Source organism: Equus quagga, chromosome 1 (genome assembly GCF_021613505.1).
Source record: "Equus quagga isolate Etosha38 chromosome 1, UCLA_HA_Equagga_1.0, whole genome shotgun sequence".
NCBI lineage: Eukaryota > Metazoa > Chordata > Mammalia > Perissodactyla > Equidae > Equus > Equus quagga.
Genome location: NC_060267.1, coordinates 53,079,714 through 53,195,204, shown reverse-complemented (window position 1 = coordinate 53,195,204; position 115,491 = coordinate 53,079,714). Strand labels below are relative to the sequence as shown.

At 42.5% G+C, this 115,491-nt stretch overlaps 1 protein-coding gene across 7 annotated transcripts; it reads left to right on the top strand.

Annotated features, from left to right (window-relative positions):
• The first annotated feature begins 41,006 nt into the window (after positions 1-41,006).
• Positions 41,007-103,605, top strand: GALNT8 (polypeptide N-acetylgalactosaminyltransferase 8). Of its 7 annotated transcripts, none has more exons than XM_046681412.1 (11): positions 41,007-41,336; positions 49,498-49,795; positions 65,393-65,559; positions 67,034-67,217; positions 67,971-68,168; positions 68,691-68,805; positions 74,157-74,342; positions 75,458-75,595; positions 76,162-76,257; positions 77,271-77,438; positions 103,161-103,605. In XM_046681412.1, the coding sequence occupies exons 1-11, from the start codon at positions 41,126-41,128 to the stop codon at positions 103,227-103,229; spliced, it is 1,830 nt and encodes a 609-aa protein (XP_046537368.1). In that variant the 5' UTR covers positions 41,007-41,125; the 3' UTR covers positions 103,230-103,605. The 7 variants fall into 7 exon arrangements, with proteins under 7 accessions (XP_046537368.1, XP_046537359.1, XP_046537349.1 ...); XM_046681403.1 differs by lacking the exon at positions 103,161-103,605 and adding an exon at positions 84,703-88,570 and having other exon boundaries at positions 67,037-67,217; XM_046681393.1 differs by lacking the exon at positions 103,161-103,605 and adding an exon at positions 84,703-88,570.
• Positions 103,606-115,491: the final 11,886 nt, after the last annotated feature.

Here is a 115,491-nt window from a genome sequence, read left to right as displayed (position 1 = left end):
CTCAAAAAGACAAACAAAAAAATAATAAGCCCTCTGGGAGATTTGTATGCACGTCAGCGTGAAGGGTGCCGATGTACAGAAATGCTGCATCAGAGTAGAGCGATTTATATTCTTAATTCTGGCGGCTGAGCCCCACCCCACACCTCCTGAGTCAGAATCTCTGGAGAAAGGGCCCAGGAATCTTATTTTCATTAAACATGCCAGTTTGTTCTCATGCACACTAATGTGAGAATCAGTGTTCTAGGGAAAGGAGCCCACCTCCGGCTGCATTTTTCTCTTGAGTTCTCTCTTGTTATTTCAGATAATGCTCCTGCTGGCCATAAGCCAACCAGTAGGCACACAGATGAGTGGATTTGATTTGAAAAGAAAGAATAATTCTATATTGTACAGCATCTTCCCTTCCAGTATCTGCATGTTCTAGCAATGCTGTTTCTTCTCTCTTCGATTTGTATCCTAACTCATGATGCTACGTACTTGCTTTCTCTAAAACCGTAATTCAACCAGGATAGTTTTTCTTTCCTGTCACACCCCATGCCCCCTTTCATATTTTGTAATGTGTCCTTTATTATCCTAGTATGAAAGTCATAGCTACTATAACCTATCTAACGTAATCCAAATGTAATGCCCTATCTTATATAAACAAGAAATTAAAGGAAAGTAATACATAATAAAATCACACATACTCCAACATATTGATGCGTGAGCACAGCCACACTGAAGGCATAATGAGGTCGTCAATTGCTTGCATCCATGTGGGCAGTCACAATGGGCAGAAGTGCAAACCGGCCTGATGTGTCGGGGGAAGGATGGTATTGGCCCCTTCAATACTGTGAGCGCCATCACCGTTCACGTCAGCTCCTGAAGGAGTGAACAACTTGGAAAGTTCAGAACAAAACAAAATATGATCCTCCTTAGATGTATGTATAATTGCATTCTTAGAAAACTTTGCATATATTATACCCATATCAGAAGTTTCTTATATCTATAAAAGTTAGATTCTAAGTTCTGATGACTGTAAATGGGTTTTTGGAAGTCGTGTGAGGTGTGTCTTGACTCTTCATTTGCTCGTTCTAACTTTCTGTGGTATGTCTACACTCCTGGTTCCCACCCACTGAATGCCGGTAGTGCCCCCCGTCATTGTGATAACCACACGTTCCACCCACAGGTTTCCCAGACGCCCTCCATGGGCTACACCCCTGCTGCTGAGGAGTCCTGCTGTGATCCGCGGAAGTCTGTGGAAAGTAGGCTGCAATCTTGTCTTGGGGGTTGGGGGAGGTGGGTTTAGGCAAGGTGACCATGGTTTAATTTAAAAATCTGAAACACCATTTGAGCAGAAGTCTAGTCTTTCCCTCCCTCACCTGCCAATCGTGCAACACAAACACATAGCACTCTCCTTGGCTTTTCTGTCAGGTAGGCCCCGGACACACCGCAGTCCAGCCTGTCCCCTTTGCTTCTGATTCTCCTCCCCCACGGTACTCTCTCAGTAGAGTACGCATTTGAAGTTCAGAATGCAAAAAGCTACCACAGCGTATGCATATCTCTGGGTGCTGACTTTAATTAGCTAAATTAAAAGTATAGACTCGCTATTCATGGTTTGCCACAAATTGGCACACTAACCAAAATTTAGTGGGTAGTTTTGCTTGGTTTCGCTTCCGGGTCAACCGACCCCTCATACTATTCCTTTATTTGGACCCGCCTCCGCCTCTGCTGCTTCTCTCACACTTCTTGCTTTAGACCAGTGCCGAAGCTTTCTCTTGCATTTTCCTTGGTTCCTGAGGAATCTTGTTTTGCGTAATCTGGGTTACCTGGCTCCAAATCAAAATGCCACAACAGCCAACTGACCGTGAAGGAAGGGTCCCCAGGCCTCCACCAAAGAAACCAGGAGCCAGGCAGTGCTTTTCATGGTCCAAACTGCTTTTTTCTGCGTCACTCATCTCCCTCCCTCCGGAATCTTCATGTTTTCTGTCTTTTAAGGAAGACAGCCTTTTCACTTTTTTCAAATCGTTCCCAGGAAGTTCCACTTGGACCCTACGTCTCTGTCCTGGTCACTTGTCCACATGGGATGATTTATATCCATTTCTCTAGCACATGCATATTGTCTCCTCAGCTCAAATGATACTGTCGGAAGTCCCACCGTGAAAGAGTTTCACGCACTCAGCTGCTAACGTAAAGGTTGAGGGAAGATGCAGCGCCTGCAGTCGGAGAGCCTGCGTTCAGCCTGGGCTCCAGCTCCTCCCTGTGTGAACTTAACCAGTTGTTTAAACTTTCTGGGTCGTCGCTGTTCCCTCTCAACCGTGTAAGTAGGTTGTGGTGAGGATTCCTCAAGATTGTGCGGATAAAGCACATATCACAGTCCTGGCATATAGTAAGTAATAAATATCAGCTGCTGGTATTCCTGTGATGAATGACCTACTCTTCTGGCCGTTGCTGTGCTAGGTGATGGGGATGAAAAGAGGGAGAAGATCCTTTCTACTCAATTCATAGTTTAAAGGCAGGAAACAGAAATATGAACAGTAATTATTGTACATCAACATAGATTTTTAGGTTTCCCACAGGGCAGTTTCCCAGTACAGAAGTTTTCAAATTATATAATTTATTGAAGTAATAAATAAAATTAATTTTCAAGCTTTTAAATTCAACCCACAATTCTAATTATTTATAAATCTAGTGAATTTAGCCTTTGGCTTTAGGGGCTTCTTATAATTTAGTTACTTGAATTTCCTTAGATATTTTAAACTCATTTTTAAATTTAATAAATTCTTTTTTCTGTTAAGTTTTGCAGCTGACTAGTATACAAAACCTTCTCACGCACTTGAACAGTTCTAGTAAAGCTAATAAGTTAACTATACAGAGATTCATCTTAAAGTCTGGTAATCATGATACTATTTTAAAACAGCAAAACTCTTGTAACTTTCAACTTAAAAATCAAAGTCTGAATTGAGAGTATACATTTGAAATTGGAATCCTAAGATGAATCTGTTAGACTCTAAAATGCTAAACTCCTAAATATTGCAAATACTTTCAATACCAAATATGCACAGGTTATTTCCAAATTCAACATAAAATATTAATCAAGATTTGAATTACTTCATTCTGTATATTTAATTTTAAGTCTTTCAAAGGATGAAGGCCTTTACCAACTAAGGAAACAATTGTACCATCCCAGGCTTTTTGGAATTCCCTTCTAATGTGTGGAGGTTGCTTGTGAGCAGGGTCTGTGCCCCGGGCGCAAGATTGGGGACGCTCATATCCAGGGTGATTCTCTTCATGATAAAAGGCGATGAGCTGAGTGCCCATTTATAGGGGCTTTTCCTGCAGGGGCTTCAAAACATGCCCTCTCAGGGGGCACTTGTAGCCCATAGTCTCTGGGTTCAAGTTGTGCATTACCTGGTCATCAAGCTGATTTCAGCCTGCAAGACTGTAAATCCACCCCATTTATCGTTTCATTGTCATTTATAATTTACCAGCATTTGTCATTATACCTCTGTAATTCAACAAATCTGGTTACCTTCTGATCCTACTCTAAATTTCTGCTCTAAGTTCTAAATTCCTTCCTCCCTGGGGCCTCCTGTCTGGATACCTCCCTCGGCTTCTCCTGGCTCTAAGGTCACCTCAAACCTAAATGGAAGCTCTCCAAGGAAGCGTGTGTGGAAATAGATGTGACGAGCTGAGAGTATGCAGAAGAGGCTGTCTCTGAGAGTTAGGGAAGACTACAGAAAACGGATTTTTAAAGTTGTCTTGCAGATAACGAGGTGAAATGTGTGAGTGTTTGGGTGAGGAGGAAGCAGTCACTGGGCATGAAGAGGAGAGTAGGAGCCACCGCACCAGGGCAGGGGAGCAGGCGGGAGTCCGTGGGAGGCAGGCAGGAGAGGGAGGAGAGAGTGATTAACTTTGGTTAACCCTGATCTTGGAGGTGGTGCAGAGCAGGGAAGCTCTGCACAGACTTGGGTTCAAATTTGAGCTCCAGCACGTCTTAGCTGTGAGATTTGGACAAATGCCCTAACTTCTCTTTCTCAACCTCAGTTTCCTTGTCGGTAAAATGGAGAGGAAGATAACAGTACCTATGAACACCTACATCATAGGATTGTGGTGAGGAACTAAATGAGATAAGGCATCTACACTGCTGAGCTGGCGCCTAGTGACCCCTAAGCAAATGTTAGCTATTGTCATTTAAGCAGAGGACACCATGGCCCTCTGAGTTCGAACGTTGGTTTCCTGACTTAGTAATAATAAGCAATAGCTGCCTTTCTTGAGGGGGAGGGAGTCATCCGGATTCTCTAAATGGTGGAAACAAGGACTTAGAGAAGGTGAGTTGCCCCAAAGGTAAATAGCTGAGCTGGTTTTCTGACCCGGGTCTATCTGACAGCAAAACTGATGCCCTGTTCCAGGAAAGATTTAAGGACGCTCGGGAGAAAGGCACCACCAGACTTCTGTTCTAGAAGGCTCTGGAGTGAGTGGGAGGGGTAGGGAATGGAAGGCATATTTGATGAAACCTACAGGTGAAGGAAAGGCCTGAGAGAGTGAGAGCAAGGGCAGGACTGAAGGTGGAGGGGTGTCCAATAAAAAATGAATTCAGACTCAGTGAGGAGAGACTTCGATTTGGAAAGGTCATTGCAAGGGAGGGAAAGGGACCATTGCAGTGGAAGAGAGAGACCAGAGCAGTCTGAGCTCCATCGGCTGAAGCACAGGCTGGGAGGGTTCTTAAGGGCTGGCCTGAGCCCCTGGAAAAGGACTGGAGGAGGTCAGCCGTCCGGATTCTGTAAGACCCTGGGATGAAAGGAGGTCATAGGCCATGTGTGTTTGCTAATTGGCTTTATCCAAAAGAAATATAAACTGCTCTTGTCTGTACGGCAGCAGGTGCTTCTACAGGTTGGAGCAAGGTGCCCACCCACGGGGTTAGGCTCCTACCCTCCCACAGAGACTGGGAGTTCAGGGGACTAAGTTCCTTGAGGATTACATTTCAAAGGGATGGCTCTCAGTCCTTGAGAAAGACATTCCTGGGTTGTAAAATTGGCAAGAAGCTTTTTAAAAGATTTACACACATCTCCAAGGGCCAGACAAAGGCTTTACAAGTTTTCTAAAGAAAATGCTCTGAGGGAGGTCAGGAGCCTAGAGTCCAAAGTTTAGTCTGGCCGAGGGAACAATGGTAAGGCCCTCTAAGTCAGGGGGATGCAAAGATTAGGCACCTTGATGTGCGCTGGGGTGAGGCTGGCAATAATTTGTGTGCCTGGTCCTGGAGGAAGTGGAAGGGACAGTGCAGAGCACAGACGAGGAGTGAGCCTCCAACGCCAGGAGGTGTGGGCTGATAGGGATATGAGAGCATAGATTAAGCAAAACTTATTCCCGAGGTATTCAAAGTGCAATTTCCATTTTGTCCCTCAACTTTCCTTTACGATTTCTACACTGGATGTAAACCATGGGAGAGCAGGACTGTTTATTTGTCGTCTTTGCTGCTATGTCTCTACCACCTAAAACAGTGCCGGGCTCCTACTTGGCCCTCGATAATTATTTGTTGAATGAATGAATGAAGTGGGGAGATTCTTTCCTTATTCTTAGGTAAAAACTTCATCTGACCTCAAATTGTTCTGGTCTTCATGTAATAATTTCAATTTTGTAACCAATTCTCAAGTTACAATAGGCTCAAGTTGGTAATTACGATGCCCAGTAACGTGTGGTAATTAAAATTAAATCTTAGCCCGGTATCCTCAATCTCTTCTCTGCCCCTTAGCTGGAGTCCAGGAAGACGTGCAGTTGTCTCCTTTTCTCAGCCTTCAGTTATCTTCATTCCCAGTTTACCAACAGAGGTTGTCCTCTCTCTGGGATGGGGTCAAGGGTGAGGGGGCATTGGGGAAAAGGGCACAATCTTATGGGGCGAGGGTCTTCGCTGACAGGTAGATGTCTGGGCCTTCCTGGCAGCAGATGTTCAAAGCTGCATCTCATGGGGTGCTTTCATGAAACTGATGATGGTTTGGGATGGTAATTGAAGCTGTAGGAGTAGATGTTGCTGAGGATAAAGTATCATATGAATAAAACATCACCCATTGACACCTCACCGCAAATTAAAGCAGTTACATCTCGCTGATAAGGACCTGATGGCTGAATAAAGAGGAATAATTCATGGAGGTGATGTGTGTTGAGGGGTGTTGGATGGAAGCAGTACAAGAAATTTGAATTAAGGAGTCGTAAGGGAATTTGGAGATTATCTAGTCCAATTTCTACACCTTGCAATAGAAGAAACTGAATAAAAACAAGAGGAATGACAGCTCTATAGGATCTGAGTGGACAAACACTTCTGGAGCCAGATAGTCCCTAAATAGGACAACAGGAAATAGAAGTGTAGGGGAAAATTGGTACTTGATTGGAAAGCTTTGCATTGTCTGGAGTCTAAACTCTCGATGGGAACACAGCTTCCAGGTTATGTGAATCTGAGTCAATGGGAGCTATTTGACAACTCTGCAAACTGTGGATAACCCATAGCAATGCCAAATAATTCCTGCCTGTAGACATGTAAATTCCGTCCAGCAGACGCTCAGCTGACCTGCCTCCCCCGGTTTTGCCTCCAATGACACATTTATTTCAGCATTCCTGATCTTTGGATTCTCCTTTGAACTGGTTGTAACAGCTCACCATTTTCCTCACGAATGAATTAAATACAATCTTTAACAAGTGTTCATTTCTATATCTATATGAGAGTCGTGGTTTGACCTTTGTTTCACAATTATCTTTTAGCAAAATAGACTGCGGTGAACTGGGGCAGCCCCTGCTTGCTCCCTCCAGATGATTATTTCCAGATGGGGATGTTGCTCAATGTGGCCAGATCTCCAGTTTTTCAAGGGAAGCTGAAAATCTCATTTTTGTAAATGTATGAAACCTCTTTATTTTTAAATATTGACAACTAAATTTTTTTAAAAAGCAAAAAGATCTGTGTCTGCCCAAGAAAACTCTCTGGTGGCCCAATCCAGATCACTGGGCACCTTGTCGGGTCAGAAAACAGGGGGAACCTGGATCCTAGGAGCACCACACGCTGACCTGAGATGGACCCAAGGCACCCTCATGCATCTGCTCATCCTCACTGCGGAGCTGTGAAGTGAACCGCACTCCAGGTTACAGGACAGCAGCAAAGAGACCAGGTCTCAGAAATTAATGGCAGTGGCAGGAGCAGACCCAGGCTTTCTGTCCAGCCCTGTTTTCCCTACCATGGGGAACAGTGGGAGTTGGAGGAGGAAAGGAAAGGTGATCACTCTTTCCTATTTTGCCTGAGGCTAGAGCAAGCCTGAGCTGTGTGAGATCATCAGATTCATGAGAAGTGGCAGTCGGGAGACCCTATCACAGAGTGGCTGGGTGGATTTTCAAAGAAGCTTTCATAACCCACTACCTTCTCCAAATGATTGTTTTTCAGTGTCAGCTGAAGAAATATTCCTAGGCCCTTTAAGCCTAAGACTTAGATTCTTTCTCAAGGACATTCTTAATCTAATGATTGTAAATCAAAAGGGAAACAAAACCATGGATGAATTATTAGGAAAACTGGCAGGATCACAGGGTGGATAAAAAAAAGCCTCTGCCCTTCCAAGCCTCCTTAGTAAGTGTCATGACTCGAGTACATAAGCTCTCATTCATTCAGTCACTTAAGAAAGGACTGTCTCCTACCAAATATGCCTACCACGGTACTGGTACCCACTTGGCGTATCAAATACGTGTAAGACGACCTCTGCCCTTGCACAGTCACTCATTCTTACGGATGTGATGGGCAAGACGTGAGTCAGGCTCACAACAGCCCTGGGAGGAGAACAGTGTCTCCACTTTACTGATAAGGAGAAGCAGGGCAGTTCACCCAAAGGTGCTCAGCGCATCAGTGGCAACCATCCTCTGATTCTAAGTCCAGAGCTCCAGACCTGGGTTACTTTGGGTTTGTGGGGGTCATAATAGGATTCTTTGAAATAAAAGCAAAAAAGCAAAATATGTTAACTGCTAACTATTGATAAAAATAAAACAAACTTTCTAAGACCCTAGTTTGCTTGCTTTCATTGAGTGTTACAAAATTTTCTATTCATTTCAATTTGGCTGAACTCTCATGACATTTTAGACATTGTCCCAGATGCTGGGGATTCACAGATAAGAAGTTGACACTACTCTAAAGAAGGCCTCTTAACTGATCTTTTTACCTTTTCTTCTTCTTTTCTTTTACCTCTCTACTCATTCCAAGTCTCAGAGTTGTCCAAGTTTTCCCCTTACCACAAAAGCTTGAATTTTTGTTCCCTTGCTTAAAAATGCTAAATGGTTCCCCCAATAATAAAGTCAAAACCTAGCAGGGCCCGGACCAGGGTGGGGAGTCAGGAAGGGAATCTAGTTTGAGAGGCATCATGATATTCCTCGTGGACTCTGGATATTCTTCAGGCGGTGGACTCTGATGTGACGATGGAGAACCAGACAGGAGGGGTTTCACAGTTCATTGCTGACATTTGGCTAAAGTCACATACAGATGTAGAAGTCATCAGTGCTGAGGGAAAGCCAGGAGGGAGAGAAGAGTCCTCAACACAGGATAGAATTAGGAGACATGATGAGGCCCCGGGAGACTAATCTAGAGAGAAATTTTCAGAGCACCAGGGCCTCAGCATGGCCACCTTGAGTCTTTTATGCAAGAAGCCACTGGATTCCTTTGCTCTTGGTGGAAACGGCAAAGTTAATATTGCAACCAGGTCCCCAGGATTAAAACTCCAGAGCACAAGTTGAAGTGTCAGTTGTCTCCTAGGAAAATTCATTCAGGAATGCAGGGAAGTTACCATGATATAAATCTTCAAATTCATGTGCCCAGTTTGGAGATGAGAGTCCAGCATGGTGTGACCAAAGGTGTTATCTCATAAATGGCCTCAACACTTTAAGTAATTCTGCAAAGAACATTTTTGTACACTTTGTGCACATTTCTGATGATTTCCTCAGGAAATGGAATTATTGGGCTAAAGGGAGGGAACATCTTCAAGGTTCTTGATAACCTTTGAGAAACTGGCCTCGAGAAAGGTTGGACAATTTATATGCCCGCAGTGGTAGCCTATCCTTACCAGTGCTGAATATATCCCTTGTTTTTGAAACCTCTGTATATGTGATAGTGTGTAAAGGATATCTTACTATTTATTCATGTGCATTGCTTTGATCATGAGAGGAACCAGTTTTTATATGTTTGTTGGTCATTTTACTTCTTTCGTGAATGCAATTTGCATATTTTCTTATCATGATAAACATCTCTTTTTTTTGCCAGCATGTAACAAGCTTTTGTTTAGTGAAGCTATCAACCATATATTATATGTTGCAAATATTTTTTCCAGCTGATTACTTGATTTTTAATATATAGAAGTTAAATTTTTATTTAGTCAAATCTGCTAAATGTTTTCATTTGTGGATTCTTCCATTATTCTTCCCTTGCCCAATATTAAACCAATACTTGACTATATTTTCTTGTATTTTTAGATGTTTAATTCTAAAAACATCTGCACTTTATTTTAGGACACTATATATGGTGACGTTATAACTTCGTTTCCCTTTTCTATTATTTACTAAATAATCTTTTTCTTAGCCAATAAGTGTGATACCATCTTTGTCATAGGATAGAAGTTAAATGCATGGATTCTGGAACCAGCTGCCAAGTTTCAAATCCCAACTCCAATAACTGCCAGCTTGGTGATCTTAGGCAGGTTACTTAAGCAGTCTGTGCCTCAGTTTGCTCATCTGTAAAATAGTTATAATAATGTCTGCTCATAGGATCATTGTGAGAATTAAATGAATTAATGTATGTAAAGCAATTGGAAGAGTGCCTGACGTGATTAAATGCTATGTGGATATTGGCTTTTATTACGTACCAAATTTTGTCACTATCAGGGTCTGTTTCAGAGCTCTACTGTTTCATCACTATATCATATTTTGTGCCAAGTTGGATTCTGCTTTAATTTTTGTAGTTTATGGTGCCTTTATTATTCAGTGAGTACACCTGAAATCCGCCTTGGTACCTGATGGATCAAGACCTTGAATGAAATAAGAAGCAACAGAATTGAGTTTAGAAAGGAAGAAAACAGCTCTTTGTAAACCCTAGCCAACAAGCAGGTCTAGATGCCCGACTGACCAGTGTTCTAGCTGCGCAAATCCCCCTGGGGCTGCCGGGAGGAGACCTAAACCTCAGTCCCCTGTCGCCAGGGCCTGGGAACTGCTCCCTTTGGGCAGGCATGAAGGGCACCCAGCAGAGCTGACTGAGGGCCAACTCGAGGATCTTTATGAGGGACCAGTAAGGACTTGGGTACTTGATGCCATTCTCCACTGTGGGGAGACTGGAGAAAGGCCCTTGACACCTGATTCACCAGGGCCAGCCTCGTCACTGCTTCCCAAATTAAGACTGCATTAAGGTCCTTAAAATACTTAAGTGCTGACACTTTTCTGTGGTGGTTGTTGTTACACTGGAGGCAAATAAAAAACTAGTTGGAGAGTAGCTTGAGTATGTGTCCTGGCCAGAGAAATTTCCTGGGCTGGGTTAATATTAACTTAGGGACTCAGACTGTGGACACTGATACCCTTGGGCAAAGAATGGGTGCTGGCCAAAGGCCCTTCCCTCTGAGCAGCTGCGGAGGAGCAGAGCTGCTGTCAGGCGGGTTCCTCTACACCCCACCTGCTGCCGTGACTCCGTTTCTACTCTGGAGTCTTTGGAAGCCTTTTGAAAGCCCAGAGGGTTGTTGGGAAGTGTTTCGTCTATGAAAGTCTTGACAATTTTAAGGATAAATCCATTTGCTGCTCTTACAAACTAGCTAATCCTATTGACAGATCCACATTTCCTGGCAGTATAAGCTAGAGCTGTGATACTGGCCTTTGAAAAAGTATTTGAGTCATCACACGAAGTCTTGGAGATTCACAACAGTAAAAAAAAAAACCTATAGTACATCCTTAGCTGTGTTGAGTTATGACATTGTGTAGTCACTGTTATGGTAGGTGACGTAAAAAACTGAAAGAACATCTGCTCAGTCCCCAGAGTGCAATTATTCAGTAAGTATTTGTGCCTTTTGGCCATGTTGGGAGGGCAGAGCAGTGTGATCGTTAGCTTAAACCCAACACGCATATGGGACCTGCCTGCAGCTCCTGATAAGGTTAGACCATATGGCCAAACTTTGGGTATTTTAGAGAATTGTGTTTTATGTAAAAGTGCTCCTAAGGAAAAAAGAATACTGTGGTTTGTAAGATCTAAAGGTGCTCCTATAAAAACTACATCAATTAATGTACCTATTTTATACCTTTAAAATTTCCTTTGGATTATGTTTGATAAAGGACATTGAAAGTGACAAGCTCAATATAAAAGTGCTAATTTTAATGACTTTCATTACTGAATACACAGTGAGCCCTAGCAGAGAACAGAGTATTCACCCTGGGGACTGAAATGTAAGTTAGAAAAGGCATTAAAACTCAGAGATAAAATGTAATACAGTGAGGAGACCACAACAATCTCTTTCCATCTAAGATTACTTTTCCTGATTTGAGTTTGTCGTTTAGGTCCACTGAGCGCTCTTCTTAGTGTCTTTGAACGTGTTTCATGTACTGTAGGTATTCAACAAATACTTGTTGGAAGGCTTCTAGGTGGATAACTTGCCAGATAAGTTGCTCTTTCTCAAGGAGGTAGCCTGGGTCCTACAAATATGATAAGGTCAATATTTGATGGAAAAGGCTTAGAAAATTATTTCATTGTAAAACAATTTTTTAGAAGTTTTAACCAAGTATCTTAGTTTGCGAGCATGCACTTGTTTTCCCCATTGGTCTGTCTTCAGTGATAACCAGTAGATCTGCAGCAAGTATCTCAGGACTAAGTGTCTGGAGGGCTTGCTCCTAACTGACAAAATAAGTGATTACTACATAGAAAAGCCAGTTGTTGCCTATTTTTACATTTTAATTTTGGCATTGTTAAGGGCAAGGTTGAAGGTTTTGAAAGACCAGGAAAAATAAAGCAATCAATAGAAGGAGACATTTTGCTGGTAGGTAATAAAGAACATTTGGAGAGATGGAGATATGATAAATTATCAGTAAAACACCATTCTTCTTCTTCTAAGAGAGGTCCCCAATGTGTGAGAAGCCAACCATGAAACTCAGACATAAATGAGAAAAGACTATTCTCCAAGCTACCTAGGTTTAAAAGAAATGCAGTGTACCCCTTTATTCCTTATATTGTTTCTCATCTTCTTAGACTATACATAAACTCCTGGGAAGCAAAGTGTTCATATGATTTATACAACATATTGGACATTGATGCTCAATAAAAATAAAACTGGTTGTCATCTTATAAACACAAAGCTATTGATACGTATGTGGTAGATATTCCTGTTTATAATTGTGTAAAATTAACGTCATGGGAATGAGTCACTTTCTGAAATTCACAGGTAGGCAAATGTCCCAGACCATCTTATATTATTCCTAATTCAACCTTCACTTTCTTCTCTTTCCGTTTCCCTTCTCCATCCTCAAAAATTGATAGTTGAAAAGAAAATTAGTTAATGAGAATACTTTCTGTTGTTTTCACTGTAATAACCATGTTGTTCTATGTGGTGGTACAACTGACAGCAGAATGTTATTTAAATGACCACAGTTGTCCAAATCTGGGGGTCTGTGAATTGGGTTCTCTTTTTCAGGAACTGACAGTGAAAGTTCTGTTGTATCTGTCAAAAACAGAGACACACATTTTCCCCACTTAGCTTGTTTTGAAGGTAAGATAATGTCTACAAGTAAGCCCCTTGGAGGCAAGGATTTTGTCCTATTTTCTGTGGAATCCCCGGCACCTATACCTAGTACATTGGAGCTCGATAAATCTTTGTTAAATGAAAGAAATGAAAGAACACATTTTCTTTAAGAAAGCGTTTTGGAGACTCATCAGTTCACTGTGTTGTTTCATTTACTTATTAATTCTTTTATTCCACATTTATTGAGACCCTACGATGGTCCCACTCTCTGGTAGGCTATGTGAGTCAGGATGAAGGAGGTATTTTCTCTGTCTTTAAGGAACTAAATTCTCATTTGAAAGACAGGTATGTAAATAGATACACTGAAGATAGCCAGGTAATGCTCTTTCAGAGAAACAAGCAAAGCCCCGTGGGCACACAGGGAGCACTTCAGCGGCTGAATGGAGAGTTGGGGAAACATCACATGAAAGATGGTGTTCAAACTGGACTTCAAAAGATGAGTGAGAGTTTGCCACACCATGAAGTAAGAGAATAGAGAAAGGACATTCTAGGCAGGAGAAACAGACAAAAAACACAGTACTGTGAAGAAAGTTGGCTGGACAACGAGCAGAGGTCAGGCATGAGGGCCTTGTACAACATGTTAAGACATTTGGACCTCATCTAGCTGGAAATAGGAGCCACTGAAGGGCTTGAAGCAGAACAGCAGTATCAGATTTGTGTTTTGGAAAGCGCGCTCTGACTACATTGCCTAGAGGGGATCAGAGGGGGCAGAACCAGAGGCAGGAGATCAGCTGGCTCTGGGGAAGTCACCTAAGCAAGACATGATGATAGCTGGGAAGAGTAGAGAGAGAGAAGTGGACCAGTTTGAAAGATATTTAGGAAATTCAATCAACACAACTCGGTGTGTTGAAGATGAAGGTGAGGAATCAAGGATGCTTCCAAGGTTCCTGGCTTGGGAACCTGGCTGGTTGGTGGTACCACTGACCAAGGCACGGAAGATTGGAAGAGAAGCAGATTTACTAGGGGAATAAGATGAATTAACTTTTGGTTATATCAAATTGGAGATGCCTGTGGAACATCCAAGTGGAAATATCCAAAGAGAAGAAAGATAGTTGATTAAGAAATCTATGAGGGGCCGGCTCCATGGCCGAGTGGTTAAGTTCGCGCGCTCCCCTGCGGCGGCCCAGGGTTCGGATCCTGGGCACGGACATGGCACCACTCGTCCGTCAGGCCACGTTGAGGCGGCGTCCCACATGCCACAACTAGAAGGACCTGCAACTAAGATATACAACTATGTATCGGGGCGGGGGTTGGGAAATAAAGCAGAAAAAAAAAAAAGAGAGATTGGCAACAATTGTTAGCCCAGGTGCTAATCCTTAAAAAAAAAAAAGGAAGATTGGCAACAGTTGTTAGCCTAGGTGCCAATCTTTAAAAAAAAAAAAAAGAAATCTATAAAAAATGTTGATATAATTAGTAACTAAAGAAATGCAAGTCTAAGTGACAACAATATATTTCCCACCTATCATATTAATAAATAATAATAATAATGATAATAATAATAGTGGAAAAGAATTTGCAAAGATTGGTGATTTGAGTAATCTGCACTGCTGGGAGCGTGAGGTGGTGGTATACAAAATGGAATGACGAACAGGTCAGGAATATGCATGAAAATAACACTTCAAGAGTTAACCTTTCAGAAATGATCTTGAACTTAGGAAAAGAAATCTTACTTCAAAGATGTTTATCGTTGCATTGTTCATAGTAGTAAACATTGGAAATAACTGCCAGCAGTCAAGGCTTGAATGAATGATTGTGATAAAATTCCATTCTACCACTCAAGATAATGTTTTTGAAGAGTCCTCAATGATATAGAAAGATATTCAAATATATCATTAAATTTTGAAAATCAAGTTAAAATTTCACATGATCTCATTTTTATTGTAAAAAACGTTTTAAAAAGTGACAATGCTTTTTGTGACAATGTTTAAAAAAGTGACTAGAAGGACAGAATCAAAAGGTCATCTCTGGTTCTCCCTAGATGTTGGGGTTATAAGTGTTTTAAATATAAGCTTTTTGTAAGGAGCATGTTTTACTTTTATAATAATAAAACTAATAATAGCAAATACATTAAATTTTAAAATGCAGCAATAGTTATTTTTAAAGACTATTGCCAGAGTATGATGGTGTTAAACATCATTGCCAGCATGGGCGTGGTAAATTGACAAAGGAAAGACAAGCCTGAAGTGTAAGGACAGGGGCCCATCAATCTGCTGAAATGGTAAACAATTTTTTGCATGTATGAATACACATCTGTGTATTTTCTGTGACAAAGCTCTAATCAAAGGTAGTTCCTCAGATAAGAATTGAGTATTTGTATCCAAGAGTAAGTAAAGATTCTTTACAGACGGAGAAAAACCATATGGTTGGAGAGATAAGCTGTAGGGCAGATGCTTCTGGAAACACGGTTCTCTTCACAAGGCTTCTAGGAAGACCATCTCCAAACATTAGAAGATTATTGGTTTTAATTTTTTCTTGATCAGTCTAACACTTTTAATTGAAATCTTCCTTCTCTAGTAGCTTATACATGAAACAGATAAAAGCAAGATACTCTGTGGAAGCAGGAAGAGATGAGAAGGACAGAAGGTCTGGGGCTCTGCCAGCCGATGTCTGCCTTCCAGCCTTTACATCAGCCCCAAATGCATCTGTATGGAGTCCCTAGACCTCTCAGAAGACAGTTGGGAAAACCTCTGGCTTAGAGCAATGGAGACAGAAAGCCAAACTTCCTGGACAGGTAGAACTAGCCTTAGCAACTGGCAGGAGAGAGTTCTGATGGCACACCTCCCAGGATGGGGAAGAAGGGCCAGGAAGGCTTCATCTCCAGCTGCGTGCAGAGGGAGAAGGAAGCCAGGGAAGGAGAGCTGAGTTCTTTCCCAGGATCCACCTCAGCCCTGAAGCACAGAGCCTTCAAGGAAGCTACTCTACCAGTTTGAACATCATGCCATTACTTGCCTGAATGAATCAGCTAGATTTAGAATCATAAACACATACACACACACAACTAAAACACGTACATAATAGCTGTCTCCTATTTTGGTTCATACTGACTTCCTGAAGAGGTGTGAGAAGATTTCCATGTTGTAGACCTGGAGGGATGGAGCAGGAGTCTATTCCCAGAGAGCTGGAAATATGGCAAAATTCCTAATTATGTTTTTGCAAATATTTCTCTTCCTCTCCCCGCCCCACTGCCAAAAATAATCCCATTGTGGTAACATTAAAAATGGCTAAGAGAAGTCACAGCAATAGTAATAGCTGTCCCCCCAGAAGCATCCCACAGCACAGGCTGCCTCCAACTCTTCATGGAAATAGCAATCTCCACTCCCCCCATCAGGCAGAAACACACGCACACCACCACTGCCGCCACATGCATGTGGAGTCCCGCCATCACCTGTGGATTCTCTTGTCACCATCTTTGTCCTGCCTTTAAAATGGTTTAGATGAAACAAGAGACCTGTCAAGCCACTGCTAGACCAAGTCTGTAGCTAAGAGCTCCCAAGGAAGGAGGAAAAGAAGGAGAGTGCTAGGACATCATTTCAAACATTTATTCAGCAGCCTCTCTGGCTCTCTCACATTTCTTCAGTGACTTCAAAAAAAGCAAAATTTCCTGGAGTTTCTAATTGCCTTTGTTTTTATTATATGGAGTATATGCTTTAACTGCATCATTAAAATCTTCTATTTTGTTAATTACACAATATCATGAATATTCATATAAAAGTCTTTTTGTGGACATCGTTCTCATTTTTCTTGGGTCAGCACCTAGGAGTGGGATAGCTGGGTCATTGGCTAGGCCGATGATTAACTTTATAAGTAAGCGTTCTGTACAAGCCCATTAGGCCATGTGGATTGTGTTGTTCAGATCTATATTACTACTGTGGCAGGAGGAATTCTAAGACGGCCCTATGATCTTCACTCCCTGATGTTACTCCTATGATTAAATTATGTTGTACGGCAAAAGAAGATTTTACAAATGCAATTGTAAGAGACCAGAATATGCCACCTCCAAATATGCTTCTTTGGCATAAGGGTTATTTTGAGCTTATTATTTTGAGAAATAGCGGATACAGGGGAAGCTCTGAAAATAGAGTAAGTTACCCTTTTGTAAGGGAAATTTACATTTACAAAGGAAATCTCCATTTGTAAGGGTATCGCCTCTCTGTGCCTGGAAGACGATGACTAAATCAAAGGAGACTTATCGATGGAGAAGGCACCAATTTAAGTCTGTATAACAGATCTTACTTTCATTTGCCATACTTTTCTGGATCACTCCCATGACTGGCCTTGCCCACATCCTTCTTTCTTTGTTTTTAGCTGAAGATGATATTTAATCTTGAATTCTAAGCCACCTCTTTGAGAGTTACTCATTTCCCTGGGTATCATCCCAAGAGCTACACGTGGTAACAAACTTGTCTGTTTTTCTCTTGTTAATCTGTATTTTGTTATAGGGACCTCAGAATTTAGAAGAGTAGAGGGAAGATATTTTGTCCTCCTCTACACAATTAAAATTACTAATCAGTTGACCTTAAGATGGGGAGATTATCCTGGTGGACCTGTTCTATTTATGTGAACTCTTTAAAAGCAGACAGTTTTCTCTGGCTGGTAGCAGAAGAGGAAGTCAGAGAGATTTCAGGCATGAGGAAGACCTAATGCACCATTGCGGGCTTTGAAGATGGAGGGAGCCAGGTGGCAAGGAATGCAAGTAGAATCCAGAATCTGAGAGTGGCCCCAGCCAAGAGCCAGCAAGGAAATGGGAGCGCAAGGCCTACAGCTGCAAGGAACTGAATTCTGTTACTGCACAAAGGGCATGATCTGCTTGCTGCGAGACAAAAGCTAATCATCAAGAGGCAAGATGGTGACAGAGAAAGGGCATTTTATTACAGCTTTCTAGCAAGAGGGAAGATGGCTGACTAATGTCCAAAAGAACCATCTTCAGGGGGCGCAGAATCTTGAAGCAGTTATATAGGCCAGTGGGTTATAGGGCAGGGGGTTAGGAATGTTGACCCTCTGGTGTTACAGACTGGGAGTGGCCACACCAGATCTTTCAGTTTTCATTGGTCATGGCTATCAGCATAGATTCTGTTTGGGGGGGTCACCATGTTGCTAAGGAACTCAAAAGAACGAAGTTATCATCTTATTGCAGCTGGGAGGTATATGCACCAGCAGGGGTCATAAAATCTACAAAACAAGTAGATCTCCTGGAGAGTGCAAATCCAGCTGGGTTAGTCAGTCAGAGGTCATTCAAAGTTACAACATGGTCTCTTTTCTACAATATGGCTTCCCTTATATCAACCGTGTGTTGAGCCAGTTTCAATTCCCCCTTTTTGTTTTTTTTCCCTCAATCTTGAGGGACATCCTGTTGATGAGGGGCATAGGTTGTTTCATCTCATTGAACCAGTCTCTCAGAGAAATGGTGATGCAGGTGGGCTCCCAAAGTTAGGCCTATATTGGGTAAGCAAGTAACCAGGTATTTAATAAGAAGTATTTCTAGAGAGACAAAAGGAAAACAAGGTTAATGGTGGAAGCAAGTTATAAACCAGTTTCTGAGCCCAGGGGGCAGCCACTCAAGAAGATTTCTAGAAGTCAGGGTCAAAGCATCTTTTGCAGTTTGCAATGTCCCTGATGATGTCATCGGGGCATTCAGGTATCTTTCTGAGGGGCTTACACAGCGACAGTCATGAATCTCTCTCTTAAGTTTATATCAAGTCTTCCAGATTCCGTCTGCAAGACTTCAGGAAAAGGGCGGGTTCAGTTCTCAATGATTCCAACTGAAAATGATGGGAAAAAGATTGAAATCGTTAGTTTGGAGATTTGTAGCCAGATATTTCAAGTGACTAGAAGAATTTAGGATCCAGTCCAGTAAACAGATAGAAACAAAAACCTCAAAGGCAATTAACAGAACTAGAATCTAATATCCATGAATGTGTACCATAGTTTTCTTCTGAAATGTAATTTTTATCTCTAAAATCACCCTCATTTTAACCAAAGATAGCCAATTAAGACTCATTGCTTTGCAAAATAAGCCTAGTTTCAATGAAACACAATTTAATTATTTACATAAGTACTGCAAGAATAGCCGTTGATCATATACGCTTTTTAAAATCTGCTTTGCTGGAAATTTTTATAAGGAATCTCAGATTGAACTTTAAAGGCCTCTTGAGGCCAGGAAAGCCAAGCCAAGGACTTGCCATCAGATTTTGCCTGCAATACCTACAGATTTGGATGGATTCCTCTCTTTTTGAGGTCCTCCAAAATATTTCAAGGTTCCAGTCACCTGCCAGATAAGTGAGCTTCCTTAATTCCCAGGCAAGTTTCCCAGGAACTCTGTAAACAAGGTACCAGCTCAATATTTCCTAGTGGCTTTATTCCAGAAAGTCAACCTTATTCCTCAAAGGCAGTGTTGTCATATCTGAGTATGTATGTTTCTCTCAAATATGACATTCCAATCAAAGCCTTGGTAAGATAACCAATGTTTCCAAATGTATCCTGTTATAAGGAGAACATATTCTTATTGAACTTATGCAAATAACTATATTGCCACAAAATAACCATACTCACTCACTCACTAAGTTTCCAAATTTTGGGGGGATCACGTAGGGAGAAAAAGATAAAGTTTCAGTTCTGCTCATAAAGGTATAATTTCACCAAATTGCTATAAGTCATAGTTAGGATAAGAGGAAAAGAAAAAAAAAAGAGATTTCCTTAAATCTGAGAAAACAAAACAAAACATTGAAAAACATTTCAAACAAAAATCATAAAAATTATAATCATCCTCATCAGTTCCACAATCCTGTTAACCGATTCTTGATCTCAATCTTCTGTCAGCAGTTTCATGAGATCATCAGTTTCTCTAGTAGAATTCTGTAATTTATTACCCTCTTCAGTTTTACAATCTGAAGTTTGTCAGAAACCTGTATTCTAGAGTGTCAGAGTCCTTTCCATGAATTTCTCTGAAGACGAAACATATTTGCAAAAGCATCAGAGTAAAACAATAACTGTCTGTAAACAACAAAATCCCAAAATGGCAAGTGACAAAGAAATTGGGCTAATTTTGTGACATGCAATACTTTAAAATAATTACCAGAATTACGGCTGATAACCAGGACCAATCAGAATGTTAGGAATGGTGTATAACTTTTAAAACGTATATATCAATAACATTTACTCACATAATACCACCCTAGAAAGTTTATCATCACTTATTTGCCAATGCTTCCCATGTAATTTAACATACCAAGTAAGCCTAATTAGCTTGGTGTCTTCCTCCTTATAGGAAGAGAGAGCAAATCTCTTTGAGAAGTCTCAGGGGCCCTCTGAAAATCCTCAGAGAAATTCTCTTCCTTCTTCCAGGTCAAAAGAAAGCCTTTATTCAGGATTTGAATATTTTGGGTGTGGGGGAAGCTTGTCAAAAATATCAAAACATTTTGAAACAATAGTTCATATAGGAAACAACGTTCAGTTATCTATTCAAAGTGACAACAGAAGCAGTAAAACAGTAAAACAGAAGCAGTAAAAGAGCAGTTAAAACAGTCAAAAAAATCTTAATAGAGAGACCTCTTTCCGAACATAGGAAATTTTTTCAACAAACATAGATTTTCTGTCTTTTAAGTAGACATAAAGTTAAAGAAAAACTTTTTATAACCTCTTTATCAAGAGCAGACCAAAAGTTCAAAAAAAGTATCCTTTGGAAAGAGAAAACCAAAAACTTTAATTTTTGCAACTGCTCATTTGTTTTACATTAAAACTATTTAATTAATTGGATTTACTTTAATCTTAGCCAACTTGACCAGGCGTAAAACTCCTTTCAGAACTTCTCTTTCGCAAACCTTTTATAACTTTCTTCTTCCATTCAGAATTTGTCCCATGCTTCCTTTTTTCCTTCTAGCACTTTATGACAAATTTATCTTTCTTAACTCAACAAACAAAATATTTCCATTCTTTATAACTTCTTTACTGAAAACACGCATTTTACTTTCCTTAGATACAAAGATGTTTGCCTTATTCATTTTTAGTAGCTTTAATTACATATATTAATTAGAATTTTTGACCCTCACAGACCCTAATGAAAACTAAAAGCTAAGAAATTATGAACTGTCTTTTACATTAGCATACTGTGGGTTGGCAAATTTCTAAATACTTTTTATAATTTCTGGAAACATGCTACTTCATGGTAGAATCTTAATAAAATACAAGACATGTTTACTAATAGACCCAAACAGCTTTTAGTTTCTTTGTAATAAGAAGCCAAAAGTAGATAAACCAGATTTAACAATTAACATCTAATATTCTGTCTTACTTGGAAATGATCTAGATACTCAATGAATTTTTACTATTCAGTTTAACTTAGCAAAACTCCAGTGTTTCAAGTTACTAAAGAGATTTTTGGAAGCTATTTTAAGTACTCATGTCATAAACTGGAATTACTGCTAACAGTTCATCTGTAAACTCTTATCTCATTTTTATCTAGACCATTTGTTTGTAACAATCATATTTAGATTACTCACAAAAACTTCATGTGACACTAAAGCAATTAGCCATCATGTTAAGCTGTTTTAAGTGAATACATCGTAACACATACTCATTTAAAAAGTTTCCCCCAAAACTTTTACCCTTTGTACATTTATTCAGTTTGCTTGTTTCTAATAATTACTTAGATTGCCTACAAAACTTCATGAAACGTTAAATGAAATTAGCCATCATTTTAAGTTATTATTTTTGCCAGCCAGTTTTGTGGTAGAGATAACATCAGCTTATTTGACCAATAAACCCAGACATGTCTGCACCATATCCAAATACTGACAACTCTGAAGGCATGCTTATTTCAATCAAACCAGCAATCTTAGATAAGCTTTCAGTTACCAAAGATTAATTTTATAGCATGTTAACTCAAAAGACATTTGTGTTAATTTCTTCTCCATTTAGAAATAATTTAGGTAAGTGCTTATTTTAAGCCAATTAAACAGAGCTCTTAATTTTTGGCCATACCGTCTGGAGGAAAAAAATATCACATGCATGTAACATACAAACAGACACACATACACAGAGACTGCACAGCTATTGTTTTAAAATTACTGCCATGAATCAAGTGCAAGGCTCTCTAATTATGAATCTAAATTTTGTTTTAAGCCTTTTTACTAATATTTGTGGAGAAGACACTCAAGATGCTAGATTTTTGGCGAGGGTGCTCTTCTGGCTATGTTTTGGCCTTTTTCCTTTTTTTTTCTTGAGTCTTAGGAATTAGTGATGGGTTAGATAGTCCTCAGAGGATTTGCAAGCTCTTTGAGATGAGGGAAATGGGTGGGACCTGAACCAGCTCTAGAGCTGCTTTTCCAGCCTTACAAGGATTTTCCAAGGACAGTTGCTCTCGATTTCTCAGAAATTGGGTTGTAACTCAGATGACATTATGGGTTGATCTACCTGTCCAACTACATCATAAAGGCACAGAGAAACCACTCAAATTTTCTCCAAGATGGAGTTTCTGGGTCATGTTTACCTTATCAGTTTTTTAACGTTCCAATGTCTATAAACATTCATGGCTTAACTATGGACACAAGGGGCGTCCTCACAAAAAAAGTGCAAAAGAAGCAGCCCTCACAAGATCTAAAAACTTCACTGCCAAAAACGGTCCAAGAAAGCAAAAGTTTCTGCTGCGCTGACAAGCAGCAAAGGTTGAGACAACAAAGACCCCCAATGAACTGGGACCTCTTGTGACCAGAGAGGTCACAAAGCCAAGCTCTCAGGACATAGCACTAGACAAAAGGAAAAAAACCCCTCATGTTATATGCACATTAACAGCTTTAGGTGTACCTAGGAGGAGGGTGCCAGGGGCTTGGGGATTGTGTATGCTTTACAGAGTACCTCGTCGTTGCATGGACATTTTCTTGAAGTTGGCAGGGGGACCTGTGTCATCTACCCTGTTCCGTGACCAACTCCTCTTTTCACGGGAGACTTCTTGAGGTGGCGGGCGCCCTAATGGCTCTTAACTGCTTGACCCGCACCCACCAATACTGTGGCACTTTTGGCTTCCAAGATGCCCTTAGCAGCAGCTTTCGGCTTGTGTGCATGCTACTGCAGCCACTCAGACAACAGCCTCATGGAGTGCCTGCATCTTGCTCTATGGTTTTTCCTTTTTATGACAAATGACACGCACACACGAAACAGAGACAAGGAAAAATAGCAGCTGTCTCTGGAAGGAGAAGGATAAATACAATGACGACTCAGTAGCTTGTACTACTAGTGGCTAAAAGTCACCCATTTCAGGAGAATGCAGCCTAAGGGGCTACAGGTGGGGATTGCATTAGTGTTTCCCACTGTTTCAGAATTTAGACATCGCTGGTCAAAAGTATATTTATGCTGCAGCTAGAATCAGATTCCAAAAATTTCAAGCATCCCTGAAATCAACACCCTTACAATGAAGGTCCAGCCAAGACTTTCTTCTAATGGCCAATGTAATTCCCCTGAGGCTGACGGCAGTTCAGTAGCACTCTTAGCCACAAACAGGAGTGCAACCTGAATTTCTTCCAGCTATCTTTTACTGCAAAATGGGGTGCAACCATATTTTGTCCGGCTGTATTTTGGAACCTTCCCCCCGCAACCTGACAGTTATTAAGCCAAGCCCTCAGGACACAAACAATTTTGGTGAGATTCTGCTGTTCTCTGTGAACATTTACAGCTTCTGGAAACTTTTGGTGGAAAGGTGGAGCCCTTGACTCTTTAAAGAGTAAAGATTTTTCCTTGTTCCGTGATTTGGAGGCTCAAAAAGAGCCCAAAATGGCCACTGTAATTTTCATTTTAAATTATCCCAGGTTACTTTGCCAGCTATTTACGGTTATCCCCATTTTAAGGGGCTTTTCCCAAGTCGGTCGCAGCAAACAAGATAATTTCTACGAGAGTTTGTTATGGTCACCGAGAAACTCAGTCCCCAAACAGCCAATTTTAACAAATAGAACAGTCAGATATAGACAAACATGAAGAGACACCCAAATCCAATACTTCTGGGACTCTAACCCAGAGCTCAGGACTCTAACCTGATCCTTTGAGTGCCCCAGTGGCTGTAACCCCTTTATATTGTCTCCCACAATCCTGGCCTGGGGACTTTAACCCAGCAGCCAAATCTCACCAGCAGGGCTTCTAACCCACTATCTTGATGAGATATTAGACAATTTCAGGCACAGGTGCATTTCGACAAGGTCGCTCACCCAAAAGACGTCTGATCCTGGAGCTCTTTACAGACACAGACACAAACACCAACACAGAAAAACTAGATACTGGTGAACCAGTTCCTAGATTTCAAGTGAAGTCCTATTCCTCTTCCCACTCTGGCAGGGAACCAGATGATCTCCCTTCTCAAAGAGGGGACCCCAGCTGGGGGGGAAGGAAAGTTCTCAGTGGTGTTCTCAACTTACCCTACTCCAGATGTGAGCCCGTCGACCCACCAGGAGTAGCCGTTTCTCTTCCCACCATAGGGACAATTAGGAGGCAGCTGGCATCGGCTCGGGAGAGCAGGAAGGGCAGATCCCTGAGACAAAGGGAGACTCAGCGGCTGCGAGGGAGTCACCCAACAGGTCGCCCACCTGAGGTCGACTGGCCACGAGCAGGACTTATTATTGTCCCTTCATGGTCGCCAGATTTTGTTACCTCACAAAGGGCACGATCTGCTCACCATGAGACAAAAGCGAATTGACAAGAGGCAAGATGGTGGCAGAGAAAGGGCATTTTATTACAGCTTGCTAGCAAGAGGGAAGATGGCCAATTAACGTCCAAAAGAACCATCTTCAGGGGGCACCAAATCTTGAGGCAGTTATATGGGCCAGTGGGTTGTAGGGCAGGGGGTTAGGAATGTTGACCCTCTGGTGTTACAGACTGGGAGTTGCCACAGCAGATCTTTCAGTTGTCATTGATGATGGCTATCAGCATAGATTCTCTGTTTGGGGGGTCATCGCATTCCTAAGGAACTCAAAAGAATGAAGTCTTATTGCAGCTGGGAGGTATATGCACAAGCAGGGGTCTTAAAATCTACAGAACAGGTGGATCTCCTGGAGGGTACAAATCCAACTGGGTTAGTTAGTCAGAGGTCATTCAGAGTTACGATGTGGTCTCTTTTCTACAATATGGCTTCCCTTATGTCAACCTTGTGTTGAGCCAGTTTCAATTCTGCCAACAACCTGAGTGACCTTAGAAGTGAATGCCTCCCCAGAGGCTGCCAAGCCCAGACTGGCTGACACCTTGATTTTGGCCTTGTGAGACCCTTAGCAGAGAACCCATTTAAAACACCTTGGCTTCTGACCTACAAAACTGTGTTGTTTGAAACCACCAATTTTGTGGTGATTTGTTACACAGCAACAGACAACTAACTAACTTTTTACATGCTACTTTACTACACACTAACTTTTGTTCTAATTGTTTTATCACTTATTCTCTCCAGGATTGTAGATTTGTCTATTTATTTTTAGTTCTGTCAGATTTTTTTTTCGATGAGAAAGATTAGCCCTGAGCCAACATCTGTGCTAATCTTCTTCTATTTTGTATGTGGGATGACACCACAGCATGGCTTGATGAGCAGTGCATAGGTTTGTGCCCAGGATCTGAACCCATGAACCCTGGGCTGCCAAAGTGGAGCATGCAAACTTAACCACCACACCACCGGGCTGGCCCCAATTCTGTCAGTTTTTGCTTCATGTATTTTGATTCTCTGTTATAAGGTTCATATACATTTAAGGTGGTTATGTCTTCTTGATTGATTGACCCTTTTCCTGTTACAGAAATTTCTTCTTTATCTCTACTAATACTTCTTGTCTGGCTTACTCTTGCATGGTATTTATTTTTCCAATCTTTAATTTTCAACATATTTGTGTCTTTCTATTTAAAATGCGTCTCCTGGAGACATAATATAGTTGAATCTTGTCTTTTTATCTAGTCTAGTCCAGGGATGAGCAAACTTCTGCAAAGGACCAGATAGTAAATATTTTAGGCTTTGCAAGCCATGTGGTCTCTGTGACAACTACTTAATGCGCTGTTGTGGCACAAAGGCAGCCATTGATAGTCCATTTATGCATTCCACCAAAATTGTATTTACAAAAATAGGTGGGATTTCTGGTTTACAATCAAACATGTAAGGAACTTGGAAGTTGTCACTTTGCCCCAACAATAAGTAAAAAGGTGAATAAAATAAAAATCAACAACTCTTCTTAGATCTTTCAGAGAACTAAGGTCGCAGGGCAAACCACTGCCCCCAACTTGAAGAGATAGACAGGCAGGTACAGAGAAGCACAACTTACTGGAGCAGAAACACAGGAGTAGAAACTGGCTCAGGAACCAGTACTGGGGTGGGAAAACCTACACTGTAATTGATGAAGTGCTGGAGGCTCAGTGTGGACAAACCTGAGGTTAAAATCCCTGGGAGGTTCAGTCTTAGGAGGGTACCCACATTTTCATGAGTTTTACCTCCAGGAGCTTGACCAGATTTTCACAGTGAATATTGGAGAAAAATCTTCTTGAGCTTCTGGCAGAGGGAGGAGAAAAGTAATCATTTTGAAATATACCAGAGCATCCTGTTCTTCTTAACAAGACCTGCCCTCAGGTCTCGAAACTGTTTCATCAGAGCCTAACCTACCCGAGGGGGAGGGAAATACCCAACTGCAGCCCTCTCTGGTCATCTTGTCCCACCCAAGGGGAGAAAAAAACTGAAAAGCACTTGTGAAGTTCACAGCCCAGGGGCACAGTCTCATTAAAAGACTGAGACCTAATTATAGGACTAGATAACACTTCCTTCCCCCCCACCCCCACCTTACTACCACATCATTAAAGGCCTGTTTACCCAGGACATCACATGCGGCTTTCAACAAAAAATTACAAGCCATGCTAAATGGCAAAAAACACAATTTGAAGAGACAGAGAAAGCACCATTGCTAGATTCAGATATGTCAGGGATGTCGGAATTATCAGATCCAAATAACTATGATTAATATGGTAAGTTCACTAATGGACAAAGTAGACAACAAACAAGAACAAAGGGCTGAGCAGAGAGATGGAAATTCTAAGAAATAAAGATTAAAAAAGAAATGCTGGAGGTCAAAACCACTGTAACAGAAATGAAAAATGCCTTTGATGGGCCCATTTGTAGGCTGGGCTCAGCTGAGGAGAGGATCTCTGAGCTTGAGGATATGTAAATGGCAGTTTTTAAAAGTAAGGCAAAGAGAAAAAAGACCAAAAAAATGGGGAACATTCAAGAACTGTGGGACAGCTACAAAAGATGTAATATATGCATAATGGGCATACTAGAAGGAAAAGAAAGAGAAGAAGTAGCAGAAGCAATATTTGAAGCAATAAAAACTCAGAATTACCCCCAAATTAATGTCAGACATCAAACCACAGGTTCAGGAAACTAAGAAAACACCAAGAAGGATGAATGCCAAAAAACCACCCTTCAAAATCCCCCCAAACTACACCTTGGCACCTTATATTCAAACTTCAGTAAATCAAAGGTAAAGAAAAATTACTGAAAGAAACAAGAGGAAAAAGAACCTTACCTATAGAGGCAGATAAGAATTACATCTGACTTCTCCTCAGAAACCATGCAAGCAAGAGGAGAGTAGAGAGAAGTATTTCAAGTGATGAGAGAAAAACCCTACCAACCCAGGATTCTGTTTCTTGCAAAACTATTCTTCAAAAGTGAAGGAGAAATAAAGACATTCTCAGACAGGTAAAAACTGAGGAATTTGTTTCCAATAGACCTGCCCTGTAAGAAATGTTAGAAGTTCTTCAGAGAGAAGGAAAATGATATAGGTCAGAAATCAGGATCTACTTAAAGAAAGGTATTAGAGAAGGCATAAGTGACGGTAAAACAAATACTTACTTTTCTGGTTCTTAATTGCTCTAACAGATAGTTTGTTAAAAAATAATAGCAACAATGTATTTGATGATTATATCTTATACAAGTAAAATGAATGACAACAATGATGCAAAGGAGAGGAGGGAGAAATTAGAAATATTTTGTTATTATAAGGTACTTGCAGTACTGTGATGCATTATAGTGTTATTTGAAAGTGGATTTGGATTAATTGTAAATGTATATTGCAAACTCCAAGACAACAAAAATGTTTTTTAAAAAATAGTAAAATTGATATGCCAAGAAAGAAAAATTAGAATCATATGAAATGTTCAATTAAAACACAAGAGGCATAAAAAGAGTGGAAGACAAAAATAGGAATAAAAAAACAAGGGTAGAAAATAGAAAACATTAGCAAATATGGGAGATATTAATCCAACTACATCAACAATCACCTTAAACATCAGTGGTGAATATACCAGTGAAAAAGAGAGATTGTCAGAGTGTATCAAAAACTAGACCATACGTCTACAAGAAATCTACTCTAAATATAAAAACACATATAGATTAAAAGTACAGGAACGTAGAAAAATATATCATACTAACACTAATCAAAAGAAAGCAGAAGGAGTTTTATTAATTTCAGAGAGAGCAGATTTCAGAGTAAGAAAAATTATCAGGGATAATGAGTGACATTACATAAAGACAAAAGGCCAGTTCTCCAAGAAGATATAACAATGCTTAATATGTATACCCTAACAACAGAGTGTCAAACTACATGAAGCAGAAAACTGAGCAAGGAGAAATAGATGAATCCACTATTATACTTGGAGACTTCAGCACCCCTCTCTACATACTAAACAGATCTAGCAGGCAGACAATCTGTCAGGACATAGTTGAACTCAACAATAACATCAATTAACTGGATATAATTGACATCTATAGAATACTTCATCTAACAACAGCAGAATACACACTCTTTTCAAGCTCACATGGAACATTCACAAAGGTAGATTACCTTCTGGGCAATAAAGCTCATCTCCACAAATGTAAAAGAATAGAAAGCATACAATGTATGCTTTTAGATAACAATAGAATCAAAGTAGAAAGATAGCTGGAAAATCCCAAAATACATGCATTTTAAGCAACACAGTTCTAAATAACACATGGGTCAAAGAAGAAATCTCAAGAGAAATTAAAAATACTTTGAACTAAATTAAAATGGAAATACAATTTATCAAAATTTGTCGGATGTAGTGAAAACAGTGCGTAGAGGAAAATGTATAGCATTGAAGGCACACATTAGAAAGAAGAAAGATCTATGAAATGAGTAATCTAAGCTTCCATCTCAGGAAACTAAAACGAGAAGAGCAAATTAAATTCATGAAGCAGAAGAAAGGAAAAATTAGAGCAGAAATCAGTGAAATTGAAAATAGGAAATCAACAGAGAAAATCAATGAAACCAAAAGCTGATGCTTTTAAAAGCTCAATAAAATTGATAAGACTCTATCCATGCTAACTAAGAAAAAAAGAGAGGACATAAATTACTATGATCAGAAATGAAAGACGGGACATCTTTATGGGTTTCACGAACATTAAAAAGATAATAAAGGAATGATATGACCACTCCATGCCTACAAATTTGATAATCTAGCTGAAATGGACCAATTCCTTGAAAGACGCAATTAGCCAAACTCACACAAGAAGAAATCCACAATTCACATGGGCCTATATCTATTAAAGAAATTGAATCAATAATTAATAACCTTCCAAAACAGAACCAAGCCCAGATGGATTCACTGGTGAATTCTAACAAATATTTGAGGAAGAAGTTTATACCAATTCTCTACAATCTCTTCCAGAAGATAGAGGCAAAGGAAATAGTTCCTAACTTATCCTGAGGTCAGTATTACACTAATATCAAAACCAGATAAAGACATTACAAGAAAAGAAAACTGTTGTCCAGTGAACATAGGTATAAAAATCCTCAACAAAATATTAGCAAATTGAATCCAACAATGTATGAAAAGAATTAGACACCACAACCAGGTGGGATTTATCCCAGGTATATAAGGCTAGATCAACATTCAAAAATCATTTAGCGTATACATCACATCAATAGGCTAAAGAAGAAAAAAATCACATGGTCATATCAATAGATGCAGATGAAGCATATGACCAATCCAACACCCACAAGTGATAAAAACTCTCAGTAAACTGAGAATAGAGAGGATCTTCCTCAATTTGACAAAGAATATCTACAAAAAACCTACAGCTAATATCATGCTTAATGGTGAGAAACTAGAAGCTTTCCTGCTAAGATCAGGAACAAGACAAGGAAGTCCCCTCTCACCATTTCTTTTTAACATTATACTGGAAGTCCACCTAAGACATAAGACAAGAAAAGGAAATAAAAGGAATACAGAGGGAAGATGACATAATTGACATAATTGTCTATGTGCAAAATCCCTTAAAATCAACAAAAAATTGTTGTAGTGTGTAGGATGTATTGTAGGATGTATTGTAGCTGGAGCTAAGTAGTTGTTATAGTATTTCAGGACACAAGATTAATATAGAAAGTCAATGGATTCGCTGTACACCAGTGATGAATGATTGGAATTTGAAATAAAAACACAGTATCATTTACAATAGAATCTATTAAAATTAAATCCTTAAGTATAAATCTAAAAAAATATGTACATGATCTATATGAGGAAAACTACAGAACTCTGATGAACAAAATCAGAGAACTAAATAAATGGAGAGAGATTCCATGTTTATGGATAGGAAGAATTGATATTGTCAAGACATCAATTCTTCTCAACCTGAGGTATAGATTCAATGCAATCTCAATCAAAATGCCAGCAAGTTGTTTTGTGAATACTGACAAGCTGATTCTAAAGTGTTTATGGAGAGGCAAAACATCCAGATTAGGCAATACGGTATTGACGGAGAAGAACAAAGTTGGAAGACTGATACTACCTGACTTCCGGACTTAACTACAAAGCCATGGTAATCAAGACAGTGTGATATTAGCAAAAGAAGAGACAAAGAGATCAATGGACCAGAACAGAGCACCTTAAGATAGACCCACATAAATATAGTAATTGATTTTTGACAAAGGAACAAAGGCAATACAATGGAGAAAAAGATAGTCTTTTCAACAAATGTTGCTCCACACATACATGCAAAAAAAACACAACAATCTATTTAGAGACCTTATATTTATCACAAAAATTAACTCAAAATGGATCATTGGCCTAAATGTAGAATACAAAACTATAAAACTCCTAGAAGATAAGAGTAAATCTAAATGACCTTGAATTCAGTGATGATTTTTAAATACAATACCAAAGGCATGATCGTGAAAGAAATAATTGATAAGCTGGACTTCATTAAAATAAGAAGCTTCTGCTTTGCAAAGAATAATGTCAAGAGAATGAGAAGATAAGCTACAGACTGGGATAAAATATTTGCAAAAGACATCTGACAAAGAACTGTTATCCAAAATGTACAAAGTACACTGAAAACCCAACAGTAAGAAAATGAACAACCCTATTTAAAAAATGGGCAAAATATTTGAACAGATAATTCAACAAAGAAGTTATACAGACAGCAGATAAACATCTGAAAAGATGCTCCACATTATATGTATTAGAGAATTTCAAATTAAAATGACAAAAAGATACCACCACACACCTATTAGGATAGTCAAAATCTGAATCACTGGCAACTCCAAATGCTGGTGAGGATGTGGAACAACACACATTCTCATTCATTGCTGGTGAGACTGTAAAATGGTACAGCCACTTTGGAAGGCAATTTCTTGGAAAACTAAACATGCTCTTTACACACTATCCAGCAACTAAACTCTTTGATATTTACCTAAACGAGTTAAAACTTATGTCCAAACAAAAACCTGCACGTAGATATATATAGCAACTTTATTCATAACTGCCAAAACTTGGAAGCAACCAAAGCATCGTTCAGTAGGTGAATGGACAGACTGTGGTGCATCCAAGATGGAATTATTCAGCACTAAGAATAAATGAGCTGTCAAGCTATGAAAAGACATGGAGAAACTTAAATGCATTAGGGTTGCATATTACTAAGTGAAAGAAGCCACTATGAAAAGGTTGCATAGTATATGATTCCAACTATATGATTTTATGGAAAAGGCAAAACTATGGAGACAGTAAATAGATCAGAGGTCACCAGAGGTTTGGGAGGGAGGGAGGAATGAATAGGCAGAGCTAGAGGATTTTTAGGGCTGTGACACTATTCTGAATGATCCTATAATTGTGGATACATGTCATTGTACGTTTGTCAAAATTCATAGAATGTACAACATCAAGAGTGAGCTGTAGTATGAACTATGGACTTTAAGCATAATGATGTGTCAACGTAGGCTTATGGATTTAAGCAAATGGTAAACTCTGGTTCAGGATTTTGATAGTGGGGGAAGTCACACGTGTGTAGGGGCAGGGAGTATATGAGAATTCTCTGTACATTCTGCTCAATTTTGCTGTGAACCTAAAATTGCTCTAAAAAATAAAATCTACTTAAAAAAATAGGTAGCAGGCTGGATTTAGTTCGTAGGGTCATAGTTTGGTGATGCCTGATTTAGTCTGACAATCTCTGCCTTTTAATTGGTGTGTTTAGTCCCTTTATTTTAATCTAATTATTGATATGCTTTGGTATAAGTCTACTATCTTGCTATTTGTTTTCTATTTATCTCATCTGTCTCAGTTGTCCCTTTTCCTCTCTTTCCTTGGTTTGATCAATTTTTTAAAAATTATATTGTTTTAGTTTCTCTATTGTCTTCTTAGGTAAAGACTTTTACTATGTTCTATTGGTTGCTTTAGGGAATACAGTATGTATGTTTAACCTATAGTCTACCTAGAATTAATATTGTATAATTTTACACTTAATATTTTTAAAATGTAGGAACATTTTACATCATTGTAATTATATTACCTCCTCGTGTTCCGTGCCACTGTCACAAATTTAACTTCTACATACATTATAACTCCACCTTACAGCGTCACTACTTTTGCTCTAAACAGTCGTTTATCTTTTAAGGACATTAAGAGAAGAAAAAATATATAATCTTTTCTATTTAGCCACATATTTATCATCTCTAGTGCTCCTCATTCCTTCCTATAAATTAGAGTTTCCTTGCAGTGATACTTCCCTTCAATCTGAAGAACTTCCCTTAGTGCTTATTGTAGGGCAAATGTGCTGATTTAGCTTTCATTTATCTGAAAATGCGTTTATTTTTGAAAAATATTTTTGCCTGATGTAGGATACTAGGTTAACTCCTGACCCACTTCTTTAAAGATGTCGTTCCATTGTCTTCTAGCCTCCAATTCCACTCCCATTCTGGCTCCTATAGTGGCGTTTAAGATTGTTTTTTCAGCAGTTTGTTTCTGAGGTGCCTGTATGTATTTAGAAAAAAATGTGCTCTGCCAAAGAGCCACTTTTATTTGTAGATTGATGGTTTTCACTAAATTTAACAAATTTTCTCCATTATTTCTTCTATATTTTTTCTGCAAAATTCTTTCCCTGCTCTCCTTCTGTGACTCCAATTACAATTAGTCAAACCACTTCATACTGTCCTGTAAATCACTGAGTCTATTTTTAAAAATCATTCTTTTCCCTTTTTTCTTCACATTGAATAATTTCTATTGACATGTCTTGAAATTCATGAGCTTTTTTCCGAAGTTGCCAATATGTTAAATCTTTCCCGTAAATCTTTAATTTCAGTAAATCTTTAACTTTTAGTTCTAGAACTCTCATTTGGTTCTTTTCTAGAGTTTCTAGTTTTTCCTTGAGATTTCTCCACCTCTTCATTCATTATGTCCATATTCTTCTTTAAATCCTTAGACATTTTTATAATAGCCATTTTAAAGTCCATGTTTTTAATTAACACCTCTGGCTTATCTTCTGGTCAATCTCTACCGACTACTTTTCTTTTTTAACTGGTCACATTTTCCTGCTTCTTCACATGTCCAGTAATTTGTAACTGTATCCTGGACATTATGAATGAGTCTTTGTAAAACATCTGGTTTATGCCGTCTTTCTTTAAAGAGCGCCGAGTTTTGCTCTGGCTGTCAACATACTGGCAACTTATTTTGATGCAGTTGAGACTTGCTTTTAGGCTTTGTTAGAGCAGCTTTAGAGCGGTCCTTGTCCTAAGGCATGGTCCTTACTCCTAAGCTGTGTCTTCTTGGTGTCTTAGCAAAGTATCCAGGGTGTTCAGTAGGATCTCTACATCGTGACGTGGCCAGAATTTCTCTGTCCCCCAAGATTGTGGGACCTCTAGTGTCTCTGCTATGCTTTCAACCCTATAGCAGTTGCTCTAGGCTAGAGCTTGTGGGGTTTTTCCCTCTGGGAATCTGGAGGAAATCCTCAGAAAGCTGCCTATTTCTGTGTAGCTGCTTTAACTTCGGTACCATGCACTGAATTTTCAGATGCTTTAGCAGCTTTCAAACTCTGCTCTCTGACTCCTCAGCTCAGGGGATAATCATGCCCTTCCTGGGGCTCAGCGTCCTGTATTATGGTTATGAAATTGTCCCCAGGTAAAGAGACGGGATAAATGTAAGGCTCACCTCATGTTTTCTTTCTCTCAGGGATCACAGTCTTTTGCTGCCTATTGCCTGAAAACAGTTGTCTCATATATTTTGTTCAGTTTTAAAGTTGTTTTTGAAAAAGGAGGAGAGCAAATCTGATCCAAGTTACTCCATCACAACTCGAAGCAGAACTTGATTCCAGAAAATTAAAAAAAATGTTACGATGCTTTTTCATCTGTTACCACCTGCTTCTTCAGCAAATTTAGTATAAGGTAGAGATATCCATCTCTCAAACCTATTAGACTAACATTTACTTGTCTGCAATTCCAGAGTATCTTTTCCTAAGTGCTTCTTCCAGTTTTCTTTCAAACTGATAGTTTCACCCTGAATTATTTAAAGTCTCACTGGAATGCCTGAACGAAACAGAAACTGAGCTGTTGGCTGGCAAGTGGCAGCTGGTAAGTAACGTAGTGCTTCAAAGTATCACCCATCACATGACATTTGAAGAACTGAGTTTAAAGGCTTATGAAAGTGAATTACAGGCACAAATGTGGGCTATATAAAAATTGCACTTATTCTAGCCCTGATGGTAATGACCAAGACTTCCTTGCTAGATCACTGATGAAACTCACAGCTGGACGTGGTAAAAAACAAAACCTATGATTTGGTTGTGGTCCCAGTTCTTCTCTTCTTTTGTTGCCTTGTTCTGCAATCTATATTGGTCTATTTTCAGGCAGTATGTTTCCTTGTGCAATTATATTATTTTGTAGGTACTCAGGGCTGATGAATTAATTGCAAAAAATTACGTTACTCTGCCATTTCTCAAAATTAAATGTTTATCAATTGACTATACCACTGGCTCTTCCTAATTTGTACTCTTAATTATATATTAGGTCTTATGATACTCTCTAATTCTGCAGTATGATTCTTTTTCTTTTGTTGCTATGGCAGAAGAGATTTGTCTAAGCCTCTGCTTATTGGTGGGAAAGACCATCTTTAAAGTGAATTTTACCTGAAGATTTTCTTACTCAGCAATTTAACTTACCTTATGAATTTTTTCTGGGTCATACTATCTCATATTTACACTCCTGGCTGAGCAGCTGGAGGGAGAAACTATTGTCTTGGAACACTTGTTTCTGTATCATACGTAGACTTCAGCACAATGATAAATATATAGGCAATCAATCCAGGAGGTCAGGAAGGACACTAGGAAATGGATAGATATGCAAAAGGAAAACTATCTATAGGTTATCTGTACTAACCCCTAAAACGACAGCATAAAGAACTGTGATTAAAACACTGAAACGAAAAGAATACGACCTGATCCAGAATGAATATTACTTAACCTTCTGATCCTCAGTTTTCTTATCTGTGAAATGGGGCAATAATCCCCACATCACAGTTAGTTATGAAGACCAAATGAGATCACAGGGAAGAAATGCCTACCACTGGCTGGACCACAGAAAGTACTTACACATCATTTATTTTCCTTTTTTCCTCCAACACACACTCAAAATCCACAAAGAAGCTTTTCTCAGCCTCTATTATCAAGACTTTCCTTTGTCAAGTGAATGAATCTTCCAAAATTACACAAATATTTGTAACTAAGTAAGTAAAGATACAGTTTAATCTCTCAAGAACATACATCCCCAAATGAGCATGGAATAAACAGAAATTTTTGTGATGAAATATGAAAGGAGGAGTTTTCCCCCCAAAAAGTCAGCATTATGATCAACAGAAGCGATCCATTCTGAAATATTTACTGTCTGGCCAGAGGCTTTATGCTAAGGAAGGGAAGAGATAGCCATTACTAATGATTGAATCACCATTTTTTCCCCAATGGGATCTGAGACACTAAAATCGCAAAATTGTCCCTACGTGAATGTTCCATTATTATGTTTAATTCCAATACACTCTGCTTTCCAAAACTTCCTTTATTTCTTCTGAGCAAATTTTCTGCCCTTGATCTCTCCCTAAAGCTTCAGAGCCAAATTTCTGTTTTCTCGCTGGACATACTGATCTTTCGGAGGCCTTTCAAATGAAACATACCCTTAGTTGACCCAATTATTTCCCCCAATGCTTCCTCTCTTCCTTTTTAGACCCTCCATTATGGGCACCATGAAGCACTCAATTGCTGAAGCTAGAAACTTCAGGGTTACTTTTTACTGCTTCTCTCCCCTCAGCCTCTATTTTCAGATGACTACCACATCTGGTGATCCTACTATAAAATGTCATTAATTTATAAATGTTTTCCCTCATGAGAATATCGGAGAATAGTTAAAAAATAGAAAAAGAAAATTAACAAAAAAACCAGCAATGCTAATATACAATGTTTACTGATTATGCTAAACCCTTTACAAAGTTTATCTCATTTAAACTTCACAGCAACTCTGCAAAGGAGAGTGTTATGTAGCCCCATTTTGCAGATAAGCCAAATAAGGTAGAGAGAGGTAAAACAGCTAGCCTGAGTTTTCCTGGCTAGCGAGTAACAGAACCACTCTCTTAGCCTAACATCCGTATTTTCTGCAACAGTCTCTTCTTGCCGCCCGTAATACTCTAATATAGAGTGGAGGTACCATAATATACTTAGCCATTAATGTATCATAAATTATTTAACCATTCCCCTGTGGTTGGACATTTCAGTCAGCTTATTATTATTATTTTTTGCTATTATAAACAAAAATGAGATGAACAGCTCTTCTTATTTTTTTCCCAGTCCCCACCTCTACGTTCTGAACACAACGAACTATTATTTGGCCTGATTAAGATGATTTGTACTTTCTTGTCTCCATAACCTTCCTGATACTTGCTCCTTCTGCTGGAGGTACTGAAACTTACCTACCATTCAAGATGCCACATACCCAGGCAGAATGGTCACTTGCCCTTTGGTGGCCCTTGGCCCATGTTGGTGCCTCCTACGTACAGGGTTCTAATCACATTGATTCTACTGTAAATCAGTCCACCTCCTCCATGGGTTTATGAACTTCTTGGGGCAGAGATGTAAGCTTATTCAGATGAGGCACTTATTAAAATGCAGATTCCCAGGTCCCATAATGGATTTACAAAATTAGAATCTGTAGGCTTGGGACCTAGACATCTGCATTGTTACCCAGATACTCATGTGATTTTTATGACCTTGAACATGTGAGGACCACTGCCCCAGTTCTGAGCAGTGATGGGATGCATGAGAGGGCACTCAGGATTCCTACAAAGACGTTCACATGGTCCCTTTGGTGCAAATGAAGACCACAGGAAAAGAAATGCTTGTTGGTTTCTATAGTTGAGTGAACTTCTGTGCTACTCTAGAAAGCAATAAAGTGTCAAAGGTTATGATGCAATTTTATTAAATTATCCTATTTATTTTCAATAGATAGGTCATGTAACATGAAACAAAATTTAAGATATATAAAAAAACTGTGCAGTGAAGAGTCAGACTCCTTCCCACTTCCATCCCTCAGTTGCCCAGCCCTTGCCACCCCCAGTGGTAACCACAATTCTTCTGTGTGTTTTTAATGAAGCGTTTGTTATTTCAGAAAGTGGCCTAAGTTTTAGGGTGGAGATCATGTTTTATTTAAAAAAAAAAAACCTTTGCAATAACTATAGATTCACAAAAATTTGCAAAAATAATACAGTGTATGTCTTTGTACCCTTCATCCAATTTCCCCCAATGGATATTTTTTATATAACTATACTGCAATGGCAAAGCCAGAAATTTGACATTGATGCTGTGTGCATACACTCCTGTGCCATTTGATCACATGTGTAGATTCATGAGATCACCGCTACAATCAGGATACTTTAGAACTATCCCATCACCACTATACACACATAACTTATCACAGCCTGCTAGTGTCATCATTCTACCAGTTCAAGTGAAATATAGAAAGCTTACCTTCTTTCAAGTCCCTTTACCCTCTCCCATTTATAATACAATTGTCTTAAATATCTCTTCTACACACTTTGACAACCTCATCAATGTTACGATTTCTGTGTCAACTGTCAAACATAATTTAGAAAACTCAAGACGAGAAAGAAAGTCTTGTATTTACTCATATATTCTTTCCTTCTTCTGAATGTTCCAAGATTTCTTCTTTTGTTATTTCTTCATTTTGAAAATCTTCTGTAAACTTTCTTTTAGAGTAAGTCTACTAGCAAGAAATTCTCTTAATTTTCTGTCTGAGAAGTCTTGACTTCCCCTTTATTCCAAAGGGGTATTTTTGTTGGATATAGGAGTCTGGGTTGACCATTCTTTTCTTTCAGCACTTGAAAATGTGGTGATACTTCTTCTGGTCTCTGTGATTTCTGATGAGAAATCTGCTGTCATTTGAATGGTTTTTCCCTATAAGTGAGCTCTCATTTCTTTCTCTCTGCATTCAAGGATTTTTCTTTGTTTTTAGTTTTCAGAAGTTTGATTATGATGTGTCCTGGTGTAGATTTCTTTGAGTTTATCCTATTCATGGTTCACTCAGCTTTTTGAGTCTGTAGATTTATGCCTTTTGTCAGTTTTGGGAAATTTTCAGCCCTTATTTCTTTGAATTCTTGTTTAACTTCACACTTTCACCTCTTCTTCTGGGACTTTGATGAAATACTAGATCTTTTGTTGTAGTCTCAGATTCTTGAGGTTCTGTTATTATTATTTTTGGCTGTTCTCACTTTGTTGTTCCAACTGGGTAATTTCTATTGTCCTATCTTCTAATCAAGTTCCCTGATTCTTTTCTCTCTCTTCTTCATTCTGCTATTGAGGCACCATTAGTGATTTTAAAATTTTATTTATTGTATTTTTCAGTTCTAAAATTTCCATTTGGTTCTACTTTATGTCTTTTATTTCTTTCCTGAGACTTTCTATTTCTTTGCTGAGACTTAATATTTTTCCATTTGTTTGAAGCATGTTTGTAACTGCTTGCCAATTATGATGGCTGCTTTAAAATCTTTAAATTCTAACATCTGTGTCATATTGCATTTGATGTCTATTGATTATCTTTTCTCACTGAAGTTGAGATTTTCCTGGTTCTTGGTATGACAAGTGGTTTTCAATTGGACATTCTGGCTATTATGGTGTTAGACTCTGGATCTTATTTAAATCTTCTGTTTTAGCAGGACTGTCTGATGCTGCTCTGGTGGGGAAAGGGAGATGCCATCTTGTTACTGCCAGGTGGGAGTGGAAGTCCAGGTTTCCCACTCGGCCTCCATTGACACCTAGGGGGAGGGATGTCTCATTACTATTGGCTGAGGTAGGAAGTTCAGGTTCCCCACTAGGCCTCTGCTGACACCACACTGGCTAAGAGAGTGAGAGCCACTTCATTACTCTTCCCTTACTGACATCATTGGGGGACAAGGGTAAAAGTTATGACTCCCTACTAGGCTTTCTCTGACACCATCCTGGAGGGGGATGGAAGAAGAGGCACCTCGTCACAGCTGGGGATGAGAGTGGAAGTCAAGGCTTCCCATGTGGCCTTTGTTAATGGGATGGACATGGCACAGCAAGGTTTTAGTGGTGTTCAGCAGAAGTAGGGCAGTTATTGTCTGAATGTTTCTCGTCTTGCTAGCCTGCCCCTTTCCTGTTCCTTTGGCTGGAGAGAGCAGGCTTTTATTTGGGCTTTTATTGTCTGCCCATTGGCACTTACAGGTTGGCAACTTCTCCAGCATCTGGTCTAGGACATATTAGGCAAAAAGAAAATCCAGGGAACTCACTGTTATGTTGTTCCTCAGGTCCTGAGATCTCTAGCTGGTCTGCCCTCTTTTCTCCACCTTTCAGAGTCTTCATATATTTATTTTATATATAGTGTACAGAGTTTTTAGTTGCACTTAGTGAGGAAGAATAGAGATAATTGGATCTACTCTATCTTGGAACAGAAATGGAAGCAAGCATGCATTTCTGGATTTATTTTGACTCCAATTTGCAGGCGAGAGCTTGGGAAAGACTTTGATGAAAAACAAAAGAAACTGGTTATTTTTCATTTTGTTCTTTTTCATTCTACATGCTTTTCCTAAAGCCACATTTCTTTACTTTAATCCACATATCTGCCTCAGCTTTTGTCTGCATATGCTGTGTGTGGGGACCTAGTAAGGGAGTCCAAGGGGTTGGGCCAGGGTGAAAGTTATGATTACGGAGGGACCCAACACTAGATTGAGAACTGTAAACTTTGGGCTCTGGGGAACAATTTTAAGTGTTTAATCTATAATGATGATAATGAGGTGATTTGTCCAAAACATGTCATGAGTGTGAGGTGTGGAGGCAGAAGAGTTACTGGAAGCTGGGGCAGGGGAGAACGTCAGTGTGCTGAGCTGCACAGATGACGAGCAGAGACGAGAGAAGCAGGGCCATCCCCTGGGGCTCACCTCTAGGGGCCACCTCCAGCTCATCTACCTGCTTCTAGGTGGAACCAGGAGGAAAGTCTCTCCTCAAGTTTACTGAACTGACAATTGTTGCATATGGACTATGTTCAAGACTGTGTAGAGTGAGCTAAAAGACATCTGAGACGTGATCCTTGCCCTCAAGAAAGCATGTGGTACAGAAGCTTCCTCCTTGTGGATTCCTTTTTCATAGTATTTATCTCCTCTCGGGACCACACCTTACAAGACCTTTCAGAGAGTCTTCCAAGTGGTTTTACCTGGGAGAGGGAACATTGAAAACCAAGACAAAACTAGAAAGAACAGAGAGAACATGCGTCACGTACATAGTTACACCCTGCAATCTGAGCTAGCTTTGGGAGCAGGTGTTAACCTGACTTCTGAGACATTGCAACATGTGCCTGCGTGGCCTGCCAGTCATTGGATGGCTGCTTGGCACACTCCACCTGACTTGGCTCAGGGAGAAGTCAGACAGCTGTGACAGCTTTCCCACCTGAAGATCATCTGGCTCAGCAGACAGGGTGTCATCCATGCAGCCGGCGGAGACCAGGCTCAGTTGATTCTGATCCTTAGCCTGCCTGGGTAGTGACACACTCAGCCCCTCGGGAGTGGCAGAGTCAGAGGCAGGGATGACACGCAGGAGAAATGTCTCCAAAGTCCTCTGCATTGGGCTGACTCTGGCCATTGCTGTCAATCTTCTCCTGGTATTTTATACCAAGGGGACTTTACAAAAGGTAATTCCAAGTAGTCTCCGAAGGGAGCTTTATTTGCCTAAGTTTGAATGGAACAAGGCAGTGATCAAGAGACTCTCTTCCCTGGAAGTGGACTTGCAGCACCTGAGTAAGTTCATAACACTAACTTGGAGGGGATCGTGTGTGTGTGTGTGTGTGTGTGTGTTTAGGAAAACAAACAAAAAAAAGGGTATGGAGGAAAAAATGAGTGAAAGGTCAGGTTCTTATCTCTCAGTTGCTCCATTTAAGCATCTGGCACTGAATTCTATTCCTCTGAATGAGAGGTGAGCATTGAGAATTAGTGCGAAGCAGAGCAAACTGTTGAGGGGAGGGGAGCAGAGTGTGTCTGTGTGAGTGGGGGGGAGGGGTGTGTCTACACTTGTACACATGCCTGATCATAAACACATACATGCAGGGAGACTGAGGCTCAGAATGACAATCCCTGAGAGGCTCAGGAGCATCTAGGCACAGCCTGTCCTTAGGCCTTTGTGTGACAGGGGCTGTGAAATAGAGGTGACAAGCTCTGGGACAAAGGTCTCCTTCCATTTTGCTATGAGCTCCTACCAGGAACTAATGGCAGCTGGTTAGAGGACCTAAGATCGAATCCTGAGATGACTGCGATGGTTGCCTGACTTGGAGCAGGTGCTTCTCTCTCTCAGCCTCAGGCTCTTGACGTGTAAATGCAGATGAAGAGAAGACCCCTACCTGACCTCACAGGGTCGGGAAATATACGCAGGAAGCACTCTATAAACTGATGTGTGCCACATTTTAACCTCTTTTTTTTATTGAGAGATACTTTACATATAACATTATATTAGTTTCAGGTGTACAATGGAATGATTCAATATTGGTATATATTGCAAAATGATCACCACAATAAGTCTAGTTAACATCCGTCACCTCACATAGTTACAATTTTTTTCCCTTGTGATGAGAACTTTGAAGATCTACTCCCTTAGCAACTTTCAGATATGCAATAGGTATTATTCACCATGGTCTCCATGCTGTACAGCACATATCCAGGACCTGTTTACAACTGGAAGTTTGTTCCTTTGACCCCCTACCCCCATTTCACTGACCCTCCACACCTTCCCCCGGTAACTACGAGTCTGTTCTCCCTATCACTGCTGCAGGCTCTGCGAGCCAAGGAGTTGGAAGAAAGATTTCTTGGACTCTCAAGGTCTGGTAGTATTGCCCCTTTATTCAGAGAATAGCGTGGGGTCAGGGCCCATGGGCAGCGAGGAGCTGCAAACATGGGTTGAGGGTAGGGCTAAATTTATAAGGCATAGGTATGTGAGTTATCTCTTTACAAGACAAAGGAAAGATTATGTAAAAAATTATTAAAACGGTATCTGTGTAGGTGGGGTCTGGTTATCGGGTGGTCCTATAACTTTGGATATGAATCAGATTGGATCAGGTCAGGACGTCCTATGCTTCCAAGAGGATGATATAGATCGGCATGTAGGCCAGGACACCTTGGGCTTCTCTCCCGGGGGCAGCCTTGATCCTCATCGTCTATGAGCTCAGTTTTTCTTTCTTCGTTTTAGATTCCACATGCAGGTGAGATCAAAGGGTATTTGTCTTTCTCCATCTAGTTTATTTCACTTAGCATAATGTCCTCAAGGTTCACCAAATTTTAACCTGTTCACACAAATTCTGGGGTTTGTTTTTGATTCTGGCTCACCGTGAAACTCTAAGTCCTATGAATTCTATGTGTCTTGGCATCTGAGTCCAGTGAGAGGAAGCAGCCGTGCTTCCCCTGTTCCCATGGGACAGGGATCAAACGCCCCTGGGGGGCATGTTGAAAGTGTGAGCAGGGCGGTGGCTGCACAGATGTGTGAGTGTGTGCACGTGGGGGCTGGAGGTGGGCAAAGTGTCTTTTAAAATGAGAATTGAGAATTGGCAAGGTTCAGGGTGAGGCAGAGAGATAGAAGAAAGGACAGACAGGAGGCAAAAAAGGAAGGGAGGACAGCAGGAAAAGGAGGCTTGGGGAGATGAGAGAGGACCAAAGAGATGAGGACAGAAAAGGAGCAAAGAAATGCAAGTCCGGGGAGAGAGGATGAGCGTTTACGTGGAGACATGAGGAAGAAAGGGAAAATGAGATGGGGGAGGGGGAGGGAGGCATAAGCACCATAGCACCATCTACATCCTCCCTCATAAGACTCATTATATTTTATTGTGGTACAACTTCCTGAAAGGTGAGTTTCATAAGGGCTGGCTTAAAGAGAGTCTTAGCAAGTGTCTTCTCACTCTATTCCCTGTGCCTGGGACGTAGAAATTAAGTGGATGAATAAATGAATGAATGATTGTAGGAAGGAGAGGACAGAGGATAAGCAGACAGGGATGAAGGGAAGAATGACACAGGGGAAGAGGGTAGATGAAACAGAGAGAAGATTGTCAGCTCCAGAAGCCCTAGCTTTGAGTACATCCGGCTGGGTGGGACATTGACTATGCAAACATGCTCAGTTAGTACAGCGTCACTGAGAGGATGCCTGCGCACCTGGGCGGTCGCTGTCACACCTTGGCAGAACACCCAGACCGCACCAGCTCTCTGGCTCACCCTACTGGCTCAGCCTACTCAGGAAATACCCTTGAACTAGCAGGAGTTCTGCCTAAAGCCTGGCTTTTCTTTCCTTCAGCTGGGGCACAGCATGTCTCTAAAAGCCACCCGGAGCCATCGAGTTTACTTCCCTTTCCTTCTTTGCAATGACCAGTTCCTCCTTTTCTTGTTATTCTTGGTGCTTCACTCTAAAATGATGTGGTGTTAGGGACTCTGTAAACCTGAGATGAATTTCAAAATGTCTTCTGGACCCTGTTCCCAGATCATAAATGCTCTCCTTTCCTGAAGGGCTTCCCGAAATTGGAAGCCTGTTCAGTCACCAGAGATCCTGTTTGTCCATTGCCTTCAACAAGATTGAAGAAAATCCTCAGTCAGTACGGATACTGAGGCAAGCTAGGTAAACTACCAAGTGCAAAAGCAAATACACAAGGATAATTGTGAGAGGGCTTGGTGGTTGTAAAGCAATTTTCTGGAACCTCCCTAGGGGTACTCAAAGGAGGCGCCAGAGCAACGCCATTGGCTGTGTCCTCTTTGGGTCTTGGAAAGCTTCAGTGTAAGTCATGGGATGGTCTAACGACACTGTTTTCATCCTGCTGGACTCTGAACTCACATCCTCAAACTGACTCCAGGGTGCCCAGGTCCAAATGACTTCCCAGTAACAACAGTGAATGAAAGAGAAAAACCAGAGGTTGACCAAGAGCAATGTAGGGGTGTTTAAGGGCACAGAGAACCCGGGACCACCATGTGACCCCTACAGTTAGTACAGAAGAGTTTGAATAAAAATACTACTCTATTGGGAGTATTGTAAAAATTCTGCTTGTTTACTTTCCACCAGAGCAAATATGCCTGGTGTCCACATGAGTCTTTTTTGAAAGACTCATTTGTGTTTCCTCCCGAGTTTGCTTTGACCTTCTCTTTTGGCCTTAAGCACTTCCATAGCTGATTCTCCTTCTCCTTGGGCCAATTTTATGCCACCTTCCAAACACGTCCTCCCCCCAGTTACAGGACTTTCCTGCTTCCCTTTTAGGGGCTGTACGTGTAGCTGAAATTCAGCCCATGATCCGCTCATCAGCTGTGTGGTGTGACGTTGCTGCTTCTGCCTGGAGGAAACACCATGGGACTGTCCCCTCACCAAGCTGGTGCCCCTGGGCTGTAATCATCCAAAAAAGGATTTTTAGAAATTTCTTCTAACTTGCAGGGAGCTGCTAGATGAGCTAGAGGTGATCCTATTGATCTGTCAGCATTTAGTGTGGGTCAAGGCAGGATTAGTGAGAACTAAGTGGGTCCCTATGGAGGATTGCCTCGGTTACCATTTAGGGGTTTAAGGCTGAGGAGTGTCATAATCAATGTTGGGCTTGGGAAATACTAATCGGCTCTAGGTTTGGTCCACTTGAAGAAAGGGGAGAGTTGGAAGGCTCTGGTAATAGCCCTTTACTTTATTAGGAAAGCCTGGCTGCTCTCTTTCCTCTGCTAGAGTTTCTTCTACCCATCCCTGACAAGTTTTCGCACTCATTACAGACTTTGTAATGGCTTCAGGTTCACGGTCCTCATGTCTGCCTCAATCCTGCTATCACCCTGGGACACTGCAGTGTCTTGTGGGTGACCCATTCAATTCCCTGGCCTTCCCACCTGTCAAGATCTTTGCCTCCATCCCACCTCACACTTCTACGGTGCACACTGGACTTTGCCATCACCCAAAACTGCTCACCTCTGAAGTGACAAATTCCATTCCTGATCACCCCCTTGTGACTCTGCAGCATGCTCATTCAACATTCCTCCGTGACAGCACCATTGCCCCAACTCTTCTCTTGCCTTTATCCACAACTCCATTGTGTTACCGAGCAGCAGGCTCGTTCTGCTTGCTGTAAGACTAGCCAAAAAGTCAGGAGGCGAGTCAGTGGAATAGAAAGCGTTCATTTGCTTTTGCCAGCAAAGATGGAAGATGGTGGACTAATGTCCTTAAAACTCATCTTACAGAACAGAGATGACAGGCCAGTTATATGGGGGCTGGTCTCCAGGTGGGGCAGACATCTCGTCTCTGGGTGGGGCAGACAGCTAGTCTTGTTCCTGATAATCTTGTATTTCCTCCCTTTTGACTGATATTTCTGTTTTTGAGAGATGGGATGTGCATCAGAGACTGGAGCTGAATACTCTGATTTAGTGTAAAGATAAAAAAGAACAAAAACATTTAAAGATCACTGTCCATGTGAGTGGCACCAACAGTTGCACACTTGTTCTGTTGCAACCTCCTAAGATCCCCCAACATAGTGTGAAATCGGTTGCCCATCTTCTCTGTGCCTTCACCTCAGTACTAAGCACTGCTGAAATAATTCCCATAACTGAGCCACTACAAATTCAGGGTCATTTTCCTCAGCTGGCCCTCTCCTGGCCCCACAGTGTTTCCATGTTTCACAAATCAGTTCTCACCCCCATTTCTTAGCATAACAGTTTAAAAAGTTTTCCGCTTTTCTCAATACCCTTCTTCATCTCTCACCCGGCTCCTCTAGCAGAGGAAACAGAGAAACCAGAATAAGAGCCAAGCTTTACTGTGTGCCAGGCCCTGTCCTAAGTGCACCATGTGTATTAATCCACTTAGTTATCACAGAAGCCCCCTGAGGTACTTGGTAAATCTAAAGCACTGAGAAGCGAAATCCCCTGGCCGTGGTCATGCAGTTCGGAAGGGGACGGGAGCCTGGTTAGGGAGCCTCTTAACATCTCTGTGGGAATGCAAGTTATCAGCCTATCTTGTTGGCCACCGTGGTTAGGAAGTAGCTGGAGTAGATGCTCACTAACTCTTTGGTGAGTGAACAGTCCAGGTGACAGTCAATAAGGAATTGAGCTGGAATAGAATGGAAAGAAAAGGATGAGTTCTGCCCAGGAGAGGTAGACCCTACACGAATAGACAACTGAATAGGGGTGGGGAGAGAGTCAAAGGAGACCTGAGGTTTGGGGGCTGGCTGGGTGGGAGGAGAGCAGTTGGTACCATTTGTAGAAATAGGGACGGAGCCTCAGGAGACTTGGGGGGAAGGTCTTGAATTCAGTTGATAAGGAATTTGGAGAACTTGGAAAACAGCAAGTGAGAGATGTCTCCAATAGCCAGTTTGGATAATAATGATAACAGTGATGACAATGGTAGCTAACATTGACCGAGTATTAAGTGACAGGTGATACGGGCTCTGTGAGCCAAGGAGTCAAAAGAAAGATTTCTTGGACTCTCAAGTTCTAGTGGTAGTGCTCTTTTATTCAGAGAATAGCATGGCGACAGGACCCATGGGCAGTGAAGAGCTGCAGTGTGTTGAGGGCGGGGCTAAATTATAAGGCATGGGCATGTGAGTTATTTTTTATAAGACAAAGGAAAGATCATGTAAAAAAGTTGTGAAAATGGTATCAGTGCAGGTGGGGTCTGGTTATCATGTGGTCTCATAACTTTAGATACAAATCGGGTCAGGATGTCCCATGCTTCCCGGAGGGTGATATAGATCAGCAAGTAGGCCAGGACGCCTTGGGCTTCTCTCCCTGGGGCAGCCTTGATCCACATCAACAGGCACAGTTGTAAATGCTTTATGTGAACAAACCCATTTAATTCTCCCAAAAATCTATGTGGCAAGTGCTGCTATCACCCCCATTTTACAGATGGGGAAGTGGACAAGTTAAGATACTTTGCTGAACTCCTGCAACTTGTAAGCGGCAGAGGTGAGATTCAGATTCAGCAGCCTGAGTCTAAAGCTGCAGATTGTGTGTCGGGTGGGGGGGCGACAGTTGCCTTGAGGGGAAAGGCAAGGCCTTGGGGATAGACGAGATCATCAGGAGAGGACAGAGGACAGGACGGGGGTGCCTATGTTTGGAGAACAGGTAGAGGAGCTTGTTGGAGTCTGTCTGTAATTCTGTGATGCAGCAAGCGCTCACTGAGAGAGAAATGATGGCAGCAAGGCAGCGCAAGCTGAGGGGAACCTGGCCGGGGACAAGTGGCAGTGGCAGCCAGAGGCAGAGTCAGGCAAAACTGTTTTCTCTTTCTTCTATTCATGATATTCCCAGGCAAATGGTCACATGCCCAGGCTCCAAGATGGAGCTATATCATGGGCCTTGTGTTTGGGGACAAGGACACTGGTTTTGACGGCAATGAGGGGACGATATATTTATTACCAGAATCAGACTTGGCTAAGCTGAGTCATCCCCTGAGAGACTAACAGATTCTCCTGCTTCCTTTGTATAGGGTGCTGGTCAGTCCTGGTTGTCCTGGAATAGTCCTGGTTTACACCTGTTGTCCTGGTTACACCTGCTGCATAATTCTTAACTGTGCTCCATCCACTCTGAAAAGTGCCCCAATCTGATGAGTGAATTATATGTTCAGCCCTAACTTAGAAGCATTGGGTCTTTGAGTGGATTGGCAGACAGAAGCACCTGCACTAAATAATTACTTTTTTCTCTTTCTCTGTGGAGTTCACAGAATTGAGCTTGAGGGTGTTCAAGGTGCACATGCTAGACTCTCCAGACAGAAGTGGCAGAGGGCTCTTGTCAAGGTGAAGTAAGCAATGGATGGCAGAGTGCTCTGAAATTTGTAGGCTATTTTCCAAAATCATTACTGTTGATGTCATGGGTCCTGGAAGGCCTCCTCTGCCTGGGTCTGTGACTGTTCATTTGTTCTAGTTAACGCAGTGTTTCTCAGATTAACATGACCGTTAGATTATCTGCAGCAATTGTTAAAAATGCAGATTCCTAGGCTTCACCATGGACCTACTGAATCAGAATCTCTGGAGGAGACCTGGGATTCTGTATGTCTTTATTTTTTGATAAGGAAGATTCACCCTGAGCTAACATCTGTTGCCAATCTTCCTCTTTTTTTGCTTGAGGAAGATTCGCCCTGAGCCAACATCTGTGCCAGTCTCCCTCTATTTTGCATGTGGGTCACTGCCATGGCATGGCAGACAGTGATGTAGGTCTGAGCCTGGGATCCAAACCCACTAGTCTGGGCTGTTGAAGCAGAGCATGACGAACTTAACCACTACCCAGGGCCGGCCCTGGATTCTGTATTTTTAACAAGCTTTTGAAGACATTCTTATGACCAAGCAAGCTGCAAACTGAGATTAGGACATTTCCAATTTAAAAGTTCCTGGTGAATCAAACGCAGGAGAAGTGAAGGGGCAGGTGGGTAATGGTGGTGATGGGTGGAATAGATTCACCCTTGTTAGCCACTCATGGTGTAGGATGATGTTTCTTACATTTTATGGCACAAAAGAATTACTCCTTGATTTTGTCAAAAATGCAGATTCTGGTATCTTCTGCTACCCCCATCCCCACCTGACCCTGGGATTCTGATTTAGTTGATTTGAGGATAAGCCTGGATATCTACATCTTTAAATAATCATGACAGATGATTCTAATGTAACTGCTTCTTGGGTCTTATTCTGAAAAATATTAGCTTGTTATTAATCTATGTCTCAGATCACAGTTCCTAGAGGCATCTTGAAGGTGTGGGACTCTGGATAGACAAGTTCTGATGGGGCTGAAAGGAGAGGTATGTTCTAGTACATGCCTTCTCAGGACAGCCTAGCATGGCTCTGACAAGTTCCCTTGACATATCACATCCTCTGGGACAAGCTTGTAGATTTAGAATGTGGAGAGAAAACATTTCAAGGAAATTTGGATGGAAAGCAATGCCCAGGTAACTAAGGTTGGCTGAAATGTTTTCCCCTCTGCCCTTCATTTGCAGAAGAAATTATGAAATTGACTATGAGGCAGCAAGAAGATGTGGACAACACAATGGAGTGGATGGAAGACGGAGAGCATCCTGTTGAAAAGGTAGTGGAAACCAAGACGAATGACACAAAGAAGGACAAACCCAGAAAAGCACTCTTCCCACACTCACAGCTTTTCCAGCAGTGGGGCGAGGGTCTTTCTGAGGCCCAGCAGAAAAGGGCCCAGGACCTCTTCCAGAAGTTCGGTTACAACGTTTACCTCAGTGACCAGTTGCCCCTCGATCGTGCCATCCCAGACACACGAGACTCCAGGTAGGATGGACCAAGGTTGGGCTTCCTAGAGGCCTCAGTTTAACTTCAGGATGAGCTTTGGGAGCAGCAAAAAATCAAGGGTTAGAAAGAGAGTTGGGGGAGTGGGAAATTGGTAGAGAAGGGGTTCAGGGCATAGAAAGTTCTGGCAGGCTGACTGAGCAGAGTTCTTGCTTTTAATTCATTTTATAATGGCAGCCCCCAGAAGATAACTGATTCAACCAGTATTTACAGCTCCTTGGAGATGGGCAGAGATGTCAGAAAAACATAGATCCTGAGATGTCTGACGGGATGGGTCTAACTTGTAATTCTGCAGATGAGTAAACTGAGGCTGAGAAAGAGAAAGGGCTTGTGCAAGTCACACCGAAGTTAACAGCTCTCCATCTCCGCAGTGTTTGCCTCAAAGTCTCTGCTTGGATTCCTATTTGTTATTAGTTCTAATTTAACGAGGCTTTCTTCTCTTTCTCCTTCTGTTTCCCCTTTCCATTGCTTTTTTTCTTTCTGCCTCTCCCACTCTTCTTCATAAGTTTTTTGAATAACAGCTTTGCAAAGATATAATTCACGTACTGCACAATTCATCCATTTAAGGTGTACAATGTAATGTTTTTTAGTATATTCACAGGGCTGTGCACCATCACCATAATCAATTTTAAAATATTCTCATCACATCAAAAAGAAACTCCATGCCCATTAAGCTGCTCCCCTTTTGCCCTCAGCTTCCTCATCCTTAGGCAGCCAGTCATCTACTGTTTGTCCCTAAGGATTTGCCTACTCTGGATTTTTTGTTTAAATGGAATCACATAATATGGGGTCTGTTGCAACCGGCTTTTTTCACTGAACATAAGGTTTTCAAGTGCCATTCATGTTCTAGCATGTATCAGTTCTCCATTCCTTTTATTGTCAAATAATATTCTGTTGTGTGACTATACCACACTTTGTTTATGTAGTCATTGATGGCTATTGGGATTGTTTCCACTTTTTTGACTATTACGGATAACGCTATTATGAACATTCATGTACAAGTTTCTGTGTACATATATGTCTTCATTTTTCTCGGTTATTCTCTAGGAGTATGATAACTCTACATGTAACCTTTTGAGGAATTGCTAAACCGTTTTCCAAAGTGACTGCATCATTTTCCATCCCCTCCAGCAGTGTATGAGAGCGCTGATTTTCCCACATCCCCACCAACATTTTTATTGTTTGTCTTTTGATAACAGCCAACCTGGTGAGTGTGAAGTGGTATATCACTGTGGTGTTGATTGAAATTTCCCTTATGTCTAATATCTCTGAACATCTTTTCACGTGCTTATTGCCTATTTGTATATCTTCTTTTGGAGAAATGTCTATTCAGAGACTTGTTTTTTAAAAAAATCGGGTTTTTTTTTTTTACTGTTGAATTGCAAGAGTGCTTTGTATATTTTAAATACAAGTTCCTATTAGACATATGATTTGCAAATGTCTTCTCTCATTGTTTGGGTTGTCTTTTCACTTTCTCGATCTTCTTTGAAGAACAAAAGTTTTAATTTTGATGATGTCCAATTTATCTACTTTTTTTTTGGTTGCTTGTGCTTTTGGTGTCATATGTAAGAAATAATTGCTTAATGCAAGGTCTTGAAGACTTATGTTTTATTCTAAGAGATTTATTTTAGTCTTACATTTAGGTCTTTGGTACATTTTAAATTAATGTTTGTACATGGTGTGACATAGCGGTCTGACTTTATTCTTTTGCATGTGCCCAACTAATTGTTCTAGAACCCTTTGTTGAAGAGACTACTCTTTCCACATTGAATTGTCTTGGTACGCTTATTGAAATCAATTGGCCATAAATGTAAGGGTTTATTTCTAGATATCAATCCTATTCCATTGATCTGTAGGTCTATCCTTATGGCAGTAACTCACTGTCTTGATAACTATAATTTTGTAGTAAATTTTGAAATCAAGACATGCGAGTCTTCAAACTTTCTTCTTTTTAAGATTGTTTTGGGTATTCTGGGACCTTGACTTTTCATAGGAATTTGAAGATTAGCTTGTCAACTTCTGCAAAGAAACCAGTGGGATTTTGATAAGGATTGCATTGAATCTGTAGATCAATTTAGGGAGCATTGCCAATTTAACAATTAAATCTTCCAATCCATGTACGTGGGAAAACTTTCCTTTGGTTTAGGTCTTCTTTAATTTTTTTCAGTAATGTTTTGGCTTTTCAGAGTATAAGTTTTGCACTACTTTTGTTAAATTTATTCCTAAGTATTTATCTTTTTGATACTATTGGAAGTGAAATGATTTTCTTAATTTTGTTTCAAATTTTTCATTGCAACTCTATAGAAACACAATTGATTTTTATATATTGATCTTATATTCTGTAACCTTGCTGTATTCATTTATTATTTCTAATAGTTTTTAGAGGATATTTTAGGATTTTCTCTATATAAGATTACATCATTGGCAAATAGAGAGAGCTGTCCTTCTTTTTCAGTATGACACCTTTTATTTCACTTTCTTGCCTAGTTGGTTGGTTAGAACCTGAATAGAAGTGGTGAGAGAAGACATCTTCGTTTTGTTCCTCATTATAGAGGGAAAGCATTTAATATTTTACCATTAAGTATGATGTTAGCTGTAGGTTTTTGTAGTGCCCTTTACCAGAAATTCTATTTTATTCCTAGTTTCTTTAGTGCTTTCCTTCTTTATTTTTATTATTTTGAAAGGGTGTTAAATTTTGTCAAATGCTTTTTCTGTGTCTATTGAGATGATCACGTGGTTTCTCTCCATTATCTACTAATATAGTATATTACATTAAGTGATTTTAGGGTGTCAAATGAACCTCAAATTCATGCCATAAATCTCACTTGATCACAGTGTATAATTTTTTCTCTATCTTGCTGGATTTGGTTTGCTAATATTTTTTTGAGGATTTTTGTGCCTGTATTCATAAGAGGTATTGTTTGTAGTTTTCTTTCCTTGTGATATTTTTGTCTGGTTTCGTGTCTGGGTAATACTGGCCTCACAGAATGAGTCGGGAAGTGTTTAATCCTCTTCTATATTTTGGAAGAATTTGCAAAGTCTTGGTATTAATTCTTCTTTAAATACTCAATATAATTCACCACTGAGGCCATCTTTTCCTGGACCTTTTTTGGTAGGTAATTTTTGATTATTAATTCAGTCTCTTTGCTTGATGTAGGTCTATGCAGATTTCTATTTATTCTTGAGTCAGTTTTGATCCTTTGTGTCTTTCTAGGAATTTGTCCATTTCATCTACGCTTTCTAATTTGTTGCCAGGCAGTTGTTTATAGTATTCCTTTATAATCTTCTCTTATTTCTGTACGGTCAATGGTGACATCCCACTTTTATGCCTGATTTTAGCAATTTGAGTATTCTTTATTTTTTTTCTTGGCCAGTCTAGCTAAAAGTTTGTAAATTTTGTTGACGCTTTCAAAGAACCAACTTTTCATTGACATTCTCTATTGTTATATCTATTCTCTATTTTATATATTTCCAGTTTCATTTTTATTTTTTCTTGCGTCTGCTTGCTTTGAATTTTATTTGTTCTTTTCTAGTTTCTTAAGGTAGAAGGCTAGATGATTGATTTGAGATCTTTATTCTTTTTAATATAGGTTTTTACAGCTATAAATTTCCCTCCAAGCTCTGCTTTTTGCTGTATTCCACAAGTTTTGGTGTATTGTGTTTTGGTTTTCAGTCATCTTAAGGTATTTTCTAGTTTCCTTTGGGATTTCTTCTTTGATCTAGTGGTTATTTAGGAATGTATTGCCTAATTTCCACATACTTGTGAATTTTCCAAATATTTTTGTGTTTTCATCTCTAATGTCACACCATTTTGATCAGAGAATAGCATTTTGTAAGAATTTAATCTTTCTAGATTTACTGAGCCTTACTTTATGCCCCAGCGTATGGTCTCTCCTGGAGAACATTGTTGTACAGCGAAGAGGGATGTGTATTCCGCTGTTGTTGGATAGTGTTCTATGGATGTCCATTAGGTGTAGTTGGTTTGCAGTGTCATTCAAGTCTTCCATTTGCTTGTTTATTTTCTGCCTGCTTGTTGTATCTATTATTGAAAGAGGGGTATTGAAGTTTCTAGCTGTTACTGTTGAGTCATCTACTTCTCCCATCAATTCTTTCAGTTTTTGTTTCCTATATTTTAGGACTCTGTTGCTAGGTGTATATGTTTATAATTGTTATATCTTCTTGATGGATTGATCCTTTTATTGTTATAAAATCTCCCCTTTCATCACTCATAATGATTTTGTTTTAACATCTATTTTGCCTCATATTGATGTGGCCACTCCAGCTTTCTTATAGTTGTTGTTTGCATGATAAATTCTTTACTTTCAACCTGTTTGTAGTTTTTGATCTAAAGTGTGTTTCCTGTAGATGGTATGTAGTTGGATTTTTTAAATACAATTTGACAATCTCTACCTTTTGATTAAGTTTTAGAATTTATTTGCATTTAATGTTTTCATTGATATATTTGGATTTGTGTCTGCCATTCTCTTTGTTTTTAAATGTCTCATGTCTTTTTCCTCTAGTTCTTCTTTACTGCATGCATTTTATATTAAGGGAATATTTTCTAATAGTGTAATTCTTTGAGTGATTTTTTAATATATTTTTGAGTTATTTTCTTAGTCGTTGCCCTGTGGCTTATTGCATGCATCTTAACTTATAAGAATCTACTTAGACTTGTACTAACTTAATTTAAATGAGATAAAGGAAGGTTCCTCATATCCAGCTCTATTTCCTCTTTCTCCTTTTTTGCTATTATTGTCACACATATTAAATGTGTATGATACAGACCCAAAAATATACTGTTATAATTAATTTAATTTATAATTACTATAATTTTCATCTATTAATGAAGACGAGAAAAAAAGAGAGGAAGTACAAGGTATAGAGTTTGTTATATTTATCTTCTTCTTTACCGTGTCTGGTTCTCTACACTTTTTCCTGTGGATTCGATTACCATCTGGTGTCATTTCCTTACTTCAATACAGCTTTGTTTCCATCCACCTCTTTTGTGTGGTTATTGTCAAGTATATGAAATTACTATATGTTATGAGCCCAGCAATACAATTATATACACTTAAAAAAATACAATTGCTTTTCAAATATTTAAGAAAAGAAAGGAGATGAAATAGGAATTTATACTCTCTTTTAAAATTGCACAATTACCTTTATTGATCTTCTTTTGTGTGTGTGTGTGTTGATCATGTGTGTGTGTATGAATTACTCTCTGGGATCACTTGCTTTCAGCCTAAAGAACTTAGTATTTCTTGTAAGGTGGATCTGCGACCAACGAATTCTCTCAGTGTTCGTTTATCTGCCAATGTCTTTGTTTTGTCTTTACATTTGAAAGATATAAGCTAAAAGGCGCTTGGTTGATAGTTTATTTTTTCTTTCAGCATTTTCAGTATGTCATCCCACTGCCTTCTTGCTCTATTGTTTCTGATGAGATGCCAACTGTTAATGTTATTGGGGTTCCCTTGTATGTGGTGAGTCATTTTGCTCTTGCTTCTTTACAGATTTTCTCTTTACCTTTGGCTTTCAGCATTTGAACTATGATGTGTCTATGTGTGTATCTGTGCATTTATCCTACTTGGAGTTTCTTGTGCTTTTGGACGTGCCTAAAAGTTTTTGAGTATGGATATTTCTTTTGGGGGTTAAATATATCATAAGTTGCACCCTCTGAGTGCTAAGATCTTTGGGTTTTGTTTTTGTTTTTGTTTTTTTTGTGCTGGGAAGGATTCACCCTGAGCTAACAGTTGTTGCCAATCTTCCTCTTTATTTTTTTTTTTTGGTGAAGAAGATTGTCCCTGATCTAACATCTGTTGCCAATCTTCCCCTTTTTCTTTTTTTTTGATGGGGAGGATAGTCCCTGATCTAACATCTGTTGCCAGTCTTCCTCTATTTTTTATGTGGGCCACTGCCACAGCATGGCTTGATGAGTGGTGTATAGGTCCACGCCCAGGATCTGAACCAGAAAACCTCAGGCTGCTGAAGCAGAGCATGTGAACTTAACCACTACACCACTGGGATGGACCCATCTCTTTTGTCTTTTTTTTCCTCCCAAAGCCCCAGTACACAGTTGTATATACTAGTTGAAAGTCCTTCTAGTTCTTGTATGTGAGCTGCTGCCACAGCATGGCTACTGACAGATGAGTGGTGTGATTCTGCAACCAGGAACCAAACCCAGGCTGTCTAAGTGGAGAGTGCTGAACTTTAACCACTAGGCCATCAGGGCTGGCTCTTGTAACTGTATTGATTAGACATCAAATGAACAACGAATTGTGACCAGAAACTTTTTCTGTAAATTTCCTTCCATCTATACTTTTAACTATCAGAGCAGAAGAGTTATCATTCAATACATAACCCATAACCCATGTAGTGCATAGCAGTGGCCCAATGCATGGTTTGACTGATGAATTAATACTCTCCATCACATTACCCTAAAAAGATAATTTCTCAGCATCCCCTGATTCTCTGAGTCATAAGATAGCAGGTGTCGCCATAGACGCAGAGGTGAGAAGCTACTTCTTCATTAAGACCCACTCATTTCAACATGTAAATTGCCTTAACCTGGGATATTCTGCCCCCAGGGTATTTAGAGAAAACTTTTACCTAATTAGCATATGCAAGGATGTAAAAAACTTTCATCTTTCATGCCTACTCCAGCTGATTGGTAGTGACGACCTGTAGTATTGTGGTGAAGGACTTCTGACTCCATGTGGTCAGAGGCCATGATCATGAGTGCCATGATCTGTTAGTGATGCCTGTTATCATGCAAAGGGAAAATGGTGGCATGTGTGTCAATATTTTTCACTTGTAAATCAGAAGGCAAATAGAACTTAAATTTTCTCGGGGTCAATTGCATGATTTAGGTTTTTAAGTACGAGGATAGTATGCTCAGATCAGATGGTAATTGAAGTTGCCTTATACTTATTTAATTTTGGAGCATTCAGGTTTAATTCCATATGGTTAATTCACAAAACTTCTTGTCAGAAAGTATTACTGAGGATAAAAAATATGTATGAATCAAGTGTCCATATATGCTTGAATAGCATCTGAGTCACATCTGATACTAATAAACCAAAGGAGAACTCTTCCTCTCTGCTGTTCATAAGAAAATCCAAGTGGCTCGTCACATTTCTCAGTTTTCAGAGCTAAAGCATTCTGGAAAGCTTTGAGAATGCCATGGTTTGAGAACTGGAGGAAGACCATTCTGCTGACTTCCTTTGAAAGAGAAATAATTTAGTGGATGAGAGTATCACATGGAATCTTGAATTTAGAATATACCTTCTATGCCATTGAGTCCAGCTTCCTACTAAGCGAGATGCCAAAGTGGTTGTAGTCACTAGGTTTCCCCAGCTTTCTGGATAACTGTCTGATACCAGAGAGATGCCAGCCTTGGCAGTTCTTACAATGTCTGTCTTCTCATTACCTTTCAGAGACCAGGGAATGGCTACTCAGGAGAGTCTTGTGGCAATTGGGGAATCAGTCAGTCATTTTATTGAGTATAGGTAGATATTAAATACCAGCGAACAATTAACCACAGGGAGAGGCATAGCTTCAATAGTTAATCTCTAACAGAGGGTCCCAAAATGCTGTGGCCAGGATCAGCTACAAAATTAGCAGGGCCCAGTGCAAAATGAAAATGTGAGGCCCCTTGTTAGAAAATTATGAAGAATTTCAAGACAGTGATAGCAAAGTCTTAAGCTAACTCAACCCACGAAGTGTAGAGTCCTGTGTGACTGCACAGATTGCATATCGAGGAAGCTGGCCGTGCTACTGGCATAACTTACCTTAGGAAATCTCAGGGTAAAAATATATTTTGCAATTGCTTAAAGCCTGTTTGCATGTGTACATATCAGTTTTTTAGTCCTACACGATAGTTTCAGGCAAAGTTGTGATATGCATAAAGTTTACGTTTCTGGCTCTAACGCCTAGAACTTGCTCACCTGATCTGTTTCCCCATTGGCTCCGCCTGCTGCTGGAGGTAACAGGGACTGTGGCTCTACGTTGGGAGGAGTTGCTAAAGATCAGTTCTTCCAGCTGTCATCCAATGAATAACTATTTTTCAGTATCTTCTGCTGCACTGTCCAATACGGTAGCCGCTAGTCATGTGCGGCTATTTAAATTTAAATTCGTTAAAATTGAATTAAATTAAAAATTTAGTTTTTGTTTACACAGCCATATTGTAAGAGCTCAATGGCCACATGTGGCTAGAGAGTGTCACCATAGACAGCGCAGATATAGAACATTTCTGTCATTGCAGAAAGTTCTCTTGGACAGTGCTGGTCTACACTTTCCAGATCAGGTGCTGGGGGGGCAAGGAGGAAGGAGAGATCATTCTTTTTGGAACTGCAGGAGCCATATTTCCTGTCGCTCTTGCTATAAGGCGAAGAAGCAATGTGGGGTGTGGAGAAGACAAGCATTGTGAAAGCGTTTAGATTCTAGCCAAGAAAATATTCAAAAGAACGCACGGGAGCCTGTCAGGGGGAAATAAAATCTGAAGGTAGCTAATTGGATTATGTGGTACATATTTATTATATAACCAGCCTATACTAAACATTAAGAACTGACGCTGCATTTGAAAGAATTAAAGTTCATCTCTGCCAGTGTCCTCTGCCTCTACTTTAAATACCAACGATCCTTGAGCTTTGGCTCAAGGCTCCTTTCTGCATGTAGCTGAGGTGATTGTATCCAACTCTTATGAATTCATTACCACTTCCATGGTGATGGCTCCCAAATTCACACATCTCCAATCTGGATTGTTTCACTGAGGCCCTGGGGCCAGATATGCAGCAATCTGCTGGGGAATTCCACCGGATGCTTCAGAGGCACTCCAGACTCAACACGGCCAAACCTAAGTGTCTCCATTTCTTTTTCTCCTCTCATTGCTCCTAGCTCAGTGAACGGTGCCATTGTCCAAGTAATAAATAAAACAAAAAGAAGAGCAATAATCCCCAAAGTAGTCATAATAGCAGCTAATATTTAGTGAATACTTCTTTTATTCTGAGCACTTTATGCACATTATTGCTTTTGACACTCGTAATAAGACTAAAATGTGGGTGTTATTATTATTACTACGACTATCATTTTACAGATAAGGAGAAAAAGGCACAAAAAGGGTAGATAACCTTCCCAAGATCATACAGATGGAAAGTGACAGAGCTGTGACTTGAATACAGGTCTGTCTGGAGACTTGATCTTGCTTGTAGTACCACACTCTTACAGCATTGGCATCATCGGGGAGCCCGTGAGAGATGCAGAGTCTCAGAGCCCACCTAGACCTGCTGAACCAGAACCTTTCTGTAAGCAAGATTCCCAGGTGGTTCGCGTGCACCGGAGAGCCAGAGCAGCACCATGATATCGCATCCTCCTCGCGGCCCCTTGCTTGCCCGCCACATTCAAGTGACTAGGAAATCAGACTGGGACCGTTGCTCTTCCTTTCACTCCTCTCTTTCTTCAGGGCATGCCTTGGCTGAGGTCTTCAGACCTTCCCATCTCTATTATGGTGACCACATGTGGCTGATCACCTTTCATCTGTTCTCCTCTTGGCAGCTAGAACGATCTTTTAAAAATGTTAATTTGATCATACCTATCCTTTGCTTAAAATTGTTCAGTACCTCTAGGAGAAAATCCAGTCTCGTTAGCCTTCATTGCCTGGGCCATCTGGTCTGTCCAGCTTCAGCTTGTGCACTACTGAGCAGTGCATTTCTTCACACAGTGTGCTCTTTTGTGTCCCTGTGCGTTCACCTGTGCTGTGGCCTCCGCCTAAAGTTTTCCTGAACTCACAGGGCCTGCAACTCAAACGCCTGCAAATGCCTACATGTGAGGATAGCTTTGGGTGAGAGCTGTGGGGAAAAGGGCACGTATGCTGTGAGAAACGGCAGCAACTCTGGCTCAGGTCGGAGTGGGTGCTAGCAGTGGGAAAGTGTTTGCAATGAGACAAAGTTTGGTTTGTCAGAGAGACCAGAAATAAATGGACTTTTTTTATGTTGGCAACTACTTCAAATTGGAAAAAAAATTGTGGATTGAGTCTTCCTTCCAGAATGGCAGAATGTTGAGTGCAGCATTTCCCCTCCCTAAAAATCACCTATTTGACAGGAGAAAATTATAAAAAAGACTCATTTAATGTTTTCAGAGTGAATATACGTGAAATGAAAATAGAAAAAACAGTAAAGTCAACAAAAAGTTGTTTTTTTGAAAGATCAACAAAATTAATAAAACTTTAGCAAGACTGACCAAGAAAAAATAGAAACGACTAAAATCAGGATTGAAAGAGGACATCACTATTGATTTTATAGAAGTAAGAGATTATTAGAGAATACTATAAACAGCTATATCCCAACAAGCTAGATAACTTAGATGAAATGCACAAATTCTTAGAAACACAAAAACTACCAAAACTGGCTCAAGAAGAAATAAAAAATCTGAATAGGCCTTAACAAGCAAAGAGATTGAATTAATAACTAAAAAACTACGCATGAAGAAAAGCTCAGACCCTGATGGCCTCAATGGAGAATCCCAGCAAATGTTTAAATAACAATTAGCCCCAACCCTTTTTTTTTCTTGAGGAAGATTAGCCCTGAGCTAACCACTGCCAATCCTCCTCTTTTTGCTGAGTAAGACTGGCCCTCAGCTAGCCTCCATGCCCACCTTCCTCTACTTTATACCTGGGACGCCTACCACAGCACAGTGTGCCAAGCGGTGCCATGTCCGCACCCGGGATCCGAACCGGCGAGCCCCAGGCTGCTGAGAAGCGGAACATGGGCACTTAACCACTGAGCCACTGGGCCAAGCCCCACCCCAATCCTTCTTATTTTTTTATTTTTATTTTTTTTGAGGAAGCCCTGAGTTAACTACTGCCAGTCCTCCTCTTTTTGCTGAGGAAGACTGGCCCTGAGCTAACACCCGTGTCCATCTTCCTCCACTTTATATGTGGGACGCCAACCACAGCATGGCATGCCAAGCAGTGCCATGTCCACACCCGGGATCCGAACCGGCGAACCCCAGGCTGCTGAGAAGCCGAACGTGCAAACTTAACCGCTGCGTCATGGGGCTGGCCCCCCCCAATCCTTCTTAAATTCTTCCTAACAATATAAGAGGGGGAACACTCCCAACTCAGTGTATGAGGCCGGTATTACCCTGATACCAAAGCCAGATAAACACATCACAAGAAAACTACAGAGCAGTATCTTGTATGAATATAGATGTAAAAATCCTTGACAAAATACTAGCAAACTGAATCTAACAGCACAGAAATAGGATTATACACTAGGACCAAGGAGGATTTCAGCCAGGAATATAAAGTTGGTTCAACCTCTGAAAATCAATTATTATAATACATCATTTTAATAAAATAAAGGGCAAAAAACACACTATCATCTCAATAGACACAGAAAAAAAAAGATTTGAAAAAAATCCAACACCCCTTCCTTATAAAAACACTCAATAAGCAAGGAATAGGTAGGAACTCCCTCAACCTGATAGAGGGCATCTACAAAGAGGCCACAGCTAACAGCATTCCTGATGGTGAAAGAAGGAAAGCTTTCCCACATGATCGGAAACAAAACAAGTTGTCTGATCTCACAATTTGTATTTAATATTTTACTTAAAATCCTAGCCATGATAATCAGACGAGCAGAAAAAACGTCATCCAGTTTGGGATGGAAGAAGTAAAATGATCTCTGTTCACAGGTGACATAATCTCAAATAGAGAAAACCCTAAAATCCACTAGAAAATGATGAGAGCTAATAAATGTGATAAATAAATGACAAGCAATGGGATATATTGGTGGATATGAGGAAGCCATTTGGTGTAAAACTAATTCAGCCTGAACTTGTTTTTCCAAAAGGGCCTGACGTGGCCATTGAGCATGCGTTGTCTATCTGCTTTAAGTACTTACTACGTCCCAAAGACAAGAACAATGCCCTTAAAGATAAGGCTGTAACTTCCCCCAAATTGGCATTTCCTTAAGAATAAGCATCTCTCCCTAAACTAAGGACTGATTGCTGACCTGCTGTGTTCACCTTGTGACCATCCACCTTGGGACTGCTGACCCACTGTGTTCACCGAATTGCTATGCTGGCAAGGCAATCTCATGACTATTGTAAAAAGGACATTCCGGTGATATGTGATGCATGCTCTTTCACTGTATATAACCGCTCTGCACACCCCTACTTCTTTGGAGTGCTCTATGCCTTTGTGAAAGGACTCTGCCAGGCTATACGGTCCTCAGGGTTGGCGCATAATAAACTCACCCCAATTCTAATTTATAGATTGGTTATGTATTATTTACATCAACAAATGAAAACAGGAAGGTTACAGGATACAAGATCAATACACAAAATTCAATTATGTTTCTATAGATTTGTGACAAATGATTCAAAAATGAAATTAAGAAAACAAGTCCACTTATAATAGCATCCAAAAAATATTTGGAAATAAATTTAACAAAAAAGTGCAAGCTTGTAAATGGAAAACTACAAAGCATTGGTTTTTATTTAAATTAAAGATTTAAATAAAAGGAAAATGCCCCATATTCATGGTCGGAAGTTTGATTTTGTTAAAGTGGCAATAGTTTCCAGGTTGATCTGCAATCCCTATCAAAATACCAGCTGTATTTTGGGTAAAAATTGACAAGCTGATCCCAAAATTCATATGAAAATGCAAGAGATCCAAGATAGCAAAAACGTCTTGGAAAAGAAGAATACAGTTGCAGGACTCACGTTTTCCCTGATTTCAAGACTTACTACAAAGCTATGGTAATCAAGACAATGTGTTACTGGTTAAGGATAGACACACAGATCAGTGAAATAGGATTGATATCCAGAAATAAACTTTTACATTTATGGTCGATTGATTCCTCACAAGGGTGCTGTGATATTGTGATTTATATAAGAAGTATACATTTGGTCTTAGCCCCTGTTCCTGGCACAGAATCCTAAAATCCTCGAAGTTTCCTCAATGAGAAGAGAGGTAAAGGGGTCTTTTTTTGTTACTCATAACAAACTGTTTTCAACCATACCTGAGTTTATGTTAATGAGGTCACTTTTAGAAAGCCGCTAGGGATAGAGGCTGGTTGCCAGAGAGCCAACCCAGTGATTAGAGGGCTAGAACATGCTAGAACCTACCCCAGTCCCCAACTCCACCTCCTGGAAAGGTAGGGGGATTGAAGATACACTTGATCACTAATGGCCAATGATTTAATCACTCGTGCCTACATCATGAATCCTCCATCAAAATTCCTGAACTATGGGATCAGGAGAGATTCTGGGTTTGTGACAAGACTGCAACCATATGCCAGGAGTATGATGGTAGTTTCTACTGGGACAGACACTACTGTGCTCAGGACCCTTCAGGACCTTGCCCTGTGTATTTCTTCATCTGGCTGTTCATTTGTATCCTTTAAGATCCTTTGTAATAAACTGGTTATCTAGTAAGTAAACTGACTTACTGAGTTCTTTGAGCTGCTCTAGCAAATTAATCTAACCTAAGGAGGGGGTTGTGGGAACTTCCAGTGTATATAGTCAGTGGGTCAGAAGCACAGTAACAACCTGGACTTGGGTTGGCCTCCAGAGTGGAGGGGACAGTCTTGTGGGCCTGAACCCTTAACCTGTGGAATCTGATATCAACTCCAGGAACTGGTGTCAGAACCGAGTTAAAGTGTAGGACACCCAGCTGGTGTCACAGAATTGTTTGATGTGGGAAAAACCCCACATAGCTGGTCCCTGAAGTTTTCACTGTGAGCAGTGCTATGAGTAGACAGAAACACACAGGAGAGTTTTTCTTCTTTACAGGAGCCAAGACAATTCAATGAGGGGGAAGAATAGTCTCTTCAAACAGCGCTGGGGCAACAGGGTGTCTACATCCAGAAAGATGAAGTTAGAACCCCACATCACACCATACATAGATATTAACACAAAATGATCCCAGATGTAAATGTAAGATATAAACTTTAAAACTCTTAAGAAAACATAAGAGTAAATCTTAGAGATCATCGGTTACGTCGTGGGGCTTCTTAGATACGACACCAAAAGCACAAGTGATAAGAGAAGACTGAAAAATTGCACTTCATCAAAACTGAAATTTTCTTTAGCTACAAATAATATCAAGAAAGAATTCACAGAGTGGGAGAAAATAGTTGCAAACTATATATTCGATAAGGTACTTGAATCTAGAATATATAAATAACTCTTACAACTCCATAGTAAAAAAGACAACCAACCAAATTAAAAATGAACAAGGGACTTAGACATTGCCACAAAGAAGATATATAAGTAGCCAAAAAGCACATGAAAATATGCTCAACATCGTTAGTTATTGAGGAAATGGAAATCGAAACCACAATTAGATAATATTTCACACTCACTGGGATAGCTATCATCAAAATGACAGACAATAAGTCCAGGATATGGAGAAACAGGAGCACTTATTTATGACTGGAGGTAATGTAAAATGGTGCAGCCACTTTGGAAAACAGTATGGCAATTCATCAAATTATTAAACATAGAGTTACCGTGTGACTTAGCAATTACACTCTTAGGTGGATATATCAGTGAGATGAAAACATGTGCCATCACAAAAATTTGTTTGAGAATGTTCATAATGGTATTAATAATAGCCAAAAAGTGGAGATACCCTAAATGTCCAGCAAGTGATGAATGGATAAACATGTGACATATCCATGCAATGGAATATTATTTGACAATGAAAAGGAATGGAGTACTGATATGTGCTATAACATTAATGAATCTTGAAAACATTATGCTAAGTGAAAGAAGTCAGTCATATAAGACCACGTATTGTATATTTCCATTTGTATGAAAAGTCCAGAAAAAAGAATTCAATAGAGAAAGAAAATAGATTAGTGGTTGCCTATGGCTGAGGGACATGTGGGTGGAATAGATTGCGGAGAAATGGAAAATAAGTGGTAACAGGTACAAGGTTTCACTTCAGTATGATGAAAATGTTCTAAAATTAAATAGTGGTGATGGTTGTTCAATTCTGAATATTAAACAATAACATTGAATTGTATACTTTTAAATGGGTAAATTTTATTGTTTATGAATTACATCTCAATAAAGATGTTAAAAAAAGAAGAGTAAGTCAGTCCTAGCATACGGTAAGTATTTAATAAATGTAAACTATGACATTAAAAAAAATGTGTCAAGCACAATTCTTTGGACAGTTTCCTACCTCTCTATAGTGGTGAAGTAGAGGGTTGTGTCAAAGATAACTGGAGGTCTGAGAACATGGGGAAAGGGTGGTGGTAATGACAGAAAGGAGGCTTCTGGCAAGGAAGCTAATTTGGGGATGGCGTTTGGGCATGTTGACTGTTCAAATGGAAATGTCTACTGAAGATTAATCAAAAGAAATAAGTTTTATTCCCATATTAGAAGAATTTTGGATAAACAGATATAAAATCTTCTTGCTATTGTGATAAGCAACTGAGAGTTTCCCTTCCTAATGAGTTTGGGAGAGTTGATAAGTTGATATGACATCATATGTAGTGAAGGGGTAAATTGGAGAGTAATGTTAAAGCAACTTAAAAAAGGAATAGGGTTATAAAATATGGTCTCTTACAGATGTCTTCAGAAGAGATATTCTTCACAACTGCCCTCCCTCAGTGTCATTCTCATATTCATGAATGAAGCTCTGTCCGTTATACAGCGGGCCATCACTAGCATTATCAACCGGACCCCCTCTCGATTGTTGAAGGAGATCATCTTGGTGGATGATTTTAGCTCAAATGGTGAGCAACTTGATCAAGGAATAATAGTAAAAATGACTCTTTATTGACTGTGCTAGGCTGGAAAGGGGTTTTACCTTAGAGTTTAGGACACTTTGGGCTTCTCATGTAGGAAAAAGGAAGGGATCATTTATTAAAGGCCTGTTTGTATTGGGTACATTAATCTTCTCAAAGTCAAGACAGAGGATCATCATCTCGATTACACAGATGAAGAAATTAAGACACAGGGAAATCACATAGTGTGTCCAGATTGCATGATGAGTCAGTGGGGGAGCTGAGGCAGGCCCAGGACTACATGACTCCGAAGCCACCTTTGCCCTTTCCATGAACCATGAGAGAGACCTGAGGGACTGAGGTGGGGTCCACAGTAGGATCTCAGACACCAAGAAGGGATCTGGAGCCCTTTGATTCCAGGTTCTGACCACTCCAGGACTCGCAAATCTACTCTTCCTCTGAGAAAGAAACCAGCAAGAATCTCATCTCTTGGCCATGGAGGGGGCAGAAAGTAGAGGGAGGTCTTGATAAACCCAACCAAGTACACACATAGTTCTTGGGGCAGCTTGGCATGGTGGGTAAACAAGACATGGGTTCACATCCAGAGTATGTGGCTTACTAGATGTGTGACTTGGAAAGAATACCCTCTTTCTGGGCCTCAGTTTTTCACTTGTGAAGTGGGAATACCGAAGTGCCTACCTCATAGGATTCTTTGAGAATTAAATGAATTAATATTATCAATGAATAACTCAGAGTTATTTGGTTACATATTTTAAACACTGCTTAGTGATTTGCATGCAAGTTGTTTTCATACATATGAGGAAGTCAACTGGTAGGCTGAGTCCAAGAACAAATGCATAGACAGGCTGGTAAAAGAGAGAGGAGAGAGGGAAGGAAAAACTGCAAACAATCTGGGAAAAGTGAATCTTGTTTGCATAATTTTGGAGATAAACTCATTAGCTAGAAACTGGCAAAGAGATTAGTCTGGGAGTTCTGTCTCAATTGGTCCTTGAGTTGGCCAAGTAGGAATATCTAAAACAAGACACAATAACTTCAGTTGTTTATGGATTCTCCAGAAAATCTTGACGTTTTCGCTGTAGAGAAGACATTCCAGGCCGTCTCTGCAATGTCTGTCCGTCAGCACTTCTACCTCAGTTAGGTTAGGTCTATCCCACTCATTCTACCCTAAATTTTTCAACATACATGAAGCACGTGTAACAGTGCCTGGCACATAGTAAGCAGTATTATTAGTTCAAGATAGTTTAACTTCAAGGGGAAGGAGAGTAAGAATGGTAACATTAAGCCTAAGGATGGAAGGGAGAGGAAAAGCAGGTGCAGGGGAAACACTATCTGTTTTCTCAGTCAAGGCTGGAGAACTGCTCATCCTAAACTGTAAGTAGTCCAACCACATAATAGTATGAAATTATTGTACCACGTTGATTATTGCACTCAGAATTTCCATAGATGTGCGTTTGGTTGGCAGAAGAACTAAAGGCACACTTGGATGAGGAGATTAAGCTTTACAACCAGAAGTATCCAGGACTACTGAAAATAATACGGCATACCGAGAGAAAAGGTCTGGCTCAAGCACGCAACACTGGCAGGGAAGTGGCCACAGCTGATGTGGTCGCCATCTTGGATGCTCATGTTGAAGTGAACGTTGGATGGTAAGGCTCCAAGAGGTTTTCTCTTCCGGGAAAGGGGAGAAAAGAGACATTGTACAGTACACGTACTGAATACAAGATAGGATATTGTGGAAACAAGGAAGACCAACACCAGACCTTAAACAAATGGGAGCTCCAAAGACAGGATGCTTTTACTCAGGGATTTTGGTTGGCTAAGGGAAGTAGTCTAGTGCTAGAGAAAAAGCAATGGAATTGGAGTATTGACAGTTGGATCCCAATCATAACTTTGTGAAATACTTTGTGACTTTGAATAAGTCACTTCACCTAACTAGACATTTATGTCCTTATCTGTAAAATGAAGAGATTATCTTTTTGGTAACTCTGAAGGTTTTCCTCAACTCTGAATTGCGGGATACAAAGAGAGCTGTCTTCTTTAGAGAATGTGGGGAATCAGATAGTAAAGAGACATCATTTTGGAGACAGGGAGACCCAAGAGATAATGTAAATTCAGGCTGAATACTGATAGTCCTGGTTCACAATAGCTCAGGGGCGGGTACTAATTTTGGGGTACTAATTTCAAATCTGCTCTTGACGTGGGTCATCTGCTAGCAGCCCTAGCTATCTTGAAAGCTTCAGAGATTCTCTGCACTCTGGGGAGTCCTACTCACCACCCAGCACTGCCCAAAAGAAGAAGGTGCTCAGCGTCAGGGCAAGGTGCTGGGAGCAGCTTTGTCCGCTTGCTTCTGCTGCTTGCCCGCGTAACCAGCCTGGGTTTGTCACACATTCTTCTTCCAGGGCAGAGCCTATCTTGGCTCGGATTCAGGAAGACCGCACTGTGATTGTGTCTCCCGTGTTTGACAACATTCGTTTTGACACTTTTGAACTGGATAAGTATGCACTGGCAGTTGATGGGTTTAACTGGGAATTATGGTGCCGCTATGATCCACTGCCAAACGCCTGGATCGATCTGCATGACGTCACCGCTCCAGTGAAGTAAGTCTGAGTGGGCACAGGAAACTTGGCTAGCACACGAGAAGTCAGGAATGGGTGGTGTGGGCTTTGTTCATCTTTCGTGGTAGTGGTGGGAGGGGTGTGGGAGAAATGGAGAAGGTGGGGTGAAGGATAGAGGCTAGAGTAAAAAAAAGCTGATCCCAGATAAGAAATCACAGACACTTTGGGCTATTTAAGGGCTTTCAAGTAAAATAAAGCAAAGTATATAATGTTCTAGAAAACATTTGGGCCACTTTAAACATTTATCAGGCTATGTAGTAGAAGGACCAAGGTGAAAAAGATGTAATTTCAATCTAATTTGAGAAGGGTTATGACAGCACGGGGGTGAGGGAAGAGTATATGCTCTTAGTCCACACTGAGGGTTTAGGGAAAGTCTTCCGGAGAAGAAGCAGCTTGGGTAGAGTTTCGAAGGCCAAGCCATCATATGGGCTTCCCACTCCTCACCTCTGTCCTGACCCATTCCTCACTGAGGGGTTAGTAACGCTCTTGCTGTGTGCTCCACAGGAGTCCTTCCATCATGGGCATCCTGGCTGCCAACAGGCTCTTCTTGGGAGAGATTGGATCTCTGGATGGTGGGATGCTGGTCTATGGAGGAGAGAATGTGGAACTTAGCCTGCGGGTGGGTACACTTCCATTCTTGTTATGGGACAAAGCAGAAGGGGAAATAATAGGAGGGGAGTAGGATCTCTGGAATCCTGGAACAAGGCTAAATGTCATTGGCTCAAGTGGTGGACAAATTCTTATGTTTCCATGTCCCTAGGGGTAGGCAGTAGGACTTCTGGAGTGGAGCTTCCTGGTACAGGTCACTCTAACCTGGGAGATATGGGTGGGAAGGGGTAGAGTTGAAGCTCAGCAGACAGTGCCCCTATTTCCCTTGGGGACTCCAGGCATTTTCCAAGCATCTCCTGGGATAAACCAACTTTGGGACAGACAACTCTCAACAAGACCAGTCAAAGAGGAACCGGAATGGGCAGAGGGACCAGGGGATACAGATGTGTGGGCAGCCAGCCTGCTCCTGTATGGACAGCTAGAGCAGCCGACACAACGACAGAAATTTGTGCTGAGATATAGTCTAGTATGAGACAAACAGCCAGTGATGGGTCATACAGCAATGAAATCCTGAAGCCAGTTCTAGTTCTGACCAACTTCTTGGCCGTCCGGAGCAACACTGGCTTCACACTTCAGCAGTGATCCTTCATGTCTGCCCCTGACGGCTTCTCGTGCTTTCTCAGGCCAAATGAACAACCTGAATTTTTGTGCTCTATAAGGGAATTCAGGGTGTAAACTAAGACACCTGGAGAAATCCCAAGTGCAGAGTATCAGTTAATATCGCCACAAAAATACTGTGTAACGAACCACCCCAAACTCAGTGACTTCAAACAACATTGTCGTTATTTTCACAGATCTGCTGGTCCAGCTGGGCTTGCGCAGAGTGGCTCTGTTCCACCTGTGTTCCTTCCGGCCCATGCTGATGAGGCAGCAGCTCCCTTAGTAAAGCTCTTCTTATGGTGCAATAGAGGGCATGTGGAACCACGTGAGGCTTTTTAAGGCCTAGGTTTGGAACTAACACATTATTGCTTCTGCCTTATCTCATTTGTCGAAGTCAGTCACATGGCCAAGCCCAAAACCAAGGGGTGGTGGGGTATCTTCTGTCTACAATGAAGCCCTGAAGACATGTATGAAGAATTGGGGCCAATAAATCCAACCCATCACAATCAGTTGGGAACAGGTTTCATGCATAAAACATGCCTTCCATAGTATCCCTTTTGCCTCTCCTGTATGGTATACAGGCCTTCGGCAGAAGGCCCTGATCCTGGGGTTTGTGATTGTTCTTGTTAATTTGTCCTTCTTTCATCTTCCATCCTAAAGCTGAATTCTTAAAAGAGCCAGCATAAGGTAGTGAGAATTATACAGAGGCAGACAGACTTGAGTCCAAATCCTACTCTGCCGCTCGAAAGTTTGTATTATCTTGGGCGACATGCCAGCTCTCTAAGCCATACCTGCTACATCAAACACTAGCATGGTGATTGAAACACGGCTCACACTCAGTAAACGGTTAAGGATAAGAATAGCAATAATAAGGATGTGAGGGTGGCACTGTGAAAAATGCTGGACCTGGGTTCTAATGCTGGCTCTGCTAACCCCTCGTGGACTGAGCTTTTATAAAATGGCCTTTTCCCCCCTCCCATCTCAGAAATTCTGTTCCAGAGACCAGGTGATCTCTGGTCCATTGTAGTGTCTGGAAGAACAAGATAATTTTCTGTTTAAAGCTTATTCAGGTCTACTCCCTTCAATTTCTTTCCAATTAAGACTGATGACCCTAAAGCAACATATTATACCCACTTAGGACCCACCCAGAACCCTACATTTATATATTAACAGGACTGTTAGTCCTCATGTGGGTTATACCTTAAGCCACAGTCATTCTTTTGCAGAGAAAACTATTTTTTGCATGGTGTTCTTAGTCAGTTTTCCCATTTGTGAAATGAAGAGAAGCACCCCTCTTTCATCTTCCTCATAAGGATGATGATGTAGTTAAAATGTAATAAGTAATTTGAAATGATTTATAAAAATATTAATTAGAATCCTTGTTTGGCTTCTGTGACAGAGGCCAAAATAACAGGTTTAAACAAGACAGAAATTAATTTCTCTTTTCCATATCAGTTTGAACATAAGCCGTTCAAGATTGAGATGACAGCTCCAGGGTGACGGGGCCTAAGAGTCTTCCGTCTTGTAAGTCTACTACACTCAGTGCCACATCTGTATTCTAGTCAGTAGGAAGAGAAAGGGGAAAGAGAGAGCATGCTCTTTCTTTTTAAGGGCATTACCTGAAAATTGTGTATATCATTTCCCCTCGCATTCCATTGGCCACTGCTGGTCATATGGCCAAACCTACATGCAAAAGAATCTGGAAAATGTAGATTTCAGGTAGTTGGTTATGTGTGCAATTATTCTTTTCATAACTATCGATGTAGAGGGGAACAGATATTGGGGGTACAATTGGTCTCTAACACCAAAATATAAATACAGAAATAATGATTTTTTGCATGGATTTAGCAAAGTCCTAAGGTGACCCTAGTTACATTGTGGCTGGAGTTCTCCCACCTACCAGAACTTCCCATTAATTTGGCTGGAACCCCAATTCCACAACTTCTGGCCCAAAGCCCTTCCTGCCATTTCTGGGGTCTCCGCACTTTTCTCTGCTCTCCCCTTCTGCGTCTAGGCTGCTTCTCTCTGTCTCCATTCCCCCAGTGCACACGTGAACTTTGCCATTTTAGTTCCCGCAAGAAATCCTCTTTCTTTTAGCATTTTGTGATTTTTTTAAATAGATTTTGCTAGAAATGCAGGGAGTGTTGAGGAAGGGTCATTCTTTTCCTATTCTTGGATAAAACAGTTCTACCCGCGGCCAGGCTCCTTGGTTTGTGTGTGTATTTGCCTTTTGAAATCTCTCAGCACTTGTTAGGATCTGTCTTTCTCTGACAATAGATCTTGGAAGCATCAGAGCTGCGTGGAGAGTTTTAGTCTGACATCTAGAGGCCACGGCAGTGATGGCGTGCTTGGATGTGTATAAATGGAGATGGAGTGTTGGGGCTGATAGACAAGAAGGGGAAGCCAGCATTTGTGGAGCACCCTGTGTATTTCTGGCACTGTGTGTTCACTGCGTGAACTGCCTGGGTTCAGAATCCAGCTCTATCATTTGCTAGCTGGTAAACGTGGGCAAGTTACTTAAATGGGGATAATAATACCTACATGGTGAGGGTGAAATTCATGAAAAATATTAGGATAGTATGTGGCACAAAGCAAGTCAGCAGAAACTTCATGTCTCTGTGTGTGTGTCAGAGAGAAAGAGAGAATGGGAAAGCATTTGGCAAGTGGGAGTAAACTGAGAGAGTAAAATGTGAAAACTTGGGGTCAAGGATAATAGTTAACATTATTTCATAAAGGACAATGCTGGCTTCTATGTTTTCACTTGAATTTAATGTTTCTTGTGCCAACGATTAATTTTTGTTCCCTAAATTCCTGTGGAGTGGAAATCTCCATCAACTAGCAAAATTGAAATAATGTTGCATTTGGATTTTTAAATGTTTGACTGCAGAAAATAAAATCTGAAAAAAAATTAGATGTAACCTCCACGTGATTCTGGGAATGAATGAGGAGACATGGAGGAGGGTAACGGAAGAAAAGATTTACTTCAAGTTCATAATTGTAGAAGCTGCGGGTTACCATACTTGTTATGCCGTTCGTCCTGACAATCCACATGGTGGGTGCGCCCTTTTGCGGATGAGCAAGCTGAGGTTCAGCGAGTGGAGTGTTTTGCCCCTCGTCGCCAGGTGTGCAGTGATAGAGTCAGGATTTGAACACAGGCCACTCCGACTTGAGAACCTGGCTGTTTTTCACTCTACTGTCTGGGTTGTGGAGGTGCTGAGGGAGGGGAATCTGTGGGTTCAAAAGAGGAGGAAGGAATGAAAAACATTTGAAAGTCTGCTAAGGGGACTGACCCCTCGGGTGGCTGACTGAACCAGCAGGGCGTAAGTTGCTCACCCTCATCCCAATGAGTGCAGTAGGTTGCTAGTCACCACTGATGGGCTAATGATCTCCCGGAAACTGCAGCTCACTTGGGCAACTATGGAGAGAAGACACTGGAGCCATTATATCCCTCTAATGTTGTTAGATGGTTCTATCTTCTTTTGAGATAAAGACCATATTTTTAAGCCAAATATTAGAATGTGTGGTCTGACAATTATGTTTGTACTCATCAGGATGACAAGGAGGAATGTTTACAATTAGATCATAAGTCATGGTATCTCTTGGTCAAAAATTACCTGTATTAGTTATCCACTGCTGTGTAAGAAAATTATGACTTAGTGGCTTAAAGCAGGACACATTTATTATCTGACAGTTTCTGTGGGTCAGGAGTCCATGCCTCGCTTAGCTGGGTCCTCTGTAAGGCTGCAGTCAAGGTTTTGGCCAGGGTTTTGTTCTCATCTAGGATTGACTGGGAAAGGATCTGCTTCCAAGCTCATGTGGTTGTTGACAGCATTCCGTCCCTTGAAATCGTCCAAACTGAAGAAGCATTCAAGTATTTTCTGGCTATCAGTTGGAAGCTGCCCTTACTTTCTTGGCACGTGGCCCTCTCCACGTGGTGGCTCACAACATGGTGGTTTCCTTCTTCAAAGCCAGTGGGAGAGAAGGTCTCCTAGCAAGATGGACCTGCCTTCTTGTGTGATGTAATCACACTCGTGTAATCGTGTACATATTCCTACCTCTGTCATACTCTGTTGGTTAGGAGATTACAAGCCCCCACTCAAGGGGAGGGGATTCAGGAAGGGTGTGAACACTAGGGGCGGGGGCCACCTGAGAATCTGTTGACCACATTGCCTTACATCCAGCATGCAGGACAGAGAGAGTCATGGGAAGCCAGGTCCAGCGAGAGTGGCTCAGGGCATGGTGCGTCTCAGGACTTGGCACTTTCTTTGGTGATAAAGGAGCAGGGGCAACCCCTCCTTTATCTGTTCAGGAGGACTTCTTGAAGGAGGTACGATTTCTGGAACTGTCTGAATGACAGGAAAGAAGCAGTCTGGTAAACTTCCATGGAAAGTTATTTTAAATAAGTAGATTGGGAGGCAGCATAGAGATGGGAGTGGGAGGACTGAATTTACACTCTTTAAAAAATGGTTCCAGGGGCCAGCCCAGTGATGTAGTGGTTAAGTTCACACACTCCACTTTGGCAGCCTGGCGTTCACTGGTTTGGATCCCAGCTGCGGACCTACACACCACTCACCAAGCCATGTTGTGGTGACATCCCATATACAAAATAGAGGAAGGTTGGCACAGATGTTAGCTCAAGGCCAATCTTCCTCACGAAAAAAAAAAGGGTTCCAAAATGTGGTCCCTGTGAGTCAACAAGTTATGCAACTTATTGGCCATGGGGTCCAGCCTGCCCAGATGATTTTTTTTCTTCTCTTGCAGGTGTGGCAGTGTGGAGGGAGAATCGAGGTCTTGCCCTGCTCCCGGATTGCTCACCTAGAGAGACACCACAAGCCGTATGCCTTGGATCTGAGTCTTGTCTTGAAGCGCAATGCTCTGCGAGTGGCCGAAATCTGGATGGATGAGTACAAAGACATGGTCTACCTCGCCTGGAACATACCTCTCCAGGTTTGTCATGGCAATGAACAGAAGCGGAGAAGAACAAAGGAGGAAGAGGCGGTGGGAATGGTGGTAAATGGGAGGGGGTAGGGCAAAGTGCCCTCCCAGCCCTGAAGAGTTAGGGCAAAGTCCTGATGGTGTAATGGTAATGACACTTAGCATTCATGTAGCAGTACTGTGTTCCAGGCACTCACTAATCATTACAACGTACCTACAGGGTAAGTTTTATTTTTATTATTCTAAGTTTACCAAAGAAGAAACAGAAGCACAGAAAGGAACTTGTTTTAAGGTAATAAGGTAGTAAGCACCAAAGATAAGATTCAAAGCAAAGAATCTTCTAGATTCCATGTTTTTCATTCATCTTCTATACTGGGAGATTCCTTGCAGGGCACGGTTGGACATCAGGAATTTGCTATCTTACGAGGATATATATAAAGTAGAGGAAGATGGGCACAGATGTTAGCTCAGGGCCAGTCTTCCTCAGAAAAAAGAAGAGGATTGGCAGCAGTTAGCTCAGGGCTAATCTTCCTCAAAAAAAAAAAAAGAAAAAGAGGATGTAAACATGGCAGGCAGGATGTGGGATGGTGGGAGCAGGGAGCATAATCCTATTGGATGCACATGAATGAGGATGACCTTCTTGGCTAAGCCCACATCTTTTGTCCCAGCTGCCCGAGGTGGCGTGATACACTGTCTTCTGTTCCTGAGCTGTGGCTTTCGGCTCAAGCATTCTTTCACTTTGATTCCACACAAATATCACTTCTAGAAAATCTCCTTTGACCTTCATATGTTGCTGCCAGAATATTCTTTTTGAAAGCCTTTTCTAGCCATCATGAGGAGTATTTTGGGCCTTGTTGGTGGAAATATTATCTCAAACAGGAGCAGTCTGCACCAGTTTGCTAAAGACAAGAAATAAACCTGAGTGACACCACGAGGCAGGCCCTGCAAGTGCCTTTGAAACCAGCAGAGATTTCTAGGGTCAAGCTTTTTCCACTTTCCCTGGAAAACTGGAAATTATCAAAGTTACCTCACAGGCTCTCAGGAAAATCCTCAGTCCACTCATGCATCACCCATAGCCTTTGGTGGAGTCAAGGACGGCCCAGAAATGCTCCATGTTTTGTTTACAGAAGTCTGGAATCGATTATGGAGACATTTCTTCCAGAATGGCCCTCCGGGAGAAACTGAAATGTCAAACTTTTGACTGGTATCTGAAAAATGTTTACCCAGTCCTGAAGCCCATCCACAGCATTGTGGGCTACGGAAGAGTACGTATTATGAAATTGTGATTTTAAATGTTTGACTGTAAAAGTCAGTGAGACCTGAATCACATGACTGCCCAGGCAAGGGTTTCCAAACCCGTCCTGCCCAGGATTCCCTTGCTACCCCCAACTTCTTCCTCAGCTTATTGCCCTTGGACTCTCTTGGTTTCCTCTTGTCTCCTGCTCCCCAGGCCCCCTCTCTTTTCCTTCTCTCTGCCTCTAGCTCCATATTGCGCACTGCAGCCCTTGGTCTGACCCTCTCAGTTTCTCAACCAACCAAGGCGTTGGGCCTTGCCCACCTGAACGCGGGCATAGGTGCCCCTGCTCTGTCGGTGCTGCAATGGTCTGAGGGGGTGAGTGTTCCCAGGAAGTGGGCATCACAGCGGTGCCTCACTTCAGCGTTTGTCTAGTGTTTGGAACAAGGCAGCCAGGATCCCAACCTCCTGCTCCCTTGTGGCTGGTAATTTCTGCAGTCCTTGGAATACTGGGGAAAATACAGGGCCTGGGGAGGCTTGAGGGCCCTCTTTCTCTGCCTCTTTCCAACAGTGTTGTCATCTGTTTTGCCCCTTCAGATGAAAAACCCATTGGATGAAAATGTGTGCTTGGATCAGGGACCTACTTCAGGCAACACGCCCACCATGTTTTACTGTCATGAATACAGTACACAGGTATCTTCCACAATCTTCTCCACTCCAACAGATGGAGCCTGTCGTGGCTCAGCCCCTGGCAACTGCTGCCAGATTTAGACTCAGCGTTAGATGATGTGGAGGCAGGAGCTGGGCATCCTGGGTCATGGGTAAGGATGAAACCCAAACCTGTACTTGTAACTAAGCACTTCGATGTTCATTCAAAAAATCATGGCATGATAGTTCCATTTCAGGTACTGGGTGGCTGGGTAGAAAGGCTATGCTCTGTTGTATTCATTCACCATGATAATATTTTCATTGACAATAACCTCCAATCCTTTCCTTTCCCCCTCCTCCCACTGCCCCCTCCATCCTTCCTTTGCCCCTTGTACGCCTGGAATGTGGGGAGGTGACATTACCTGTGGCTTCTTCTGTAGAGAAGGAAACAGGGCTAGAGAAGAGAGAGGCTAAATGGAAGTCTCTCTATGGGATAAAAGAGATCTGGCACCGCTGGAGGGTGCAACCAAGGGACTCTTTTTCCCTGAGAATATTCACATCCATCATGTTACTCTGCATGCTGCCCCCGCAGGAACCTTTTGAGGTATGCAGGATAGATAGCATTTCCACTTGACAAATGGAGAAACAGATACAAAACCAACCTACTTGCCCAAGATCACTGAGCAAGGCAGTGTCAGGGGGAGATTTGAGAGGTTTCCTGACGACAAACCCATAGCTGGGGTCTACAGTGACAGCTTCTGAAGTTCAGCTGTGTTTTCTTCTTTTTTTCAAAGATAAACTCCCTCATTGTGCACGTTGGAGCCCTTGTATGGAAGGAAGCAGGATAGCGCCCCCTCCTCACGCCTAGTCTTCTTCCTAGAATCAACTGGGGGTTGGGGAGAAGGAAGCAGAGGTGACTCCTCATTACCCAGGAAAGTTCAATGCTCCCCAGGGCAGCTGAGTATCCAGAGGCCCCGACGGCAGTCTCCAAGCCCTCTATAAGGTCAAGGGCCTCCCCACTGACTGTGTCTATGGCAGGTCCCTTTGCTCTCTTTTAGAATGTCTACTACCACCTAACTGGGGAATTCTATGTGGGACCACTGATGGCAGAAGTAGGTGTTGATGACCACTGCCTGACAGACCCCGGCTATGGGGAGGAGCCTGTGTTAAACCCGTGTTCCAAGGCAGCTGAAAATAGACTGCACATATACTGGGATTTTAAGCCGGTAAGTCACATGTGGTTTTAAAGGACAGATATATTCAAATATAGTCTGAGAGGTTCGGATTTGATTTGACAGGGTTTTGGAAAGATTAATTTTGTGGCAGTATGCAGGAAAAAGACTGGAAACAGGGAACTGAGCATGAACCACCGAATCTGTTGACTAAGGTGGGGTGGTTAAGAGGAAGAAATATTGGAATCTGTTATAGTTGAACAGTTAAGGGTTTGAGTTCATATCCTAGCTCAGTTATCTTTAGCAATTTTCTTACCGTCTCAGACTCAGTGTCCTCGTCTGTAAAGTGGAGATGACGTCATCTACTTTAGGAGTCTGTGGGAAGGATTAAATGAGATACCGTGTGTAAAGCATTTAGCATGGTGCCTGGCACATGGAAAATGTTCAATAAACATTAGCCTTTGCAATTAGCTTTATTATTAATGATAATCAGAGAGTCTGGAGGGCTGGGCTAAAATTTGACAGGGACTAATGTAAAAGCCCTGACTTTAACTTCAACATCAATTGACTAAGTGTAGGGTGGAGGGAACATGGCAGAATTCTTGCGACAATGACATGAGGGATTTGGCTGACCACAGTCTATGTGTGAATTTACGGTAGAGGGGGCTGCCTTCTTCAGCCACGTTGGCAGGAATGAGATGTCCTCACAGAGGGAGGTGATGCTGTGCCTCATGTGAACGCATCTCTGAGCATGTTGGTACTGCGTGGGTTCAGGAGCCACATTTTGAGAGACGTGGCCCATCTGGCTCAGTAAGTCCTAACTTAAAGCTACTAATCCCTTTGAGAATCTGCTCCTAGCTATGGACCCTTTCCAGAAAAACATATATATGCACCATTTTGCTTACAATTTCAGAGAGTTTTTGGATCCTAGATTAAGTCTCTTTGAGCTAGACGATATCAGGGAGAAGACGACGGCTAAGTCCTGTCTTCCTGCTCTGAGCTCCAGCTCTAGGGAGCCACGTGTGATTCCAGGAAAGGTCACATTCCCTCTTGTCTGGGTTGTCCCCTCTCCTCCCACCTCTTTGCCAGGCCAACCGCAAAGTGTTGCTCTGGCCTCAGACATTGTCTTCTTTGAGAAGCCATCTCTGACTCCATAGGACTAGGATGGGTGATTCTTCCGTGTGTTCTCGGGTCCCTCTTACAGGCCTTGTCTCACTCTCTCTTCTAACTGCCTCCTCTCTTGCTGCTTTTCCTCACCAGACTGTGCGCTGAAGGGCAGGCTCTGGGTTTAGTTGGTTGTTTTCTCTCTGGCATCTAGCACGGTACCCGGAAGATTGCAGACCTGGAGGTCTACCTGGAGCTCTAGCTTGGAGAGGTGAACCTAGAGAAAAGATGATGCTGTCTTCATGAGGAGGAGAAAGTAGACTTCTTCAGTGTCTACAGGAGGGCGGAACTGAGACTGTGGTTAGAGATCAAGAAGGCAGAGTTTGACTTAACGTAAGGGGCAGGGGGGGATTCTCCAGTAATTTAACAGCTTACGTCCTACAGAATAGGCTGCCCAGCAAGGCGGTGAGCTCACTGTCAATCGTAGTCACCAAGCACAGTGTATTTGAGCATCTGACAGGCCTAGTGTGCTAAATGTGAGTTTTTGACATCCTTAGGGGTGTCTTTTGTGTATAGAAAATACAATTACAGGTTTACTTTGGTTTAGAAAAATTAATATCCAATTTATTAAAGTTAAATTAAAGAACTCTAGTTTTTTTAAGCTTTTATGTTCAGCTTACAAATCTCTCTTTTTTTTTTTTTTTAAGGATTGGCACCTGGGCTAACAACTGTTGCCAATCTTTTTTTTTTTCCTGCTTTTTCTCCCCAAACCCCCCTGTACACAGTTGCATATCTTAGTCGCTGGTCCTTCTAGTTGTGGGATGTGGGATGCCACCTCGATGTGGCCTGACAAGCGGTGCCATGTCCGCGCCCAGGATCTGAACCCTGGGCAGCTGCAGCCGAGCGCATGAACTTAACCACTCGGCCACGGAGCCAGCCCCCCAAATCTTATTTTATTTATAAACCTAGCAAGTTTTAACAGTCATTCTTTTTGTTTTCAATCTGTATGATTTTGTCTGTTTTGCTTTTTTAAATTTGCTTGTTGCTTTGTTACATTGGCTAGAATTTCTAGTATTACACTGAATAAGTGTGGTGAGAGTGGGCATCCTTGCTTTGTTCCCAAATGTAGGAGGAAAGCATTGAATCTTCCACAATTCAGGCTAACATTAGCTGTAGATTTTTTTGTAGGTGCTTTTTATCAAACTGGAGTAATTTCCCTGTATTTCTACCTTGCTAAGTTTTTTTTTTTTATCATGAATATTAGTTGGATTTTGTCAAATACTTTTTCTGTGTCAATTGATATGTTCATGTTTTTTCTTCTTTGGCTTGTTGGTATGATGGATGACACTGATTAATTTTCAAATGTTGAACCAGTCTTGTATCCTGGGAATAAATCGCACTTAGTTGTGGTGTGTACTTCTTTTCATACTTTGTTGGATTTGGTTTCCTAGCATTTTGTTGAAGATTTTTGTGTCTAAGTTCATTAGAGATAATGGCCTGTGGGATTTTTTTTTGTTTTTGGTACTGTCTTTGGTTTTAGTATCAGGGTAATATTGGCCCATAAAGTGAGTTGGGAAGTGTTCCCTCTTCCTCTTGATAAATTTGTCCTGTTGACAAAAATTGCAGAATAGACCAATTTCTGGACAAAGCACTTTCTGGAAGAGATTTTCTAGAAGAGATTGTCTTAAATTGATGTTAACCTTTCTTTAAATACTTCGCATAATTCTCCAGTAAAACCACATGGGTGTGGAGATTTCTTTTTCAGGAGCTTTTAAATCATGAATTGAAATATTTTTTAATGGTACAGGACTATTTAGAGTATTCATTTAGTTGATTATGCCGATTGTATTTTGGTGATTTATGGTTTTTAAGGAATTAGTCCATTTCATCAAACTTATGAGTACAAAGTTATTTGTAGTCTTTTATGTATGTATGTATGTATTTATATTGAGATATAATTGATGTATTATGTTAGTAGTGATGTATACATAATATACATAATTTATGTATATATTGCAAAATGATCACCACAATAAGTCTAGCTAACATCCGTCACCACACATAGTTACAAAAAAATTTTTTTTCTTGTGCTGAGAACTTTTAAGATCTACTTTCTTAGCAACTTTAAAGAGGGTTTTACAAGTTAAGAAATTTCCTCAAACATTACAGACTGTATTTATAAATTTCCTTTCTTAAGCACTCAATTTTCTGACTTTAAATTGAATGATTCTTAGGTTCTCTTAAATGTTTCAAAAGTGTTTAGAATCTAGTAAAATTTTGACATAAAATCACAAATTTAATTATTCAATTACACATTTTTAAATTGGTGTCACAAAGCTAGTCCGTAAGACAATTTTTCTGCAACATAGCAATACTTAAAAATAGTCAATAAACACAGAATCTTTAACAAATACTACGTGTTTGATTCTCTGAACATCTATACTTTACCCTAAATCTCCTGGGAATGAAAGCTACTACTTACGCTAAAGAAACAATTATGACATCTCAAACATTTTGAAGGTTGGCTTTCCAGGAGAATTCTGGAAGGTCACTTTCTCGGGCGCCTCAAGCTGCTGGCAGAGGATGGATTTTGGCAGGTGTGAGAGCTCGAGCTGCAGGACACCAGCGGAATCGTGCCCACCACTCTGATGTCCAGGCTGGGTCTTTTTGTGTCACTATGTCAAGAACTCCAAAAGTTAGTGAAGGAGGTGGTCATGTAGCTTATGGTGTCCTGCCTGATTTTAAGTCAGTTTTAAGTGAACTGAGTCTATCCAAGCCTTTCATATCCATCTTATCTCTTAGGACCACAGTTCTTTCAGATATGAAAATGATGTTCGATTGAATGTTGGGTCCCTTTGATGCTCTATTTACTTTGCAGACACAACTCACACATTCACTCTACTAAAAAGTTACCAAAGGTATTTTCCAGAATTGAGAGACAAGTAAGACTAGGTAATCCCTTTCTTTTCTTCCAATTTCATGATCAATTTTTTGAGTCAACCAGAGGAGCTTATGACCCCTGAAGACCATAAGAGAGACAATACCAGTGACTGAGAAGGGACCCAATTGAAGAGATAAGACCTGTTGGAGACATCTGGATTTTGAGATGAGGAGCATAAAGCTGAAGGCAGAAACTGCAGCCTTGCGAGACGTTTGGTCCTGTCCAAAACATCCACGAATGTATTTGGTCCATGCCAAATGGTTTTGAACAGGATCAAATATCAAGGACCTTTTGGCGTGGACCCAACGTCTCCGTGGATGTTTTGGAGAGGACCAAATATGAGCAGATATTGAGGGCTTTTTCATGTGAATCAAATGTCTTATGGACGTTTGGGACAGGACCAAATGTCTGCTAATTGATATGCAGCTGAAATAAAGGAGAGTTTGGGTGGAGGTCATCTTTTGGAAGTCTTCCAGATGGAGTGACGGCTCAGGACACAAAGAGCATCTCTGGGAGAGAGAGTGAGAAGGGGAGGAGCGCTCACAGTGAGGGCTCCAGAAGGGAAGAGGAAGACGCCGCTGAGGAAGCACTCTCACACGCTGCTGGCGGGCAGAGTTCCAGAAAGTAATTCAGCTCTCTGTAGGAAAATCCCGGATCCTCATCAAAACCCCAAAACTGACGATGCCCCCTTCTAAGGCACTAATTCCCTTTTAAGACAATATCTTAATTTAAGAAATAATATAGAATGTAGGTCAAGATTAATATAGAAAATATCTTAATATTTATCACAACAAAATATTAGGAAAAATTAAATGTCCAACGGTAGGAGAGATTTTTGTCCATCCCTTGACCTGAACACTATATAGCCCTTCAAATTATATTCTCAAAAAGTATATTTTCAAAAAACTAATGAAATTGGAAAATGCACAAGATATAATGTTAAATTTAAAAAGCAAGATATAAAAACTGTATGGACAATGTTATCACATTGTAAGTACTTCTAATTTTTAAAGTGTTTTCCAAGTTAAAAAAAATGAGCACGTATTCCTTTTATAAAAGAGAAAAAGAAACAGAAACAAAAATTCCTTAGAAACTGCTAGATAACATCTCCCAAATAAAAACCAAACCAAAAACATATAAGATCCAGATGAGCACAATGTAAAAGAAACGGGAGAAGGGCCTGAAGAGGTCTTAAGGAATACTGCCAGCGCATACGTCACACAGAAGCAGAGAGAGAATCGACTACCCAAAAGGCCACAATAAATTATGAGAGCCAAGATTTATTGAGTACATATATGTACCAGGCACTTGGTTAAATATTATCTAATTTAGTCCTTATGTAAATCTTATAAGAGGGGTATTATCATTAGCTACTTCACCTTTGAAGTAACTAAAGCACAGAGAAGTCAAATAATACTCCCAAGGTCACACAGCATAGTAAATGTCCAGAATTCGAACACAGAATCGTATCCACTGTTTGTTATTACCTCGCTGCTTGAGAAGTTTGATTCTGAAAGGGAGAAAAACACTGAATGTTGGTTGAAAAGAAGAGTTAAGGGTTTTGCCCCCTCTAATATTGGGACATTTGGATACATTTAAAGTTAAAAGAAAAGGAATCTGCCAAGAGGGAGAGCTAAAAGAAGGATATTAGACAGGCATAGTGTTTCTTGGCATCGCGGTGGCTGCGCTCAGAGCACAGGGGTTGCTGGCAGTAGAGACAAGCTCAGGGCAGCCCCTTTGAGACCATGCATACGCATCGCCCTGAGGATTGCTCGTGGCATTCGGGTGGGGGGCTAGATTGACCGGAAGCATGGTCCTCTTGACCAAGTGAGAAACGAAAGCATTGAGCGACAGCGAGCGTCCAGGGTGGGGTCGGCGGTGAAGCTGCTGAGGCGGCCTGCGGAGGGGCCTGAGGCCGGCCGGCTGGGCGGACCCTCTCCAGGAGAGCTCTGGTCTGCAGGCGGGGCGAGAGGCGCCGCGGGGGTGACAGGAGGAGTTCAAGAAGCGGGAGACCCGCCCTGAGTGGCCGACGACGCTGCGCGGCCACACCCGGGGAGGGGGGGACGGTGTGGCCAGGGCCGGGCGAATTTGGGGGAGCATGGCGCTGGGGGCAGTTTGCGAGTGGACGAGATGGGAGGCGGGCGGGATGGTTAGAGGGGAGCAGGGATTTGCATGTAGCACTGCAGCCCGCGTGATGTGCAAACGCTCGGAGGAACTGAGAGGTCAGGGCTTCTCTTTAGAGCCCCCAGGGGAGGCCGTGAACTCTGAGGATAATAGCAGAGGCCCGGCTGGATGAAGGGAAAAATCTTCGTGCAGGCACTCAAATCCATCAGGTGAGTGATCCTGCAAAGGGGTAGAGAGGGGTGAGGGGCGTGGGAGGGCGGGCAGAGGACAGGGCGGGGACAGATGGCGTGATCTTCAGTTGTTGAGCCGAGGAGACAAGGAGGAAAAACTCTTCTTTTCAACCAACATTCAGTGTTTTTCTCCCTTTCGGAATCAAACTTCTCACCTCCAGCCCCCCTGAGCTCTTTGCTCCTTCTTCCCCCGTTAGAATGGGGAGCGGCAGAGACGAACGCATGTGTACTGCACATCCTTCACGTCAGCACAAGATGCTCAATAAACATCAACCCACATTTTAACCCTAATATTGACTCCAAACCTATTTTATGGATGAGAAAATTGAGGCTTAAGTTAGGTGGTTTGCCCAAGGCCTCTCTGTGGTGGAGCAGGGATTCAACCCAGACTCTTTAGCTCTAAAGCCCGTAATAGTCCCAATGTAAGCCTTGGTGGAGCCCCCATTGCAGGAGAGGCAGGAGCTGCCCTGCGCGGGGGAGAAACAGGCTGGACCTTCCCAGGCAGTCCCGCAACAGAGACGCACTGAGGAGCGAGGGGGAGTCCTGATGGGTTTCATGGGCTCGGGGGTGAAGACGCAGAAAGGAAAGTCAAGTGGAGAAGGGCCATGGTTCTTCAAGATGCATCATGTCTTGCCACTCAGTACTGACCAGGTGCTTCAGGAGAGGCGGCTGATAGCGTGGGAACCCAGCACAGCATCGCTTCCTCCCAGATCTGCTGTTAGTTTGCTGTGGGGCTGGGCAGGGCAGGCACTGCGTGATCTAATTTACCCTTTGCCTCGTTTTCTCCTCTGGTTGACTTGCAGAGGATGGAGGGCCCCGGCAAGCGTGTCTCAGCACAGCAGAGCGAGTAGGAGCAGGGAAGGTGAGATGCACTACGAGGGCATTTCAGTACCTTGACTCTGTCTCTCCTCCCACCCAGGGAAGAGCTGTCATAAACAGAGCCACTAAACGATGTCTGGAGATGAAGCAGGACACCTCAGGCGTCTATGGGCTTGTGCTGCGGACCTGCACCACACAAGTGTGGACAATACAGTACACTGTCCGACACTGGGGGTCAGACTAACATCTGCGATCCTCAGAGAGCCTGGATTTGGGACACCAGTTCTTGCCACAGGAATGGGCTCTGTTCTCAATGCTGCTTAAAGTGGGAGAAGGTGAGAGAAAGAAAAGATGCCTGTGTGTGTTTGCTGTGACTTCAGCCTGCAACACACAGGATGTGGGGAGGTGAGGTCTGTGCCTGGTCAGGTCGTCCCCGCTGGGGAGGGGTCAGATGCCTCACCCCCAGCTTCCCTTGGAGGGTCATGGTATACGTCAAATGCCGTTCTTGGAAATTCCTTGAAATAAACGCCATCATCTTGCTGTTACGTGGGGAGAGAACTAGAAGGATGGAAGTTTATCTTTAACTTCTACCAACGCTGTTTAGTCTCATTCCTGACGACTACCGTTGCCATCTGCCCCACACCTCCTCCCTCAGCTCATCTGCTCGGAGAATCTTCAGACTGCCTGGGGCTGCTCCACGGAAAAGGCTGGGTCATCAGCAGCCCGGCAGCATGACAACCATTAGGAGGCACCAATTCTCTGGCAGCGTGTTGCTGCTTCTACTTCCTCTTTTCTGGACTGTCTTGAAAGATGCAGCAATAGACAAGTAATTTTAAAAAATCCCTCCCTTCCTCCCCCCACAGCAATTTTATTTGGATTACCCAGTCTCTCCCGAAGAGATTCCAGAGGCCGAGGGTGGGAGAGAACGCACCTCTGCTGATCGCAGCTCTGCACAGAGCTTAGAGAGTGGGAGAAAAGTCCAGATGCGGCGGAATCTTTCTCTAAGTAGCTTATAACATTTAATAGACTTGATTACCTATTTCCTTCTGCTATCCCTGCAAATTATGGAGAAAATGAGGCTTGAAACAGAAGGGCATCACTTACTGGGACACAAAGAAGGGATTCTAGGCAAAAACTTAAAACCACAGCCCTAACTGCTGTCCACTAGACAAATCCTTTCCCCTAGCTGGTGAGTTGGGAAGATATGTCTAGGGCTGCCAGTTTTGACAAGGTCATGGAGGTTGGTGGGCGTGGGCACTACGGCGGGAGAGGAGGAGGGATGGCCCTGTGTGTGTGTGTGTGTGTGTGTGTGTGTGGTGGGCTCACCCTTCAAGTATGTGCTCACAGGGCCCCTTCTCCAGATGGCTACTTTTTCCTCTTAATCTCACATCAGGGCTACTTGGGTTTAATTCTGGGAATCGTTAGGGTTCCTTCAGGCACCAGGCAGGCAAGACACTGATAACTTATCACAGAATTAAGTTGCCTAAGAATTTTTGAAATAAGCATTTAGGAGTGTGCAAGTCATAAGTATACAGCTTGATAAAATCTTCACAGTGACCACATCCATATCAAGAACTAAAACGTTACCACAGATAAGAGTTTATGATGAGAAAATTAAGGAACAGGATAAATGTTAAGCAGATGTATAACTAACTTTTAGCTTCTGCCTGGCAAATTGAAGGGAAAATGCGATTCATAGCAAAGTTTTTTAAAAAGCGTATACTCAATGGAAAAATGGGCAAAAGACACAATATCCTTCAACATATGAAAAGATATTTAACCTCACTCATAGAGAAATGCAAATTAAAATTGTACAAAGATCATTTTTCCCATAAACTGCTGAGAATTAAAAAGTATGCCAGTACATTCTGCTGGCAAAGTTGTGGGAAACAGGCACTCTTGCACTTTGATGGTGGGGATGCAAACAGGTCTAAATTACTTCTGGAGGGATTTTTGGCAATATCTAAAAATACTATATGTACACTTTCTATTCGTGCCAGTAATTTCACCTCTAGGAATTTATACTTCCCCAAAATAAGAAAATACTATGTACAAAGTAATTATTTGCAATATTGATTGTAATTGTAAGATATTGGAAACAAAGTGTACCCTCAGACATCAGAGAGTGCCTGAATGCATCCACACAGTGGAGTACTACGCAGCTATAAAAAAGAATGAGGAGCATTTCTTTGAACTGATATGGAGTGGTTTCCAGTGTGGAAAAAGGAAAACAGCATCTATGGTATGTAACTTTTAGGTAAGAAATGAGGGGAAAATATATATGTATCTATTCATTTCTGCAAAATGGCACATAAGGATAAACCAGAAACTAATGAGATTGGTTACCAATAGATGTTAGTGGTGGGGACTAGGGTACAAAGGATTGGGGATAGTAACAGGATAGAAGTGATGCAGCGGGACGTCTCTGAAAATATACATTTTTTTCTATAATTTAAGCTTTTGGAACCATGTCATATTTCACATGCTCAACACGTAAATACAGAAAACCAAGAAGGATAGAGGGAAACTCAAAATAGAGTCCAAACAAAAGCAAGTGACCTAACTATATTTCTCTGTTTTAGATGAATGCACACTCACTCTGAGCACAGTCAGCATCCAGCATTCAGACCTTGGTTTGTAAATATTTTCCATTAAAAAGAATTAGGGATCCTCGGAGAAAGAGCTGATTTTAAGGCTGAGGGGCTGGCACATTTTTCTATGCTGGAAAATAAAGAACTGCTCAAAGAATTATAGCATGTCATAAACTACAGCAGCCAGGTTCAAAGGGCTCCCACTGGCCAATTCTAGGACAATTTGAACATTAAAATAAATAATGATTTCATTATATGCATTATAAGTCATAAAATAAAATAAGAATCTGTGAGTCCATACCAATAAATGAATTGATGGATAGATGAATGAATAGACAGGTAGAGAGAAGGGAAAGCTCTTTTTCATAGTAGAATGCCAACTGAAAAATGCAGGAAGAATTATGGAATTAGAAAGTTATTCAGCATATTCAACATAGTTAAAATTGTTTCAGGCAGGAATCATCAATGGATGTTAAAACTAATGGCTGATGCGAAACAGGGTGTACTCATAGCATCACAATAACTCCCAGAAGATATTTATTAACTACAAAGGGAAAATGTAGTTTCATGGTGGAGAAAACTGGCAGATAACATCCTAACCAGTGATGAACATTAACATCACCAGTTACTGGACAATTGGACATCACGTGCCTCCTGATATGACACACTGAGAAGAATACATCGTTGCTACAGTGTTCCTGCCCCAAATACAGAACCTGAGTCTATAATCTTGAGCAAACATCAATTAAACCCAAATTGAGGGGCACTCTTCGAAATAGAATGGTCTGTATGCTTCAAGAATGTCAAAGTCATAAAAGACAAAGAAGTGACTGAGGAACTGCCCCAGACTAAAGGAGACTAGAGACACGACAGCTAAGTGCAGTGGGTGAGCCCGGTTTGGAATCTAGCCCTGAGGGGAAGTTTTTTTCCTTTGGTTATTAAGGACAGCAGGGGACAACTGTAGAAATTTAAATAAGGTTTGTTGATTAGACAATAGGACTGTATCAATGTTATTTTTCTGATTTTGATCATTGTAGTCTGGATATATAAGAATATGAGAATGTCCTTGATTTTACAAAATACACACTGGGTGGAGTGGGGGATGGGACATTATCTCTGAGATTAGATAGATAGGTAAGTAGATAGAAAGATAGGTAGATAGATGGACAGACATGGACAGACAGAGCAGTGGATGGATGGATGGACAGATGGGCGAACAGAGACAGACGGATGGAGCAGACAGGTGGATGGAGCAGGAAATGGTAAAACAAATGTGGTGAAGTGACTCTGGCTGAAGGGTGAAGGGTATACAAGGATTCTCTGTACTGTGTTTGCAACTTTTCTGGAAGTCTGAGACTGTATCAAAATAAAAAGATTTAAAACAAGATCAAACAAAAAATGCCTGTCTAGATGTACATTAATATCTCTTCCTGCTAAACAGCAGCCATCAGCACTAGCTACTTAATCTAAGCTGGTGTTCCTTACTCTTTAAGAAACCTGTGGTTCCCTCCCAGTCATGGTTAGGATGGCAGAAAGCGCCTCGGGCTCGCCCTTTTCCCCAGAGGTACTAAGCTTCCTCCAGCTGCTCTGATCTGCAGGGCGGCCTGTTAGTTGTGACAAGGAAGGTGTCGATGTGCTTCCTTGGCCCTGAAACCACCCATCCCTTACCTGCCTGTTACTTGTCCAAAGTGCAAAGTGGCATTCTGCTTCTCTGGTCGCTGTCCTCTTGCACCCTGCCCTGGGCAGGACAGGAGAAGGTCCTCTCGGCGACTGACTTTAGTCCAGTCAGGAAACGGTTCCCTTGGTAACCAAGTTAACTGCTCACTGACTCCTCTCTCTCTCATTTTTTGGAACATTGCAGATCTACTGTAAGTTGAAGTTACCTTGTAAACAACAGCGAATATGACAAGCATTAACTAGTCAATGATCTTGGAGAACAAGGGGTTGTAAAACGCCAACAGAGAAGTAATTCTGTGTTTGCCCCCATGAGTTGAATATCTGGGACCATGGTCCTGCCAGTTCCTTCCCTCTGCTCACATGGTGAGAATCCCTGGGGTGTCTCCCAGTGTCCATTTCTCTCCCTATCCCACATTACCTCTGGGTTTCCTGATGGCCATCCCTGATTTGCTCCTTCTGGGGCCAGGAGGAGAAGCCATGCCTACAAGCAGCCTGAGACCCCCCACTTCTCTCCTCTCATTGGCCCTGAAGGGGCAGGCTAGTTTCCTCTTTTCATGGCACCCGTCCAGAGCTAAAGTTACCGTTGGCTCTGCTTGGTTCCCCCAAGTTCCCACAGAAACCCCAGGATCCAGCTTGTATCCTCTCCTTATTGCAGCTGCTTCTCTAGGATTCTGGCACTTTTCCAGAGGGAGATGGGCCTAGAGACCGGGGTGATGCCATCATGTCCCTGGTTGTCCCTTTTCTCCAGCCCCAAGCATCATCCACACCAGGCTAGAGCAGCCCGATGCTACCTTTAGGGTGAGGAACTTCCTCATTTGTGCAAAATTTAAGAGAGGAAGGGCTGAGGGCTGTGTCATAACAAATTGAGATTCTAGCTGTTTAAAAGTTAATCTCTTATAGAGTCCCTTTATTGTACTTGTAATCCATTTTTACAGTAAGAATTGTGCTTTTAGCTAATTTTCTAATTCTGAGGAAATTTGTAGATCATTTTATAGAGATTAAGTGAAATAGAGTTAGGCCAGTACTGTCAGGTGAGTAGTTATCGCTGGAATTGGTGGATAAAATCAACCTCTCATGACTTTAAGTTGTTAACTTACAATTTTAACAAACACACTTTTCTCCTGCAAACATTTTAACAAGTGTAGTTTCAGGGAGTAAACTTGTCTCCAGGTCACAAGTCTACTATCCTTGGAACTAAAAAACACAAATCTCTCAATGTTACTGGAAAGCTGTTTGGCCTCCTTAGCAAAAAGACCTAGGCAGAAACTCAACTTTATGACAACAAGAGGAGAAATACGTATAGCTTCAACCTTCATTGATGAAAAACAGATGTGTCGATATTCCCTAATATTTTCCTTCTCTCTCTCTCTTGTCTTCTCCAAGCGCCTTGTCAATCTTCCTCCACTCTCTAAAGGTTCTTCGTTAACTACTGAGTGAGGCTGTTGGCTTCTGCTTCCAATACATTCTCTAGCCAAGGCTGGAGTGAAGGAGATGAGTTGATGCTCTCCTGATCGCACAGGTGCTTTGGGCTGGCTGTAGCCCCAGGTCCCCGATATTCCTCCTGCATCAAGCTCCCTGCTGCTCCTTCCAGAGCGCCGGCGGGGGGCCTTCCCCACGGGCCTGCAGCACATCTTGACGGGTGTTTCATAGGAGAACTCCTTCCCAGCATTGCTGGGGAAATTTCTGTGTTTTTACAAATTCAAATTCCAAGAAAAATTACTTGAAAAATGAGGAAAACGGGAAAAGTTCTATAATTCTGTGAGAATTAAAGCTTTGCAAGTAACACAGAGATGTTACTGGTTTGAAGGAATCCACTGATGTCCAATGAAATGCAAGAACAGGAAACGGACACACACAGAGAGTACGAGGTTGAGGGTGATATTTTCTAAAACTAGGAGAGGAACCTGCAGAAAAATGGCAGTCACACTCTACTCAGTCGGTCATGCATATAGCAACAGCTGTGTTGTAAGTGTGTATTTGTGACTTTTCCTCTCCTGGTGAGCAATTGTTGCAAATAAAAAATACATATTAAGTTTTTATGTCTAGTGTACTTTATACAAATCTTATGAATGGTGTTCCAAAAAGTAACAAGTTTTGGGAGCAAAGTAAGTCCTTAAATTGACAATTTCAACATATGATTCTGACTAGTGCTGTTAATCTAATTAACCTCTTAACAGGAGAGCCAAATATTACGTTATTTGAATACTAGACAGTAACGTTTGCTGGCATTTTCTAGTGTTTGAATATTTGCTATAGACTAGAGTTTTTCTAAGTATTGTTGTTGTCATTACATGCCGTCAAGTTAGCTCTGACTTCTGGCGAGCTTATGAACGAGTGATGTCCACAGTGCCCTGTCGTCAGCAGCCCTGCTCAGCTCCTGGGGACTCATGCCCGTGGCTTCCTCTGTGGAGTCAGTCCATCTCACATTTGCTCTTCCTCTTTTCCTGCTGCCTCTACTTTGCCCAGCATTATTGTCTTTTCCAGAGAATCCTGCCGTCTCATGTTGTGTCCAAAGTAGACAGCTTCAGTGTTATCATTTTTGCCTCCAGTGGCAGTTGAGGCGTAATTTGCTCTGGGACCCAGTCGTTCGTCTTCCTGGCAGTCCAGGGCATCTGCAGAGCTCTCCTCCAGCACCACATTTCAAATGGATACACTGTTTTCCTCTCAGCCTTCTTCACTGTCCAGCTTTCACACCCGTACACAGTGATTGGGAATACGAGGTGTGGACAACCTTGGCTTTGGTCTCTAATGACCCTTCCTTACACTCGATGATCTTTCCTAATTCTTTATTGCGGCCCTTTCGAGTGTCAATCTTCTCTTGATTTTTTGGCTGCAGTCTCCATTTAAATTCATGACTGAACCAAGGCGAACAAAGTCTTTAACAGTTTCCGTGTCTTCCTTGTCTACGTTAAGCTGCGTAGTTCTGTGGTCGTGATCTTCATCTTCTTGATGTTCAAATGCAGGCCTGCTTTGGCTCTCTCTTCTTTCACTTTCATCAGAAGTCATTTCAAGTCATTGCTACTTGCTGCCAGTAAGATGATGTCATTGCATATTTTAGATTGTTGATTATGTCTTTTGCCAATTTCCAATTTCCGCTCCTTCATCTGAGTCTAGCCCCGTTTTTCGTATGCTATGTTCTGCGTAGAGATTAAACAGATGGGGGAATAAAATGCACCCTTCTCTGACACCTTTGCCTCTAGGAATCCATCTGTCTCTCCATAGCCTGTCCTGACAGTGGCTTCTTGTCCATAGTACAGGTTAGGCATCAGGACAGTCAAGTGCTGAGGCACGCCCCTTCCTTTCAGAGCAGCCCAGAGCTTTTCATTATCCACACAGTCAAGGGCTTTCCTGTCGTCTGTGAAGCATGGACTAACCTTCTGAAACCCTTGGGAGCGCTCCAGCAGCCAAGGAGTAACCACAGTTAGGCGTCGTGTGCCTCTCCCTTGTTGAAATCCAGCTTGGACAAAAGGCACTTCTTGCTCCATCTGAGGTCAAAGCCTTTGCAGCACCTCGAGCATCACTTTTCTTGCACAGGAAGTCAGAGCGATGGCCCCATGGCTGCTGCACTCCTTCGCATCTCCTTTCCTGGGGATCAGGATGTATACTGAGCGTTTCCAGTCTGTTGGCCATTGTTTTGTTTTCTGTATTTCTTGGCATATTCTTGTTAGCACTGTGACAGATTCAGTCTCTGTGACTTGACATAATTCTATCAACATCCCATCTACCCTGGTGACTTATTTCTTCCCAGTGCTTTCAGGGCAGCTTTCCCTTCACTTTCTAGAATTACGGGTTCTTCCTCAGAGGAGTCTTATTCAAAGGCATCTGTCATCCATCGTGCCTTCTGTATAGACCTTCAGGACAGGGTTTCCACCTTCCCCTGTTTTCTCCTGATCAGGTAGTCTGCTTCCCTCTTGGCCGTTCAGCATTCGCCTTTGACTTCTTGAATCTTCTGAAAGAGACCTCTCGTTCTTCCTCTTGTTTTCTTCCATCCCTTTGCGTCGGCCATTATAGTGGTTTTCTTTATCTCCATGTAACAGGTGCTGAAAAACTGTGTTCAGGATTCTAACCCTGCCTTTGTCACCTTTTACTTTTGCTTCTTGCCTCTCCTAAGAATTTTTAGTGTTCCTTCTGTCATCGATCTCAATTTTTCTTTTCTTTTTACTCCGGGGGTTGCCTTTTCATGTTCTTCCTTAATGACATTTCTGGTTTCAGTCCGTAGTTCTTTTGGTTCTCGGTTAATGAAGTCTCACAGTGCCAATCTGTTTTCATGTGAACTTTAAATTCATCAGGAGTGTTGTTTACGTGAGATTTTGGCACTACAGTTCTTGTGCTCTCCTTCAGCTTTACACTGATGTTTGAAATGAACAGTTCGTAGTCAGTACCGTAATCTGCTCCCGGTCTTGTTTTGGCAGAGAGAATATAGCTTCTCCAGCTCCTGCTTCCAGTTATGGTCTATATTGGTATCTGGTGAAATCTATGTAGACAGTCTTCTGTTTGAAGCATGAATTTGCAATGGACAGATTGTTGGCCTTGCAGAAATCCATGAGCTGGTCTCCTGCTTCATTTCTGACCCCTCGTCCAAATTTTCCAATGACGTTTGATTCTGCTTTATTTCCTACTTTTGTGTTCCAGTCACTTACAATTATCAACATGTCTTGTTTGGATGTATGATCAATTTCTTCCTGGATACTTGCATAAAAACTTTCAGTTTCATCTTCTCCAGCATCTGTAGTTGGAGCATAGACTTGGATGATGGTTATGTTAATAGGTTTTCCCAGAAGCCTGATTGATACTGTTTGGTCAGACCTTGCATCATAGCCCCTGACTGAATTATTATATATTGTATAATATCATATAGTGTAGCCTGAGCTACATCATGCCTCAGCAATAGAGCCACTCTGTTTCTTCTGAGTTTGTCATTTCCAAAGTTTGTCATTGTCTGACAGTGTCCCATTTCCGTCCATTTTAGTTCACTAACGCCAAGCACTGCAATGTTGAAACGTCCCCTGTCTTGCCTTACAATTTCCAGTTTACCTTGGCTCGTGCTTCTCACAGTCCCCGTTCCCGTGGTGTGTGTGGTACAGCACCCGACTTTCCTTTCATCCTTGTGCACTCCAGCCGCCAGGCGTCCTTCCGGCTTGAGTCTGGTCGCATCGTTAGCAGCAGTGCCAGTCATACCTGTTCTTTGCTCTTCCCCAGGAACAGTTTGAGTGCCCTCAGGCCTGGGGGGCTGATCTTCCAGCTCCATCTTGTACGTCAGTTTGGACTGTCTCATCTTAGGGTTTCAAGGTAAAAAAAAAAAAAAGTTTAAAAGAAAGAGAAAAAGAAAAAAAAGGAACACACTGCAGTGGCTTTTGGTTTTTGTTCCTGAATCCCAAAGACAATATCTGTGGGGAAACCATTGGGAATATGTCCTAACATTGTTGAAACCTCCTGGTGGTCTCCCTCGGTGTATTGCTCCGGGTTTCCATTAAACGATCAATCAGACAGATTTCTTCCAGGTTTTCTTTTTTAAAATTTTGTTCTTTTTCTATTTTTTTGGAAGTTTTTTTTTAAAATCACTTTATTGAGGTATAATTGACATGTGAAAAGCTGCACATTATTAACATGCACAACTTGATGAGTCTGGGGATAAGCTTATTTTTGTGAAACCATTACAACCATCAAAGTTGTAGGGACAGGCATTACCCTCTAAGTTCTCTCTTGCTCCCTTTATTATTATTAATTTTTGTAGTAAGCAAACTTCTTGTAGGTTTACCTCTGAGCCAGCTTTTAACTATACAATATAGCATTGTTACCTAAAGGCACTATGCTGTATTGTTCAAGAACTTACTCATCTTCATAACTAAAACTTGTACCCTTTGACCATCACCTCCCCATTTCTCCCTCCCCTGACTCCTGGCAAACACTGTTCTACTCTCTGCTTCTGTGAGTTTCACTATTTTTAGATTCCACATATAAGTGAGATCACACAGTATTTGCTTTTCTGTCTGGCTTATTTCACTTAGCATAATGTTCTCTAGTGGGAAGAAGGACCTGGCCACCCACTTCTGAAAACGTTGGCCATGAAAACCCTATGAACAGCAGTGGAGCATTTTCTGATACAGCACCAGAAGGTGAGAGGATGATGCGAAAAGACCAGGCAGGGTTCTGCTGTGCTGTGCACAGGATCGCTGGGAGTGGGAATCGACTGGACGTACCAACCACAAGATGTTCCCCAGCTCCATCCATGTCATCACAAATTTTCCAAGTATCATTTAAAAACGAAAAATAGCCTTTAACAAAATGAGTTCCCAGGCAGTCTTTTCTTCTTGTGTCTGTGTGTGCACGTGCCACGTTGGCTGTGAGAGCTGTGGCTGGGTGGACAGCAGCCCAGACAGTGTCTGGTGGGACCCTACGGGGTGGGACACAGGGGTTCTCACGATTGTGACAATCTTCAACAATTAGTTCCCAGGGACTTTTTAATCTTCAGGAGCTTCTCTCCAGGGCCAGAGAGTTCTGCTGCTGATGGGTTTACTGAAGTAGGGGTGGAGAACAGGTACTTCCCCACTTTCCTCTGATCCATGGAGGAAAAGCTAGGACTGTGGGTGCAATAACAATGGGAATGAAAGGAATCAAGAGTAGCTCAAACCTCTAGCACCATAATCCGTTGAACCTCTTTCTTTCCAAAGTCCCTACTCCAGCCCTGTGGTGCGGTCCCCTCCCTGCCTGCTGGAATCTTCCCTCCCAGATCACCACAGGGTGCAGGGAGTTGCAGCTTCTGCGGTACAGAAGCTTTGCGCAGAGGTGCTCTGCATTCTCAGCCTTGGGTCCTACCACTCTCACGTGGGTTTCTCCTCCCCAGTTGGAGCCCAACGCTGGGTGCTGGGCATGGCTGCTGCTCTGGGGGCTGGTGACCTGCCAGTCTTTGCTTTGCCCCCCTGGGCTGGAATACTTTGCTCCCAAGTTGCCCAGCATGGATTAGGGTACAGGGGAGGTGGACCGAGGGGCAGAAAAGCACTGGCTTGGCGGCAACAGGGCTGGTGGCTGCAAGGCCAGTTTGGGTGATGGAGGACACTGCAGGATGGGTGTGGCTGCGGTGCCCAGCAGTGTCAGCAGTGGGACCCACGTGCCCTAGGACTGAGTCCATAGGACAGCAGCTCCTGCCGGGTGACAGAAGGGGCAGCGTGCACAGGGGATGATTCTGGCCTCTAACAGCTGCTGCAGGAGGGCCCCATGGTGCCGGGTAGCCCTCTGGAAACTCTGTCAATTGTGGTAGATGCTCAGTGTGAAAATGTTGATGGGTAAGGCAGGGATGGCTGTGAAAAAGCCCGGAGAAGAGGCCTCTGTCTGTGGCTGCCACTGCTTTCATTCCCCTCCCTGAGGAAGAGCTCTGGCTTTCTCACTGTGCCTGAGGCTTCCTTTTCTCTATCCTCAGATGTTAGGACCTGTGCCTCCGGGATTAACTCAGCTCCAGTGGAGCCGGCACTGGCTGCTATTGATCAATGAGATAAGCTCCTCTTGCACTTCTTTCTGTTCAGTCAGCAGTGAGCAATAGGAGGTCTTTACTGATGAACACTGCCTAATGGACTTGTCATCATGGACAGGCTGTTTTCTAAGGAGGGTTCTTCTTTGGGGTCCTACCGTAGGCCTAAGGATCCTGAGAAGAGCTCTATAAAGGGAGTAAGGTCCCCACCTATGAGACTCCATTTTCTTCCTTGAACTCTTTGGGAGCAGGGAAGATTTCTTAAGACTCTGATAAGAAACATCCTTAAAAAGTGAAGGCATCTTTTCTACTTCACTCCCACTGGTGTAAACTGTTTGTAGCCAGGTTGAGATAGAGAGAGAGAGAGAGAGAGAGAGAGAGGATTCAGCTGTCAGCTGTTCTGGGCTGGGTCCAGAGCCTGGGCAGAAGCAGTTCCACTGATGGTACCCAACTCTGCTCTCCTAGTGAGAATCAATGGTCAACGTGGCAGACCCCTGGCCATCTTGAGCTTTTCCAAATATTCTGTTTATACACAGAGGGGTTTGGAAAAATAAAAGCAGTCTAGGACCAGTTCCATCCAAAAGGCAAGGAAGGGAGGTTCTTAGGAGAGCAGCCAAGATGCCTGCGGGAGGGTAGCTGTGGTTGGGTTGGGCCTCTTTAGGCAAATAGACCAGTTGGCTGGTCACTCCCTGAACTCAATATGGTAGAATAAACAGGCAACTGTTCTGAAAGCCAGCTTGCCCTGGCCCTGGGCTGGAGCGGCTGGCAAATCCAGTAGTGGAGAGACTGCATCTCAGACGTGATTTGAATAAGTGCACCCAGCTGAGCTCTTTGTCAGCTCTCTTGTCTGTCTCTATTCCATCCCTAGATGCTTTTGGGTCCAGAAAAGATCAAAGTTTCTGGCTCTTCTTGGCCAGAGGCCTCCGAGAGAGAGATTTGTAGGAGTCTTTTCATTATGGGCTCCCTGTTACTGGAATTTGAAAATCTAGCTGTGAACACTTATTCCAGGCCAACTGTTGGCACCAATGTTATAACAAGGATCAATTTCTAACCGCGACCCCCTCCCCCCCTGTCCCGCTTCAGGTCAAATATGGAAAAACTCCACTTGGCAGAGCTTTTCCTTGAAATAGCAACAAGAAGAGAGACAAATACCCCAAGTTTTGAAAAAGAAAAGTTTATAGTGAGTCAGGGATTCTCATAATGTTATTTTCATAAGTAATACCTTCAACTCTGTCACCATACTCCTGATGTTTGTGATTATAAATGGGCCTCTGGACTGGGGATGCAAGTCAATTCTAAAACCACAGCTGGAATTTAAAAAAACAGTACATTAAAATACACATAGCCAGAGAGAGAGAGTTTAATTAAATCCATGAGTCAGAGAATGGAGAGGCCAAGGTCAATGAGCTCCTGCAGGTGGCGCTGGGGACACGGCTCTGCTCACCTTGAGACCGGCTGTTTTCTCTCTCTGGTCCGGAGGGGACCTCGTGATGCAGGGTTTTTCTTTGGAGAGTATATGTCCTCGCAGAAAGGAAACCTGTTTCGTCTCTTTCTGATACACATTCTCTTGCTTTCTATGACAGGGGTTAGAGAAAAGAGGGAAAGGACCATTTGAAGCTCTCTTCACTGTTGCCTTATGAGACTTTGTAGCTGCCAGATGTGTGATCTACACACACCGAGGTGATGCAGACTTAGTCCTGCTCCTCTGGTTTTCAACCATTTTCCCGCCCTCCCCACCTTCGGTCCTAACTTTCACTTCTACTTGTCTGATGCTTGGTCGAATCAAGTTGAATGATGCAGAAAGCGCAGCTGGGCCCCTGGCAAGCAGGACGGGGCTAACAGGGCTGGGCAGGGGTGTGGAGAAGTTTCTGGGTTCATGCTTCAGGCTTGAAGGCTTCCTGACAAAGGTGGGATTGGAGGCGGTGAGTGAGGAGAAGTGGACTCTTCCTGCTCAAGAGGCCTGAGGCTGTCCCAAGGATGTGGCTACAAGTGAACAGAGACGTGGAACTGGGAGCAGACAGCCAAAAACCAGCTTGCCTGGATGGAATGAAAGGGTGAGGAAGAGATGAGGGTGAGCCCTGGGGGAGAGGCAGTGCTGGGCCCAAAGGAACATGGCGGCCAACAGAGACGGCTTCCATACCGTCTTCTCCCTAAGAAATGCATAGAGAAACGAATAAATGCTACTTACGTTTTATTTTTCATTGTAAAAACTTCCCAATCATATAAAGGCAAAAATAAGCAAATAAATAAATTAATTAAAAGCATGCATAATTTTACCACTTTGAGGTTATAAAGATTTCTCTTTATTTCCTTCTTGTCATTTTTCTTTAAATCTGTGTGTCTGAATATATTTATCCATCTTATAAAATTAGGACCATACTTTGTACAGTTGTACCTTGATTTTTTAATTTAATATTTTATATAGAAATCCAGCTTTTTTCCCCTAGTCCATTATTTATGGATTTAGAGATGTCATCTTCCGAAAGATGGAAGAGAGTGAGCACAGCCTTTGTCACAGCTGTGTAGAACAATGGGGTTGGTGAGGCTCTTCCAGGCCCAGGGTTTGGGTGGAGCGGAGTACTCCTTCAGCTTACCAGCACAGCTCAGGTGCTCCTCTGAGAAGGAAGAAGGCGGGCGGAGGCATGTGAGAACAGAGTTCTGTTCTCCCAGGGTGTGTGGGGAGGGAGCCCAAAGGGCTGGCGCTGTTTTGTAATGATGTGGGTCAGTGTTTCAGAGCTGAGATCAAAGGGAGGCACCGTGACCAGGGGGTGCTCACTGCCATTGTTGTCTTTTGAGAATCTCCTGTGCTCTGGGCAATGGGGCCTGCGCAAACAAGCTAACAAAGGAAGTTATATTATCCATGCTTTCCAGATGAGGAAACTAAGGCCCTCAGAGATCAATTTCCTGGTCACATAACTGGAAAATGACTGAATGTGGACTGCAACCTGGGTTTCTAAGAGTATAGCAGAACGGGAAAATATAGGCTTTGAAATAAGCAAAAAACATGGAATTGAATTACTTTTGTTGTTAAAACACAACTTTCTTTTAGACTATAAAAGTAATAAATATTATTGAAGAAAAATTGCCACTAATTTCTCTCTTTTCCCTGGTACCTTGATTTGGGAAGTCTCTGCTAGTCTGATATTCCCTGTCAGGATCTTACATTAATCCATTTGACAAAAATTTACTTTTCAATCACGCTGTATTAGTCACTGTTAAGGGGAATGAAAAAAATATATGAGAGTTAGCTCCTGCCTTCACGAAATAGTGCTATGAAATTAGGCAGCCACATGCGCGCTGTGACGCCTGTGATGAGGACTGCCACAGAGGCCTGAACCAGGCTGCGGGAGGAGGGTTCGACCTGCTGGGCGAGAGGTCAAGAAGGCTCTCCAGTGGGGTGGTTTCTTGCTCTCTGAACCCGGGTCATTTCATCTGTCAAATGAGGGAACTGGATAAGAGTGACGTCCGGCTTTAGCGTTCTGTAAGTCTCATTTTCTTTTCTTACATCGAGTTGTCACCAAGGACAGCTCTTTTCCATACCTACGGAGCTCTGGGTTCCCAGGGCAGCCTGGTCCAGAGGCCACACGGCACAGCTGCTGCAAAGGCCCCTTCTGCTGCCGTGTGGCGAGGGGCCTCCTTAGGTAGGTTTCCTGTGTCCCCGTTTGCAAGGACAGACCCGCTCAGTGACCAGTTCCGGTTCTATTTCCTCCCTCCTTTTAGCTCCCCCCTCTTTCAAAGCTTTCTGATGTCTTCTAGTGGCAGGTCATCACCTGCTCCAACCCACCCTACCCCCAAATTCCCTGGAAGAATAGAGCCCAAGGCCAAGATGTGCCAGTGCAGCTCTGGCTCCCTCCGTATCTTAGCAGAGCGCTTTGTGCACAGATGTTCCGTCAACGTGGAAGAACGCAAAGCAGTTTTCTCCTCAGGAACTTCTTCGCATGCAGTTTAAAAGTGCCTGTATTTGGTTTCTCTAGTATATGTAACAAATTACCACAAAAAGTGGCCTAAAACAAATAGATATGTTAGCTTACAGCTCTGGAGGCCGGAAGCCTGAAATGGGTCTCATCGGGCTAAAATCAAGGTGTTGGCAGGGCTGTGTTCCTTTCTGGAAATTCTGGGGGGAACATTTGTTCTTTTATGTTTGTTTGTTTCTGTTTCTGTTGCTTTATCTGGCTTCTAGAAGCTGCCTCATTCTTTGGCTTGTGGCCCTCTTCCGTCTTCGAAGTTAGCAGCGGCTGGTCGAGTCTTTCTCACGCGGCGTCACTCTGCCACTGACTGCTCTGCCTCCTCCTTGCATCTTTTAAAGATCCTTGTAACTGCATTGGGCCCATGGGATGCTCCAGGATCATCTCTCTCTCAAGGTGGGTTCATCAGCAGCCTTAATTCCATTTTGCCTGTAACATTTCACAGTTGCAGGCCACACGGATTAGGATGTGGACACACTGGGGGGCTTGTGGACACACGAGTGGTTCTGGCGTAGCCGGCCGGTGATTTTGGCGTGTCCGGCGGGTGGTTCCGGCGAGTAATTCTGCCTACTACGTTGCCTAGTGACTTTTCTTCAGGATTCTGCTCTTCAATCATCTACCCGTGCACTCACCTTGCATTTGCTGAGGTCTTGCTGTGTTCCGTGTGCTCTGCTAGGTGCTGGGAGATCAGAGGCTCACAATACCTAGTGCGTTAGGAAGCAAGAATGAACAATTGCAATGCAATCTGACGAGCACTGTAACGTAGGCGTGCAAAGGAGACTGTGGGGCTCCAGAGGAGGGGCGTCGATCCCAGGCTGGAGAAAGAGATGGCACCTGGCGTGAGTTTTAAAGGGGCTAGGACTGGGGATGGGGGCTATGCAGAAGGAACCGCGTTTGTAAGTTCCTGGGCAGCATAGTGCGCTCTGGGAGTCAGGGTGGTCTAAACTGTTGAAGCATAAGGTGCTTTCCCCACACTCTTCCTGTGCCATCCTTAAGGAAGAGAATTGAGGCTGGATAGGTAAGAATGGGCAGACCGTGGTGGACCTTGTGTGCAGTTAAGGAGCTGGACTTTATACCGTCATCACTGGGAAGCGACTGAAGAATTTCCAGCAGAGGAAGGATAGTGGGCTGATGTGCTGGCTGTTTCTAATGAGTTTCCAAGGATTCTTCCTTGCATGTTTAGTGCTTCCTTCCTTCCAGGAGCCGCACGCTGTCCCCCTTTTCTTAATGTGAGCACAGTGCAGCCATCCTACCTTTGTTGCTGACCTCTCAAGGCTAACTCTGTTGCTCATGTTGGCTAAGGCTCCTTTGAGGTCCTCAAAGGTGACCTGAAAGCATCTCCTCCCGTATTGTGCCCAGGACCTGCCCCTGTCTACCTCCCTGCTCTCAGTCTCTTTTCCCCCAGCGCCATCTTCACTGAGGTCCGAATTAGGGCAGCATCAATGAGCTGTACACGCATTTGTGTAAAATGATTGCTTGTCTTAGCAGATTTGCTGCTTCTTTGAAGGTAGTGGCAGAAGCCATTATGAAGCAGCTTCGGATAGTGACAAAAGCACTGGTTTTAGTCAGAAAACCTGGCTGTGAATCCCAGCTCTGCCATTTAACAGCCAACTGACCTTGTGAAGTCACATAAATTCTTTGAGTCTCAATTCCCTAATCTACAGAATGGGGAATGTACTAGTCAGAGTAGGCTAACTGCTGTAACCAAAATTTTGGTAGTTTAACATGATAAGAGTGTGTCTGTTACTCATACAATAGTCCGGTGGGGGTGTTCCTGGTCAGGTGGCTTTTCTGCACAGCTCTCCTCCAACCTGTGACTCAGGGACTCAGGATCCCTCCGTCTTGTGGCTTTCTCAACCCTCTCCACTCCAGGGTCCTTGGAGTCCTCCCCATTTGGCTAAAAGATGGGGAAAGAAGAGAGTGTTTGTGTTTGCATAGTTTTATGGGCCAGGCCAGGAAATGACCCACATGCCTTTTGCCCACATTCCATTAGGCAGAACCCAGTCACATGGTTGCACCCGGTTAATCGCAAGGGAAGCTGGGAAATGTAGTCCAGCTGTGTGCCCAGGAGAGAAGGAAATGGCTTACCCAACAACTAGTCAGTCTTGCCAACTCTCCCGCTATAAGGATGAATTGCTTCTAGAATTGAATTAGGTAAGTAGGTGCTAGTGCTTAGAGCAGTACTAGTAGATGTTAAGTGTTGACTGCGCGTCTCTGTGCCTTACAAAGAGTGCCTTAGAGAACCACAAATGCTTCAGGATGGAAACGTAAATTGTGACGTGTGAGATCAGTCCTTCTTAATGTGTTCTTTTAGAGTATATCAGGAAACCATGTTCAGTAAGAAATAGTCCATTAGTATTAGTACAACATACTTCCAAAGAAAATAGTCCGTTAGCCTTGGCACCCTCAGGAATAGCTCTTGTCTGACAGGGAGCGCTGTTTCCTGGCTCTGCCAGCAGCATCCCCAACCTTCCTCTTCTTCCTTTGCTGCTTCTTTTCTAACTAATTGTCAGCCTCCCCACCCATCCCCAATTTCCACATGCTAATTCCCTCCCTGAGGATTATGATGGGAGCGGACCAGGAACCATAAGGAGGGAGGGATGGTTAAGCTAGACAAGATAATAAGGGGAATAAATAAGGCAACATCATTCATCTCAAGGAGAATTACATGGAATTTTGCCTGAGAGAAAGGTCCAGATGAATTCAAAGGCTTGTGCAACTGAGTATGCAAGTCACTTGAACAGAGAGTAGAGGGAGCGCTAATGTAAATGTTTTCTAATCAAGTAAGACTTTCTTTACCCCAGACGCTAGGGTGTTATGCCTTTTCAATCCACTTCGACTTCCCTGTCCCCTTCTCCAGCCGCCAACGGTGGGATCTGAATTAGGAGTGGGAGAAATTCCACCTCCTTCCTGCATATTTCAGGACTGACGACTTTACTGGAAGAAGCATTTGTTCTTTTGAGACAGAAGCAGAAGATTACGTGTTCTCCCCTTCACCAGTTCAAGTCCTACCTTGGAAAAAGAAGTAAGAAGAAACTGTTAACTGATGTGTGCTGCCTTTAGAGCCGTCCCGGGGGCAGATATGTCTCCATCAAGCAACCGGTGGTTGAGAGCTGCGGTAGGCTCGGCACTGAACTCTGCGACCTGAGGGCTGGGGGAGCCCGGGTCGGGCTGTAATGGTGGCTTGAAAAACAAGTCCCTCTCTGAAGAAGTCCAAGAATGGGTCATTAGAAGACAGCTGCTGAGCCTTATGCATCAGGCTGAGGGGCAGGCTCAGAGAGTGATGAATAAGGGTCATTTGAAAGAAAAGACAGGACAAGTTAAAGTGAAATAATGTTGCAGCTCAGGACTCTGAGCTCTTACCCCGCCTCGGGGTGGAAGGGTTGCAGCCTGCTTTTGCTTCAGGGTGAGAACATGAAAATGACAAGGGTCCTGGCCTTAGGGGGAGTGGGAGGACAGGAGGAGGTTAGGGCTTGGCCAGGAGCTGGAGGAAGAGGAGGAGGAGTGGGTCAAAGGGCTCAGCCGTGAACACAGAGAACCCAGCGCTCAGGAGTCCAGGGTCAGAGCCCCTCAGAGTCTGGGCTTCAGAAAGGGGAGGGATAAGGACCAAGCTGTCTTCACCACTGGGAGCGGATTGCAACGTGTGGTTGTTGAAAACCTGGGTTTGACTTCCAACTCTGCCATTTGTTAGCTGGGTGAACTTGGGGAAGTTCATTAATCTCTCTGAGTCTCAGAGAGCAGCGAGGAGTAAAAGAACAATGTACGTAAAACAGTCCAGTGTCTGACGCATAGCAATCATTTGTCAAAAGTTAACTGATATTGTAAAAAAATGTTTAGTTTGATGAGGGAGATGATAGAAATTTGGGAAGGCATCCCAGACAGCGTGATAGAGTTGTCCGCATGCAAATAAAAATCTGCAGGCCTTTTTCATGTGGGTTGCCCCCATCTGAGTGAGAAGAACTGGGTCCTAGTCACAGTGTCACCGCTAACAAGCTGTGGGGCCTGCAGGCAGCTCCAGCAAGCTTTTCAGAACTCAGATCCTCATGTTTAAAGTAGGGATAACACTGAGGGCTTGGTCTGCCACTTGGGGGTTTCGTGGGGATCCGGAGGGCTGACTCAGGAGCACCTCATGAAAGGCAAGAATCCAGGCAAACGTTAGGGGTCACTGAAGGGGGCAACTGGTGCACTGAGTACACGGTGATCCCCCAAGGTGGGAGGCTAAGGTGACTAGGCAGTGGAAAGTTCTAGAAAGAGCAGAGGAAGGGGAAGGGGGTGCTGAGAGCGGGTGAGGAAGCGCTACAAAGCTGACAGCCCTTGGAGGGGCTGAGATCACCCTTAGGCTGGTCGGAGGATCAGGGTTATGACCAGGAACCACCAAACTCCAGAACAAGAGCGAAGGTAGGATTCTGTGGGAGACTGTTTTGTGCTAGGGGGTTTCCAGCTCCATGGACTAAAGCCATAGGGGCTAAAAGTGTAAAATAATGATAATAAATCACATTTATTGAGTTGGTTATTATTCATTTATCCCACGATTCCTGAGTGTCCACTATGTGCCAGTCAGTGCCTTAGGTTCTGGGGATAGATACGTCAGAGGACAAGACAGGAAAGAATCCTGTCCTCACGGAGCTGATGGCCTAAGCAGGAGAAGAGGTACCTTCTTAAAAATAAACGTACCTGCTGGGGCAACCGGATACCCACAGGTGGACCCCAACCTCACATCAAATACAAAAATTAACTCAAAATGGATCCCAGACCTAAGTGTGTAAGAGCCAGAACTACAAAACTCTTCGAAGAAAACTTGGGCATAATCTTTAGGACCTCAGCCTTGGTAATAGATTTTTAGTTATAATACCAAAAGCACAAGCAACGAAAGAAAACAGAAATTTGGCTTCATCAAATTAAAAACTTTTGTGCTTCAAGTTACATTATCAAGAAAGTGAAAAAGACAACCCACAATATTTCTGTAAACCTAATGTTGCTCTAAAAAAAATAAAATCTATTCATTTTTTTAAAAAACTCACAAAGTGGGGGTCAGGCCCAGTGCTGCAGTGGTTAAGTTCACACATTCTGCTTCGGTGGCCCAGGTTTCACCAGTTTGGAACCTCGGTGCAGACCTACACATCGCTTGGCAAGCCGTGCTGTGGCAGGCGTCCCACATATAAAGTAGAGGAAGATGGGCATGGATGTTAGCTCAGGGCTTATCTTCCTTAAGAAAAAAACACAAAACACAGAATGGGAGAAAATATTGCAAGTCATTTATCTGATTAGGGGCTTGTGTCTAGAATATACAAAGAATTTTTTGAAAATAGTCAAAAGATCTGAATAGACTTTTCTCAAAAGATGATATACAAATGGCCAATGAGCCTATAAAAGATGCTTAACATCACTAACTGTCAGGGAAACGCCAATCAAACCACAATGAGATATCGCTTCACACTCACTAGGATGGTTATAATTGAAAAAAAGAAAGAAAATGCCACTTGTTGGTGATGATAAACAGAAAGTGGAGCCCTCAAACCCTGCTGGTGAAAATGGAAAGTGGTGCAGCCACTTTGGAAAACAGTCTGGCAGGTCCTCGAAAAGTTAAACGTAGGGTTACCGTGTGACCCAGCAATTCCACTCCTAGGTGTACCCCCGAGACATGAGAACCTGTCCACAAAGCCTTATCCATGAAGGCTCATGGCAGCATAATTCGTAATAGTCGTAAGGGAGAAACAACCCAATTTTCCATCAGCCAATGAATGAATAGATCCGTGTGATGAAATGTTATTCGGCCCCAAAAAGGAACGAAGTCCTGATACATGTTACAGCGTAGACAAACCTTGAAAATATTACACTAAGTGAAACAAACTAGTCACGAAGGCCACATATTGTGTGATTCCATTTATATGAAGTGTCCAGTATAGGCAAATATAAAGAGACAGAAAGTAGGTTAGTGGTTGCTTAGGGCTGCTGGGAAATGGGGTGGGACGCAGGCTTTGAAGGTGATAGCTAAAGGGGTTTCTTTTGGAGGGGATGAAAATGTTCTGAAATTGATTGTGGTGATGGTTGTACAACTCTGTGCATATAATAAAAACCATTCAATTGTACACTTTAAATGGGTGCATTGTGTGGTAGGTGAATTATATCTCAATAAAGCTGTTACAAAAAACCAAATATATATGCTGTGAGGCGGTGACAAGTGCTATGAAGAAGCATATAGCAGCAGCGAGGATGGGGGAATGCTGCTGAGATAGAGTGATGAGGAGGGCAGCTCCAAAGTGGGCATTCCAGTGGAGACAAGAGAGAAGTGGGAGTGTAAGCTCTGTGGATAGATCAGGGGAGAAACGGTCCAGGCTGAAGGGACACGTGCACAGCCCGAGGCCGCAGAGAGCTGTCAGTGTCCAGGGACTGAGAGAGGGCCCATGTGGCTGAAACTGGGGAGCGGAGGAGGAACATTAGGAAGAGAAGGCTCAGAGGCAGCCTCCGGCACTAGCTGGATTACACAGGATGATATGGGCCAAGGCTGGAGTTCAGATTTTATATTTAGCATTATGGGAAGCTATTGGAGTCTTTGAAGCAAGCAAATGATACACGTGGATTTGTTTTTGTTTTTTCTTTTGGTAAGGAAGATTGGCTCTGAGCTAATATCTGTTGCCAATCTTCCTCTTTTTGCTTGAGGAAGGTTCTCCCTGAGCTAACATCTGTGCCAATCTTCTTCTATTTTGTATGTGGGATGCTGCCACAGCATGGCTTGATGAGCGGCGTGTAGGTCAGCACCCAGGATTGGAACCCGCAAACCCCGGGGCTGCCCGAAGCAGAGCACGTGAACTTAACCACTATGTCACTGGGCTGGCCTCCGTGGATTTGTTTTTAGAAATTACTTTGATTGTGGGTGGAGAATAGTCTTCAGGAGAATTGGAATGGAATGCCAGTAAACTAGAAAAAAAAAGGTCCTGGTTTGCAGTGTTTGCTGATTTCTGTGGTGTAAACGCTCCCACCATGGCCAGTTTCAAACTAGCACCAGTTTGTCAACAGGCCAGCAAAGCTCCTGAGTCTTTAGCAGTCAGCTCTGGGGAGCCAGTATGAGCTCCAGCACACCGCTGGCAAGAGACCAGTACAGAGGCTTCTAGAGCAGTAGTAAAGTGGAGAGAAAACGTTATCAGATTTGGAGCATAGTTTTAAAGCTTCCTCCTATTATGAACCAGGGTAGGTGATGTTCTTGCTGTATCTCTTTTAATCCCAGCCCAGGGCCAGCTTTAGCCTGTGGAGCACCTTTGCGCAGGTTGAAAAAAGACAGCCCTTTCTCTGGAAGAGGGCAGCCTCGCCCCGCGGTGCCTGATGGAGCGTCTGGAGCGCAGGCTGGATTTCAGTCTCACTCACGCCAGCTGCCCCGTGCAGGGTGCAACTGCCAGCTCAGACCAGGGCTTCCTTTTAACACTGCCGACCATGACCATGTCACGGCCTCCTTGGTACAGAAGAGAGATTGGTAGTCCAGAGGAAGTTAAGTAACTTGCCTGACATGGGGAAGATGAGATTTAAACCCAATCCACCCGATCTCAGAGTCTTCCTTGTAAAACCCCTCTGAACCTGCTTTTCTGCAGGACCTCGAATGCACTCCCATCTAGTCTCTCATCCCAAAGTGAATGTGTACACCTGGGCTGTTGGCTGTGTCCGATTCTGAGGGCAAGGTGGTGGAAGGAAGAGAAAGCACGGAGAGACCTAGGGTTGTAGATTTTTACGGCAAAATTTTATCCCTGGAGTCGTGGCAACCCAAGGTAAAGAGAAAGGAATTAGTTACTAAGTTTCTACTTTAAGGAAAGCATCTCAAATATCTTGATGTTAATTTGGAGTCTTCTCTAATTTGGGAAGAAAAGAAATTTTAGCTTCATTTTAAAGATAACACTGAGGCTCAGAGAGGTCAAGAAATGTGCCCAGGGTCACACAGCTGGTGAGTGGCAGCTTGGGCAGTAGCCTGCACTCCTTCCACATCATCTCCCAGGAGCTTGAGCTCTAGGGGTGGGCGAAGGAGCCCAGTGTGTCCACCCTTCCTCAGAAGATCATAGGCATGTTTCCGCACAGAGAGCAAGCTGCCTACTTCCTGAAATACTTTAGGAACCTGACATGAAGCCAGTTGTATGGAGATCATTTTTCACTCTTTCGACAAACATTGAGTGTCTATTATCTACCAGCCACCCCAGTTAGCATTGGGGCTGCAGTGACGAATAAGGCGTTGTCTCTGTCCTTGTAAATTAGTCCACGCCCCTCTCTAGGTTCTCCTTTACAATTTGGGACACAAATCCCATTTGCACACTCCCAGTCTATCCATGGCTTTAAGGGAACCCAGGATGCTCATGTGTTTGACATTTCCCTAAGAAGCTGTGGGAAATGGAATAAAAAACTGCAACTTCCCTTTCCTGGGCCCCAAACGTCACTTTGCCCCTTCCTCTGCCAGTTCCTGAGCGGACAAAGTCAGGAATGCCAACCACAGAATTTCCAGACAGCATGACACAAGACTCCACTTGCACCCGCTTCTCTATTCTCCAGCTCTGTAGTTTTGACAAGGGAGCAAGAACTCGTGCTGTGAGGATGCGGCGCACTTCTTTAGAGCAGGGCCTCTTCCTGGTTTGGGGAAGGACCAGAGGATTAGGCTGAAGTTTTTTTTTGTGGAAATGGAATTCAAATTGGAACCGTATGTCTGGTTTCTCTGTGCTGCAGAGCGTGGCTGGAGCATGGCCGACGTCAGCCAGATCTGGCATTCCGAAGGTCTGCTGACTATGGGACTAGCTAAGTTTCTGCTTTCTCCCTAAACGAGAGGCTGCCTCTTCCTGTTAGAACTCACTTCTGGTGATGAGGTGGTGTAATCTGATGCCCAGGTGTGTCTGTGTGAGTGTGAGAGTGCGTGAGTGTGAGTGGAAAAGGGCGGCTGCGGAGGGTTAGTTCTGCATTCAGTTCAGCAGCCCGATAGGGTGAGCCCTGGGCCCCTGACCTCTCACTGTACTCGCCGCCCGGGAGGTGGTCCGCTCTGGCAGCTCAGCTGGGTTTGAATCTCCACTTCATAACTTACTAGCTGAGTGCCTTTCTGCAAGTTACTTGGCTTCTGTGTGGGTTCCAGTTATCTATCGCTGCATAACAAGGCACCCAACTTCTAGCGGCTTAAAGCAACAGTTAATTACGATTGCATCTCACAATTCTGTGACTCAGGAATTCGGATAAGTCGCAGTGGGTATGTTCGGTATCTGTTCCTTGATGTCCGGGGCCTCGGCTGGCATGATTCGAATGACAGTGCTGAAACAGCTGGGCGCTGGTTGTGGATTCTCCCTCTCCATGTGTGTGCATGTATGCGTGTACATATGCATGCATGTATGTATATATTTTGTCCCCTGTTAGGTAGACTGTCTTTGGGGTCAGGGGTGGCCGTGACTATTTTGTTCAACGCTCTATACTCAGTGCCTAACACAGTACCTGATATACAGAAGATGCTCAATAACCATTTCTTAAATAAATGAATGAATTCCTCTTACATCTCCAGTTTGCTTGGGCAAAAGACAGCAGGCTACAATAACAAGAAAGAGCATAGAGGGCCAGGGTGCTCAAGGAGCTTTCTTTTTGTTCTCTCCACTTACATAAACACTGCTCAGTTCCCCCCTGAAATGGCTGGAGTTAATAGTTACATCTTTCGTACATAATACAAAATATCACGTACACAATACAGAATACATTTTGCAGTTGATACATACACCTTGATGAGTTCGGGGCTCTCAGATTCTTACCTGTACCGTTGCTTAGGATAATAGAAAACGCCTGCATTAATTAATTTGGGCTTTTCAGATTAATAGGTTCTGGGAATAAATGGCAGACACAGAGTACTTTAAGATTTTTGAATGACAAATCAGTTGGAAATGTCCTCTACTGTAATTTTCACCTCTCCCTATTTTGGCCCTTAGTGTAAGATCCTTCAGCGTCTGCCATTCTTCATCTCATCCTCAGACGAGCACTTCCCAATATAGAATGGACAAAAATACTCTTCAGCAGAGGGAAGTGGCAGTGGGGTGGTGAGGGCGTTTGCATCCTCTCGCTCTGCCTCTGTGGTGTGTGCACGGCGACACGCGTCCTCCTCTGGGCCTGCCGGGATGGGCATGGAGCCGCTCCTCCCCAGCGGGAAGGGGCTGGGGGGTCTGGAGTCTCGGGGTGAGGCTGGCCTCGGAAGACCGCTCTTAGTGGGAATGGCCGCTGCTGTTGCTCTTGGGGAGATGTAGTTCTTTCTACCAGTCAGGGGGCGGGTGCCCAGAGACCCCCTGAAACGGTATAAACCTAGGAGTAGGAGCACAGATCCAGAATCTGAGGGTTGTAGAGCTAGGATTAAAGTTTACTCGAGACCCCAGAGTCCTCCTGGATAATCCCCTCACTGCGCAGGAGAGGAAACTGAGGCCCAGGGAAGGGAGGCGATGTGGGCTGAGCAGTGGTGTGCCAGGCCTGGAAGCCAGGCTCCCGAACTCCAACTTCAGAGTTCAAGGATCTGGATGCCATCGTTCTCTGCAAACTGTGGAGCGCTGTGAAAGAGTAAGGTCGTTACTAATATTGTTACGATCGCGTGTCCCTTGGAGGCTCACATGGGAAGTGTAAATGGAAAGGGAATGGGAGCTCATCTGGGAATCTCCCTTCTCTCCAGAACAGTGACCACCCGCCTCCCCTCTCCCTGCCACAGGCCTCCACACACTGGTCCTCCCCTACTCTGAGCTCTGGCCTCCTTGCTGTTGTCTTGGACCACGGCCCGGGTGGAAACAAGACATACATTTCAGAAAAGTGGGTGCAGAGGAGAAGGAAGTGCATGACAGGTGCTTCGGTGAGCCTTCGACCTATTCAGAGGAAATGGACGAAGCGTGAGGACTCCAGAGAAGGGCAGCACGAGTCCCCTTATTCTCCTCCCTTCCCTCCTCCCAGCCCTGTCTCCAGGGGTTCCGAAGATCCAGCGCTGTGGGGAGCAGGAGGCTGGAGTCCTTGTTCTCAGCCCCGTCCGGCATTGGCATCGGCGCCCCTCTGTGGTCAGAGCCCGGCTGGCCTCTGTGAATTGTGTCTGGGAGGAAATGAGATCTCCCTACACCAGGCCATTTCCAGGCTTCCTGAACAACCAAGAGCCCTGGGAGAAGGAATGAATATTTTATAAAAGGCCATAAAACATAATTTGTTCCTTTGAGTGAATTAGAGTCTGTAGTTAAAAAAAGAGAGAAGTTACCATCAGTGGAGCAGGAGTTTTGCATTATTTAGCCCCAGCTATTTCATTTCATCAGCAAAGCAGAAGAACTAGAACATTAAAATCACACTCTTTGATCCTCAGAAAGGGAAGCAGCATCTTGAAGGCCCAAATACATACGACTTAGATTCACTCAGCAAAGGAGAGCCGCCGTCTCCCCGGGGTGCTGGGGGCAGATCGATGCTTTGATGGGGCCAGGCCAGTCCGCAGCCCAGCCTCACCTTACTGTGCCCATCTACTTGCATCAAAGGGTGAAAGGGGAGTGAGTGATCCTGGTGGAGTCACCTCTTTCTGCTAGGACCCTCCCTAACTTACCCCTCCTCCTCTCCTGAAGCAACCCTCCATTCCCCAAGGCTGGAAGAGGAATTGGAGCCCAGAAGAGAAAACAGACTACAAATGGACACTACACATGCCCGGTCCAGTCTCTGCCTCCCAACTGACACCCTGCCTTACAGGGAACGACTCTGAGACCCTGTCTTCCCACTCTATTCTGGGGACCTCTCCTTCCCAACAGAGATCTTCTCTAATTTCTCTTTTACAGCTATAGGTTTCCCCAAATTCTTGACCCTGAGGGAAAGCGGAAAATCATTTTACTTTTGTTTTGTCGCAAAGCAATTTAACTTCCTTTGCCTTAAACTCTCCATCCCAAACCATATCCTGGGCTTTGTCATTCTTAACCGTAAAGCTCTTTAATTTGTTTTCAGAGCTAAAAGGACTTTCTGTCCCATTGACTCTACCTTTAGCAAAATCAACAATAGACGTAAACTTTAAAACTGCAGTTTCTTTAACTCTACCAAAGGTTCCAGATCAATCTATTTGTGGTCATATTTGAAGAACTTGTCCTTCACTCCAGTGTTGGAAGAGGCAGGAGCGTATTCTCTCCGTCTTTCCAGAACATACTCTGAAAGTCACGGCTCTTCGTGTTCTTCTGTTACTGGGCTGGCTTTGGTACCCTCACCCTCATGCCCATCATTTGGGGCAATGTCTACAGTTAGATACGGCTTTCTGTGTCTTGCCCGGCTCTCCTTCCTTCTACCACCCATGGCCTCCCTCCTGCACACACATGCACACACGCTGGTGTTCACATACGCAGCCATCAGAATTTGCTTTTACTCCATTAGTGCCTTGAGAAGGACGGTGTTATTGTAGGTGAAGGGAGAGCCTTCTGGACCCGTGGCATCCCTCCAGTTACCCGCTTAGTAACCAGTTCTCTCTGCAAAGGCCACGTGCTCTCTTCATCTCTTCTTCCCGGTTACTTTATCCTCCTTCTGTTCCTCACTGTTGAGCAACTAACAAGATGAGCAATTGTTATGTGAAGGATATTGCGCCAGTCAGGTGAAAAAGATATAAGAGACAGCGTCCTTGTTCTCATAATGCTTGGGATCTATGGGAGCTTGTGCTTCTCTCTCATCTGCCACATCGTCCTAGAAGAGTTTGCTATCTATAATCCATGGGGTAGAGAAATCCTACTTAACAGGGAATTAAGTGATCTGGATTCTAATCATTGTAGCCATAAGACCATGGAAAAACCATTTACTCACTCTACAGCCCTGTTCTGGCCTCAGCAAAATAATGCAGTTGAGTGGGGTGATGTTCACTGTCTTTCCTAATTCTTGGTTTCCATGCTTTAATTTTTTCAAATTATGTTTGACAGTATGCAAATCTCTCAAGATGTAATGTTTGGTGAAAAATAGGTTTCCATGGTTAAATCCATTTGGGAAACGTTGGGTTAAATAATGTTCAAGAATGTATCAGAACCTTTAATATTCTAATGTCTATAGTGAACTTTTCTGAGATAGTTAAAGTATCAGATTCCCAAACTCTTTAAATTGGGGAGTGTGTGTGTGTAAACATCTATTAACATGATGCAAAACTAGAATTGTGTAGAATACAGTTAGGGGATGACGAGCAGAGTACCCCTCACAAGAGCTCTGGAATCAGGACTGCTTGCGTTTGGTCCCACTAGTTCCACAACCTGTGAAATTGTTTAACTTTTTTGTGCTTCAGTTTTCTCATTTTTGAAGGAGGTAGAGAAAGCTCCTACCTCACAGCTCTTAGCAAATTGCTTTGAATACAGTAAGCATTCACTAAATGCTTATAATTAACTTTCATTATGTTTAGTAAATATTCATTAAAAAGCTAACGAACAAAAGGTACATATAACCTTTTATCATAAGACTTAGCTTTAATCTGTGATCCCACTGGAGATGTCAGCTAGGACACGAGAATTAGACAACAGGTTGTTGCTACCTCAGTAGTCTAGAGTTAGGTCAGAAAATGGACAAGGAAGAGGGAAAATTCAGACTAATTCAATATGAACGCATGTGGAGATCTCTACAGAACAATATAGTAGGGGGAGAAGTAAGCAACAACAAGAGGAAACAAGTTGGCCAAAGTTAAGCTTTCTAAGTGAATTTCACTATTCATGCTCAATTTTTTTTTCTTGTACTCATAGAAAATAGAACATTAATTACCTCTGTTGGATGTATCTGCCAAGCAGATAGGCAAGTAGGTATGTAGGTCAGAAGAGGCGAGGTCATGCTGTAGTGACAAACATCCCATAAATCTCAGCGGGATATGCTAAAGGATTGTTTATTGCTCGGACTGCATATCCCTCACTGGTGTTCTTGGTCCTCTGCTCTGTGTCCTTCAGTCTGCGTCACAGGCTGACGGAGCAGCTACCTTCTCAAGTGCTTTGGACCGTTATGGCAGAGAACAAAAGCTCTGGTAATTAAGTGCTACAGATTCCTAGGACACACGTCAGAACTCATGAGCTGGAACTAGTCACATGACCCCACCCCACCATACATGGACCAGGAAGGACACGATTGTACCGTGTGCCCAGAAGGTGGAGAGCTGGAAATATTTGGTAAATGGCAGTAATGACTATATCAACTGCCCTTCTGATCACGAAATGTTTGGCTCCCATGGGCAAAATATACCTACTCACTCCTGAAGGGCACAACCCAAAAGCCCTATCCAGCCCTGGCACCCAACTGAAGTTCTAGGATCTCTAATGGTGTGTCTTTACATTAGGGAGTGACATGTTCTGGTCTCTACATCAGTTATGAATGTGGCTTCTCCTAATTCAGGGACTTAGGGAACCAAACAGACAAGTTATCTTCCCCTCTCCCACAACACAACAGACAATGGTTGATTCGGGCTAGGAAAACTTTAACAAATATTCCCATTCAGAAAGGGGACAACTGGAAGAAGCAGAGCATCACTGGTCCACAGGGATTCTTAAAGCTCGCTAAGCAGAACGAGGCCCTCATTTAACTGCTTGAGAGGGTCTCCCAGCCCACTGTTCTCTGCCTCTTAGCTTCCCCCTCTGGAACATTCCTTTTTCTCTATCTTCCTTGGTCACACCTGAGATAAGCATTGCAGCCGACAACCTCTGTGGGGACTGAGCAGCTTCTCCACCTGCTTCTTGACCATAAAAATTCAGGGGCCCAAAGGTTGTTTCAAGTCTTGAACACTAATGAATGGTTTCGCCCAGTCCATGATTCCTTGAGTGTGACTGTCTTAAAATCTTCTTAGGCTTTTTTCTACCTATCGGTTCCAGGTGGCTCTATGTGCCAATAGCCAATGGCCACACCCATGGTTCTTCTTGAGATGAACCTAGAAGTGGACGATTTGAGTCTATCAGCTTTCTGTGGGAGGTTGCACTCTAGCCTCTTTTTTTTTTTTCCTAAGCCACTTTGTCCAATTCAAATGATTTTTCCTTGAGGAGGGGGGAGCCACAACTTTGATTAGATTTTTACTCTAAAACCCCTTATTGCATTCAGAAGTATTAACAATGGGCACGACTGCCCTTGCTTGATGGAGTGCGTGATGCGAGCCTGAGTCGTAATCAGCCCTGTCACAGAGAGGTCTTTTAAGTTTTGCTCACTTTTTATTGGGGATGAGAAGCAGTTGCCTCTGTGAACCCTGGAAATTCCCACATTTCTGGACTCTC

Coding starts and splice junctions, on each gene's coding strand:
- GALNT8 (XM_046681393.1), top strand. CDS start 41,126: ATGACACGCAGGAGAAATGTCTCCAAAGTCCTCTGCATTGGGCTGACT. Junction 68,806..74,156: donor ATGTGGAACTTAGCCTGCGG/GTGGGTACACTT, acceptor CTTCTCTTGCAG/GTGTGGCAGTGTGGAGGGAG. Junction 77,439..84,702: donor TATACTGGGATTTTAAGCCG/GTAAGTCACATG, acceptor CCTCCCACCCAG/GGAAGAGCTGTCATAAACAG.